At 45.7% G+C, this 142,225-nt stretch overlaps 3 protein-coding genes, 2 non-coding genes and 3 pseudogenes across 17 annotated transcripts; 6 read left to right on the forward strand and 2 right to left on the reverse strand.

Moving 5' to 3' along the window:
- Nucleotides 1-256: 256 nt before the first annotated feature.
- Nucleotides 257-363, reverse strand: LOC118146481 (U6 spliceosomal RNA). Its single transcript, XR_004732343.1, has one exon. It is a non-coding gene; the product is annotated as a U6 spliceosomal RNA (small nuclear RNA).
- A 787-nt stretch (nt 364-1,150) lies between these two features.
- On the forward strand, nt 1,151-1,248 carry LOC118146538 (U6 spliceosomal RNA; annotated as a pseudogene).
- A 2,797-nt stretch (nt 1,249-4,045) lies between these two features.
- Nucleotides 4,046-78,108, forward strand: TMC7 (transmembrane channel like 7). Of its 5 annotated transcripts, XM_035267071.3 has the most exons (16): nt 4,046-4,177; nt 23,415-23,658; nt 28,630-28,778; nt 36,173-36,340; nt 37,968-38,050; nt 44,498-44,643; nt 51,097-51,244; nt 52,895-53,068; nt 54,963-55,120; nt 59,966-60,083; nt 60,421-60,518; nt 63,114-63,300; nt 66,749-66,879; nt 68,920-69,075; nt 74,815-74,893; nt 76,799-78,108. In XM_035267071.3, exons 1-16 carry the CDS (start codon nt 4,111-4,113, stop codon nt 76,862-76,864), a joined length of 2,172 nt encoding a protein of 723 aa, XP_035122962.3. In that variant the 5' UTR covers nt 4,046-4,110; the 3' UTR covers nt 76,865-78,108. The 5 variants fall into 5 exon arrangements, with proteins under 5 accessions (XP_035122962.3, XP_078200912.1, XP_035122965.3 ...); XM_078344786.1 differs by lacking the exon at nt 44,498-44,643; XM_035267074.3 differs by lacking the exon at nt 23,415-23,658.
- Nucleotides 19,246-19,991, reverse strand: LOC100894533 (ferritin heavy chain pseudogene; annotated as a pseudogene).
- Nucleotides 25,831-25,935, forward strand: LOC118146507 (U6 spliceosomal RNA). Its single transcript, XR_004732367.1, has one exon. It is a non-coding gene; the product is annotated as a U6 spliceosomal RNA (small nuclear RNA).
- Nucleotides 40,911-41,771, forward strand: LOC100894569 (ras-related protein Rab-5A pseudogene; annotated as a pseudogene).
- Nucleotides 78,109-85,242: 7,134 nt separating the features above from the next.
- Nucleotides 85,243-96,637, forward strand: COQ7 (coenzyme Q7, hydroxylase). 9 transcript variants are annotated; one of them, XR_013524708.1, is made up of 8 exons: nt 85,243-85,380; nt 87,813-88,075; nt 90,160-90,274; nt 91,943-92,082; nt 93,767-93,835; nt 94,615-94,766; nt 95,212-95,472; nt 95,562-96,637. XR_013524708.1 is itself a non-coding variant. In XM_035267076.3 (6 exons), the coding sequence occupies exons 2-6, from the start codon at nt 87,938-87,940 to the stop codon at nt 94,690-94,692; spliced, it is 540 nt and encodes a 179-aa protein (XP_035122967.1). In that variant the 5' UTR covers nt 85,243-85,380; nt 87,813-87,937; the 3' UTR covers nt 94,693-94,901. The 9 variants fall into 9 exon arrangements, 4 of the variants coding, with proteins under 4 accessions (XP_035122967.1, XP_002755985.1, XP_078200913.1 ...); XR_008475362.2 differs by having other exon boundaries at nt 87,897-88,075; XR_013524706.1 differs by lacking the exon at nt 85,243-85,380 and adding an exon at nt 85,514-85,650 and having other exon boundaries at nt 87,897-88,075.
- Nucleotides 96,638-129,880: 33,243 nt separating this feature from the next.
- On the forward strand, nt 129,881-137,582 carry ITPRIPL2 (ITPRIP like 2). The gene has a single exon (XM_009009246.5). It carries the CDS (start codon nt 130,324-130,326, stop codon nt 131,926-131,928), a length of 1,605 nt encoding a protein of 534 aa, XP_009007494.3. The 5' UTR covers nt 129,881-130,323; the 3' UTR covers nt 131,929-137,582.
- The last annotated feature ends 4,643 nt before the right edge of the window (nt 137,583-142,225 follow it).

Genomic DNA, 142,225 nt, shown 5'->3' on the forward strand with positions numbered 1-142,225 from the left:
TGACATAGGCTCACTGCAACTTCCATCTTATGGGTTCAAGTGATTCTCCTGCCTCAGCCTCCCAAGTAGCTGGGACTACAGGCACCCGCCACCACACCCACCTCATTTTTGTATTTTTTAGTAGAGACAGGGTTTCACCAAGTTGGCCAGGCTAGTCTCGAACTCCTGACCTTAAGTGATCCATCTGCCTTGGCCTCCCAAAGTGCTGGAATTACAGGTGGGAGCCACTGCACCTGGTCCATTAATATAATTAAAAAACAATATGGAACACTTTATGAATTTGCGTGTCATTCTTGCACAGGGGCCATGCTAATCTTCTCTGAATTGTTCCAATTTTAGCATATGTGCTGTCAAAACAAGCACTCATTAATTTCCTAAAAAAATAAAAGTGACAATGGCCCGTGACAAAGCCCTCAGCAGGTCTTGAGAACACGTGGCTAGATCTCCTTTTCTGAGAGGATTGCTCTGAGTGTGGGTGCACGACTTGCACCAGGCAGGAAGACAGTCAGGAGGCCGACACCTTGCCTTGGCAGAGGCGGTGGTGCTGGGTAAGGTGAGCCGCTTGTGGGAGGGAGCAAAGAGGAGAGATTCCACTTTCCCCCGGAGCCACTGTCCTTTTCTCCATTTCTTCAACAGGAGTTGAAAGTTCCTGCTGATCTCTTAGAGAGGATGAAGGTTAAATGAAGGAGTGCATGATAAGCCTTTGGCTCAGAGTTAGTTGCCAGTAAGTGATAGGTGTTGTTTCCGCCTCACCAAGCTTACATTCTAGTGTGAGAAACAGACAGAAGCAGCAGTAAAAATAAAGTGTTAGTAGGATTGAGAGGGGCGAAAGGGGGCGCTGCGGCGACACTTGTGTCTCCCCTTGAAATAAAGCAACAGGCGAATAGGTATCTCTGCCCAGCTTTCTGTCCTACTCACCATCTTTCTGACTGAATTTCCTTGTGTTCATCTGTCTTTCTTCTTCTTCTATTCCTTCTAACAGGAGATTTATCTGACCGTTGCTTCCCGAAGAACTATCCTATTTCAGCCAGGTGTGGTAGCTCATGCCTGTAATCCAAGCACTTTGGAGGCCAAGGCCAGCAGATCACCTGAGGTCAAGAGTTCAAGACCAGCCTAACCAACATGGTGAAACCCCGTCTTGAAAAAAACCCAGAACTATCCTATTTCTATTCCTGTAAAATTGTTGTAAAATTAGCATGGCCCCTGTGCAAGAATGACACGCAAATTCATAAAGTGTTCCATATTGTTTTTTAATTATATTAATGGACCAGGTGCCGTGGCTCCCACCTGTAATTCCAGCACTTTGGGAGGCCAAGGCAGATGGATCACTTAAGGTCAGGAGTTCGAGACTAGCCTGGCCAACTTGGTGAAACCCTGTCTCTATCTCATTCTTCTGCTCCTGGAAAAATAACTGAGACCTTCCTGGCTCAGGATGCAGACCCAAGCCAGGGCCAAGGCCAGGTGCCAGGTGAGGCCAGCAGGAAGTGCTGGGTCTTCTCTCTAGGGTCACTACACAGTCACCACTCACCTCCAACCCATTTCATCTTCCCTATGTGCAACAACTTGGTCCCATTCATCCATGTCCAGATCGGCAGGCTTGGAGTGCGGGCTGGGAGGTGGCCTCCAGGAGGGAAGGGAAGAAGAAGGACTTGTCTCTCAGGAGAAATAGCCATCATTTCCTGACACTTCCTCTGTGCCACAGACTTAAAGATCATTTTTTAACATTTAGTATGTATCAGTAATATGTTGATGGAGTGAAAAACGGGGTAATTAGTAAAAATTCCCCTGGCCTTTTCCTGAGATGTATGGTGCATTTACAAACACAGATACATATATATTCTTTTTTTTTTTTCACCATGTTGGTCAGGCTGGTCTTAATCTCCCTACCTCAGGTGATCTGCCCGCCTTGGCCTCCAAAATGCTTGGATTACAGGTGTGAGCCACCATGCCTGACCAATACATACATATTCTTATGTTTTTTGTTTGTTTGTTTGTTTTTAGATGGAGTCTTGCTCTTGTCACTCAGGCTGGAGTGCAATGGCGTGATTTCTGCTCACTGCAACCTCCACCTCCTGGGTTCAAGTGATTCTCCTGCCTCAGCCTCCTGAGTAGCTGGGATTATAGGTGCCCACCACCATGCCTGGCTAACTTTTGTATTTTTAAAGGAGAGACAGGGTTTCACCATGTTGGCCAGGCTGGTCTTGAATTCATGGCCTCAGGTGATTCACCCGCTTCAGCCTCCCAAAGTGCTGGGATTACAGGCGTGAGCCACCGTGCCTGGCTCTTTTTTTTTTTTAACCAAAATTGTGGCGGCTTACCTGATACACATCGTCATCTTTTTTTTTTTTTGAGATGGTATCTCACTCTGTCACCCGTGCTGGAGGGCAGTGTCATGAGCATGACTTACTGTAACCTTGAACTTCTGGGCTCAAGTAATCCTCCTGCCTTAGCCTCCTTAGTAGCCAGGACTACAGATGTGTGCTACCACACCTGGATAATTTTTATTTTTGTAGAGATGGGGATCTTGCCATGTTGCCCAGACTGGTCTTAAACTCCTGAGCTCAAGTGAGTCCTGTCTCAGCCTCCCAAAATGTTGGGGTTATAGGCATGAGCCACCACGCCCAGCCTCCACCTTGCTTTTTCACTTAGTAATATAGCTTCTATAAATATAATTTTATATATACCTCCATATAGAGCTATGCAATTGCTGGACGGATATGTCAAAATTTATTTAACCCATCTTCCATCAATGAAAATTTAGGCTGTCTCTAGGCAATTTTTCTTGCCACGGCCCTTGGACCTAAGCTCTAGTCTTACATACACATTTTACAGATGAGAAAACAGGCTCAGAAAAGTTCGTAGCACATGGACCAGCTCACATAGGAAATAATCAGAAGCCAGGTTCCCATCCAGTGACCTTACCCTTAACCACAATAAAAATAGCTTTTATCAGCTGGGCTCGGTGGCTCGTGCCAGTCATCCTAATACTTTGGGAGGCCGAGATAGGTGGATCACTTGAGGTCAGGAGTTTGAGACCGGGTTGGCCAATATGGCAAAACCCCATCTCTACTAAAAACACAAAAATTAGCTGACGTGGTGGTGGGTGCCTCTAATCCCAGCTTCTGGGGAGGCTGAGACAGAATTGCTTAAAACTGGGAGGCGGAGGTTGCAGTGAGCTGAAATTGGGCCACTGCACTCCAGCCTGGGTGACAGAGCGAGACTCTGTCTCAAAATAAACAAATAAATAAAAGCTTTTATTTTGAACCAGGAAATGACTTACCCACACACATAATTTTCTGTTTTAGAATAGTTTTAGATCTACAGAAAAACTTTGTAGATAAGATAGTTTTCACATGACCCATACCCAGTTTCCCCTACTATTAGCATTCTTTATCAATATGGTACATTTCTCACAATTAATGAACCAAGATTCATACATGACTATTAACTAAAGTCCTTACTTTATTCAGATTTCCATATTTTTAATATGTTTTAACTTGCGTACCGGGATCTGAGTGGCTCAAACTACTGGCGTGCACCACCACATTCAGGTAATTTTTAAATTTTTTGTAGAGATGGGGCCTCACGTTGTTGCCCAGGCTGGTTTCCAACTCCTGGGCTCAAGCCATCCTCCCACCTCAGCCTCCTAAAGTGCTGGGATTACAGGCGTGAGCCACGGCGCCCAGCCGGTTATTTTTGGTATTTATTTCTTTATTAGATTAGATTTGATTTTAGATACCGGGGGGTCCATGTGCATGTTTGTTACGTGGGTGTATCGGGTACTGGTGGGGACTGCGCTCCCAGTGCGCCAGTGCTATGGTTATTTTTCAAGCGCAGCGAGACAGCCGGAGGTCGCTGCTTGTTGCTGCCGCTGGATGGAGCCTTGCGGGATCTCCGGGTTCCGCAGCCCCTCTCTGGTCCCTGAGCTGGGCTCCTCGCGGGGTCCAGCGGGCGGCGGGCGTGGGAAGGGCAGCTTCGGCGCCCCGCCCCGGCCTCTGTGATGTCAGCGCCGGAACCTGGAATCCCGGCTCCGCGAGGGAAGGTCGGGGACTCGGCGGCGGCGGCGGAGGGAGCGGATCCCCGGCGGCCTCAGGGGCACGGGGCGCAGCCATGAGCGAGTCCAGCGCCAGTGCGCTCCCGCCCGGCAGGCCCAGCCGGCAGCCGGCGGTCCACTCAGGTAGGGCGGCGGGGAGCGCGCGCGAGGACGGTGCCCCCGGTGTCCGAGGGCGCACGGAGGGAGCTGTGTCCTGGAGGCTCGGCCCGGCGGCTGTCCCCTCCCACCCCTGGCGCTGGGTGCTCCCGGCCTTGGGGAGCAGCAGGTGGGAAGGAGGGTCTTCCTTGTCCTACTTTCTTCTCCAACGCGTCCTCACCCAATCCAGAGGGAGCCAGCGGGGCCAAAAGCAGGGCTAGAAAGGTAGTCCGGACCGTGGTGGGTTCGTCTTCCAGTTGACCGAGAGCCTCGGACAGTGTTTCAACAGCCTCATCTGTTAAATGAAACGATTGCGGGTACCCCTCCACGCCTAACATTCTGCTGTGAGGTGCCTGCCTCGCAGACATTTCAGGCTTCACATATATACAGTTAGAACAACTTGAAACCGAATTCTACCTTGTCTGTTTATTGCTGTGGGACCTTTGGTAAGTGGCTTGCCTTCTCTGAGCCTCAGCTCCTTCAGCAGTAAAATGGGAATAAGATGGTGCTGGGATTAACTGAGAACCGTGAGCCGTGTCTAGCAGTACCTGGCATTGTGGATAGACAGACATCATAAATGGCAGCCAGCCAAGCATTATAATCTTTTGTATTGGGTAGAATTTACAGTAAAGTGTACAGCTCCATGGATTTCTACATAAGTATGTACAACGGCTGCCCAGTCAAGACAGACAAGCTGCCAGCAGCACTCAGGCAGGCTTCCTTGTAGCATTTGGAGCTTACGAATCTCGTACTGAAGAAGACACAAGACCCTGCTGTAAAGTTTTATCTTTTTCAATTTTAGAAGAGAGATTTAATGAAACCAAGGCCGTAGAATAAAACATGGGTGTAGATTTGGGCATTGCGCCCTTCGAATTGGATTGTTCCCAATGTCTAGAAGAAAAAACGTAGAAGAGACCCAAACCAGAAAACAAAAGTTGGGCTGGGTTCAACGCAAGTTATTTTCTAGCTCAGTATGAAGGCTGCTGGTGCCGGTGGAATTTCAGCCTTTCAATAATAGCTAGCCAGGTATTTTTCTAGTTGGTTTCTATTGGTCGTCATCTTATTTTAATGGAATCCATTACATTGAAGATGTCAAGTTCCTCATTTCCCATCTAAAAAGTGTGACATTCAACTTTCTTGAATCTTCGCTAAGTATTTAAGGGGACTTTTGGCATTTTTAAAGGAGGACTATAATTAGCCCCTCTAACTAAAAAGTCTCCTACGACCCTTAGATAGATGAATTTTTAATTTTGTTTTTATTTTTTGAGATGGAATTTCACTCTTGTTACCCAGGCTGGAGTGCAGTGGCTGCGATCTCAGCTGACTGCAACCTCTGCCTCCCGGGTCAAGCGATTCTCCTGTTTCAGCCTCCCTGGTAGCTGGGACTACAGGCACCTACCACAACACCTGGCTCATTTTTTTTGTATTTTTAGTGGAGACGGAGTTTCACCATGTTGGCCATGCTGGTCTCAAACTCCTGACCTCAGGTGATATGCCCTCCTTGGCCTCCCAAAGTGCTAGGATTACAGGCGTGAGCCACTGCACCCATCTGATAGATGAGATTTTTTTTTTTTTTGACCTTGTACCCACCAACATTGGTGGGAGGCTCAGAACGACTGTGTGTAACTTTGTAGCACTTTCTAAATAGTGACCCGTTGTATGTTGCTATAGGACAGACCCTGGGGCGGGCGGGGGATGGGGGAGGTGACAAAGAGGTCTGGTTTAAAGAATGAGAAGTGTGATCAGGCATGGTGACTCATGCCTGTGATCCTAGCACTTTGGGAGGCAGCCGTAAAATGGGAATAGGAGGATGCTGGGATTAGTTTATTCTTTGAAAGCTCTTCTTTTTTTTTTTTTTTTTGTCATTGAATGGGTTTTCGTTTATTAAATTGGGGTCCAAGTAAGCAGATTATTGCTCGAGGTCTTTGAAAGCTCTTACCACCATCTGAAGTCATCTGGTTTGGCTGTTTCCTTGTTTAGTAGCAGTCTTTTTTCTTTCTTTCTTTTTTTTTTTTTTGAGGTGAGGGGATCACCTGAGGTCAGGAGTTTGAGACCAGCCTGGCCAACACAATGCAAAAATTAGGTGGGTGTGGTGGCATGTGCCTGTAATTCCAGCTACTCTGGGAGCCTGAGGCAGGAGAATTGCTTGAACTCGGGAGGCAGAGGTTGCAGTGAGATGAGATCGCACCACTTCACTCCAGCCTGAGCAAGAGAGCTAGACTCCATCTCAAAAACAGAAAAACAAAAAACAACTTTCCAGTGGCTTCTCATTGCTCTGAGAATAAACTCCAGGCTCTTCCATGGCAACCAACAGGGTATGGTGATTCGACCCTAGCCCCTCTTTCCAGGCCCTCATCACCTTGACCTTCCCTTAATCCATCCCGCCCCAGCTGCCCTGGCTGCCTTCCTATTCTTCAAGCATATCAAGATGGTTTCTGCCTCAGGGCCTTGCATCTGCTGTTCTCTTTGCCTGGACTCCTCTTGGTTCTTTGCATTTATTCTTTCTTTTTTTTTTTGAGACCGAGTTTTTCATTCTTGTTGCCCAGGCTGGAGTGTAAGGGCATGACCTCAGCTCACTGCAACCTCTGCCTCCCGGGTTCCAGTGATTCTCCTGCCTTAGCCTCCTGAGTAGCTGGGATTACAGGCACGTGCCACCATGCCTGGCTAATTTTGTATTTTTAGTAGAGACAGGGTTTCTCCAGGTTGATCAGGTGGGTTTTGAACTCCCAACCTCAGTTGATCTGCCTGCCTTGGCTTCCTAAAGTGTTGGGATGACAGCGTGAGCCACCACACCCAGCCTTCCTTTTGGTTCTTAATAGGGCATCCTCTTCCTTCTGTTGGGTTTCTGCTCAAATGTCATGTCAGAGAGGCAGAGCTCTGAGGCTGTCTTGTGTGAGGGAATGCCCCCATCTCTCTTCCTCCGACCTTGCTTATTCTTTGAAAGCTCTTACCACCATCTGAAGTCATCTGGTTTGGCTGTTTCCTTGTTTCATAGCAGCCTTTTTTTTTTTGAGACAGAGTCTCCAGACTGGAGTGCAGTGGTATGATCTTGGCTCACCACAACCTCTACCTACTGGGTTCAAGCGATTCTCCTGCCTCAGCCTCCCTAGTAGCTGGGATTATAGGCGCGCACCACTATGCCCTGCTAATTTTTGTGTTTTTAGTAGAGACAGGGTTTCACTATATTGGCCAGGCTGGCCTCGAACTCCTAACCTCGTGATCTGCCCACCTCAGCCTCCAAAAGTGCTGGAATTACAGGCGTGAGGTACTGTGCTCAGCTAGTAGCAGTCGCTCCTGGAATGAGGATGCCTTGGAAAACAGGGGTTTCGCCTTGTTTCCCTAGAACCTAGAATGGCTCACAGCATACAGCAGATACCACATATATTGGTTATACATGTAGACTCTAGAGTCTCAGGTGCAAATTCTCTTTCCCTCATTTATGGGTTTTGACTTTGGCCAAGGCAATCAAGTGTTTGGTGCCTCAGTCCTTGAGTATGAAATGGAGATAATAATAGGATCTACTTTAGGGGATCATTGTAAGAATTAGATGAGTTCATTTATATAAAAAACGTAGTAAGTTCTAATATTACCGCTGGGCATGGTGGCTTAGGCCTGTAATCCCAGCCCTTTGGGAGGCTGATGGTGGATCACTTGAAGCCAGGAATTTGAGACCAGCCTGGCCAACATGGTGAAACTCTGTCTCTACTAAAAATACAAAAATTAGCCTGGCATGGTGGTATACACCTGTAATCCCAGCTACTTGCGAGGCTGAGACACAAATATCGCTTGAACAGGAGAGGCGGAGGTTGCAGTGAGCCGAGATCGTGCCACTGCACTCCAGCCTGGGAGAAAGAGCAAGACTTGTCTCAAAAAAAATAAAATGGCTACATAATAATAATAATAATATTAGGTGTTTGTATTGTTTCAAATTACTTCAAAACTTAGTGGCTTAGAACAATAATAATCACTTATTTATTTTATTTTATTTTTTGAGATAGAGTCTCGCCCTGTCACCCAGTCTGGAGTGCAGTGGTGCGATCTCAGTTCACTGCAACCTCTGCCTCCCAGATTCAAGCAATTCTCCTGCCTCAGCCTCCCAAGTAGCTGGGACTACAGGCACGTGCCACCAGGCTAATTTTTGTGTTTTTAGTAGGTTGGGGGCGGGGGGTTGGTTTCACCATATTGGCCACATTGGTCTCGAACTCTTGACTTCAGGTGATCTACCTGCCTTGGCCTCCCAAAGTGCTGGGATTACAGGCATGAGCCAATGTGCCTGTCTGGTGACTGGCTTCTTTCACTTAGTGTAATGTGTTCAAGGTTCATCTGCATTAAAGCAGGTGCCACAGCTCCATTCCTGCTTAGGCGCAGCTGAATAGTGTTGCTTTCTGTGGCCAGACTGCATCCTGTTGATCCGTTTCCCCGCTGATGGACATTTGAGTTGTTTTCACCTTTTGAACTACTATGACTAGTGCCGCTGTGAACCCTTCTGTACAAGTTGTTTGAACATTTATTTTCAGCTCTTTTGGACGTATGCCTAGGAATGGAATGGCTGGATCCTATAGTAAATTCTTCTGTTGCCAAAAGCCGGAATGCAGTGGTGTATGATCATGGCTTTTTTGAGAAACAGACAAACTTACCCTGTTGTTCAGGGAGGAGCACTGAAGAGGCTCAGCCAAGATCTCTAGATCACTGTGAAGGGGTGGCTGGGCAAGGTGGCATCAACGCTGTATGATGGCTGCGAGGCCACTGGCCTCTCGCCTCTCCTCCAGCCTCCTCAAGGGGCACTCAGGGAAGAAACCTGGAAGGGCCGGGATGTGGCTGTGTTTGGACTGACCCTGACAGCCAGAGGGTGGGACTTGGTCTGGAACAAGGACTACTTGTAATGGTAGGGGCGAAACTTAACAGCCCCCGGGGCTGCTCTTGTGGTGGAGCTGGACCCTAATTTTTTTTTTTTTTTTTTGAGATGTAGTCTTGCTCTGTTGCCAGGCTGGAGTGCAGTGGCTTAATCTCTGCTCACTGCAACCTCTGCCTCCCAGGTGCAAGCCATTCTCTTACCTCAGCCTCCTGAGTAGCTGGGATTATAGGCACACACTACCATGCCCAGCTAATTTTTATATTTTTAGTAGAGACAGGGTTTTACCATGTTCCCAGGATGGTATCAATCTCCTGTCCTCGTCATCTGCCCGCCTCTACCTCCCAGTGTTCAGATTACAGGTGTGAGCCACCATACCAGGCTTTTGTTTGTTTTAGAGACAGGGTCTCCTTCTGTCGCCTAAAGCTGGAATTCGGTGGCATGATCATGGCTCACTGCAGTCTCAAACTCGTGGCCGTGATTGATTCTCCTGCCTTGGTTTCCCGAAGAGATGGGACTACGGGCACATGTAACCATGCCTGCCTAATTTTCTTTTCTTTCTTTTTTGTTTTGTTTTTTTGGAGATGGAGTCTTGTTCTGTTGCCCAGCCTGGACTGCAGTGGTGCGATCTCAGCTCACTACAACTTCCGCCTCCTGGGTTCAATCCATTCTCCTGCCTCAACCTCCCGAGTAGCTGGGATGACAGGTGCCCACCACCATGCTCGGCTAATTTTTGTATTTTTAGTAGAGATGAGATTTCACCATGTTGGCCAGGCTGGTCTCTTAACTCCTGACCTCAGGTGATCTGCCCGCCTTGGCCTCCCGAAGTTCTGAGACTGCAGGTGCATGCAACCACGCCTGGCTATTTTTCTTGATTTTTAGGGGAGACTGGGTCTCCTTATGTTGTTCAGGCTAATCTTGAACTCCTGAGCTCAATTGATCCTCCTGCCTTGGCCTCCCAGAGTGCTGGGACTACAGGCCTTAGCCACCATACCCAGGCCAATTTTTGTATATTTTGTAGAGACGATGTCTTGGTATGTTTCCCAGGCTGGTCTCAAACTCCTGGGCTCAAGGGATCTTCCTGCCTTGGCCTCCCAGAGCGCTGTGATTACAGGCATGACTGCATGTGCTGTTGTGCCTGTACTTTCTGGAGATAAGTTGTTAGGAATTTATGTAATTGGCCGGGCGCGGTGGTTCACGCCTGTAATCCTAGAAATCTGGGACGCTGAGGTGGGCAGATCACCTGAGGTCAGGAGCTCGAGACCAGCCTGGTCCACATGGTGAAACCCTGTCTACTAGAATACAAAAATTAGTCAGGCATGATGGCACATGCCTGTAGGCCCAGCTACTCAGGAGGCTGAGGCAGGAGAATGGCTTGAACCCAAGTGGTAGAGGTTGCAGTGAGCCAAGATCCCAATATCATGCTATTGCACTCCAGCCTGGGTGACAGAGCAAGGCTCTGTCTCAAAAAAAAGAAAAAAAAAAAAGGGAATTTATGTAGTTGAACAACTGTTCTTTGGATGCCTTTCAGTCCAGTAGATGGCATTAAACTTGAAAACAAATAACCATTTGACCTGTGATATTTTTTTTCCCCTCTTATCTTCTAAGCCCATTCATCCAGGTCATTCATCACCTTTAAAGGCATCACCAGAGGGAGGCAGGTCTGGACATAGCTAAAGATTGCACAGGCCATTTGCAGGCTGGATTCGTTCTCTGGTGACCCACCCGTCTGACTTGAGTTATTATTTTCCTATGTCTGGGCAAGACTGACCTCTCTGCCCAGCAACTTCGGCTGGATTGAGTCCAAGGGCCCTCGGTGGCTCTTTTTGTTTGTTTTTTTTCAGGAAGTGAAGAATTTAGAGGGATAAAAAGGGGAAATAGCTTTTCAGGCTCTGACCTTTGTTGCAATCTGGTTTCCTTTTAAAAGAGCATTGTTTGGGTCTGGGGCGCCTAGACCTTCTGATGCACTGACCCCACCCTTGGAGGAGGAGGAAGGGAGGAAAATGGGACCTGAAGGTCACCATGTACCAGGCCCCGGGGGTCTAGCAGTGAAGGAGACAGGTGCGGTCTCTGCTTTCACAGAACTTCTAGTCAAGGGGAATGGGCTAAACAGTAAACAGACAAACAGGATAATCGGAGGTAGCCTTAACTACTGGGACAGAAACGAACAGGATGATAAGATAGAGAAGGAAGAGTGGCCTGATCAGACGGGGTGGTCAGAGGCCTCTCAGGGGAGGTGACTCCTTTTTATTGTACCTTTTTTTTTTTTTTTTAATAGAGATGGGGTTTCTCTGTGTTGGCCAGGCTGGTCTCGAACTCCTGACCTCAGGTGATCTGCCCACCTTGGCCTCCCAAAGTGCTGGTATTACAGGGGTGAGCCACCGCGCCTGGCCTATTGTACTTTTTTGTGATGGAGTCTCTCTCTGTCGCCCAGGCTGAAGTGCAGTGGTGTGGTCTTGGCTCACTGCAAACTCTGCCTTCTAGGTTCAAGCAATTCCTGTGCCTCAGGTTCCCCAGTAGCTGGGATTACAGGTGCCCACCACCATGCCTGGCTAATTTTTGTATTTTTAGTACAGACAGGGTTTTACCATGTTGGTCAGGCTAATCTCGAACTCCTGATCTCAGGTGATCTGCCTGCCTTGGCCTCCCCAAATGCTGGGATTACAGGCATGAGCCATGCCCTGGGTCCTGGAGTGCTTTCTTAAAGAGGTCCTGAGCAAGGAGAAAGAGCACATCATATAAGGCCCAGCTTGGTCTACAGCAGGAAGACCCCCTGCTGCAAAATTAAAATCTTCATGCATATTTAACTTACTGATACATAAGCCTACAAGTAATAGCACAATATATCAGGCACTTTTGAGTCTCGCTCTGTCACCCAGGCTGGAGTGCAGTGGTATGATCTTGGCTCACTGCAACCTCCACCTCCCCAGTTCAAACGATTCTCCTGTCTCAGCCTCCCTAGTAGCTGGGATTACAGGTGCCCACCACCATGCCCAGGTAATTTTTGTATTTTTAGTAGAGTTGGGGTTTTGCCATGTTGGCCAGACTGGTCTTGGACTCCTGACCTCAGGTGATCCACCCACCTTGGCCTCCAAAGTGCTGGGATTACAGGTGTGAGCCACTGCACCCATCCTCAGGCACTGTCTTGAGCCAAGGATCTGCAAACAACAACTCCTGGGCCAAATCCAGCCTGTCACCTTTTTTTGTAAATAAATCTTTAGTAGAACACAGCCATGCCCATTCATTTATAGATTGTCTGTGGCTGCTTTCCTGCTGCAAGGACAAAGCTGAGTAATTGCAAATAGTAAATTCTTACCATATGGCTCTTTACAGAAAAGGTTTGCTGACCTCTGTTCTAAGCATGTTACATGTGATTGATTGACACCTAATCCTCGGGATAGGTATAGGATGCAGGCATCACTGTCCCCATTTTACAGGTGGGAAAACCAAGGCACAGAATGATCAAGAAACTTGCCAGGTTATGCAGGTGGCTAGTGAGGCTGGGGTCCAAATCCGGGCAGGGTGGCTTTGGAGACTGTGCTCTTTTTTTTGAGACAAAGCCTTTCTCTGTTGCCAGACTGGAGTGCAGTGGCACGATCTTGGCCTCTGACTCCTAAGTTCAAGCAATTCTCCTGCCTCAGCCTCCCGGGCAGCTTTGACTATAGGTGTGTGCCACCACGCCCAGCTAATTTTTTGTATTTTTAGTAGAGATGGGGTTTCACCATGTTGGCCAGGATGGTCTCAATCTCTTGACCTCATGACCTGCCCGCCTTGGCCTCCAACAGTGCTGGGATTACAGGCGTGAGCCACCGCACCCGGCCAGACTGTGCTCTGAACTGCCAGGCCTTGCCACTTTCTCGGACAGACAGAATCACTGTAATTGCCCCACAGATACCAGACCAGATGCTCAATGGGCATAAGCAGTGACTTGAGTTCCAGGCCCAGCAGCGGCTCTCATAAGGAGTTAGTCACTGCTCCTGAAGGCTGTTTGCTCATCTGTTTGTAAATCCTTGGACCCAGCCAGTCATTGGTCCCACCCAGGTGCCAGTTGGCGTGACTCATGCAGTTTCTCCCAACACTGCTGTTTTAAAGTCTAGCAGATCAGGGAGGCTCCCGGGGCCTCTGGCTCCTCTCCTCTCAGACTAAGCTCTGGGTTCCTGTGAATGAGGCCCCTCTAGGCTGTATTTATTCATTTATTTAGAGACAGTGTCTCTATCACCTAAGCTTGAGTGCACTGCTGTAATCACAGCTCACTGCAGCCTGGACCTTCTGGGCTCAAGCGATCCTCCCACCTCAGCCTAAAAGTTTTTGTAGGGACAGGGTCTCACTGTGGTGCCCAGGCTGGTCTTGAACTCCTGGGTTCAAGCAATCCCCCTGCCTTGGCCTCCCAAAGTATCGAAATTACAGGTGTGAGCCACTGCACCCAGCCAGTCATATTTCAGTTGCTTAACAGTTCAGGCAGTTCAGGCCTGGCAGTTCAGAGCACAGTCTGGCCGGGTGCGGTGGCTCACGCCTGTAATCCCAGCACTGTTGGAGGCCAAGGCGGGCAGGTCATGAGGTCAAGAGATTGAGACCATCCTGGCCAACATGGTGAAACCCCATCTCTACTAAAAATACAAAAAATTAGCTGGGCGTGGTGGCACACACCTATAGTCAAAGCTGCCCGGGAGGCTGAGGCAGGAGAATGTAACAGTCCCATGTAAAGGCCAGGCACGGTGGCTCACGCCTGTAATCCCAGCACTTTGGGAGGCGGAGGCAGGTGGATCACCTGAAGTCAGCAGTTCGAGACCAGCCTGGCCAACCTGGTAAAATCCTGTCTCTACTAAAAATACAAAAATTAGCTGGGCGTGGTAGTGGGTGCCTTTAATCTTAGCTACTTGGGAGGCTGAGGCAGGAAAATAACTTGAACCCAGGAGGCGGAGGTTGCAGTGAGCCAAGATTGAGCCATTGTACTCCATCTCAAAAAAAAAAGACCACGTGGCCAGTGGTCACTGTATTGTACAGTGAAGATGCAGAACATGCCCTTCATTGCAGAAGCTCAACACATGGTTCCTGGCTTGGATCATAGCCATGCTCCTCTGTGTAGTTGAGGAACAGAAATAGCCAGAGGGATCCTGTTAAACTTGAATCAGATCATCACTCCTCTGCCTTAAGACCCTGCCCTCTCACGGCTCCCACTTTATTGAGCAAAAGCCAGTGTCCTTGCCTGTGTGGCCTGGCCTCTTTCTCCCTGGACTCCCTCTCCCATAGCTGTCCTCCCTGATGACTCTCCTCCAGCCATACTTGTCTCCTTCCTGTTCTGCAAACTGTCTGAACACCATTCTTCCACAGGGCCTTTGCACTTGCTCTTCTTACTCCCTTGGATGCTCTTCTCCCAGATAGCTACGGGGCTCTGCTCTCTCTTGCTCAGGGCTTTGCTTAAATGTCACCTTCTTAGGAAATCATCCGTGGCCACTGTTTAACATTGCATCCCGGCCTGGCACGATGGCTCATGTCTGTAATCCCAGCATTTTGGGAGGCTGAGGTGGAATGATCACCTGAGGTCAGATATTTGAGACCAGCCTGGTCAAAATGGTGAAATCGTCTCTAGTTAAAAATAATAATAATAAATAAATATTTTGCAGGGCGTGGTGGTGCGTGCCTGTAATCCCAGCTACTCAGGAGGCTGAGGCAGGAGAACCACCTGAACCCAGGAGGCGGAGGCTGCAGTGAGCCAAGATCATGCCACTGCATCACTGCACTCTAGCCTAGGCAACAGAGCAAGACTCTGTCTCAAAATAAAAACAAAAATTAAAAACAATTCAAGTGAAAAGAAGTCCATAAAGTTCTGAGATTGATATTTACATCAATTTATGACATTTTATCATTTCATGAGAAAAAAACAGCAAAGCACCTTTCTGATAGGGCTGGTTTATGTAACGTACCTGAAATAGGAAGAATGTCATATATGGTCAACATCTCAGTCAATATTTTTTGCCAGCTTTTTTTACTCTTTAAATTATTTTTGGCTGGGCACAGTGGCTCATGCCTGTAATCCCAGCAGTTTGGGAGGCCGAGGCAGGTGGATCACCTGAGGTTAGAAGTTCAAGAGCAGCCTGGCTAACATGGTGAAACACCATCTCTACTAAAATTACAAAAAAATTAGCTGGGCATGATGGTGGGTACCTGTAATCCTAGCTACTTGGGAGCCTGAGGCAGGAGAATCACTTGAACCTGGGAGGTGAAGGTTACAGTGAGCGGAGATCGCACCACTGAACTCCAACCTTGGCAACAGAGTGAGATTCTGTCTAAAAGAAAAAAAAATTATTTTTGTTCTGGGTGTGGTGGCTCATCCCTGTAATTTCAATACTTTGGGAGGTAGAGGCGGGTGGATTGCTTGGGTCCAGGAGTTTGAGACCAGTCTAGGCAATATGGTAAACCCCATCTCTACAAAATACAAAAAATTAGCCGGATGTGGTGGTGCACACCTGTAGTCCCAGCTACTTGGGAGGCTGAGACTAGAGGATTGCTTGAGTCTGGGAGGTGGAGTGAGTGGAAATGGCACCACTGCATTCTAGCCTGTATGACAGAGTGAAACCCTGTCTCAAAAACAAAACAGCAACAACAAAATGTTTTATATTGTGAAAAAAAGACATCATCCATATAGAAAAGAATAATACTCAAGGCTTAAATTCCTAAACCCTTTTTCTCATTTTGCTGATACCCTTGCTTTGCTGGTGTGCAAAGTACTTTGGTTGGCTTGGTGGGTGATCTAATATATCTTGTATCCTCAGCACCAAATTCATTCATTTGAGAATCATTCATTCATTCATTCAGGAGGTATTTATTAAGCATCTGTCCTGTACCAGGTTCTGTGCTAGACCCTGAGAATTCAGTGCTGACAGAAAGAGTTGGGTCCCTGCCCTCATGGAGGTTATAGAGTCAGAGACAACACAGAAGTAAACAATTAAAAAGGGGCCGGGCGCAGTGGCTCACGCCTGTAATCCCAGCAGTTTGGGAGGCCCAGGCGGATAGCTCACCTGAAGTCAGGAGTTCAAGATCAGCCTGACCAGCATGGTGAAACCCCATCTCTATAAAAAACAAAAAACAAAAACAAAAAAAATTAAAAAGGACAGAATAGCCAGGTGTGGTGGTTCACACCTATAATCCCAGCACTTTGGGAGTCTGAGGCAGGAGGATCACTTGAGCCCAGAAGTTTGAGACCAGCCTGGGCAACATAGCAAGACCTCATCTCTGCTAAAATATATGTATATTACTTGGGCTTAGTGGTACACACCTATGATCCCAGCTACTAAGGAGGCTGAGGCAGGAGTATTGCTTGAATCTGGGAGATCAAGGCTGCAGTGAGCTATGACGGTGCCACCGCGCTCCAGCCTGGATAACAGAGTGAGACTGTCTCAAACAAACAACGAAAAAGACAGATAGTAGCAGGGGTGAATGAGTGCGGTGGAGTGGGCACGTAGGAGTTATGCGGTGTTTGAAGGAGTAAGCAGAAGCTCGTCAAGGCAGAGAGCAAGTCTTCATCTTCTCCACAGTTGCAACCTCCAGTCTGGAATCTGCCATAGAGAGAGGCTCCGTACGAACTGTCAAACAGAACTAATTCCCATAGCAGCTGGTGTGTGGCCTTGACCCAGTGACCTGCATGGTCCCTTTTTACCCAGTTTCTCTGATACTTTGCGTGGGAAGCAAACCCCTGCTGTGAACTCAGCACCAAATAAGGTTGGACACGTTTCTTGGCTATGGCACGGGGGAAGCTGGTGGTGGTTTTAGTGCTATTTACATCACACTTGGCTGGTGCCCACATCCTGGGAAGGTTCATGCCTGTTGGTAGGATTTGATGTCCTGTGGAAAAAGTTGCCAAGAAAGTTAGGCCCTCAGGATGGCCTCCAGATGTGTCTTGCCTCTGCCACTGCCCATTCATTCATTCATTCATTCTTCAGATGGAGGGCCTCCTTTTTTTTTTTTTTGAGACAGAGTTTTACTCTTTTTGCCCAGCTGGAGTGCAATGGCGTGATCTCGGCTCACTGCAACCGCCACCTTCTGGGTTCCAGTGATTCTCCTGCCTCAGCCTCCCCAGTAGCTGGGATTACAGGCGCATGCCACCATGCCAGGCTAATATTTTATATTTTTTAAGTAGAGACGGGGTTTCACCATGTTGGCCAGGCTTGTCTTGAACTCCTGCCCTCAGGTGATCCACCCACCTCAGCCTCCCAAAGTTCTGGGATTACAGGCATGAGCCACTGTGCCTGGCTTTTTTTTTTCTGAGACGGAGTTTGGCTCTTATTACCCAGGCTGGAGTGCAATGGTGCAATCTCGGCTCACCGCAACCTCCGCCTCCTGGGTTCAAGCAATTCTCCTACCTCAGCCTCCTGAGTAGCTGGGACTACAGGCTGCACCACCATGCCCAGCTAATTTTTTGTATTTTTAGTAGAGACGGGGTTTCACCACGTTGACCAGGATGGTCTCGATCTCTTGACCTAGTGATCCACCCACCTTGGCCTCCCAAAGTGCTGGGATTATAGGCGTGAGCCACTGCGCCCGACCTTGTGCCTGGCTTATATAGCATTTAAACATTTATGAAGTACTTTTAAATCCATGGCCCCCTGAATTTTTTCATGGTGAGGACTACAGCTTTGGGGTCTGATAAACCTGTGGTAGGTTCGTAGATCCAACACTTACAGTGTGAGCAAGCAACACTTACTAATTGTCTGAACCTCAGTTATTCATCTGTAACATGGAGATAATTCTTTTCTTTGTCTTTTGGGGTTTGGTTGTTTTTTTTTTTGGAGTCGGGGTCTTATTATGTTGCCCAGGCTGGTCTTGAACTCCTGGGCTCCAGCAATCCTCCTGCTTTAGCCTCCCAAGGTAGCTGGGACGACAGGGATAATTCTCTCCAAAGAGTAGTTTGCAGTTTTGGAGTTTTTTTTTTTGTTTTTTGAGACAGAGTTTTGCTCTTGCCCTGCCCCAGGCTGGAGTGCAATGGCGCAATCTCCTCTTACTGTGACTCCCGCCTCCTGGGTTCAAGCCATTCTCCTGCCTCAGTCTCTGGAGCAGTTGGGATTACAGGAGTGCGACACCACGTCTGGCTAATTTTTGTATTTTAGTAGAGATGTGGCAGTGGCGGGGGGCAGTTACCATGTTGGCCAGGCTGGTCTCAAACTCCCGACCTCAGGTGATCCACCCACCTCGGCCTCCCAAAGTGCTGGGATTACAAGAGTGAGCCACCGCGCCTGGCGAAGTGTAGTTTGGAGTATTAAGTGTGATGATACATGTTAAATAGCCTGGTACAAGGTAGGCAAGTACTCAGTAAATCTTAGCCAGCCTTACTTATGTTGTTTGCCGCTTCTTCCTCAGCATCCTGCTGATGAGGCCCATGGTGTTAGATCTTCCATTCCCGAGATGAGAAAAATGTGACTCTGAGGCAGCTGTTGTCTCTCCTGGGGTGGCTTGGCTGGTGGGTGACAGGCCAGTGTTTTAAACCAACCCAGGCTCCAGCCTTTGGGCCCTGACCCCACAGCTGTTGAATATTCAGTAGGCCCCTGCTGTTCTATATTCAAAGACCTTTGTTCATGGTTAATAATGGCTCTTTGTTGCTGCCAGCAGGAGGGTGGCCTCCATGCCAGGCTTAGACCCTTTTCCTTTTCAGGGGCCACACCCGCCCCACCCTCATATTAGCTTTAGTCATATCCTCAGGGTGTGCTGGGCAGGGAGGTAGAAGGGTGAGTGGGGCTCATAGACTGGCACATGGCGATTGGCAGAGCCCCAGGCGCGTGTCTGTGTGTCATCTGCAGTGGGACAGCTGCTCCATTGTGTCTGAACTTGTCCGTCTGAGAGAGGCAGAGATTACAGTGTCAGAACCAGACCTTGACTGGTCCCCGCCTGGTCCTGCCCCTGCCCATCCTCATCCAGTTGGTGCCTTCACGGAGCTCTGTGTGTGCCAGGCATCAACCTGGGAGCTTCTACCTGTGTGATCACCGTTAATGTTCATAAACAGGCTGTGTAGCGAGTCTTGACCTTAGCCTCGAAGCCTCCAGGTGACCTTTTTTTTTTGGTACCAAATTTCTATTTGAAGGAATGGTACAAAGAACTTAAGTGGATGTTTTGGTACAACTTATAGAAAAGGTAAAGGAAACCCCAATATGCATACACTGCCTTGGTGACCAGGGAAGTCACCCTGTGTCTATGGGGAAATTAGCCTGAAGGCTTAGCTTTCATTATCACTGTCTCCCAGGTGTGCTTGTCAAAGAGATATTCTGTCAAGCCAGACTGGGGTGCGCCCATCTTGCGCAAGTTGGTCACGTGGTCACCCAATTCTTTGATGGATTTCACCTGCTCATTCAGGTAATGCGTCTCAATGAAGTCACAAATGGGGGTCATGTTTGTCAGTGGCCAGTTTGTGCAGGTCCAGTAGTGACAGATTCACATTTTTTTCCACATGTAATGCACACTCCATCGCATTCAGCCCGCTCTCCCAGTCATCACCGTCTGGTTTCTTGATATCCTGGAGGATGCGGCCACCTGGTTGGGTCTGCAGCTTCATCAGTTTCTCAGCATGTTCCCTCTCCTCGTGAGATTGGTAAAGAAAGTACTTGGCAAAGTTCTTCAAAGCCACATCATTTCGGTCAAAGTAGTAAGACATGGACAGGTAAACATAGATGGCGTAGAGCTCCGGGTTGATCTGGCGATTGATGGCGGCCTCTGAATCCTGGTGGTGGTTCTGGCGTACCTGCGAAGGTGATGCGGTTGTCATGGCGGTGGCTAAGGAGAGGGGCAACTGAGGTGGCTGCGCAGCGCTGGAGAGGCGGGGGCCTTGGGGCGATCCGAGGACGCGGTGTGGAGGTGACGGAGGGCTGGTTTTGGGCGGCCGGCCGGGTTGGGGGTAGAGCGTCAGGTTCCCTCCAAGCACTGTTGAAGCAGGAAACCGCGGCGACTCTCGGCGAAGAACGTCTCTCTCTTTTTTTTTTTTTTTCCGAGATGGAGTTTGCTCTTGTTGCCAAGGCTGGAGTGCAATGGCGCCATCTCAGCTCACTGCAACCTCCGCCTCTCAGGTTCAAGTGATTCTCCTGCCTCAGCCTCCCCACTAACTGGGACTACAGGCATGCTCCACCACACCCGGCTAATTTTGTATTTTTAGTAGAGACAGGGTTTCTCCATTTTAGTCAGGCTGGTCTCGAACTCTCGACCCCAGGTAATCCCCACCTCCTTGGTCTCCCAAAGTGTTGGGATTACAGGCGTGAGCCACTGCACCCGGCCCAGGGTGACCTTTTCAAACTCGGTCAGAGCACAGCATCCCAAGGTCCTGCCACAGCCTACAAAGCCCGTCTTGGTCCAACCCCAGCCACTTCTCTGACTTCAGCGTTTCCATTCTCCCTGGCCTAAATGCCTATTGTTGCTCAACACTCTGCTCCAAATGTGCTGGCTTAAGCCGTGTTATTATTTCTGCTGATTCTGCGCGTCAGGGATGATGTAGGGCACCGGGGAGCCGGCTTCTGCCGCTGCTGCCTGTGATATCTGCTGGGGCTGGAGCACCCAAGATGGTCTCATCATGGCATGCCTGCTGAGGTTGTCCCAGGGTTTTTTTTTTTGAGATGAAGTATTGCTCTGTTGCTCAGGCTGGAGTGCAGTGGCACAATCTTGGCTCACTGCAACCTCTGCCTCCCAGGTTCAAGCTATTCTCCTGCTTCAGCCTCCCCAGCAGCTGGGATTATAGGCCTGTGCCTCCATGCTCAGCTGTTTTTTTTTTTTTTCCTATTTTTGATAGAGCTGGGGTTTCACCATGTTGGCCAGGCTGGTCTTGAACCCCTCACCTCAGATGATCCGCCTGTCTCAGCCTCCCAAAATGCTGGGATTACAGGCGTGAGCCACTGGGCCTGGCCATTCCAGGGGGTTGAAGACACAAGCCCAGGGCCTCGGTTCTTGCAGTCACCCGGGTTGTTGGTTCTTTTTATAGGCTTAGGGGCTCTTCCTCTCTACCTGGTTGTCCTGGATAGTTGGACTTCTCACCAGGCAGCCCTGGTCAAGAGCACAGAAGTTGCTACTGCAAGGCCGTCTTATGACTTGGGGCTGAAAATGGAAGAGCATTGCTTCCACTGAGTCCTTTGGCTAAAGTAAGCACAGGTTCAGTGCAGATTCAAGGAGGGGACCAGGCAGAGGGCCAGTGTGGCTCATTGGAGGCCACCAACGAAAGGGCCTACCAGGTTCCTGCTCATTCACTCTTTCTCCGGCCTGTCACACACACACGCCTGCCGCTGGGCCTTACCACTTATTGGTTCCCTCTGCCTGGGGTGCTTTTCCCCAAATATCCAGAGGTCTCACCCCTTCCTGCCATTCAGCCTCAGCTAAATGTCACCTTTAAAGAGCGATCAGGGCCAGGTGTAGTGGCTTACACCTGTAATCCCAGAACTTTGGGAGGCCAAGGTGGGTGGACCACAAGGTGAGGAGTTCGAGACTAGCCTGGCCAACATGATGAAACACCGTCTCTACTAAAGATACAAAAAATTAGCCAGGCATGGTGGTGCACACCTGTAATCCTGGTTACTCAGGAGGCTGAGGCAGGAGAATCGCTTGAACCTGGGAGGCAGAGTTTGCAGTGAGCCGAGATTGCACCACTGCACTCCAGCCTGAGTGACAGGGTAAGACTCTGTCTCAAAAAAAAAAAAGAGACCATACCTAAACCTACCTTATCAAAAACAGTGCACACCCGTATCACCTCTGACCCCGGACACTACTCTGCTCTTTTTTTTTTTTGTTGCACTTCTCACCTCCTGGCATAATATTTACTGTCTGTTTATTATTTGATATCCCTCTCCCCCATCTCAGAATATAATTGTCATGTGAGAAGGGCACGTGCCTCACTCATTGTAGTTCCCTTAGCTCCAGATATGACACATGGTAGATAGGGTTGTTAAATGAATATTTGAGATGAGGAAACTGAGGCTCAGAAAGGTTAAGTAACTTTCCCAAAGACACACAGCTAATAAGCGACAGAGTAGGGATTCAAACTCAAGCATTTAACATTGATCGTGAAGTCATAGAAGCTTTGCTGCATAGTGGTAATTGCTTACGTAATTATGGCTGCCTGCCCCCTCTTCTCCCTGAGTCCTGTCTGTCTCTACTTAGAGTGATCTTCCTGAAAGTAAAATCTGAAGGTAGCTCCCTCCCCTTCAGCAGAAAGCCCACCTGCCTTAGCCTGCTGCCAAGACACAGCAAAGCTTAGCTTCTAGAGGGTTTTGGAGTCAACCCCGGCTTTGTCTGCAGTGCGCCTAATCATCAGCTCTCTAAACACAAGCAAATTAGGAATGTCATTCATTCTGAGTGTCTGTGGTTAGCAGGGGGTCAAGCTGACTGAAGGCAGATCTGGAGTGGCCTCAGCTGGGGCAGTCATCCCACATAGTCTCATCTTCCCAGCAGGCTAGCGCAGGCTTCTTCTGGCTGGGCTCTGGAGAGGAGCAGAAGTCTGCAAGATCTCCTAAGGCTAGGCTTACAACTGGCCCAGCACCACTTCTGCTGTGTTCTGTTGGTCCAAGCAGATCAGGAGCCCAGCCCAGATCCCATGAGTATGTGTGAAGCTCTTTACACCATGCCTGACACACAGGAAATGCTGTTATTATTGTTGTTGATGTTGTTGCCATGAATTTGCATAGTACTTTATGCTTTTTTTTTTTTTTTTAGACTGAGTCTTGTTCTGTCAGTAGGCTGGAGTGCAGTGGCACAATCTCTGCTCACTGTAACCTCCGCCTCCCAGGTTCAAGTGATTCTCCTACCTCAGCCTCCCGAGTAGCTGGGACCACAGGCATGCGCCAGAATGTCCAGCTAATTTTTTGTATTTTAGAAGAGACGGGGTTTCACCATGTTGGCCAGCATGGTCTCAATCTCCCGACCTTGTGATCCACCTGCCTCGGCCTCCCAAAGTGCTGGGATTACAGGCATGAGCCACTGTGCCCAGCCCTTTATGCTTTTTAGAGTTTTATTGAATACATTACTATACCCTACACTGTGGGAGGAAGTTGGAGCAAATATTACTAGTTTGACAAATATTTGAGAAATATTTAAAATATCTAAAACTTTGGGCAAGTTTAGATAACTTTCCCAAGACTGCGCTTTTAGCTAGTGGCTGCAGCCAAACACTGGAAATCAGACAGCGTGCAATTTAAAGCATGTCTGCAAACATATCTGCAGAAAGTGAGCCCATCTGCAGATGATTTCATTGTCCTGAGCACCACTGTGGTACATGAAATAAAATCTAAATGCTATCGTCACTGACCCAGGCTAGTAACTATCTGCAAGGCTTAGTGATGATGTCCAAGATCCAAGTCTCCTGCTTGGCTTCTTAGCTCACTGGAGTGAATGATAGCTTTATTTTCTTTTACCTAGAGAACCTGTCTCTAGACTCCAGTTGCTTCTTCTCTCCACCTGTGAACTTCCTCCAAGAATTGCCAAGCTACCAATCCATTGCACGCAGGAGAACGGGCGTCCTTTCCCAGGACAAGCAAAGTGGCACTTTGCTAAAGTCAACCAACTCTTACAGCTCCCAGCTGAAGGACAGAATTGCTGCAAACCTCAGCAGCCAATCCATTCGAGAATATGCACTGAACATCTCTGAGAAGCGGAGACTAAGGTTTGTTCACTAGCTACCTGGAACCTGTATAGTGTATATTATGGGCCAGAGGTATGTTTTGTGCATGAAATGCATTTCTTGAAGAGCTCACATAATAGAAATTTTCTTCCTTAGGGTAAGCTAAGCCTCTTTGACAAAGATACCCAAACTCCTACTGCTTCACTTGACTAGCCTTAAAGAAAAATAAAATATATCCAAACATACTCAACATATTAGAAGTTTAATTTTTTTTTTTTTTTTTTTTTTTGAGATAGAGTCTTGCTTTGTCACCAGACTGGCGTGCAGTGATGCAAACTCGGCTCACTGCAACCTCTGCCTCCCAGGTTCAGGCAATTCTCCTGCCTCAGCCTCCTGAGTAGCTGGGACTACAGGTGCATGCCACCACACCCAGCTAATTTTTGTATTTTTAGTAGAGATGGGGTTTCACCATGTTGGCCAGGATGGTCTCGATCTCTTGACCTGGTGATCTGCCCACCCTGGCCTCCCAAAGTTCTGGGTTTACGGGCTTGAGCCACCGTGCCCGGCCTAGAAGTTTATTTCTTGCTAGCATAAAGTACTAGGTTCATGTCAGTGGGAAACTTTGCAGCCAGTCATTCAGGGACCCAGGCTCTTTCCATCTTGTGCCTCTGTATACCCTTAAAACCTCATTTTTGTCTGCAACCTAGCCATGCAAAAAGAAAGAGTATGGAGTATGAGTATACCACTTAGCTATACCCCACAACTCAGTAGCCTAATACACAGCTGAGTGGCTCGAGAATCCTTCTAGTTTCAGTTAGGCTGAATCTTTACTGATAGTCAGTTGTGGCTGGGGAGATGGCTCTGCTGATGTAAGCTGGGGGGTCAGCTTGCTCTAAGCTGGTCTAGGGTGGCTTCAGCTGGGATGATCACATGGTATCGTTAGGATAGCTCCAGTTTGTTTGCATGGCAACAGCTGGAGCCCAAGAGAAGATCAGAAGCCTACAAAACCTCCTGAGGCTAGGCTTAGAACTGGCTCAGCTTCCCTCCTACTGCAGGCTATGGTCTAACCAGATCACAATCCAGATTCAATGGGTGGGAAAAAATTCCTCCTGGTGATGGGAAGAGCTGCAAAGTCACATGGCTGTGGGACATTCCCACATTCATTGAGTAATTGGGAGTTTTGGGAGCGGGTTAAGAGCCAACTCTGAATGGTGCAAATGTCACTTTTCTTTACATGTCTACCAGAGAGAATTTAGTCACATGGTCATACCTAACTGCCAGGAAGGCTGGGAAGTGTGAATGGATTTGGGTGATAGCTTGCCATCTCCCCCATTCTTGAAGAATTTAAAACATGATTTTCCTATTGATCTGGTTTAATGACAGAGGTGGGTATTTCTGCTTAACTCTTTAATTGCCCCCCACCCACTGAGGGTCAGTAGCATAAATGCATTGGAAGGGTCTGGCAAAGTGGCTCATGCCTGTAATCACAGTACTTTAAGAGACTGAGGCAGGAGGATTGCTTGAGACCAGGAGTTCTAGACCAGCCTGGACAGTATAGCAAGACCCTGTCTTTACCAAAATAAATAAATAACAATAATAGAAAAATTAGCTGGGTGTGGTGTTGTGTGCCTGTAGTCCCAGCTACTCAGAATGCTGAGGCAGGTGTATCGCTCAAGCCCAGGAATTGGAGGCTGCAGTGAGCTGTGATTGTGCCGCTACACTCCAGCCCTGGCAAACACTAAGACCCTGACCTTGTCTCTACACACACAAAAAAATAATGAAACAAAGTAACACATCGGATGATACACTGTGCCTTGAAGTTTTGAGAATATGTTATCTTTGGTTTTCTTTTTAATTTAGGTGGTCTTGTATTCTCAAAAACATATTGAGACTTTATAACTGTATTTTAGCCACCACAGTGGCTCACACCTATAATCCCAGCACTTTGGGAGGCTGAGGCAGGTGGATCGCTTGAGCTCAGGAGCTCGTAACCAGTCTGGGCAACGTGCCAAAGTGCTGTTTCTACTAAAAATACAAAAATTAGCTGGGCATGGTGGTGCACTCCTGTAATCTCAGTTACTCAGGAGGCTGAGGTGGGAGGATCACCTGAGCCCAGGAGGTTGAGGCTGCAGTGAGCCGAGATAGTGCCCCTACACTTCAGTCTGGGCAATAGAGCATGACCCTGATTCAAAACAAAAAAAAGTGTATTTTATTGCTCCCTTTGGGAGCACATATACTAAAATTGGAATGATATAGAGAAAATTAGCATGGCCACTGAGCAAGAATGACACACAAATTCATGAAGTATTCAATATGTTAATTTATTTAAAAACAAAATAAATAATGTATTTTATTCCCCATTCTTTCAGATTCACAGATTTTGAATTTTTTTTTTTTTTTATTTGAGACAGAGTTTCACTCTTTTTACCCAGGCTGGCGTACAATGGCATGATCTCAGCTCACCACAATCTCTGCCTATTCTCCTCCCTCAGCCTCCCAAGTAGCTGGGATTACAGGCATGCACCACCACACCTGGCTAATTTTTGTAGTTTTAGTAAAGACGGGGTTTCTCTGTGTTGAGCAGGCTGGTCTCGAACTCCCAACCTCAGTTGATTTGCCCGCCTTGCCTCCCAAAGTGTTCAGATTGCAGGCGCGAGCCACTGCGCCTAGCTAGATTTTGAATTCTTATAACTACTACTGTTCTATACCAAACTGCCACACCTAAGAGAGAGAGATATTTTCTTCTATCAAGGGGCTTCCAGGCTCACTGAAAAAATGAAACTAACAGACTCACAAGAGCAGGACCCATGTCTACCTGGTTTACCAGTGAATCCCTAGAAAATGGCAAAGAAAAGGACACAGGAAGGATCATTCTTTTTTTGAGACAAAGTCTTGCTCTATTGCCCAGGTTAGAGTGCAGTGGCATGATCTCCATTCACTGCAACCTCTACCTCCCAGGTTGTTGCAATTCTCCTGCCTTAAGTAGCTGGGATTACAGGCACCGACCAGCACGCCCAGCTAATTTTTGTATTTTTAGTAGAGAAGGGGTTTCATCATGTTGGCCAGACTGGTCTCACACTCCCGACCTCAGGTGATCTGCCCACCTCGGCCTCCCAAAATGCTAGGATTACAGGCACACACCACTGCACCCAGCCAGGAAGGATAATTCTAATTGCTAATAGTTGTTATTCTTTATTTCCCTTAACCGTCGCTCCACCTTCTGAGGCAGGGTTTAAACATTATTATTATTATTTTGTTTATTTATTTAGAGACAGAGTCTCACTCTGTCGTCCAGGCTGAAATGCAGTGGTGCCATCTCGGCTCACTGCAACCTCTGTTCCCAGGTTTCAACGATTGTCCCACCTAAGCCTCCCAAGTAGCTGAGATTACAGGTGCCTGCCACCACGCCTGGCTAATTTTTTGTATTTTTAGTAGAGACAGGGTTTCACCATGTTGACCAGGCTGGTCTTGAATTCTTGACCTCAGGTGATTTGTCTGCCTCAGCCTCACAAAGTGCTGGGATTATAGGCATGAGCCACCGCACCCGGCTGGGAGGGTTTTTTCTTTAACCTTAGCACTCTTGCTTATTGACATTTGGGGCCAGATAGTTCTCTGTTGTGGAGGGCTGCCTATGGATATGGAGCAGCATCCCTGGCTTCTATCCACTAGAAGCCAGAAGTATATCCCCCTCTCCCAGTTGTGACAATCAAAGAGGTCCCCAGACATTGCCTGATGTTCCTTGGGGGTGTGCAAAATCGCCCCCACTTGAGAACCACTGATGTAAGGGTAGGTATTGTACTAACTCCAACTTACTGATGAGGAAACAGACACAGCACAGGAGGCTTGTTTGGGTGGAAGGTTCAAGTCCTTTATTTATTTATTTATTTTGAATTTTTTGAGGCAGAGTTTCATTCTTGTTGCCCAGGCTGGAGTGCAATGGCGCAATCTTGGCACACTGCAATCTCTGCCTCCTGCGTTCAAGCAATTCTCCTGCCTTGGCCTCCTGAGTAGCTGGGATTACAGGTGTGCTCCACCACACCTGGCTAATTTTGTATTTTTAGGAGAGATGGAGTTTCACCATGTTGGTCAGACTGACCTCAAACTCCGGACCTTGTGATCTTCCTGCCTCCGCCTTTCAAAGTGGTGGAATTATAGGCATGAGCCACCACACCTGGCCTTTCAAGTCCTTTTCTTTAATAGGAGCTCCCTGTCTGATGGAGGAAGGCAGACTGGTGGGAGGGTGGCGGTGTGTGCCATGTGCCATGAATGGCTGGCAAATTCCTTGAGTCTCCTCTCTCACCTTCAGGCCCCTCACCTTCTTTTTCCCCTGCTCTCTTTACTCCCTTACACCAACTTGGACTTGGGGTGCCTCCCCCAGGTTTCCAGAGCCCCGATCATATCCCCTTTTATAGCACTTCTGCCAGAGAGCTGTCGTTGTTGGATTTCAGCATGTTTGCCTTCCCTCTAGACTCGGGATCAGCTTTGTAGACCATGCAGTCTGTGTTGCAACTACTCAGCTCCGCTGTTGCAGATGATTCATAAATGAATGGGCATGGCTGTGTTCCAGGAATATTTATGGACACTGAAATTTGAATTTCATGTGATTTCCATGTGTCATAAAACATTATTTTTCTTTTGGCTTTTATTTTTATTATTAAAAATTTTTTTTTCTGATACAAAGTCTTGCTCTGTCACCCAGGTTGAAATGCAGTGACACCATCTTGGCTCACTGCAACCTCCGTCTCCTGGGTTCAAGTGATTCTCCTGCCTCAGCCTCCTGAATAGCTGGGATTACAGATGCCTGACACCACACCTGGCTAATTTCGTATTTTTAGTACAGATGGCGTTTCACCATATTGGCCAGGCTGGTTTTGAACTCCTGACCTCAGATGATCCACCTGCCTCGGCCTCCCAAAGTGCTGGGATTGCAGGCATGAGCCACTGTGTCGGGCTGAGATGCTGAGTCTTGATGCTGCTGCTGCTGTCATTGTCATGGTCATGTTTTCCATGCAGGGACATTCAGGAGACCCAAATGAAGTATCTCTCTGAGTGGGACCAGTGGAAGCGGTATAGCAGCAAGTCTTGGAAGAGGTTCCTAGAGAAGGCACGAGAGATGACGACGCACCTGGAGCTGTGGCGGGAGGACATTCGCAGCATTGAAGGTACTGCACCCCAGCATCTGTGCGCAGTCTCATCTGCAGAAGTTTCTGTGTCTGGGGGGCAAGTACAGCTTCGTTTCCACTAGGGTCTAACTGAAATTGAGCGTTTCCTTCCATGATGAATGTGAGCAACAAACCCCAGCTAGGTTTAGTAGAACCTGTGTCTTTGTAACCAGGAAAAAATTGTGATATTTTCCTGTCCCTTCCGGTTGTTGTATTTATTAATGTCCATGACTGCTTGGAAATTTCGGTCGTTATTAGACCTACCACTAGATCTTGTTATTTTATTTTATTTTTTGAGACAGAGTCTCGCTCTTCCGCCAGGTGCCAGGCTGGAGTGCAGGGGCGCAATCTTGGCTCACTGCAACCTCCGCATCCTGGCTTTAAGCAATTCTTCTGCCTCAGCCTCCTGAGTAGCTGGGTTTCTTTTGGCTTTTATTATTAAAAAAAATTTTTTTTGATACGAAGTCTCGCTCTGTCACCCAGGTTGGAGTGCAGTGGCACCATCTTGGCTCATTGCAACCTCCGTCTCCTGGGTTCAAGTGATTCTCCTGCTTCAGCTTCCCTAGTAGCTGGGATTACAGGTGCCTGCCACCATACCCAGTTAATTTTTGTATTTTCAGTAGAGACAGGGTTTCGCCATGTTGACCAGGCTGGTCTTGAACTCCTGGCTTCATGCTCGGCTTCCCAAAGTGCTGGGATTACAGGTGTGAGCCACCATGCCTGGCCTTCTTTTTTTTTTTTTGAGACAGAGTCTTGCTCTGTCACCCAGGCTGGAGTGTAGTGAAGTGATCTCAGCTCACTGCAGCCTGATCCCAGCTCACTGCAGGCATGCACTACCATGCCCAGCTAATTTTTGTATTTTAGTAGAGACGGGGTTTCATTATGTTGGCCAGGACGGTCTGGATCTCTTGACCTCGTGATCTGCCTGCCTTGGCCTTCCAAAGTGCTGGGATTACAGGCGTGAGCCACTACGCCCGGCCAGATCTTGTTATTTACTGCGCTAGTGAAGACCAGGTACAGTGGCTTACTCCTGTGATCCCAGCACTTTGAGAGGCAGAGTTGGGGGGATCACAAAGTCGGGAGTTCGAGACCAGCCTGGCCAACATGGTGAAATCCCATCTCTACTAAATATACAAAAATTAGCCGGGCATGGTAGTGCATGCCTGTAATCCCGGCTGTTAGGGAGACTGAGGCATGAGGATCACTTGAACCTGGAAGGAGGACATTGCAGTGAGCCGAGGAGCCAAGACTGCACTACTGCACTCCAGCTTGGGTGACAGAGCGAGCCTCTGTCTCAAAAAAAAGTGCCACTAAAGATGTTTGCAGATGTTCACATATGTCTTTCTATCACACATATGTTTTTTAATAATATGATAACTGGACCGGGTGCCGTGGCTGCTGCCTGTAATCCCAGCACTTTGGGAGGCTAAGGTGGGTGGATCACCTGAAGTCGGGAGTTCAAGAGCAGCCTGACCAACATGGAGAAACCCTGTCTCTATTTAAAAAAAACAAAATTAGCCGGGTGTGGTGGTGCATGCCTCTAATCCCAGCTACTTGGGAGGCTGAGGCAGGAAAATCACTTGAACCTGGGTGGTAGAGGTTGCAGTGAGGAGAGATCATGCCATTGCACTCCAGAAAAAAGAAAAGGTAACTGTATCTCTATTTTTATTTTGTGCATATAAATTAAATGTATAAAATAGTATTATTTTAAAATATTATTAAATTGTAATATTTTAATATTATTAAAATGCCATTTTATGCTTTTGAAATAGTATGCATAAGTATATTATTTTTAAAATGTTATGCTTTTAATTTCAATGCATAAAATAAAAACAGACATACAGTTACCATATTATTAAAAACTATCCCAGCCAGGCAGTGGTTCATGCCTGTAATTTCAGCATTTTGGGTGACTGAGGAAAGATCATTTGAGCCCAGCAGTTTGAGATCAGCCTGGATAACAAAGACCTTGCCTCTACAAAAAAAGTTTTAAAAATTAGGCCGGGCGCGGTGGCTCAAGCCTGTAATCCCAGCACTTTGGGAGGCTGAGGCGGGTGGATCACGAGGTCAAGAGATCGAGACCATCCTGGTCTATATGGTGAAACCCCGTCTCTACTAAAAATACAAAAAATTAGCTGGGCATGGTGGTGCGTGCCTGTAATCCCAGCTACTCAGGAGGCTGAGGCAGGAGAATTGCCTGAACCCAGGAGGCGGAGGTTGCGGTGAGTGGAGATCGCGCCATTGTACTCCAGCCTGGGTAACAAGAGCAAAACTCCGTCTCAAAAAAAAAAAATTAACTGGATGTGGTGGTATAGACCCATAGTCCCAGCTTCTGGGGAAGCTTAGGCAGGAGGATCACTTGAGCCCAGGAGTTTGAGGCTGCAGTAAGCTGTGATTGTGCCACTGCACTCCAGCCTGGGCAACAGAGAAGACCCTGTTTCAAAGCAAAAACATGAATAAACAAATAAAAAGCCTTATTATCCTGAGACGAGTCTCATCACTTTTATTTTATTTATTTATTTATTTATTTATTTATTTATTTATTTATTTATTTTTGAGATGGAGTCTTGCTCTGTAGCCCAGGCTGGAGTGCAGTGGCACAATCCCAGCTCATTGTAACCTCTGCCTCCCGGGTCCCAGTTCAAGCAACTCTCCTATGTCAGCCTCCCAAGTAGCTGGGATTACAGGCACGAGCCACCATGCCCAGCTAATTTTTGTATTTTTTAATAGAGATGGGGGTTTCACCATGTTGGCCAGTCTGGTCTTGAACTCCTGACCTCATGATCTGCCTGCCTTGGCCTCCCAAAGTCCTGAGATTACAGGCGTGGAGGCTTATCACTTTCACCGAACTACAAAGAGTTCTCATGGCCCTGAAAACACTGTGAACCCCTACTTACCTATAGTGGTAAGAATTTGGGATTATGGATTGTTATTAGTTGGCAGGACTGCTGTAACAATATACCGCAGACTGGGTGGCTTAAAAAGCGGCTACTATTTTTCTCATGATTTTGGAGGCTTGAGCAAGCCTTCCTGCTGTGTGTTCACATAACCTTTGCTTTGAGTGTGCTCTGAGAAAGACTGCAAACTCTCTGGTGTCTCTTTTTATAAGGACACTAATCCCATCATGGGGCTCCACTCTCAAGCCCTCATTGAAACCTAATCACTTCCCAAAAGCTCATCTCCAAATATCATTACACTGGGGTTAGGGCTTCACCATATGAATTTGAGGGTGAGGACACAATTTGGTCCTTAGCAAGTATGCAAAAATTGGAATTTGTGCCAAAATACAAAATTAGCCAGGCACGGTGGCTCATGCCTGCTGTAATCCTAGCACTTTGGGAAGCTGAGGCAGGAGGATCCCTTGAGCTCAGGAGTTCGAGACCAGCCTGGGCAACATAATAAGATCCTGTCTCTATTTAATCTAAAAATAAAAATGCAAATAAAAAAAATACAAAATTGGAACCATTGAACTTTTTTTTTGGATTATCTATTTTATTTTTTGAGACAAAATTTTGCTCTTGTTACCCAGGCTGGAGTGCAATGGCACGGTCTCAGCTCACTGCAACCTCCACCTCCCAGGTTCAAGCGATTTTCCCGCCTCAGCCTCCCAAGCAGCTGGGACCACGGGCGTGTGCCACACACCCAGCTAATTTTTGTATTTTTAGTAGAGACGGGGTTTCACCATGTTGGCCAGGCTGGTCTTGAATTCCTGACCTCAGGTGATCTGCCTACCTTGGCCTCCCAAAGTGCTAGGATTACAGGTGTGAGCCACCACATCTGGCCAGGATTATCTATTATAAAGCAAAACATTTTTCAAACATCTCCCCAAAACTGCTAATATGAAAACTTTGTGAAATTTGTAAGGAATATGGTAGTATGAATAAAGGAAATGGTTTTCTCCATTATTACTATTTTAAGACCTGTAAAATACAATTGGTAATTTATCCAATCAACTACCTTTTTACTGTTGTTTTATTTGGAGAATATAACATATTTCTTTCTTTCTTTTTTTGACGGAATTTCACTCTTGTTGCCCAGGCTGGAGTGCAATGGCGGGATCTGGGCTCACCACAATCTCTGCCTCCCGGGTTCAAGCTATTCTTCTGACTCAGTTTCTCTAGTAGCTGGTATTACAGGCACCCACCACCGCACCCAGCTAAATTTTTGTATTTTTAGTAGGGACGGGGTTTCATTATGTTGGCCAGGCTAGTCTTGAACTCCTGTACTCAGGTGATCCACCTGCCTCAGCCTCCCAAAATGCTGGGATCACAGGTGTGAGCCACCATACCCGTCTGAATAGAGCGTATTTCTTTCTTTCTTTCTTTTATTTTTTTTTTGAGATGGAGTTTCGCTGTTGTTACCCAGACTGGAGTGCAATGGCACTATCTCGGCTCACCGCAACCTCTGCCTTCTGTGTTCAAGCAATTCTCCTGCCTCAGCCTCCTGAGTAGCTGGGATTATAGGCACGTGCCACCATGCCCAGCTAATTTTTGTATTTTTAGTAGAGGCGGGGTTTCACCTTGTTGATCAGGATGGTCTCGATCTCTTGACCTCGTGATCCACCCGCCTCAGCCTCCCAAAGTGCTGGGATTATAGACGTGCGCCACCACGCCCGGCCCTAGAGCATATTTCATATGAAAGGCTTCATGGCTCACTTAAAACTTCAGCCGTGCACTCATACTTTTTCTCTTGAGATTCAAGTGTAACATTATATTTGGAGTAAAATCATAAAAGCTAACTTTTATTGAGCATTTATTATGAACCAGGCATTTGGTTAAGCATTTTACACATCGCCTCAGTTAATCTTCAAAAGAACCTTCCACTTAGGTACTTGTCATTTGCGTGGCTCAGAGAGTTTAAAAGATCTTATCCAAGTTCACTTAGCCAGGGTGAGGCAGAGTGAACCCAGGCATTCAAGATTTAGAGTCCAGGGTTTTAGCCAGTATGTCTAGCTCCCTCTCTTGCGAAATGGTAGGCTTTCTGGAGATTTTCATTTGGGAAGTGGCTTGTGTGGTAGAGGGGTATGTTCTTCCTGGGAACTGGGATTTTGATTTCCTCTTCAGTGACTCTACGCTGTGATTTCTTAGCTGGGTAGGTGCTCATCTGACACATGGATTGTCACAGGTATGTTAGTTACATTTCTCGCCTCTGGCAGATTGCTAAGTATTAGAGAGTGGTAAAAAACTGTGGGTGTCTTATATCTTTGGTCTCCAGTGATAAGTTTGTTGCTTCTACCAAGAACAAGAAGCCATCCTTGCTCTTCAGAATGCTCTCTGTCCTCAGCAATTTAATCATTATCTATTTGCAAATCAATCGATGCAATTCACCACAAAACAGAATAAAAGAAAAAAATTAAGACCATCCTGGTCAACATGGTGAAACCCCATCTTTACTAAAAATACAAAAAATTAGCTGGGCATGGTGGCACGTGCCTGTAATCCCAGCTACTCGGGATGCTGAGGCAGGAGAATTGCCTGAACCCAGGAGGCGGAGGTTGCGGTGAGCCGAGATTGCGCCATTGCACTCCAGCCTGGGTAACAAGAGCGAAACTCCGTCTCAAAAAAAGAAAAAAATTATATGATCATCCCAACAGATGCAGAGAAAGCACTGATGAACTTCAGTTCTTATTTTTAGCAAATAAGAAATAAATATGACCTTTCTTAATTTTGATTTTAAAAACCTATAAACATTATACAGCCAACAATATAGTTTATTTTTGAGATGGAGTCTCACTGTTGTCCAGGCTGGAGTGCAGTGGCATGATCTCGGCTCACTGTAACCTTCAATTCTCGGGTTCAAGTGATTCTCCTGCCTCAGCCTCCCGAGTAGCTGGTACTACAGGTGCATGCCACCATGCCCGGCTAATTTTTGAATTTTAGTAGAAATGAGATTTCACCATACTGGTCAGGCTGGTCTTGAACTCCTGACCTCAGGTAATCCACCTGCCTTGGCCTCCCAAAGTGCTGGAATTACAGGCATGAGCCACCTCTCCCAGCCTACATACTTAATGATGAAACATTGAAAGCTTTTTCCCTAAGACGGAGAATGAGACAGAGGTGCTGATTATCACAGATTCTATTCAAAATCATCCTGGAAGTTCTAGCCAGTGTAGTAGGATGGGCAGGGGGAAGGGAAATAATTGGAAAGGAAGAAAAAAATGTTATTTTTTTTTTTTTGCAGATGACAATGATATGCGTGTAGATAATTAAAAAGACAATTGTTAGAATTAATGTTAATTTAACAAGATTTATTGTTAATTTAAAAATGTCTCTATATAAAATGAATTGTATTTTTATATACCAACCACAAACATTTAGAAAGAGAAACTTTTAAAATGATACAATGTACAATAGTATCAAAAATGTCAGGGCCAGGCATGGTGGTTACACCTGTAATTCCAGCACCTTGAGAGGCTGAGGCAGGTGGATCACCTGAGGTCAGAAGTTCGAGACTAGCTTGGCTAACATGGTGAAACCCTGTCTCTACTAAAAATATAAAAATTAGCCAAGCATGGTGGCTCATGCCTACAGTCCCAACTATTCAGGAAGCTGAGGCACAAGAATTGCTTGAATCCAGGTGGTGGAGGTTGCATTGAGTTGAGAGCAAGCCGCTGCACTTCAGGCTGGGCAACAGAGTGAGACTCGGCCTCAAAAAAAAAAAAAAAGTCAGATATCTAGGACTGTATCTAAAGAGTCATATGCAATAATTATGCACCGAAAACTATAAAGTATTATTAAGAAAAACCAAGGAAGACCTAAATATACCATGTTCATGGATCAGAAGACTTAATATTATAAATATGTCACTTCTTTTCAAATTGACCTGTATATTTTATGTAATCCCAATGAGAATCTTAGCAGATTGTGTGTGAAAATTAGGGCACTAATTCTAACATTTGTATATAAATGCAAAAGACCAAAGATATCTAAGACAATCTTGAGAAATAACAAAGCTGAAACATATATAATACCATCTATGAAGCCTTACAAATCTGCAATAATTAAGACAGTATTGGTATAAGGATAGACATGTAGACCCATGCAACAAGATAGAATTCAGAAACAGATTCATACGTATATGGTCAAATGATTATTTCCAAAAAAGGCAGCCAATAAATGGTGCTGAGTCGACTAGACACAAGAAAAGATAAATACTGAGCTCTCCCTCATACCATTCTTAAGTGATTAATTCACAATTGATTGTAGATCTATATGTGAAAAGTTAAACACTACAAGATTGAGTCTTAAAGCTAACAATTAAAAAAATAAAATAAAATGTTTCTTCCTCCTTCTAGCTACTGATTCCTCCAGCTTCAGCTTTTATGGCTGATTGAATCTATGATGTGTAGTGTGTCGATACCCCTGGTCAGTGATGTCTGGGTTTGTTTTTTCCAGGGAAATTTGGCACTGGGATTCAGTCCTATTTCTCCTTCTTGAGATTCCTGGTGTTGCTGAATTTGATAATATTTCTGATCATCTTCATGCTGGTTTTGCTCCCAGTCTTACTCACAAAATACAAGATCACCAACAGCAGCTTCGTGCTCATACCTTTCAAAGACACAGGTGAGTCTAAGGCCTGGTTTACTATGAAGTGTGTTTGTTTTTCACCATGTATCTTGCTACAGTGCTTCCTTTTTTTTTGAGACAGAGTCTCACTCTGTTGTCCAGGCTGGAGTGCAGTGGTGCAATCTCAGTTCACTGCAACCTCTGCTGCCCGTGTTCAAGTGATTCTCTTGCCTCAGACTCTTGAGTAGCTGGGATTACAGGAGCCTGCCACAGCACCTAATTTTTGTAGTTTTAGTAGAGATGGGGTTTCACTGTCTTGGCCAGGTTGGTCTTGAACTTCTGATTTCATGATCCACCCGCCTTGGCCTTCCAAAGTGCTGGGATTACAGGCAGGAGCAACTGCTCCCAGCTAAGAACCTTTATTATAATTCTCAGGTGATTGTATTAGTCAGGAAGGTCTAGGTTATGCTGCAGAAACAAGTGACCCCAAGACACTCATGCTGCCATGAAATAACAGCATGAGAGCGCAACTGCATGTTAGTATGAGACTGTGAGTGTGAAATAACCACAAAGGTTTATTTCTTTGATAGCATTGATAGTCACATGTGCAAGCAAAAACAGGTTCTATATGCGGACTCACATACAAAAGAAATCAAAAGCCATATTCCCAGATGTTTGGGGAGAATAGTGAAGGAAACATTAGAACTAGAAAGAGTAAGAAATGTTACTGTATTGGACACATTGGGGTTTGGACTGAAAATGGCAAAAAACAAATACACAAACATATCTATGTGCAAACATGCAAATATATGACATTTCTTTTTTTTTTTTTTTTTTTTTTTTTTGGTGCTGTGACTCAGATTCGAACCAAGGTTGCTTCGGCCACAACAATATATGACATTTCTAAATGTAATATACATATACAGTCACGTACCACATAACAATGTTTCAGTCAACAATGGACCACATCTGCAGCACTGGTCCCCTAAGATTATAATAGTGGATTTTTACTGTACATTTTCTTTGTTTAGATATGTTTAGATATACGAATACTTAACATTGTGTTGCAGTTACCTACAGTATTCAGTGCAGTAATGTGCTGTCCAGGTTTGTAACCTAGGAACAATCGGCCATACCATACAGTCTAGGTGTGTAGTAGGCTATCCCATCTAGGTTTGTGTAAGTACACTCCATGATGTTTGCATGATGAACTCACCTAAGGACGTATTTATCAGACTATATCCTCCTCGTTAAGCAATGCTTGACTGTACATGCTTATATGCACAAATTGTAAAAAACAGGCAGGTTATGGCCAGGCACGGTGGGTCATACCTGTAATCCCAACACTTTGGGAGGCAGAGGTGGGCAGATCACCTGAGGTCAGGAGATCAAGACCAGCCTGGCCAACATCACGAAACCTAGTCTCTACTAAAAATACAAAAATGAGCCAGGAGTAGTGGCAGGCACCTGTAATCCCAGCTACTTAGGAGGTTGAGGCAGGAGAATTGCTTGAACCCAGGAGTGGGAGGCTTCAGTGAGCCGAGATCAAGCCATTGCACTCCAGCCTGGGCAAGAGAGTGAGACTCCATCTCAAAGTAAATAAATAAATGAATAAAGTAAAAAACAGGCAGGTTATAGAGACTAAAACTATTTCCACTGACATTCTGTCTTTTGTTTCTTACAGATATTCAATGTACAGTCTATCCAGTAAGCAGCTCTGGACTCGTTTACTTTTACAGTTATATCATAGACTTGCTTTCTGGCACTGTAAGTATTTAACATTATCCTTTGTTTAGCTCCTCAATCTACTAAAAATTGATTTAAAGATCTGTTTCCTGAATTTCTGCAGTGAGAGCCAAACACAAGTGTTGGTTGACACATTTACCAGTAAATAAAACAGGATTTGCAGTAACCTTATGGGAAAGGATAGTGTTCATCATTGCCTTCTAGAATGACAGAGAATACACTTGGTCACTTTCAGCCATTGGCCTTTTTCTAGTCTTTCTTTTTACTTATTTATTCATTTTGAGACAGAGTCTTGCTCTGTTGCCCAGGCTGGAGTGCAGTGCTGCAGTCTCGGCTCACTGCAACCTCTGCCTTCCGTGTTCAAGTGGTTCTCCTGTCTCAGCCTTCCAAGTCGCTGGAATTACAGGTATGAGCCACCATGCCCAACTAATTTTTGTATTTTTTAAAAAATTTTTTATTGGATTTCAGGTTTTGGGGTACATGAGCAGAGCATGCAAGACAGTTGCGTAGGTACACACATGGCAGTGTGCTTTGCTTTCCTTTTCCCCTTCACCCATGTTTGGTATTTCTCCCCAGGCTATCCCTCCCCACCTCCCCCTCCCACTGGCCCTCCCCTTTTCCCCCCAATAGACCCCAGTGTTTAGTATTCCCCTTTCTGTGTCCATGTGTTCTCATTTTTCATCACCCACCTATGAGTGAGAATATGCGGTGTTTCAATTTCTGTTCTTGTGTCAGTTTGCTGAGGATGATGTTCTCCAGATTCATCCATGTCCCTACAAACGACACAAACTCATCATTTCTGATTGCTGCATAATATTCCATGGTGTATATGTGCCACAATTTTTGTATTTTTAATAGAGATGGGGTTTTACTATGTTGACCAGACTGGTCTTGACTTCCTGACCTCTGGTGATCCGCCCACCTCAGCCTCCCAAAGTGCTGGGATTACAGGTGTGAGCCACCATGCCCAGCCCTTTTTTTAAAAACAGAGTCTCACCAGGCACGGTGGCTCACGCTTGTATTCCCAGCACTTTGGGAGGCCGAGGTGGGTGGATCACAAGGTGAAGAGATCGAGACCATCCTGGTCAACAAGGTGAAACCCCGTCTCTACTAAAAATACAAAAATTAGCTGGTCATGGTGGTGCGCGCCTGTAGTCCCAGCTACTCGGGAGGCTGAGGCAGGAGAATTGCTTGAACCCAAGAGGCGGAGGTTGCGGTGAACCAGGATTGCGCCATTGCACTCAAGCCTGGGTAACAACAGCAAAACTCTGTCTCAAAAAAAAAAACAACAGAAAAACAGAGTCTCACTCTTTCCCCCAGGCTGGAGTGCAGTGCTGCAGTCTTGGGTCACTGCAACCTCTGCCTCCTGGGTTGAAGCAATTCTCATGCCCCAGCCTTTGGAATAGCTGGGATTATGGGCGTGTGCAACCACGCCCAGCTAATTTTTGTGTTTTTAGCAGAGACAGGGTTTCACCATGTTGGCCAGGCTGATCTTGAACCCATGACCTCAAGTGATCTGCCTACCTTAGCCTCTGAAAGTTCTGGGCCACTGTGCCTGGCCCAGAACCACTAACTCCTGAGCACTTGGAATATGTCTAGTGTGGTTGGGAAACTGAATTTTTATCTAACCTTGTTGTTAATAATCTGTACCACCTACTTAGGAGGCTGAGGTGGGAGGATCGCTTGAGCCCAGGAGTTCTGGGCTGTAGTGCGCTGTGCCCATCACGTCTGCACTAAGTTTGGCATCAGTATGGTGACCTCTCGGGAGCGGGGGGACCACCAGGTTGCCTAAGGAGGGGTGAATCAGCCCAGTGGGAAACAGAGCAGGTCAAAATTCCCAGGCTGATCAGTAGTGGGATCGCGCCTATGAATAGCCACTGCACTCTAGCCGGAGGAACATAGTGAGACATCCGTCACTAAAAAAAAAAAAAAAAAAAAAAAAAAATCTAAATGTAAATAGGCATAAGTGAAAGAGGGCCAGAGAGATCAAACAGGGGCTTGTCTTGATTTTCCAGACCCAGCAGACCTTTGCCCTGTTAATCGTTATATTATTTTGAGGGAGAGATCGACGATAGCCCTGATATCAGCCCTCTGCAATATGAACAGGTTTCTTCTGGTTGGACATGTTTTTATGGCCTTTGGGAGAGCTGAAAAAAGTATGGAGTCTTCTGCTGCTACTTTTCCAGTTAGCAAATGTACTTAATTACCCCAATAATATAAGAATACATAGTTGTCATGAAAAATATAGAATTTATAGAGTAAAAAGTGAAAATACCCCTCCCCAGAGGCCGCCGAACACTTAACCCCACGGTTTACAGCCTATTTGACCGCTTCTTTCAGAGAAAGTGACCTTTCTCTGTGCACTTACATGGTCTTGCTTGATATTTCATAATCTGGATTTTTAGTGATCTAGCCTGGGATCCCTGTTGATGGACATTCAGATTTCCTCTCATTTCCTTCCTTTGTAAACAATGTTGGCTGGGTGCAGTGGCTTATGCCTGTAATCCCAGGGCTTTGGGAGGCTAAGGCTGGTGGATTGCCTGAGGTCAGAAGTTTGAGACCAGCCTGGCCAACATGGAGAAACCCAGTCTCTACTAAAAATACAAAAAATTAGCTAGCCATGGTGGTGGGCGCCTGTAACCCCAGCTACTTGGGAGGCTGAGACAGGAGAATCGCTTGAACCCAGGAGGCAGAGGTTGCAGTGAGCTGAGATCCTGCCATTGCACTCCAGCCTGGGCAACAAGGGCGAAACTCCATCTCAAACAAAACCAAAAACAGAGTGTGAGGGGAGCGGCGTGAAGAGCAGATGCCACCACCACCACCACCACCACCACCGCCATAGACACACTCGTCCCACAGGCCACGCCTGGGCCTTGCTGCCAGGAAGCTTCGGCCCTGCAGCTCCGCTTGCTGCTGTCTCGGGTTTCTTTACCTCCAGAAAGAAGAAGATTGACCCCTCGAATTCTGGAAGTTCATTGAAGAGTCTGAAATTAGGGATTTATTTCAAATTTGGGCATGGCTAATCGAGGTGCAACAAGACCCAACGGGCCAAATACTGGAAATAAAATATGCCAGTTCAAACTAGTACTTCTGGGAGAGTCTGCTGTTGGCAAATCAAGCCTAGTGCTTCGTTTTGTGAAAGGCCAGTTTCATGAATTTCAAGAGAGTATCATTAGGGCCGCTTTTCTAACCCAAACTGTATGTCTTGATGACACTACAGTCAAGTTTGAAATACGGGTTACAGCTGGTCAAGAACGACACCATAGCCTAGCACCAATGTACTGCAGAGGAGCACAAGCAGCCATAGTTGTATATGATATCACAAATGAGGAGTCCTTTGCAAGAGCAAAAAATTGGGTTAAAGAACTTCAGAGGCAAGCAAGTCCTAACATTGTAACAGCTTTATCAGGAAACAAGGCTGACCTAGCAAAGAAAAGAGCAGTAGATTTCCAGGAAGCACAGTCCTGTGCAGATGACAATTGTTTATTATTCATGGAGACATCAGCTAAAACATCAATGAATGTAAATGAAATATTCATGGCAATAGCTCAAAAATTGCCAAAGAATGAACCACACAAAATCCAGGAGCAAATTCCGCCAGAGGAAGAGGAGTAGACCTTACTGAACCCACACAACCAACCAGGAGTCAGTGTTGTAGTAACTAAACCTCTAGTTTGAACTAGCTGGAATAGTCTTCTGCTTCCTAAATGTTAGTAACAATGGAATTGGAGCGTTTAACCAGCCCACTATGACTTCCAAAAGAAGAGACTTACGATAGAGTCAAGTTTCTAATACGGAATTATTTTAAGTGTTTTGAACTTAATTTTTAATAACATGCATGGGTCCCTCTCACTAATGTTTCAGCAATAGGGAAACATGAGAACTGTGGGGACATTTGTTTCATTGGAAGATTAGGGGAAATCATTTCCCATCACTAGAAATATAGACAAATGACTGTCTGGACCCACACAGTTAACCAGCCTATTTCTCCACACTGGTACAGTAGTCACCTGTGAAAAAATTTTGGAACTTACTAATTGGGGCTTTTCAAAAACATTCTTTTTTTAGAAGGAGATGCTAAAGTTACTTATGACGCTTAGCTATAGTATTCAGGCAAATGTTCATTTCTCCTGGTACCTGTGTTTAAAATGTACATTCCACATTTTAATGAATTAACCACAAGAAAATAATCCCACATATACAAGGTGGGGGTCGGGGGGCAGGGAAGAGTATTAATGGCATCTAAATTATAGCCAGTCCTGTTTTTTTTAATGGGGTAAAAAAGAAATGCAACCCCGTCTTGCTTTAGGAATTTGAGAACTAATAAATGCATCTTAATGGATAGTGTTTTTTACAAACATATGAGTTCTTTAACAAAAATGAAATAAACCAGGTGTCTTTGATTTCTAATTAATCACTGCTGGCCATTACATAGGTTTTGTTGTTTGGGGCAGGGAGGGGGCTTTTGTTCCCTTTTGATGTAATATAGTCAATGCACTAACAATTATGTATATTCAAACTTGATTTTAAATTCGATGTTCAGCTGTACTGTAAATAGGGTACTGCATTGTAGTCTCCATATATGTATTATTTTTCTGTAATATTTAAGAGTTGCTTTAAAGTATACAAAATATACAGTTACTAAAACAGCTAATAATTTCTCCCCCTTTGGCAGGAAGGGGCTTCAGTTGTTCCTCCATTGCTAGAATGATAATAAACAGTGTACCCACAGTTTGCAACATAAAGTATTGCAATATGTTAGTAACAATCTTGCAGATTTAGAAACTTCTTTTCCAAAGTTCATTTTATTTTGATCAGTTCGGTATATTGCACTAATTATTTTAGGTATTTTCATTACATGAAAGCAGCTACCATGTGTCAGAGATGATTTAATCTGTTTAGGTGTGGGACTGCTAGGAGAACTTGTACATTCATGATAATGCAGAATTAGGAAAACGGTTCACCAGTGTTTAGTTTTATATTGAGGTGCTCAGGTTGGAATAAAGTGGTATAAAAAGCAAAAAAAAAAAACAAAACAAAAAACAATGCCCTAGGGAACCTCTATGTACTACCTAGCTACAGTGTTTCTGTTCTCTTCACTCTCTGGAGTTTTCCTGCCATCCAAGGAGGTATTTCATTCCCAGCATAAGAAGTCAGAGGCAGCTGGGCATGGTGGCTCACAACTGTAATCCCAGCACTTTGGGAAGCTGAGGCTGGAGGATTGCTTGAGCCCAGGAGTTCAAGACCAGCCTGGGCAACATGGCGAGACCACATCTCTACTTTTTTATTTAAAAAAAAAGAAGAAGTCAAACAGTTCTCTGTGCCATGAAGCCTGACTGTTCTTTTTCAAAGTGATTTTGGCTCTTCTAGGTGTGCTGCGATTCCATATGAATTTTGGGATCAGCTTGTCAGTTTCTATAAGGAAGCCAGCTAGGATTCTGACAAAGATTATGTTGAATATGTAGATCAATTTGAGGAATTTTGCCATACATCTTCTGATTCACAAACATGGGATGTTTTCCGTTTCTTTCGAGCTTCTTTAAGTATTTTCCACAATGTTATAGTTTTCAGAGTATGAGATTTGCACTTCTTTGGTTAAATTTAGTCCTAAATGTTTTCTTCTTCTTCTTCTTTATTTTTTTTTTTTGAGATGGAGTTTCACTCTGTCGCTGGGCTGGAGTGCAGTGGCGCGATCTCAGCTGCAACCTCTGCCTCCTGAGTTCAAGTGATTCTCCTGCCTTAGCCTCCCAAGTAGCTGGGACTACAGGCATGCACCACCATGCCCAGCTAATTTTTGTATTTTTTAGTAGGGACGGGGTTTCACCATGTTGACCAGGATGATCTCAATCTCTTGACTTTGTGATCCTCCCACCTCGGCCTCCCAAAGTGCTGGGATTACAGACTTGAGCCACCACGTCTGACCATGTTTTATTCTTTTTGATGCAATGGCACATGGAATTTTATTCTTAATTTTAGTTTTGGGTTGTTATATGTGCTTTTCTTTTTCTTTTAGAGAGAGGGTCTTGCTCTGTCACCCAATCTAGAGTGCAGTAGCACCGTCAGGGCTTACTCCAGCCTCCTGAGCAGCTGGGAGCACAGCCATGCACCTCTATGCTTAGCTAATTAAAAAAAAATTTTTTTTGTAGCAATAGGGGCCTCCCTATGTTGCTCAGGCTTGTCTCAAACTCCTGGGCTCAAGTAGTCCTCCCACCTTGGCCTTCCAAGGTGCTGGGATTACAGGCGTGAGCCACCACGACTGGCTACCTGTGCATTTTCAATGTCAAGTTTTTATCAGTGCTTTCTTTCCCAATACTGAGTACTCTCTGTGCATCTGGGGCTGTTCCAGTCTCTGGGGATACAGAGAGGAAAGGGGACACCGGAATTTGTGTTTCTTGAGGCAGGGACTACTCTTCTGGCTCCCTGCAATAAGCTGACCAGTCTGACCTCATGCTCTTGGCTTTGTCTCAGGGTTTCCTGGAGGAGACTAGCCTCTTTTATGGACATTACTCCATTGATGGGATGAAATTTCAGAACTTCACTTATGATCTGCCCCTGGCATATTTGTTAAGCACAATCGCCTACCTGGTCCTGAGCCTTCTTTGGATAGTGAAAAGGTAAAGTCTGTCCTTCCATTCTCTCTGAATTACCCTTCATGGCTGGAGGCTATTGGAGATATGGGAACTCTGGGGACCATTGCCTAAAGAATGAGCGGAGTCCAGGGGATGGTTTTATGGGGAAAGGTCTGTGAGTACGTTAGTAGCTGGAGAGCCGTGGGAGAAATAAAAGTCAGGATTTGGGATGGAGTAGCAGCCTGAGGTTCTTTTTTTTTTTTTCAAGACAGAGTCTTTCTCTGTCACCCAGACTGCAGTGTAATGGTGGGATCTTGGCTCACTGCAACCTTTGCCTCCCAGGTTCAAGTGATTCTTGTGCCTCAGCCTGTAGGCACATGCCACCACGCCCGGCTCATTTTTGTATTTTTAATAGAGACGGGGTTTCACCATGTTGGCCAGGCTGGTCTCCAGCTTTTGACCTCAAGTGATCCGCCCACTCTGGCCTCCCAAAGTGCTGGGATTACAGGTGCCAGCCACCGCACCTGGCCTGGGTTCTTTTTTCCTTTTTCTTTTTTTTAAAAATAAAGACAGGGTTTCACCATGTTGGCCAGGCTGGTCTTGAACTCCTGACCTCAGGTGATCCGCCCGCCTTGGCCTCCCAAAATGTTAATATTACAGGCGTGAGCCACCATGCCCAGCCTGGCCTGGGGTTCTTTACTGAATCATTACTGAACGCATCAGGCAATCCCACTCCACTGCACAACACACCATAACTTTGCTTTGCTGTGTATGTTAACTAGGTCTCTATTGGGTTGTAAATAGCAGAAACCTAACTGAGGGTTATTGAGTGCCTCACAGATCCAAGGAAGGGAGGAAACTCAAATTCCCAGAGGGCCAAAGATGGAGCCATGGCTTAGGAACAACATCAAAAGCAAGAATCCTTTGTCTTCAATTCCTCTATGTGGTGGTAGCTTTCTTAAGTGGTGGGAAATAGGGCATCTTCTTTTTTTCTTTTTTGAGATGGAGTTTCGCTTTTGTTGCCCAGGCTGGAGTGCAGTGACTCACCACAACCTCCACCTCAAAATAGGGCATCTTATAGTTTGCGTTAGCCTTGACCTCCTGCGTCACAGGTACGAAAATCCTAGGAAGAGACTTGTTGTGTCTGTTTCATTCAGGTTCCCAGCCCTGACCCTTGCTGACCATGGCCATGGGGAGCAGTGTGTCTGTGATGAGCCCCTGGTGGTTCAAGTGCTCAGCACTGTGCTCCTTCAGCTGTGGCCAGGGGCGAGGGTCAAATGGCAACATGGCTTTTCCTATGGGAGACAAGTGGTTTAGGGAGAGAGAGCAATTCCCAAGAAATGAAAGGAATATTGGCCAGGCGCAGTGGTTCACGCCTGTAATCCCAGCACTGTGGGAGGCTGAAGCGGGCAGATCACTTGGTCAAGAGATCGAGACCATCCTGGCCAATATGGTGAAACCACATCTCTACTAAAAATAGAAAAATTAGCTGGATGTAGTGGTGCACACCTGTAGTCCCAGCTACTTGGGGAGGTTGAGGCAGGAGAATTGCTTGAACCTGGGAGGTGGAGGCTGCAGTGAGCTGGGATCGTGCCACTGCACTCCAGCCTGGTGATAGAGTGAGACTCCATTAAAAAAAAAAGTATTAATTCCCTTAACAAACATTGTTTCAAGACGTACAATGACCCAAACACAATATAAATTTTATTTCTTTTTATTAGCTGGGTGTGATGGCTCAGACCTGTAGTCCCAGCTACTTGGGAGGCTGAGACAAGAGAATCACTTGAACCCGGGAGGCAGAGGTTGCAGTGAGCCAAGATTGCACCACTGCACTCTAGCCTGGGCGACAGAGCAAGACTCTGTCTCCAAACAAACAAACAAACAAACCCTTGTATTTCTCTTTTACATGACAGTTCTGGGTAGAGGCACAGGTTAGTGTGGTAGAATCCTTCCTATAGTATTTTAGGACTCAAGTTGACCAAAATTCAGCCATCTTTAGCATGTGGCTTTGAAGGTCCTGCTGAGGGATGGGAAAGGAAAAAGCATGGAGGAGAACCATTCTGAGGGTATTTATATACCAGACCTGAACCTGGTGCACATCACTCACATCCCATTGGCTACAGCTCAGTCACATGACCATAGCTAACTGCAAGGGAGGCTGGGAAACATTATTCCTGGCTGGGTATCCATTACCCAGCAGTGACACTGTACTACAGATGGTGAACCACAAATTTTTGATGGACAGCTTTTCATCTGTGCCTCAGGGGGTTGCTTGGCAGACACTATCATGGGTGGGCCCCTTTCTTGCCCACTTGATTGTCCCTGTGAGAGCATGCACAGTGTTGTAAGCCATGGAGCTGCAAAGCTCCTTATCACAGGTGCAGAAGAGACCAGGGTGCTGTGGATTGATTTGGCCTTCCGTAAGGACCAGAATTCACCACTGCAAAGAAAACCCCAGTGCCCAACGGGCACTTGTATCCTGAGTCAGAATCTATGAGATGAATGTGAACTGGTGAGCCTCCATCCCTCACCCAAATGGACCATGTACAAATGAAAAGCCCCAGCCTCCTTTTGAGGGGCAGAGAGATGCTTGGTAAAGAAATATTGGTTGATTGGGGTTCTATGATCGTGCCAGGGCAGATCCAAGTTTTACAGACTTACAGGTTAGACAATTTGGAGGCACCATCTTTAAGACAAAGAGTATTAAAATATATGTATTTTGTAAATGATAAAAACAAACAAATAAAACCGTAGGAACACATTGCTAGAGTCTCCTAGAGCCTTGGAAGGGGCCCTGAAGAATGAATAAGGTTATTTGTGTTGTTGTTGTTGTTTTTCAAGACGGAGTCTTGCTCTATCACCCAGGTGCAATCTCAGCTTGTTGCAACCTCTGCCTCCTGGGTTCAAGCAATTCTCCTGCCTCAGTCTCCCAAGTAGCTGGGATTACAGGTGCACGCCACCACGCCTGGCTAATTTTTGTGTTTTTAGTAGAGATGGGGTTTCACCATGTCGGCCAGGCTGATCTGGAACTCCTGACCTAGTGATTCACCCACCTCAGCCTCTCAAAGTGTTGGGATTACAGGAATGAGCCACCGCACCTGGCTGAATGAATAAGGTTTGTTAGTTGCACAGCGAATCCACCTGTGAATCTTGCTCAAGTTCAAGGCCTGATGCTTTCTGGGGAAGGCAGTGGAGGGAGGGCTTGGTGTGATATAATAGGGGAAAGGCCGGCTGTGGCCCAGGAAGTGGAAGTGCCACAGAGTGACAAAGAGTATGGACTTTGTAGGCCAGAGACCATGGTTGGAATGTCAGTTGGCCTCTTTGAGCCTCATTTTCTCCATCTGTGATATGTGCATACCTGGAAAGGTTGTTGGGAGGATTAACATAAGCTAGGCAGGTGAATGAAGACCTTAGCACTGTGCCTAGCACCTTATAGACATTTATTACATTAAAATTATCATCATCATCATTATCATCAAGGTAGCAACAATTCTGCCACCTACTTCTCTGATTATAGGGAAATAATTTTTCTTCCTCTGATCTAGTTTTCTCACCTGTTAAATGTAGGTCTGGGTCAAGTATGATGGCTCATACCTATAATCCTGGCACTTCCAAGGCCAAGGTGGACAGATTGCTTGAGCCCAGGAGTTCAAGAGCAGCCTTGGGCAACATGGCAAAACCCTATTTCTACAAAAAATACAAATTATTAGCTAGGTGTGGTAGTGTGTACTTCTACATTTGAGCTATGTGAGAGGCTGAGGTGGGAGGATCACCTGAGCCTGGGGAGGTTGAGGCTGCAGTGAGCCATGATCACGCTGCTGCACTCCAGCTTGGGTGACAGAGTGAGACCTCATCTAAAAAAAATATATATGTACATATAAAATAAAATAAAATGTAGGTCTGGTCTAAATCAGAGACTTGCAACTGGGATGGGTCACCATGAGCTTTGTAACATGGCATATTTCTGGACCCCACATGAGACCTATTGAATTGAAAATCTGAGGTAAGAAACCATTTGGGAACCTGTATTTGGGGAAAGCACCCCTTGTGATTCTGACATAAATTCTTTGCTGTAATCCTTTGGCAGAATGACTGATCATAACAATTCCTTCCACTACTTTTCTTTCTTTCTTTTTTTTTTTTTTCAAGACAGGGTCTTGATATATTGCCAGGCTGGAGTGCAGTGGTGTGAATTTGGCTCACTGCAACCTCTGCCTACCAGGTTCAAGCGATTCTTCTGCCTCAGCCTCCCAAGTAGCTGGGACTCCAGGCACCCACCACCATGCCCAGCTAATTTTTTTTTTTTTTGTATTTTTAGTAGAGATGGGGTTTCACCATGTTGGCCAGGATGGTCTCCATCTCTTGACCTCATCATCCACCCGCCTCGGCCTCCCAAAGTTCTGGGATTAGAGGCATAAGCCACCATGCTTGGTCAATTCCTTCCACTTCTGCTGTCTTCATGCCTCACTAGCAAGTCCTAAAAATAATCCGTTTCATCTGCAGAGGACTGTGTATAGCATCTGGTGTTTTATACCATCAAGTGCCAGGGTATATTTTTTCCATGAAAGCATTTGAATGAATAAAAAATGTGCAACAGAATTGTATCTGCCCTAAATAGGTGCTCACTAAATAGTGTTTTTTTGTTTTATTTTTTATTTTGAGACAGAGTTTCACTCTTGTTACCCAGGCTGGAGTGTAAGTCATGATTTTGACTCATTACAAGCTCTGCCTCCCTAGTTCAAGTGATTCTCCAACCTCAGCCTCCCAAGTAGCTGGGATTACAGGCACCTGCTATCATGCCCTGCTAATTTTTGTATTTTTGTAGAGATGAGGTTTTATCACGTTGGCCAGGCTGGTCTTGAACTCCTGACCTCAGGTGATCTTCCTGCCTCGGCCTCCCAAAGTGCTGGGTTTACAGGTGTGAGCCACCGCACCCATCCCTAAATAATTAATATACTATTTAAGTCATTTATTCCTTGATTTATCCATCAGTTGCATATTAACCATAGTATATAGTCCACGCATTATGGATATGAAAGTGGCAAGATAGCCAGGGTAACTGCTCTCGAGGAATTTAAACTTTAGTTAGAGTAAGGAGCTACAAGCAGTAAACAGTTGAATAAGATAATTGCAGGTTGTGTCATTGCTGTGAATTAAATAAAAGGGACTGACTTGAAGTGGGGGTTACAGCCTTAGAAGGGAAGATGAGGGATCATAAAGGGGTTATTTGAGCCAAAACCCAAAGGATGGGAAGGAGAACAGTCATAGGGAGAGTCAGAGAAACACCATCCCTGGAGATGGTAGTGGAAATTCCCAAGTACAGAGGCCCAGAGGCAGGGACGGGAATTTGTGTATTTATGGAAAGAAGAGAAAGCCAGTATAGTTACACGGGAGGAGAGACAGCAGAACTGGATCATATAGGATCTCTAGGCTGGATTAAGGAGTTTGGATTTTAAAAGAAAATGAATCATTCTACCAAAAAGACACCTGCACTCATATTTCATCACAGTGCTGTTTACAATAGCAAAGACATGGAATCAACCTAGGTGCTCATCAACAGAGGATTGGATAAAGAAAATGCGGTACACATACACCATGGAATACTACACAGCCACGAAAAAGAAATGAAATCATGTCCTTTGCAGCAACATGTATGCAGCTAGAGGCCATTATCCAAAGCAAATTAATGCAAGAACAGAAAACCAAATACTGCATGTTCTCACTTATTAGTGGGAGCTAAACGTTGGGTACTTATGGACATAAAGATGGCAACAAAAGAAACTGAGGACTCCTGGGGTGGAGAGGGAGGGAGGGAGGCAAGGATTGAAGGACTATTGGGTACTGTGCTCAGTACCTGGATGATGGGATCATTTGTACCCAAAACCTCAGCATCATACAATATTACCAAGGTCACAAACCTGCACATGTACCCCTGAATCTAAAATAAAGGTTGGGGCTGGCTGGGCACAGTGGCTTATGCCTGTAATGCCAGCACTTTGGGAGGCCAAGGTGGGAAGATCACCTGAGGTCAGGAGTTCAAGACCAGCCTGGCCAACATGGTGAAACCTCTACTAAATATACAAAAATTAGCTGGGTATGGTGGAAAGAGCCTGTAATCCCAGCTACTTAGGAGGTTGTGGCAGGAGAATCATTTGAACCCAGGAGGTGGAGGTTACGGTGAGCCAAGATTGTACCACTGCAGTCCAGCCTAGGCAAGAGGATGAGACTCTATCTAAAAAAAAAAAAAAAGTTGGGCAAAAAGGTTTGGATTTTATTCTAGCTGTGATTGAAGCCATTAGATGGGTAAAAGGAAAGGACCTTCAGCAATGAGATACTCTGTTAGCTGCCACATATATGTAGAATGGCCCCAAACTTGACCATGTGACAGTGGGCTAAAAATGCAGCTATGTCTAACTTTTTAAGTTTCAGACAAAGCCAATACAGGGGCCTCTTTTTGCTGTTGTTCCTAAAAGAAGGATGATTGTGTTTTGGGGTCAGGTCGGTGGAAGGATTCAAAATCAACCTGATTCGGAGTGAGGAGCACTTTCAGAGTTACTGCAACAAGATCTTTGCTGGCTGGGACTTCTGCATCACTAACCGCAGCATGGCGGATCTGAAGCACAGCAGCTTGCGGTACGAGCTCCGAGTGAGTGCTCCTGGGTTTTCCCATAGTGGGGTCCTCACCAGCAAGGTCCTGCCTTGGGAGCTTGAGTTTTCAGCTTGCAAAGGATCTGGGGTGGGAGCCAGGTGGTCCCTAGTGCTTACCAAGTTACTTCTCTAGAGTTTTCAAGAACTTTTCACAGTGAACACGTTACTGGGGTTGATTACCCTAGACCTGAACAAGAGCACTGGTGAACTGCGACGGGGGAGTGGGGTGGGGAGGCAGTGGCTGCAAGGAGATGATGTCTTTCCCCACATGCTGCTAATTTACATTGTTATTTTTCCACCTGATGAGGACCTGTCATAAACACTTGCTTATACCAGGAGAAATGGGACGAAGGAGGGAATATTATGACAGTAGTGTGGGATGCAGAGTATATGAAAAATCACAAGAGAGTTTCCAAATGAATGAGAGAAAGAAGTAAAGAATAGCATGTTAATAAGCTCATCAAAGAAAAGGAGGAGGGGACAAAGGAAGCATAATAAAGTGGAAGGAATCAAATCAAATCTATTCTTTCTTACACTAAATATGAACAGATTAAATTCTCCTAATAAAAGCAGAGACTACTAGATTGGGTAAAAGAAAAAATAACAACACCTCATCTATATGCTGTTTGAAGAAATGACACATACTACGTTTAAGTAATATGAATAGTTTATAGTTCTGATTTCACATTGATTGCAAAGCCCAACTGCATTCTTTTTTTTTTTTTTTTTTTTTTTTAAAGATGGGGTTTCACCATGTTGGTCAGGCTGGTCTTGAACTCCTGACCTCAGGTGATCTGCCCGCCTTGGCATCCAAAGTGCTTGGATTACAGGTGTGAGCCACCATGCCCAGCCAATTGCAGTCTTAAATAGGAGGTTTGGTTGGGCACAGTGGCTCATGCTTGTAATCCCAGCACTTTGGGAGGCTGAGGCTGGTGGATCACCTGAGGTCAGGAGTTCGAGACTGGTGGCCAACATGGTGAAACCTCATCTCTACTAAAAATACAAAAATTAACTGGGCATGGTGGCATGCCTGTAATCCCAGCTGCTCAGAATGCTGAGGCTCTCTGCTTGAACCGAGAGGCAGAGGTTTTGGGCTCACCACTGCACTGCAGCCTGAGCAACAGAGTGAGACTCTGTCAAAAATAAAATAAAATGAAAAGGAGATTCTACCTTTACTTATGCCTTTAGTAGACATAAAAAGTAGTTGAGCGAAGTCTAGGATGGTTTCTCAGGGGAGATGAATATTTAAAGGAAGTCTTTTTTGTTTGTTTTTCTGAGATAGCATTTCACTCTGTCTCCCAGGCTAGAGTACAGTGACGTGATCATAGATCACTGCTGACTCAAAATCCCAGGCTCAAATAATCTTTCCTCCTCAGCCTCCCAAGTAGCAGGGACTACAGGCACTCATCACCATGCCCAGCTAATTTTTCTATTTTTTTGTTGAGACTCTCACTATGTTGCCAGTGTTTGAACTCCTGGGCTCATGTATCCTCCTACCTTGGCCTCCCACAGTGCTCGGCTTGCAAGAGTGAGCCACCATGCCTGGCCGAACTTTCAAAGATGGACGGGGAGAGAATGATGAATCAGTTTCTACACCTGAGTATCCCTTCATCCCACTGCTCACAAATGAATTTTCTTTTATCTTCAGGCAGATCTAGAGGAAGAAAGAATACGGCAGAAAATAGCAGAAAGGACCTCAGAAGAAACAATACGCATTTACTCTTTGAGACTGTTTTTGAACTGTATTGTTCTGGCTGTTTTAGGGGCATGCTTTTACGCAATATATGTAGCAACTGTCTTCTCACAAGAGCACATGAAAAAGGTAAGTTAACTTGTATTCTGGCTGGACATTATGCTAAGTGCATTGAAAACCTGTGAGGTAGACACCACCATCATTTCTATTTTACATATAGAGATACAAGTTTGGCTGATACAATCAAGAACTGAAAATCAGAGGTGATCAGTTACCACTTTTAAAGCAATTTTTATTATTATTATTTTTTTTTGGTTGAGACAGCCTTACTCTGTCACTCAGGCTGAAGTGTGAACCTCAGCTCACTGCAACCTCCACCTCCCAGGTTTAAGAGATTCTCGTGACTCAGCCTCCCTAGTAGCTGGTATTACAGGCTTGCACTACCATGCCCGGCTAATTTTTGTATCTTTAGTAGAGACGGGGTTTCACCATATTGGCCAGGATGGTCTCAACCTCCTGACCTCAAGAGATCCACCCACCTTGGCCTCTCAGTGTGCTGGGACTGCAGGTGTGAGCCACTGTGCCTGGCCTTAAAAGACATTTTTAAAGGCATCTTAAGTATAGTGTTCGAGATGCTTACTGCTCCTGGAATTTGCAGTATTCAAATCTAGGCTGAAGTAGGGTTTTATTCCTTATGAACTAAGGCCTTGGTTTACCTAAAATAGCAGTGGTTTTAAAAATCCAAGTTTGTCTAGTGGCTCTGCTTCATGAAATCAATCAATAGGGGCCCAGGTTCCATTCATCTTGTGACTCTGCCCTCCTTAGGGTATAGTTTTCTTTCCTTTCTTTCTGAGACAGAATGTTGCTCTGTCACTTCGGGGTGAAGTGCAGTGGTGTGATCTCTACTCACTGCAACCTCCATCTCCTGGGTTCAAGTTTAATTTTTCTGCCTCAGTCTCCCAAGTAGCTGGGATTACAGGTGCCTGCCACCACACCTGGCTTATTTTTGTGTTTTTAGTAGAGACAGTGTTTCACCAGGTTGACCGGGCTGGTCTAGAACTCCTGGCTTCAAGTGATCCACCAGCCTCGGCCTCCCAAAGTGCTGGGATTACAGGCATGAGCCACCATGCCTAGCTGGGTATGGTTTTCTGTACGGTGCAAGATAGCTCACCACCATGGCCAGCCAAGGAGAAGGAGCTGAAGGAGCTGAGGAGCTGAGGAGAGCACATTTCTTCCTTCAAAGGGCATGACCTGGAGGTTACACTAAAAACTTCCACTCATATCCCTTGGCCAGAATTTAGTCACATGGTAGTACCTAGCTAGAAGGGAGGCTAGGAAATTTCCTTTTTATTGTGGATAGCTATATATTGGCTAAATAGTCTGCTACCGTGAAAGCAGCCAATGGCTATTTCAATTTCAAATCAATCAATTCTACGTCCTTGAATATACTTTAAATTGCTCATTTATGCAGAATACATGGGTCTTCTTATACATCCCCTTAATAAATCCAATACAGCCTGGTTTTCTTCTGGCACAGTACTAGATACCTCTTTGTGAACACTTGAAGAAGGAGATGGCAACTGGGCGCGGTGGCTCATGCCTGTAATCTTGGCGCTTTGGGAGGTCAAGGTGGGTGGATCACCAGAGGTCAGGTGTTTGAGACTAACCTGACCAACATGGTGAAACCCATCTCTACTAAAAATACAAAAATTAGCCAGGTGTGATAGCAGGTGCCTGTAGTCCCAGCTACTCAGGAGGCTGAGGCAGGAGAATCACTTGAACCTGGGAAACTGAGGTTGCAGTGAGCCAAGATCGCGCCCCTGCACTTTAGCCTGGGTGACAGAGCAAGACTCTGTCTCAAAAAAAAAATTAAAAAACGGAAGGCAGTGACTTATGTTTACCAACTATGTTGGACGACAAATATGTTTTGTTTGCCAAACACTCATCGTTGAGTTTTTGTTGTTCTCTTTGTGTTGCAACTTCCATATGTACTCCTGACTAATAAGTTTTGTTATCCTCCTAGGAAATTGACAAGATGGTTTTTGGAGAGAACCTCTTGATATTGTATCTACCGTCTATCGTGATCACGCTGGCCAATTTTATAACCCCAATTATCTTTGCCAAGATCATCCACTATGAGGATTATTCCCCAGGCTTTGAGATCCGGCTAACAATTCTTAGGTAATGCCTAACATGAGGATGGCAGGCATGTCAAGCCAATCACCACTTGCCCACTCTCTTGCCCGTGGCAGACATTGCTAATCAATTGTGGTGCATTTTTCTGCTGAGCCAAGAATCCTCCTCAACCTTCAGACAGTCTCTGTGAACAAATCAGAATTTGTAGATATGGTGAAATCTCTTTAAGAGTCTACTCCTTGGTATTATGTTGATCTTTTTACCTCATGATCTGCCTGCCTCGGCCTCCCAAAGTGCTGGGATTACAGGCATGAGCCACCGCACCCAGCCTACTCATTGGTATTGTATTTTTGGTCCATATAATAGCACAGGGCATAGGCTGGGACTCTAAGAGGAGGTGTTGCTCTGAAGCTGTCAGAAATGACAGGTATAGGCCGGGTGCGGTGGCTCACACTTGTAATCCCAGCACTTTGGGAGGCCGAGGCAGGAGGATCATAAGGCCAAGAGATTGAGACCATCTTTGCCAACATGGTGAACACCTATTAGCTGGACATGGTGGTGTGCGCCTGTAGCCCCATCTACTCAGGAGGCTGAGACAGAAGAATCGCTTCAACCTGGGAGATGGCGGTTGCCTGGTGACAGAACAAGACTGTCAGAAATAAGAAAGGAAGAAGGAAAGAAGGAAGGAAGGAAAGAAGGAAGAAGGGAGGAAGGGAGGGGAAAGAAAGACAAAGAAAGGAAGAATAGAAAGAGAAAGAAAGAAGGAAAGAAGGAAGGAAAAGAAATGACAGATATAAGGCAGAGTCTACAGAGTTAACACAAATGAGTGGAGAGGACCAGGTGGGACTGTGTGGGACTTGAGAATTTTCTTTCTGTTTCTCAAATGCCTTAGATTTGCGTTTGCATCGTATTTTTAAAATTTTTTATTTTGGAAATTTTCTTTCTTTTTTTTTCTTTTATTTTGAGATGGGATCTCACTCTGTCCTCAGGCTGGAGTGCAGTGGTACAATCATAATTCACATTTTTTCTTTCTTTCTTTTTTTTTTTTTTTGTTGAGACAGGGTTTGTTATGTTGCCCAGGTTGGTCTTGAACTCCTGGGCTTAAGTGACCTTCCCACCTCCACCTCCCAAGTACTGGGATCACAGGCAAGAGCCACCATGCCCAGTCTCAAAGTTTTCAAATAGAATGAATAGTCTAATGATCCCCACATGCCCTTCACTTATATTTCAATCATTTCCAACATTTTACTAATCTTGTTTCATCTATTCCTCACTTCTTTGCTAAATTATTTTAAGCAAACCTCAGGCAACATGCCATTTAATCTGTAAACATTTCATTATACTTTTTGTTTTTGAGGCGGAGTCTTGCTCTGTTGCCCAGTCTGGAGTGCAGTGGTGCGATCGTGGCTCACTGCAACTTCTACCTCCTGGGTTCAAGTGATTCTCCTGCCTCACCTCCTGAGTAGCTGGGACTACAGGTGCATGCCACCATGCCCGGGTAATTTTTTAAAATATATTTTTAGTAGAGATGGTGTTTTTCCACATTGGCTAGGCTGGTCTTGAACTCCTGACCTCAGATGATCCACCCATCTTAGCCCCACAAAGTGTTAGGATTACAGGCATGAGCCACTGTGTCCAGCCATCTTCATTACATCTCTAAGTGATGGTGGCCTTACCGTCATCACAACAATGAAATTGAGTCAGTCTCCCCACTGGGGTTGCAGATGGTTTTTCACAGTTGATTTGTTCAAAGCAGAATCCAAACAAGGCCACAAGCTGTGTTTGGTTGTTATGTCTCCTAAATCCCTTTTATTCTTTTCAGAATTTCCCCGCCTCTTTTGTTAGGCCTTTGATTTCTGGAAGAAACTAGATTATTTTCCTGTAGAACAGCTCCTATTCTGGATTTCATCCATTGTTTCTTCCTGGCATGTTTAATTTGTTTTTCTGTGCCCGTAGTTGCTGTAAATGACTGTGTAGATTCAGAGTTTTTGTTAGATTCTGCTTCAGTTTTTAGTTAAGGAAACCTCATCAGTGACGCCCTGTCCTTCCTGTTGCATTCCAGCAGAGGCACAGAAGGTGGTGTTAGTAATGAAAAGAGTGAGCAGAGGGCGCGGGTTTGCTTTTCCCCCTATTCTTTTCTTTACTTTTTTTTTTTTGAGATGGAGTTTCGCTGTTGTTACCCAGGCTGGAGTGCAATGGCACGATCTCGGCTCACCGCAAACTCCGCCTTCTGGGTTCAAGCAATTCTCCTGCCTCAGCCTCCCGAGTAGCTGGGACTACAGGGGCACCAGCATGCCCAGCTAATTTTTGTATTTTTAGTAGAGACGGGGTTTCACCTTGTTGACCAGGTTGGTCTTGATCTCTTGACCTCGTGATCCACCCGCCTTGGCCTCCCAAAGTGCTGGGATTATAGGCGTGAGCTGCCGCACCATACTTTTTTTTTTTTTTTTTTTTTGAGATGGAGTCTCACTCTAGCCCAGGCTGGAGTGCAGTGGGTCTATCTTGGCTCACTGCAACCTCCGCCTCCTGGGTCCCTATTCAAGCAATTCTCCTACCTCAGCCTTCAAAGTAACTGGGATTACAGGCACGAGCCACCATGCCCAGGTAATTTTTATATTTTTTAGTAGAGACAGGGTTTCACCATGTTGGCCAGTCTGGTCTTGAACTCCTGACCTCGTGATCGGCCTGCCTCGGCCTCCCAGAGTACTGGGATTATAGACATGAGCCACCGTGCTCGGCCTCTTTACTTTTTCTTGAGATTGGGTCTTGCTTGCTGTCTAGGCTGGAGTGCAGTGGCACAATCATAGGTCACTGCAGCCTTAACCTCCTGAGCTCAAATAACCCTCCTGCCTCTACCTCCCGAGTAGCTGGGATTACAGGTGCATGCAACCACACCAAGCTTATTTTTTAATTTTTTGCAGAAACAGAATCTCTTCATCTTGCCCAAGGTGTTCTCAAATGCCAGGGCTCAAGCAGTCCTCCTGCCTGAGCCTCCCAAAGTGTTGGGATTATAGGTGTGTGCCTCCACGCCCAGCCTCCCTCATTCTTTAGTGTTTCTATTTATTTTTGTATTATAAACCAAAGAATAGAAAATCATCTTTAAAAAAAACAAATGAAAACAAAAGCTCACCATCTCCGCCTACCTCCCTCGAATCCAGTGTGTTTTTGTCCGCACAGTTCACGACGTTCCTGCCAACACTCAGGTCTTGTTTTCTTATAAATAGGATCATATTTATGTGATATCTCTGCAGCATACTCTTTTTCACCTTTCAGCACACCAGACATCCCTCAACACTGATGCAGAAAAGATTCAATTGATTCTTTTTAGGAATGTGTCATGTCCTATAGTGTCACTACAGCCTCACAGAATTAGGAGGTCCCAGCTTTCTGATCTTTTTCAAAAAATTGTAGTAACTGGCTGGGCGTGGTGGCTCATGCCTGTAATCCCAGCACTTTGGGAGGTCGAGGCGGGCGGATCACCAGGTCATGAGATTGAGATCAGCCTGGCCAACATGGTGAAACCCCGTCTTTACAAAAAATGCAAAAATTAGCTGGGTGCCTATAGTCCCAGCTACTCTGGAGGCTGAGGCAGAAGCTACTCTGGAGGCTGAGGCCTCACTTGAACCAGGGAGGCAGAAGTTGCAGTGAGCCAAGATCGCACCACTGTATACCAGCCTGGATGACAGAGCAAGACTCACTCTCAAAAAAAACAAAGATTATAGTAACATAAAAGTTACAATTTTAACCGTAGTACAATATGGTGGCATTAAGTACATACAGTCCCAGTGTGGTGCAGCCATCACCACTATCCATCTCCAGAACCTTTTTATCAGCCCCAACAGAAATTCTTTATCCATTTAGGGGTTTGCTTTTTTTTTTTTTTTTTTTGAGATAGAGTTTCGCTCTGTTGCCAAAGCTGGAGTGCAGTGGTGCGATCTTGGCTCACTGCAACCTCCGCCTCCCAGGTTCAAGCAATTCTCCTGCCTCAGCCTCCTGAGTAGCTAGGACTACAGGTGTGTGCCACCACACCCAGCTAATTTTTGTACTTTTATTAGAGATGGTTTCACCATACTGACCAGGCCGGTCTTGAACTCTTGACCTCAGGTGATCCATCTGCCTCGGCCTCCTGAAGGGCTGGGATTACAGGCATGAGCCACTGTGCCCTATTTTTTTTTTTTTTTTTTTTTTAAATAAAGGGTCTCACTCTGTCCCTGAGGCTGGAGTGCAGTGGTGCAATCTTGGCTCACTGCAGCCTTGACTTTCTGGGCTCAAGTGATGCTCCTGACTCAGCCTCCTGTGTAGCTGGGTCACCATCACACCTGGCTAATTTTTATTTTTATTTTTTTATAGAGATGGCTGGCGGTGGCGGTCTCACTTTGTTGCCCAGGTTGGTCTCAAACGCCTAGGCTCATGTGATCCTCTGGTTTCTACCTCCCAACATGCTGGGATTACAGGCATGTGCCACTATTCCTGGCTGGGGTTTGCTTTTAAGGAAGGCAGCTTTGGGCTGGGCATGGTGGCTCACTTTTGTAATCCCAGCACTTTGGGAGGTCCAGGCGGGCAGATAGCTTGAGGCCAGGAGTTCAACACCACCTGGGCAACATGATGAAATCTCATCTCTACTAAAAAAAAAAAAAATAAATAAAATTAGCTGGGTGTGGCGACAGCTGTAATCCCAGCTACTCAGGAGGCTGAGGCAGGAGAGCTGAGATCATGCCACTGCACTCCAGCCTGGGCAACAGAGCAAAGGCTTCATCCCAAAAAATGAAAAAACAAAACAAAACAATAACAACAGCAAAGAAAGGCAGCTTCTACATTCCCTAGCCCCAGTTCCAAGGGACTAGCTGCCCTGAGGGCCTCTCCCCATTGTCTCTCCTCCTCTTCCTGAAGGTGCGTCTTTATGCGGCTGGCCACGATATGTGTCCTGGTGTTCACGCTGGGCTCCAAGATCACATCCTGTGATGATGACACATGTGACCTCTGTGGCTACAACCAGAAACTCTACCCAGTGAGTTGCGGGGCTGGGGCATTCGGCTGGGTGGGTCCTTCTGGAGTACAGCGTCATGGTCAAGAGAACAGCCGTTGACGTCTCGGGTTCGAACTGCAGTTGCTCCACTTTCTAGTTCTAGTGATGAGACAGAGTCTGATCCCACGGAGTCCAACCCAAGGCACATCTGAGGGGCTTGGAAACCAGTCTGTTTTGAGGCCCAGCATTTGCATCAGCTGATGCCCTAGCTGGAGCCGCAGGATCTGGAGTTGGAAAGGGAATTAGACGGTATCTTGAAGCCTGGCTTTCTCTGCCTCAGGTAGGGTCTTTCAGTTTCCCTCACTCTCTTTGGTTTCAGTGCTGGGAGACCCAGGTTGGGCAGGAAATGTACAAGCTGATGATCTTTGACTTCATCATCATCTTGGCTGTGACACTCTTCGTGGATTTCCCTAGAAAGTAAGTGTGGGAGTGCCCTTCTTATCCCTGCCGCCACCACACACACACACACACACACACACACACACAATTGGAGGGTCCCATTGCAGCTGCATTCCTGAAGGTGCTAGATGACTCTACAGCCCTGGACATCTGACACCTGGCAACTTCTTCTTTCTTTCTTTCTTTCTTTCTTTCTTTCTTTCTTTCTTTCCTTTCTTTCTTTCTTTCTTTCTTTCTTTCTTTCTTTCTTTTCTTTCTTTCTTTCTTTCTTTCTTTCTTTCTTTCTTTCTTTCCTTTCTTTCTTTCTTTCTTTCTTTCTTTCTTTTCTTTCTTTCTTTCTTTCTTTCTTTCTTTCTTTCCTTTCTTTCTTTCTTTCTTTTCTTTTCTTTCTTTCTTTCTTTCTTTCTTTCTTTCCTTTCTTTCTTTCTTTCTTTCTCTTTCTTTCTTTCCTTTCTTTCTCTTTCTTTCTTTTTCTTTCTCCCTCCCTTCCTCCCTTCCCTTCCCCTCCCCCTTCCTCCCTCCCTTCCTCCCTTCCCTTCTTCCCTTTCCTTCCCCTTCCCCTTCCCTCCCTCCCTCCCTCCTTCCCTCCCTCCCTCCCCACTTCCTCCCTTTCTCCCTCCCTTCTTTCCTTCCTTCCTTCCTTCCTTCCTTCCTTCCTTCCTTCCTTCCCTCCCTCCCTCTTTCTCTTTCTTTCCTTTCTTTTATTTCCTGGCAGGGTCTTGCTCTGTCACCCAGGCTGGAGTGCACTGGTGCAATCATGGCTCACTGCAGCCTGGGTTCAAGTGATCCTTCTGCCTTAGCCTCCCAAGGAGTACCTGGACTGCAGGCATGCATCACCATGCTTGCTAATTTTTAAATTTTTTGTAGAGAGGGGGTCTTGCTGTGTTGCCCAGGCTGATCTCAAACTGGCCTTCAATGATCCTCCTGCCTCAGCCTTCCAAAGTGCTGGGATTACAGGTTTGAACCATTGCACCTGTCCACAACTGGAAAGTTTCAAGCAGCTCTAGGCTGGTGACCTCAGCATTCATTAGTTGTTCATCTAGAGGCAGCATGAAAAGCAGAAACAGGGTCACTCTCCATGAGGTTTTGCTGGAAACAACCTTCTGCCATTAGCACAAGAGGTGCAGACCCTCCAGGCTGCAGTGGACACCCGCCTCACGATCTGGGTTCAAGCTCCCTCCCTGCCTCTTGCTAGTCATGTGATCTTGGGCAAGTTACTTAAGCTCTGTGTCTGTTTCCTCACCTGTAAAATGCAGAGAGCAGTAGTACCCACCCAGTAACTTTGTTGCAGTAAATGAGATAATTAATGCAGATAAAAGCACTGAGAACACTCCACAGGACAGAACTCAACAAAACATTAGCTGTCACCATCATGATTATCATAAACTGTGTTGTCATTTCTGTTATTATTCTCTGGTCGCTTACCACTCTTTACCCACATATGCAGATAATCTAGGCAGAGGCCAGAGGTCCAGTGAGCCCTTAAAAATAAATATGAAAGGCTGGGCGTGGTGGCTCACGCCTGTAATCCCAGTACTTTGGGAGGCCGAGGCAGGTGGATCACAAGGTCAGCAGATCGAGACCAGCCTGGCCAACATGGGGAAACCCCATCTCTACTAAAAATACAAAAATTAGCTGGGTGTGGTGGCATGTGCCTGTAGTCCCAGCTACTTGAGAGGCTGAGGCAGGAGAATTGCTTGAACCTGGGAGTCAGAGGTTGCAGTGAGTCAAGATCGTGCCACTGCACTCCAGTGCAACAGAGCAAGACTCCATCTCTAAATAAATAAATAATTAATTAAATTAGAAAGCCCTGGCACAGTAGCTCACACCCATAATCCTAGCACTGGGGAGGCCAAGGCAGGGGGATTATTTGAGGCCAGGAGTTTGAGATCAACCTGGGCAAAATAGCAAGACCCCATTCCTTAAAAAAAAAAAAAGGTAGCCAAGTATGCACATGTCATCTCGGCCACTTGGGAGGCTGAGGCAGGAAGACCACTTGAGCCTTGGAGGTCCAGGGTACGGTGAGCTGTGATTGCACCACTGCACTCCAGCCTGGGTGACAAAGTGAGACCCTGTTTCAAAAAAAAAAAAAAAAACCAAGGATTGTATCAATTTGGGTGCTGAATTGTATATCTGAGACTTGGACCCTGATCTTAAATGATTCCAGAGTTTCTTATATTCTGCCTCTTTTTCTTTTTTTTTTTTTGAGTGGAGTCTTGCTCAGCTGCCCAGGCTTGAGTGCGATGGCATGGTCTCAGCTCACTGCAACCTCCACCTCCCAGGTTCAAGCGATTCTCCTGCCTCAGCCTCCCGAGTAACTGGGATCACAGGTGCCTTCCACCACACCTGGCTAATTTCTGTATTTTTAGTAGAGACGGGGTGTCACCATGTTGTCCAGGCTGGTCTCAAACTCCTGACCTTGTGATCCCTCCACCTCGACCTCACAAAGTGCTGGGATTACACGCGTGAGCCACCGCGCCTGTTCTATTCTGCTAAGACATATGACTAGCCAGTGTCCATGAGAAATATGCGTGGAAATAGCCCTGATCTTTTTGATGTGGTTCTGCGGCCTTGGGAGATGGCAGTAGCCCAGGTGAGGATTGTGTGTTCCAGGCTCCTGGTGACCTACTGTTCCTCTTGGAAGCTGATTCAGTGCTGGGGGCAGCAGGAATTTGCCATTCCCGATAACGTCCTGGGGATAGTTTATGGGCAAACCATCTGCTGGATCGGAGCCTTTTTCTCACCCCTTCTCCCTGCAATTGCAACCTTGAAGTTCATTATCATCTTCTATGTGAAAGAGGTAAGGAGCCGGTGGGAATGGGGGGCTCACATGCTGGGCCGTTTTCAACTTTCCAGGGTGCAAATATGTCTGGAGCTCACCTCACGTCCCATGAGACATATCAAAATTACATCCTTTATTTAAAATATATGTTTATTCTAGAAAAAGACTCTTAATGGATTTTTGTGCTTTTGTAATTTTGAGAGTTTTGTCAAGAATTGTTTTGTTAAGTTCTGATGTGGTAGCTCCCTCCTGCCTGTAATCCCAGCACTTTGGGAGCCTGAGGTGGGTGGATCACCTGGGGTCAGGAGTTCAAGACCTCCCTGGCCAACATGGCGAAACCTCGTCTCTACTAAAAGTACAAAAATTAGCTGGGTGTGGTGGTGGGTGCCTGTAATCCCAGCTACTCCAGAGGCTGAGGCAGGAGAATTGCTTCAACCCAGGAGGCAGAGGTTGCAGTGAGCCAAAATCATACCATTGCACTCCAGCCTGGGTGACAGAGTGAGAATTTGTCTCAAAATAAGTAAATACATAAATAAAAATAAAACGAACATTTATGAATTTCTATTTTGTAATTTTCTGTTTGCATTTTGGAGCCAATGTGTTTTTTGAATTTTGGTTTTTTTGAAAAAAAATTTTTTTAAATTGGAAAATGGCAGGGGGGGTCTCGCCATGTTGCCCAGGCTGGTCTTGAACTGCTGGGCTCAGGTAATCCTCCCACTTCAGCCCTCCAAAGTGCTGGAATTGCATGTTGAGCCACCCCACCTGGACCAGTAAATTTATTTTCAAGTCTCAATGATTTGTGCAAGATCTTGGGCGTTTCACAGTTCATTGTGCCAGAACTAAGTGCTTAATGAGTAAAGCAGCCTTGCAGAAGACTGGCTCATCTGGACTTATTAACCTCTTTTTTATTTGTTTTTTTCTTTTTTGAGATGGAGTCTCACTCTGTCGCCCAGGCTGGAGTGCAATGGTACTATCTCGGGTCACTGCAACCTTCGTCTCCCAGGTTCAAGCTATTCTCCTGCCTCAGCCTCCTGAGTAGCTGGGATTACAGGTGCCTACCACCACACCCAGCTAATTTTTGTATTTTTAGTAGAGATGGGGTTTTACTGTGTTGACCAGGCTGGTCTTGAACTCCTGACCTCAGGTGATCCACCCACCTTTGCCTCCCAAAGTGCTTACAAAGGGATTACAGGCATAAGCCACCACGCCCTGCCCTTTTTTTTTTTTAATTATAGAGGCTATATAATATTAAACATTTAAATAATGCAGATATGTATACAGTAACTTCTGTCCCTTCTTCCAGAGGTACCCTCTGTTAACAAGCCCAACATTTATTGATCACCTATTATGCCAGGCCCTGAGGATTCCAAATTAAAAATCATAATAATACTGTTAATAATAATAGTGTTAGTAATAATAGCAGATAATAATGCCATGTGTCCCCTCTCTGCCATTACTTTACACAAATTTTCATGCAGTGATTTCACCCACCCTATGATGTAGTACTGTATTTTATTTTATTAAAAGAAATTTTGAGACAGAGTCTCACTCCTGGTTTGGGTGCCGTGGCATGATCTCAGCTCATTGCAGCCTCTGCCTGCTGGGTTCAAGCAATTCTTGTGCCTCAGCCTCTTGAGTAGCTGGGATTATAGGCATACACTACTGTGCCCTGCTAAATTTTGTACTTTTACTAGAGATGGGTTTTCACCATTTTGGCCAGGCTGGTCTTGAACTCCTGGCCTCAAGTGATCCACCCACCTCGGCCTCCCAGAGTGCTAGGATTACAGGTGTGAGCCACTGTGCCTGGACAAAAGTACCGTATTTTGTAAATTAGGAAGCTGAAGTTTAGAGAAACTGGTCCAAGGTCACACAGCTTTTAAGTGACCCCTTAGATTGTAACCCAGGTTTATTTCACTCTAGAGTCTAAGCCCAGTATGCAAGGCCTTAGATTGGGCCAACCTTTCTACCTGGGTGTTTTGACTTTTTAAGAGTGTTCTGATGCTTTCACTTGGAAACACAAGTTGGCTGAAATCATCGAAGGAGAGATGGATGTGAGAAAGCTCACAGGGACTGTTTTCCCTTTCCAGAAAATACTGATTAGCCCATGGTTTCCCAGTGTGTAGCATAGGAAAGACACGGTGGGGTGATGGAGGCTGGTCATGGGGACACCAGGACTCACTTCCTTCACAGGGGTGTCCTGCTGCTGCCCTGAGACTGGGCACCAAGTATCCTTGGTACTCAGTGTCCTCTGGCTCACAAGATGTTCCGGCTCCTCCTGAATTCAGAAGAGCTTATGTTCCTGCGGAGTCAGACAGCTTTTTAAACTATTGAGAAATTTCATGCCTGTTACCATTATATCCCTTCTCACTTCCTTGATATTTCCTTCGAGTCTTTTTTCCCCTCCATGGAAATACTTACTTTTAACATATAGGAAAAAGTATATGTGCTTATGAAAAACTTCAGGTAAAGGACCTCTTAATTCAGTGTATGTTATTATAGATTCAGTTATATATATTTAAATCCCTATAAAGAATAAATACTTTAACTCATATGGAATTTTGAAATCTACAATTTTCACAGTGCCACATGGATGTAAAGTTGTCTCTCATTCTTATTTTTTCTTATTTGAGACCGGGTCTCACTCTGTCATTCAGACTGGAGGGCAGTGGTACAGTGGCACAGTCACGATTCACTACAGCCTCAATCTCCTGGGCTCAATCCATCCTCCCACCTCAGCCTCCTGAGTAGCTGGGACTACAGGTGCCCGCCACCACTCCTGGCTAATTTTTTGTATTTTTAGTAGAGATGGGGTTTCACCATATTGGCCAGGCTGGTCTCGAACTCCTGACCTTGTGATCCGCCCACCTCAGCTTCCCGAAGTGTTGAGATTACAGGTGTGAGCCACTGCGCCCAGCCTCATCCTTCTTTAGGATTGTATGGTATTTCATTCTATATAGATGTACTTTAACCTTTAACTATAACCTAGTAAACTGTTGTTCCCCACCTCCATTTTTCTTTTTGAGAGAGGGTCTCTCTCCTTTGCCTAAGCTGGAGTGCAATGGCACAATCATAGCTCACTGCAGCCTTAAACTCCTGACCTCAAGTGATCCTCCTGCCATGACCTCCCAAAGTGCTGGGATTACAGATGTGAGACATTGCACCCAGCCACTAACCCCCACTGATAGTTACTTGGGTTGCTTGCAATTATTCTGTGTTATCAATGATTGTAGCATTAAGCATCCACATATCTGTGTTTTGGCCCATTTCCCCTTCTGTTTCATCAGCATGAATCCTCCAGAGTTTAGAGTCTGAATTAAACCTTTTTCATTTTGATCCATATTGCTGGACAAGCCTCTGGAAAGGTTAGAGTGATTTACATTCCCACTGTAAACCAGGAATATGCATATTTATCCTCACAGAAGCTATAATCATTGATCTTAATTTTTCTTTCTTTTTCTCCTTGTAGTGGAGTCTGCTTTACACCTGCAGACCCTCCCCGCGGCAGTTCAGAGCATCCAATTCTAATTTCTTCTTCCTGTTGGTGTTGTTGATCGGTCTGTGTTTGGCAATAATACCTCTGACAATCAGCATGTCTGGGTAAATGTGGCTTTGTTTTCTAGAACATTTCCTTGCTTCTTGACCTGTTCCTCTTTTATGTAAAAGGGTCCATCACATCACATTCTTTTTGTTTTGTTTTGAGATGGAGTCTTGTTCTATCGTCCAGGCTGGAGTGGGGTGATGCAATCTCAGGTCATTGCAACCTCTGTCTCCCAGGTTGAAGCGATTCTCCCGCCTTAGCCTCCCGAGTAGCTGGGACTACAGGCGTGTGCCACCACGCCCAGCTAATTTCTGTATTTTTAGAATGAAGAAAAAGAAAGGCATGGTATTTGCATTTTTTTGTTTTGTTTTTGGTTTTGAGACTGAGCCTCACTCTGTTGTCCAGGCTGGAGTGCAGTGGCAATCTCAGCCTCCCGAGTAGCTGGGATTACAGGTGCCCACCATCATGCCCCGCCAATTTTTGTATTTTTAGTAGACATGAGGTTTCGCCATATTGGCCATGCTGGCCTCAAATGCCTGACCTCAAGTGATCCATCCGCCTTGGCCTCCCAAAGTGCTGGGATTATAGGCATGAGCCACTGCGCCCTGCCGTATTATTTTTTAATTTTTCAACTATTTTTATCTGAGGTTAGTTGAATCTGATGATGTAGAACCTTTGGATATGGGGGAGTTGACTGGATTTGTTTTTTCTATGGATACCTTTTTTTTTTGGATAGGAAACAATTTGAAATTAACTTATAGACATCGTGATATTTCATTGTTAAGTACTTCAGCATGCTCCGAAGACTAAGCGCACTCTCCTTTATGTGTTTCCACAATCATATATCACACCTAAGAAGATTAATACTAATATCGTACTTCTGCCATTTACAATTTATCCAATTGTTTCTAAATAGCCTTTAGTATAGTTTTTTTTTTTTTTGGGACAGCATCTTGCTCTGTCACCCAGGCTGGAGTACAATGGCCTGATCTCGGCTCACTGCAATCTCTGCCTCCCAGGTTCAAGCGACTCTCGTGCCTCAGCCTCTGAGTAACTGGGATTACAGGCATCTGCCATCATGTCTACCTAATTTTTGTAGTTTTAGTAGAGATGGGGTTTCGCCATGTTGGTCAGGCTGGTCTCAAACTCCTGACCTCAGATGATCCACCTACCTTGGCCTCCCAAAGTGCTGGGATTACAGGCGTGAGCCATCACATCTGGCTTAGATTTGTTTGTAAAACAGTGATCTTTCAAGTTTGACCCATTGCTTTCGTTTGTTCTATCTCTTTAGTCTTCTCTTTTTAGTTTGAAGTTCTGGGGTACATGTGCAGGACATGTAGGCTTATTACCTAGGTAAACGTGTACTGTGGGGGTTTGCTGCACCTGTCAACCTGCACCTAGGTATTAGCTATTTTCCTAATGCTCTCCCTCTTTCATTTCTTTTAATCCCTGATTTTTTGAAGAATCAAGGCCAGTTGCCTCACTTCTAAATTAAGAGACTGGAGACTAGAATGCCCACATTTTGAATTTGTCTTTTTATTTTCTTATATTGTCATTTAACTTGCTCTTATTTCTTGAATTTCCTGTAAACTGGAAGTTAGGTCTAGAGACTTGATGAAATTTCAGGGTAAGCATTTTCTTTTCTTTTTTTTTTTTTGAGACAGTGTTTTGTTCTTGTTGCCCAGGGTGGAGTGCAATGGCATAGTCATGGGTTGCTGCAACTTCCGCCTCCCAGGTTCAAGTGTTCTCTTGCCTCAGCCTCCCAAGTAGCTGGGATGATAGGAATGCACTATCAAACCTGGCTAATTTTTGTATTTTTAGTAGAGATGGGGTTTCACCATGTTGGTCAGCCTGATCTCGAACTCCTGACTACAGCCAATCCACCCATCTTGGCCTCCCGAAGTGCTTGGATTGCATTCGTGAGCCACTGCACCTGGCCAGGGTAAGCATTTTCTACCCAAACTTTCTAGAAGGCCAGGAGGGGTCAGGCAGCTCCTTGTAGACCATTGTTAAAGAAACATTCTGGGTGTGTGGAGGCAGGACACTCAGCTGTGCTGCACCCTCCTTCTGAGTCCCTTGGTCTGTGTCCATCTTGGCAGCATCCCTTCCTCGAAAGCCTGTGGGCCGTTCACCAACTTCAACACCACCTGGGAGGTCATCCCCAAGACGGTGAGCACCTTCCCCAGCTCGCTGCAGTCCTTCATCCATGGCGTCACGTCAGAAGCCTTTGCAGTTCCTTTCTTCATGATTATCTGGTGAGTGAGAGAGAACCAACAGGACCCACTGAAGTAGGTGGGCTTCTCCCATTGGGAAACGGGGTGGGGGGGTTCACCCTAGACTTGACAAGTTGTTGGGCTGCTTTGAGCTGCACTTTCCCATCTCTAAAATGGGCATAATAGGCTGGGCATGGCAGCTCATGCCCGTAATCCCAATACTTTGGAGGGCTGTGAGGAGATCAATTGAGGCCAGGAGTTCAAAACCAGCCTGGGCAACATAGGGAGACCCTGACTCTACCAAAAACAGAAATAAAACCCAAAAATTAGCTTGGCATGGTGGTTACATGCCTGTAATCCCAGCTACTCAGGTAGCTGAGGCATGAGAATTGCTTGAATCTGGGAGGCTGAGGTTGCACTGAGCCAAGATCATGCCACTGGATTCCAGTCTGGGTGACAGAATGAAATCCTGTCTCATAAATAAATAAATAAATAAATAAATAAATAAATAAAATGGGCATAATAATAGTCACTCTTTCAGAGGCTCATTGGGCAAATTAAGAAAGATCACACTTAGCTCAATGCCTGGCTTATAAAAAGCCAATATATATTGCCTCTTTTTAACATTACTATTTACAGAATCTCTTTCTCTTTGAAAAGGAACAGATTTCTGAGCAGAGAGATGCACACCAGATTAGAGCATGCTCTTGAACCCTGGCTCTACTCATAAGCCATGAATAACTGGAATCAATTGTACCCTGCATGTACTATCATGAAATCATCACAATTACTCTGTGATGTAGATATTCTTGCGGTAAAACATCACCATAATACAAGAAGTAGGCACAAAGAAATGTACTTGTAAGAAGGCAGAATACCGCCAGGCATGGTGGCTCATGCCTGTAATGCCAGCATTTTGGGAGGCTGAGGTGGACAGATCACCTGAGGTCAGGAGTTCGAGACCAGCCTGACCAACATGGAGAATCCCCGTCTCTACTGAAAACACAAAATTAGCCAGGCGTGATGGCCTTTAATCCTAGGCTGAGGCAGGAGAATTGCTTGAACCGAAGAGGCGGAGGTCGCAGTGAGCTGAGATCGCACCACTGCACTCCAGCCTGGGCAACAAGAGTGAAACTTCATCTCAAAAAAGAGGAAAAAAAAGGGCAGAATACCTTTGATGGGATTAATACAATGCAATGACTTGGGGGAGCTGTGCAGGTAGCCAGCCTCCAATTCGTGGATCCAGGGCTCCAGCTGCTTCACTCTAGTTGGTTTACCCCAGCATTGCTTTGGCTGGTGTCACTTGGTGGCACATCTCTGATCTGACTTAAGTATCTCCGAGACTGCCAGGAAAATACTGTGGACATCAATGATTTCAGGAGCTCCTTGTTACTTTGCCCTCATTTCATCAGCCTTATCTGGGGAGATTGGATAGGAAACCACTTTCCTTTCATTCAGTGAGGTTGCTTGCTGTTTTTATGAGAGCTTGCCCTCCATGCCATTTGTCCCTCTCCCCAAAGATAATAACTTCAACCACCCCCATTTCAGATCTGGAGCTGCACAGAGACAGGAGCCAGCTGTTGATTTTTTTTTTTTTTTTTTTGGAGATGGTGTTTTGCTATGTTACCCACTCTGGTCTTGAACTCCTGAGCACAAGTGGTTCTCCCTCCTTAGCCTCTTGTTTAGCTGGTACACTAGGCTTCTGCCACCACACCTGGCTTTGATTGCTTTTAATTAAAATATTATTGGCCAGGTGTGGTGGCTCACACCTGTAATCCTAGCACTTTGGGAGGCTGAGGCAAGTGGGTCACTTGAGGTCAGGAGTTCAAGACCAGCCTGACTAACATGGTGAAACCCTGTCTCTCCTAAAAAAAAAAAAATTAGCCAGGCATGGTGGCACATGCCTGTAATCTCAGCTACTTGCGAGGCTGAGGCAGGAGAATCACTTGAACCTGAGAGGCGGAAGTTGCAGTGAGCTGATATTGTGCCATTGCACTCCAGCCTGGGCAACAAGAGCAAAATTCCATCTCAAAATAAATAAATAAAAAATAAGGGAGATCGATCCAAGATGGCCGACCACTAACAGCTCAGGATTGTAGCTCCCAGTGAAAGCTCAGAGAACGAGACGACACCACATCTTTAGACGAATTTTCGTCACTCACCGATTAGCCGATTCCCAGTGGAGGAGCCCCACGGGTCGCCAGCGCGACTCTTGTGGCCGCCGCAGCGGTTTTGCCAGCGTCTCGGCGCAGCAGCTCTTCACGCAGAGCCAACGGGACTGCTTCCCCTACTGACCGGAGTTTGGAGCTCCGGGAAGTCAGAGCCGCTTGTTGCGGACTCAAGAGGGAAGCCAGACCAGAGATTCCCGGGCAGAAGAGCACCATCAGTCTTATCGCTGCTATTTAGGCTGCCACAGTGGGTGGCTCGGATCCCAGCACTGGGAATCAGTAAGTCGGACGTCGACTCAGAAAACTAATTAGAAAGGCGGTTCATCTATAATGAAGGGAAAAAAACAGCCTAAGAAGGCCGAGTATACTCAAAATCAGAACCCATCAGCAACGGAACAAGCCCTGATGGAAAAGGACTCATCAGCAACCGAACAAGCCCTGATGGAAAAGGACTCATCAGTAACGGAACAAGCCCTGATGGAAAAGGACTGTGTTCCATTATCTGAAGTAGGCTTTAAAAGGTGGATGATAAGAAACTTCTGGGAGTTAAAGGAACTTGTTCTAACCCAATGTAAAGAAACTAAGAACTTGGAAAAAAGGTTCGATGAAATGTTGAAAAGAATAGACAATATAGAGAGGAATACAAATGAACTTATGGAGTTGAAAAATACAACACGAGAACTGAGTGAAATATGTACAAGCTTAAACAGCCGAATGGATCAAGCAGAAGAAAGGGTATTAGAGGTCGAAGACCAACTTAATGAAACAAAACGACAAGACAAGAATAGAGAAAAAAGGATAAAAAGGAATGAGCAAAGTCTCCAAGCAATATGGGACTATGTGAAAAGACCTAATATACGCTTGATTGGTGTACCTGAATGTGACGGAGAGAATGAAGTCAAGCTGGAAAATACTCTCCAGGACATTATCCAGGAAAATTTTCCTAATTTAGCAAAGCAGGACACTATTCAACCCCAGGCAATACAGAGAACACCACAAAGATATTCCTCAAGAAGACCAACCCCAAGGCACATAATCGTTAGATTCACCAAGATCGAAACGAAGGAGAAAATATTAAGGGCAGCCAGAGAGAAAGATCAAGTTACCCATAAAGGTAAGCCTATTAGGCTTACAGCAGATCTCTCAACGGAAACCCTACAAGCTAGAAGAGAGTGGGGGCCAATATTCAATATACTTAAAGAACAAAACTTTCAGCCCAGAATTTCATATCCTGCCAATTTAAGCTTTACATTTGAAGGAAAAATAAAATCTTTTAGGAACAAGCGAGTACTCAGAGATTTTATTACCACCAGGCCTGCTTTACAAGAACTTCTAAAAGAAGCATTATACACAGAAAGGAACAACCAGTATGATCCTTTCTAAAAATACACCAAAAAGTAAAGAGCATTAACATAAAGAAGAACTTTTATCAACAAAAGGACAAAATAGCCAGTTAATATCAAATGGCAGTAACCCTAAAGTTAAATCAACCAAATCTCCCAATCAAAAGATACAGACAAAATCCAACGGTATATCCAAAGATATACATAGACTCAAAATAAAGGGTTGGAAAAAAAAAACGTACCAACCAAATGGAGAGCAAAAATAAATAAATAAAAAGCAGGAGTTGCAATTTTCACATTTGACAAAACAGATTTCAAAGCTATAAGGATACAAGGGTAAAAGGATTAATGTAACAATAAGAGATCTTAACACCCAGATACATAAGACACATAGTGAGATTTAGATTCAACGAGACAACAAATTGATAACGATATCCAGGATTTGAACTCAGAGCCAGAACAAATAAACACAATAGAGGTCTCCATTTTAAACACATAAAATATGCATTAACCACTTTAAACACTCAAAATATTGATCGGCCATTATTGAAACCCATTTTAGGAATGAAGTAATATTCCTTTTTCCCTCTTTTTCTTTTTTTCCCCTTCTTTTTCTCTTTTTCCCTTAAAAAAAAAAAAAGCCTAGGTTACCTAATGGGGGAGGACCCCATGTTTTATTGCTCACGACTCTATCACTATCCTTAAAGATGATTTCGCTCACTGCCCTGCCCCCTAACCTATGCAAAAGAAAAAAAATAAAAATAAAAAAATAAAATAAAATAAAATGATGTTATCCAAGCTGGCAATCACTGGGTTTTATTATGTTTCCCTATTTTACAAATGAGGAAATGGGCCAGAGGGGCTCCACGGTGACATGTGGATGCAAATGTCAATTAATTATATGCCCAGCTGACTTTCTCAACCATGTCCTTCTCTCTCTTTCTGTCATTCTGTATGTACAAGGGGAACATCAGCAAATTTTTATATTAGCTTAAAAAGCAAGGCATAAATCAGATTCTGCTGCCGTTGCCAAATAAAACTTCAGTAGCTGTTTCTTACACCTTCTACTTGGAAGAGATGAGGGTTTTCTTTATTTTTTTGTAGAGACAGGGTCTGGCTCTGTTGCCCAGTCTGGAGTACAGTAGTGTGATCATAACTCACTGCAACCTTGAACTCCTGAGCTCAAACCCTCCCACCTCAGCCTTCTGAGTAGCTGGGGACTATAGGTGCATGCCACCATGCCTGACTACTTTTATATCTTCTTTTCCTTTTTTTTTTTAAGATGGAGTCTTGCTCTGTCACCCAGGCTAGAGTGCAGTGGTGCGACCTTGGCTCACTGCAACCTCCACCTCCTGGGTTCAAGTGATTCTCCTGTCTCAGCCTCCTGAGTTGCTGGGAATTACAGGCGTGCGCCACCATGCCTGGCTACTTTTTGTATTTTTTTTTTTAATAGAGATGGGGTTTCACTATGTTGGCCAGGCTGATCTGGAACTCTGGACCTTGTTATCTGCCTGCCTTGTCCTTCCAAAGTGCTGGAATTACAGACGTGAGCCACTGCACCCAGCCAATTTTTGTGTTTTTATTTTTTATTTATTTTATTTTATTTTTTTGTTTTTGAGACGGAGTTTCGCTCTTGTTACCCAGGCTGGAGTGCAATGGCGCGTTCTCGGCTCACCGCAACCTCCGCCTCCTGGGTTCAGGCAATTCTCCTGCCTCAGCCTCCTGAGTAGCTGGGATTACAGGTGCGCACCACCATGCCCAGCTAATTTTTGTATTTTTAGTAGAGTCGGGGTTTCACCATGTTGACCAGGATGGTCTGGATCTCTTGACCTCGTGATCCACCCGCCTTGGCCTCCCAAAGTGCTGGGATTACAGGCTTGAGCCCCCGCGCCTGGCCAGTTTTTGTGTTTTTAATAGAGATGGGGTTTCACCATATTGGCCAGGCTGGTCTCAAACTCCTGCCCTCAGGTGATCTGCCTGTCTTGGACTCCCAAAGTGCTGGGATTACAGGTATGAATCACTGTGCCCAGCCATATTTTATTTTTCTAGAGATGGGGCTGTCACTATGTTGCCTGGGCTGGTCTCAAACTCCTGGCCATAAGTGATTCTCCTGCCTCAGCAAAGCACTGGGATTATGAAAATGAGCCATTGTGCCCAACCTTTTTTTCTAACAAAAGTAAAACTGTTCCAAGGAAAAATATGTTGGTTTGTTTTTCTAGCGGCCTTCCAATGATCCAGACTCCCTGTGACCTGTCTGTCTTGTGTTACAGCCTCATCATGTTTTACTTCATCGCCTTAGCTGGAGCACACAAACGAGTGGTCATCCAGCTCCGAGAGCAGCTGTCCCTGGTAAGGAAGCATAGCCCCAGAGGGTCATGGTGGCAGGCATTTACCCAGGACACTGCAAGGAAAGTGGTGTTTTCCCGCGAGGGAGTAGAATTTCTGCAGCCTTCTCTCGCCACCACCTCCTCAAAACTCTGCCTTCAGGCCCAGCCCCGTCCAGCTTCATTCATTCACTGATTCATCCATTCCTTCACGATGTGTATTAAGGAGGGTGTGGTGGCTCATACCTGTAATCCCAGCACTTTGGGAGGCTGAGGAAGGTGGATCACTTGAGCTCAGGAGTTTGAGAGCAGCCTGGCCAACATGACGAAACCCCATCTTTACTAAAAATACAAAAATTAGCTTGGCATGGTGGTGGGCACCTGTGATCCCAGCTACTTGGGAGGTTGAGGCAGGAGAATCCCTTGAACTCAGGAGGTGGAGGTTGCAGTGAGCTCAGATTGCACCACTGCACTCCATCCTGGGCCGCGGAGTGAGACTCCATCTCAAAAATAAAAATAAAAGTGTATTAAGCACCTATTCTATGCCTTGGACTGTGCTTGGTGCTGGGACACTTTGATGAACAAGAGACAAACAGCTAGGGTGTTAATAAGATAAATGCTGATTAATTATAGCTTCTATGAAGATAGTTAAAAACAAGGTAGAGTGATGAGTGGGCCATCTACTACTGCAGATGTGGAGGCAGAAGGCGTCTTTGAGGAGGTGTTTTTTTTTTTTTTTTTTTTTTAATTCCAGATGGGTTCTCACTCTCTTGCCCAGGCTGGAGTACAATGATGTGTTCATAGCTCACTGCAGGCTCAAACTCTTGGGTTCAAGCCAGCCTCCCACCTTAGCCTCCAAAGTAGCTGGGACTAGTGGTGTGCATCACCATCCCTGGCTAATTTTTAAATATTTTATAGACACGAGGTCTCACTATGTTGCCCAGACTAGTCTCAAAGTCCTGGGCTCAAGTGATCGTTCCCTCTTGGCCTCCCAAAGTGCTGGGATTATAGGCATGAGCCACCGTGCCTCACCCTAGCTGAGACTTGAATAATAGAGAGAGGAGCCCATTATCAGAAGTCCTATTTAATGAAGAGAATGAGGCAAAGGGCACAGTGAGGGTATAAGCCAGGCACTTCAGAGGGACAGGCGGAAGTGTGGTGTGGCCACAGGGTGGTGAGTGATGGGAAGAGGCAAGGGGTTGTAATGGTAGCCAGAGTCATTGAGTCATAGTGCCTTGATGGCTCTGTTAAGAAGATTGAGTGGGAGGGAAGCTGCTGAAAGGTGTTAATTTTTTTTTTTTTTGAGACAGTCTTGCTCTGTCATCCAGTCTGGAGTGCAGTGCCGTGATCTCAGCTCACTGCAACCTCTACCTCCTGGGTTCAAATGATTGACCTGCCTCAACCTCCCGAGTAGCTGGGGTTATGGGCACGTGTGACCACACCTGGCTAATTTTTGTATTTTTAGTAGAGAGTGGGTTTCACCATGATGGCTGGACTTTTTTTTTTTTTTTTCTTTGAGACAGGGTCTCACTATGTCACCGAGGCTGGAGTGCAGTGGCATTATCTCAGTTCACTGCAACCTCCACCTCCAGGGTTCAAGCGATTCTCCTGCCTCAGCCTCCTGCGTAGCTGGGACTACTAGCTAGGCATGTGCCACCTTGTCTGGCTAATTTTTGTACTTTTAGTAGAAACGGGGTTTAACCATGTGTCCAGGCTGGTCTCGAACTTCTGACCTCAGGTGATCTGCCTGCCTCAGCCTCCAAAAGTGCTGGGATTACATGCATTAGCCACCATACCTGGCTGTACTGTGCATTAAAAAAAAAAAAAAAAATAGTCCAGTGGTTAGAATCCTCAGCCCTGAGTATGGTGGGTAACGATGGCATTTGTTTCCAAATATATTAAATGTACTTGTGAACTTCTTATTTTTTAGGAAAGTCGTGACAAGCGCTACCTAATCCAGAAAATAACAGAAGCCCAAAGGGACATGAGGAACTAACTAGACTGAGCGTGAAGATAGCACTGCCTGTTGCTTCTATGCTGACCTAGTGACTCTGCTGAGCCTCCTGAGTCTACCTGGGTTTTCAGTGGACATTGAAAAATATATTTTTCTGGAGTTTAGGCTTTTGCATATGTGCAGTTGTGTTTACCTAACCCAGTCCCTAATTAGGGCTTTAGTAACTTAGAAAAGCAGGGGAAACCCAAGCCTTTGCCTACCGACTGGCCACTCACTGATGCCTCTACCAAAAACCAATAAGCTGTCGAGCCGCGAGTTTATGTGCACAAGTGTTTTGGGATGTGGACTCGAGCTCAGCCTGTTAATCAGACCAGCCCACTGACATTTAACAAACAGAATTGGAGGCTGGTTTCTTAAACACACATGTACACATTTTTAAGGGCTGTTCGTTTTCTTGTGCTTACAATTTTTAATGCATGTGCCTTTATTTCACAAAACATGTGACTGGGTGCGGTGGCTTATGCCTGTAATCCCAGCACTTTGGGAGGCAGGCTGATTGCCTGAGGTTGGGAGTTTGAGACCAGCCTGACCAACATGAAGAAATCCTGTCTCTATTAAAAATACAAAATTAGCTGGGCGTGGTGGTGCCTGCCTGTAATCTCAGCTATTCGGGAGGCTGAGGCAGAAGCAGAGGTTGTGGTTAGCTGAGATGGTGCCATTGCACTCAAATCTGGGTGACAAGAGCAAAACTCCATCTCAAAAAAAAAAAAAATGTAGAATATCTTTTAAGATTTCCGTTATGGTAAAAACCATATGCAATAAATACCTCATTGTAAGCTTAATCAAAATGGATAGATCTGAACCTTTTAACAGAAGTTTAAGTTAGGCTGGGCGCGGTGGCTCAAGCCTGTAATCCCAGCACTTTGGGAGGCCGAGGAGGGTGGATCATGAGGTCAAGAGATCGAGACCATCCTAGTCAACATGGTGAAACCCCGTCTGTACTGAAAATACAAAAAATTAGCTGGACACGGTGGCGCGTGCCTGTAATCCCAGCTACTCAGGAGGCTGAGGCAGGAGAATTGCCTGAACCCAGGAGGCGGAGGTTGCGGTGAGCCGAGATCGTGCCATTGCACTCCAGCCTGGGTAACAAGAGCGAAACTCTGTCTCAAAAAAAAAAAAAAAAAAAAGAAGTTTAAGTTATTGTTTAATGTAATCAGTTTTCATTTTAATATTGTCAAAATATTTTTCAAAGCACTGTAGTTTTGTAATGGACTTTTTGAGCCTTCCTTCCATTGTGTTTCTTCCTTTCACTGCTCCACACCTTTCCTGGGGAGTAGCCTGGAATTTAAAGCTGGGCGCAGGTTTTAGAAAGTGCTCTTAACAGTAATTTTCCCCTCCCATCTCCACTCCACTACTCAGAAATGACTGACGCCTTGCTCAGAAGAGCAAGGATTTCTCATAGTCAATTTTCTTGCTTTTCCACAATGACAGTTTTTAAAGCGGGATATTTTTGTAACTGGGAGACCAATGAGCTTTTTGGTCTTTTCCTGTCTTGTTAAGGTTTATGGGTTTCTAAATCTAATAACTGATGTCATGGAATTTTGAGTAACCAAAGATTCATTCCAATCTCACTTAAAAAAATAAATTATCCCAGGCACAGTAGCTCATGCCTGTAATTCCAGCACTTTGGGAGGCCAAGGCGGGCAGATCACTTGAAGTCAGGGGTTTGATACCAGCCTGGTCAAAGTGGCAAGACCCTGTCTTACTAAAGTACAAAAATTATCTGGGCATGCTGTTGTGTGCCTGTAATCCCAGCTAGTTGGGAGGCTGAGGCACGAGAATCACATGAACATGGGAGGCGGAGGCTGCGGTGAGTGAAATCGTGTCACTGCATTCTAGCCTGGGTGACAGAGGGAGACCCTGTCTCAAAAAAAAGATAGGTAAAAAGAAAAAGAAACAAATTGTAATAAACATTCTGCCCAGTGCTTTTATATTAATATATATAACATTCTTACCTTCGCCAGGCTTCTGAGGATATTCAAGTTTTCTATTTGTGTGTGTGTGTGATGAACACAATGAAAATGTTTTGCCATTTTCTTTCCCTATTACAAAAGTGATACTGAAATATGCTAATTAATATATTAGTTTTAGTTAAATGCTGCTAATTTGCATACATCTTACTTGAAGGTTTTTATATGTTTTGATAACTTTAATAACTTCAGGTGATGTCCGTATACTTTTTAAAGTGCAGCTTTCTCTAACAAATGTGCCTTACAACTCCTGATTAAACAGTGTCTTGAAGGTTTTAAAATGGGATTGTGTATACTGGAATTCAAGGAGGCTTCTTGTCAGCAGTCAAGTGATGATGGAAAATTGTAACCGTTTGTAAAGTTGCTCTTTGCTTTTTCCTAAAACAAGAGAGAAGAAAGTGTTTAATGTAGTCCTCAGATGAGTGCTTTTAAAGCTCTTTGGCTCTAAAAAGCACCCTCAGCAAGGTTGTATGTGTGTAACTGGCCAACTGTTTAAAGCACCCTCACCGAGGGTATATGTGTGTAACTGGCCAACTGGTTCATTTTTTCACTGTCTAGATACAGCCCATTTATCAAGACAGAGGAATTGCAACAGAGAAAGAGTTTAATTCATGCACAACTGGCTAAACAGGAAACCAGAATATTATTATTATTATTTAAATTTTATTTATTTTTTTTAGAGATGGGGTTTCACCATGTTGGCCAGGCTGGTCTTGAACTTCTGACCTCAAGCAATCCACCTGCCTCAGCCTCCCAAAGTGCTGGGATTACAGGAGTGAGCCACCATGCCCAGCCCAGAATATTATTATTACTCAAATCAGTCTCCTTGAAATTTTGGAAACTGGGTTGTGTGTGGGGGCGGGGCGGGCAGGGTGTGCTTTTGAGATGGAGTCTCACTCTGTTGCCCAGGCTGGAGTGCAACGATGCGATCTCTGCTCACTGCAACCTCCACCTCCTGGGTTCAAGCGATTCTCCTGCCTCAGCCTCCCAGGTACCTGGGACTACAGGCGTGCACCACCACGCCCGGCTAATTTTTGTATTTTTAGTAGAGATGGGATTTTGCCATGTTGGCCAGGCTCGTCTTGAACTGCTGACCTCAAGTGATCCTCCCACCTTGGCCTCCCGAAGTGCTGGAATTATAGGTGTGAACCATCATGCCTGGCTGGAAACCTTTTTTTTAATGGATAATTTGGTGGTAGGGGGACTAGGGAGTTGGGAATGTTGATTGGTTGGGTCAAAGACGAAATCATAGGGAGTTGAAGCTGTCCTCTTGCTCTGTGTCAGTTCCTGGATCGGGGCCACAAGACCAGATGAGCATTTTTCGATCTGGGTGGTACCAGGTCACCCATCAAGTGCAGGGTCTGAAAAATACCTTGAGCACTAATCTTAGGTTTTACATTGTTAATGTCACCCCTCAGAGCAACTGGGGAGATTTAGAATCTTGCAGCCTCTAGCTGCATGACTCCTAAACCATAATTTCTAATCTTGTGGCTAATTTGTTAGCCCTACAAAGGCAATCTGGTTCCCAGGCAAGAAGGGGGTTTCAGGAAAGAGCTGTTATCTTTGTTTCAAACTTAAACTGTAAGTTCTTCCCAAAGTTAGTTTGGCCTATGCTCAGGAATGAACAAGGACAGCTTAGAGGTTAGAATTCTGCAAGATGGAGGCAGGACAGATCTCTTTCAATGTCATAATTTCCTCACTGTTATAATTTTTGCAAAGGCAGTTTCATGTGTGTATTTTTTTTTTTTTTTGAGGCAGAGACTCACTCTGTCATCCAGGCTGGAGTGCACTATGTGAGCTTGGCTTATTGCAACCTCCACCTCCAGGGTTCAAGCGATTCTTATGCCTCAGCCACCGAGCAGCTGGGACTACAGGCGTGCACCACCACACCCGGCTAACTTTTGTATTTTTAGTAGAGATGGGGTTTTGCCAGGTTGGCCAGGCTGGTCTCAAACTCCTGATCTCAAGCACCGCACCTGGCCTTGTGTGTATATTTTGAATTTATAAAATAAGCTGGGCGTGGTGGCTCATGCCTGTAATCCCAACACTTTGGGAGGTCAAGGTGGTGGGTCACCTGAGGTTGGGAGTTCGAGACCAGCCTGACCAACATGGAAAAACCTCGTCTCTACTAAAAATACAAAATTAGCTGGGTGTGGTGGCATAAACCTGTAATCCCAACTACTTGGGAAGCTGAGGCAAGAGAATCACTTGAGGCTGGGAGGCGGAGGTTGCGGTGAGCCAAGATCACACTGTTGCACTCCAGCCTGGGCAACAAGAGCGAAACTCCATTTCTTATTTTTTTGTTGTTATTTATTTAATTATTTTATCCTTTCTTATTTTTTTGTTCTTTTTTTTTTTATAGCAAAACTCCGTTTCAAAAATAAAATAAAAGATAAAACTACTTCAAGCACTCCCCTTCCTACACTGCTCAGAGAACTACCTATCGATATGTATGTTATTCATTCCAGAGAATGGTAATGAATATGTATTACCATTCAAGGAGATATATATGTGCAGGTGTATGTGTGAAATATGTACTTCTGGGCTTCCCTTTGCTGCTCCTTAATAACATCTTGAAGATCTTTCCATATATACAGCAACTTCATTTTTTTTAGTGGTGACGTAGCATTCCATGATATCAATGCATACTTTATAACCATTCCACAGCTAACAGATTGTTGTTACCACCTCCCCATTTACAAACACTGGAAACTGGAATTTTTAATGTCCTTGAAAACCTTTCTGCGTCTTGCCCTATTCTGCCCCAGACTCTTGTTCTCAAGGCCGCCTTGCAGGTTCTCAAAATCACAAAATATTCTTGTCCCGGCAAAGAAAAGGATCCAGTTAGGCAAGTCCCAGGGTAGCACTACCAGGTCTGACTCTTGGGAAGAGAGAACTTCTGAATGTATTTTCTTTGTATAGGGCATGACTTTATGAGTAAGTTACATTTGGTCTCTTTCTTTTCCATCGAATGGCACCTGCTTGGGATGTGGAATGTTTCTGCTTCTTGCTTTATTGTCTGATTTTGTGCAACTGTTTTCACTTCTCTGAGATAAAGGTCCTATTGATTGATTGATTGAGACAGGGTCTTGCTCTCTCACCTGGGCTGGAGTGCAGTGGCTCGATCTCAGCTCATGGCAACTTCCACCTCCTGAGTTCAAGCAATTCTCCCAACTCAGCTTCCTGAGTAGTAGGGATTACAGGAGCCTACCATCACACCCAGCTAATTTTTGTATTTTTAGTAGAGATGGGTTTTCACCATGTTGGTCACGTGATTCACCTGACTTGGCCTCCCAAAGTGCTGGGATTATGAGCGTGAGCCACTGCACCTGGCCTAGGTCTCTTATCTTTAAGTGGAAAAATAATACCTGCTACTTTTGCACCAATCAAGTAAAAAAAAAAAAAAGCATTAGTTTTTATTTTAGGGGGATGGAATTAGGAAATAGTAAACATTTTTGTTTTTGAAATTTTGTTTTGCCATTATAAAAATTATTTTTTTTAATTGAAAATACATAGAATATCAAAAGCAACAGAGAAAAAAATTTAAAAAGCACAATTTATGGGCACCCACTGTTAATCTTGACAAAATTCCTTTCAAGAGAGAAAGTACGGGCCTGTACTCAGGCCTGTAATCCAAGCACTTTGGGAGACCAAGGCAGGTGAATCACCTTAGGTCAGGAGTTCAAGACCAGCTTGGCTAACATGGTGAAACCCCGTCTCTACTAAAAATACAAAAATTAGCTGGCTGTGGTGGCGCATGCCTGTAATCTCAGCTACTTGGGAGGCTGAGGCAGAGGCAGAGGTTGCAGTGAGTTGGGATCATACCATTGTACTTGAACCTGGGTGATAAGAGTGAAACTCCATCTCAAAAAAAAAAAAAAAGGTATGGAGGGAGGGAAGCAGGACAGAAAAAGAAGGAAATAACTTTGGTATTCTCATTCCTTTTTCACTTAATATGTGTTTTCTGGAAGAATCTAAAGATAGTGTTTTCTCCTGTTATTTAAAGCTCTTTACAACATTTCAATGGGCTATATAACATCATACAGTTGAATCTCTTTTTTTTTTTTTTTGAGCCGGAGTCTTGCTCTATTGCCCAGGCTGGAGTGCAGTGGTGCGATCAAGGCTCTGTGCAGCCTCAACCTCCTGGGTTCAAGTGATCCTCCCACCTTAGCCTCACAAGTAGGTGTGATCACAGGTACACACCACCATGCCTGGCTAATTTTTAAAATTTTTTGTAGAGAGGGGATCTCAGTATGTTTCCCAGGCTGGTCTTAAACTCCCGGGCTCAAGTGATCCTCTTGCCTCAGTTTCCCAAAGTGTTGGGATTACAGGCGTGAGCGACTGCACCCAGACATAATGTGTTGATTCAATTGCTGCTTAACATTTTGTTTGATTTTTCCCATTAACAAATAACTGGCACATCTATAAATCTTTGTCAACATTTTTTTCCTCCTTAGAAACAGACCTAGGCCAGGCACGGTGGCTGATGCCTGTAATCCCAACACTTTGGGAGGATGAGGTGGGAGGATCACTTGAGGTCAGGAGTTCGAGACCAGCCTGGTGAAATGGTGAAACCCAGTCTCAGCTGGGCATGGTGGTGCATGCCTGTAATCTAGCTACTCGGGAGGCTGAGGCATGAGAATTGCTTGAACCTGGGAGCCAGAGGTTGCAGTGAGCCGAGATCTCCCCACTGCACTCTAGCCTGCGCAACAGAGTGAAACACCATCTAAACAAACGAAAAAGAAAAAAGGAAACAGAGACCTAGAAGTGGGATTACAGCAAAGCTTTTGAACATTTTAAGGCTTTTGGGAGTGAGATTCAGACTCTCAGCAGTTTTTACATGAGAGTGCTACAACATCCTCACTAAGTATTAAGTACTTAGGTTAATCATATTTTTTTAATTTTTAATTTTAGTGACGGGGTCTCACTATGTTGCCCAGGCTGGAGTGCAGTGGCTATTCACAGGCGCGATCCCACTACTGATCAGCATGGGAGTTTTGACCTGCTCTGTTTCCAACCTGTGCCGGTTGACCCCTCCTTAGGCAACCTTGTGGTCCTCCACGCCCAGGAGGTCATCATATTGATGCTGAACTTAGTGCGGACACCCCATTGGGATAGCGCACTACCGCCCAGAACTCCTGGGCTCAAGCGATCCTCCCACCTCAGCCTCCGGAGTAGCTGGGACTGCAGGGATGCGCCACCGTGCCCGGCGGGTTCATCATAATTTTAAATTACTTTGGTGTGTCAATTTGAACACTAGAGTGATATAAAAACAATTAGAAACTTAAATTCAATAATTTTACAACTGTATTGCATCTTAAAATACTTTACAGCAAATTTGGATAAAATATATAAATAATCCAAGGGTGTAAAGTAGAAAGTGAAAGCCCACTTCTCCCAGTTCCAGCCCCCTGATGTTGCCAATGCTAAACGTTGTATATTCTTGCAGACATGCATCTTTGATTTTTGCCTTCATATACATTACTCATTTAAAAATTATTTCTGTTGAATAGAATCCTAAAAGACTGCTATATTATATGATCTTTTTAAAGTATGTTGTTAAATTTCCCCTCTTCCCAAAAAATCACAATTTGCACAAATATACACGCACAGAATACAGTGCGGTTGATGCAGAAGATAATACATGTTCTCTGTAGAAAATATGGAAATAGAGGAAAGGACTGGGAAGAAGTTTAAAGTTGGCTTTCAGCCCACTTTAGAGCCCACCAATAGAGATAACACTATTAACCATGTGGCACATGTAATTTATATATACATCTAATTTATATTGAATACTTTATATGTACATAATATGTATACATAAATGTATAATTTGTATGTATAATTTATTTTTGAGACAGGGCCAGGCTAGAGTGTAGTGGCATTATAGCCTCTAACTCCTGCGCTCAAGCTATGCCCCCACCTCAGCCTCCCAAATAGCTGGGACTACAGATGTGCTCCACTACGCCCGGCTAATTTTTAAAATTATTTATGGAGGTGGAATCTCGCTGTGTTGCCCAGCCTTACTTACTATTTTAAAGTGGATGTAGGATACAAAACAAAAACAAAAACAAAAAACTCCTCCTACGTAGGTAAAGCAGAAAATACCGTGCTTGTTAATAAGTAATTTTCTTATGATTCTTTTTCCCATGAACTCGAGTGAGAAATCATAAATCGTCCTCATCTTTGAAACAGCAATTTAGCATTCTCATTCCCCCGGCAACCCAAGGCCCCTTTGCTTCCATGGTCTTCCGAGTGATTGATAGGGACCGCACCCAATAGAAACTTTTTATTTGTCGTATCTAACCAATCATATGTAAGCGCGGGCTAGAGGCGTTTCCACCGGTTACCTGGCGAGCTGCGACTTTCTTACGTCTACTGTACATCATCAGTCCGCGCCAGGGGCTCGATTGGCCCACTACGTTCAACGAAGTGGCTGCTTTGTGGTACCGGCAATGAGTTGCCCCGGGGTGGCGGCGGCTCCCTGCCTTTGGCGGCTGCGCCAGGGTGTTCAGCGGTCCCTCTCAGGTAAAGGGAGGCGCACGGTTACAGTCCTATGGCGGGCTAGCGAGCTAGGGGATTTTCTTTTGAGATTTGGGTCGAAGAGGTCACGGGGGAGAGGTTCGTAACGTCACAGGCCTGCGACGGAGCGCTACTGCGTGACTTCAGCCTGGGCGCTGGCGCGGACGGGGCGGTGCCTGTGTTTCGCTGGGAGAGTGACAGGCGGACGGGGGTGGTTTCGGCATTGACGCCTGGGGAGTGACGCAATTGCACACCTGTGCAGTGATGTCATGGCAGGTGCGGCCAGCGTTCCAAATCGAGGACAGTTGGCGACACTGAAGGTTCAGCGTCCCAGGGAGTCTCTCTCTTTGTAGTCTTTGCCCAGGGCCTGCCTTGCCAGGCAAAGTGTAGCCCGACGACAGCAGCCTCCGCTATTTCTGGGAGCTTGCTAGAAATGCGGATTCTCAGGCCCCACCCCTACCTACTTGATCGGTATCTGTGATCTGTGAACAGGACCTTTAGGTGATTTGCATGCACTGTAAACTTTGAGAGCCCTCAGTATAGTGGAAGGAGCATCGAATTTGGAGTAGAGAGATACGGTTTTGGACCCTGGTTCCTGCTTACCTTGTTTGATCTGTGCTTCCTTAGAAAATTGTCATGAGGCCGGACGCGGTGGCCCACGCCTGTAATCCCAGCAATTTGGGAGGCCGAGGCCGGAGGGTCACCTGAGATCAGGAGTTCAAGACCAGCCTGGCCAACATGGTGAAAGTACAAAAATACAAAAATTACTAAACTACAGAATACTAAAAATACAAAAATTAGCCTGGCGTGTTAGAATATGGCTGTAGTCCCAGCTGCTGGGGAGGCTGAGGCAGGAGAATTGCTTGAACCGATACTGCTCCACTGCACTCCAGCCTGGGCAACAGAGGGAGACTTCGTCTCCTAAAAAAAGAAAGACAAAGAAAATGGTCATAAGAGTGTTTTCTCAACGTTAAATCACCGTGTACTGCCTTCAGGATTTTTGCCTAATGGCAGTACTGCTTGAACTTTTTATTACTAGATGTGTTTTTTTGTATAGCCATGTCCCATTTTTAAATTAAATTGATTTCCTTGAAACGAAATCCTTATGGTGAATGGGAAGCCAGCACCACTGCCTCAAATGGATGAGTAATCATTAAAAAAACCTGAAATTGAAAAGTTATGAAATTGTAGTAAGTATTGTCTTTCTGTTAAAACGGAGAAATGAGCAAGTGTTGGGAAGGTGTTCAGGATATACCAAGTGTCTATGGAGATATCTTCCTTAATGAATGAAAAGAGATTGCAGGAGAATTTGAAAGAGTAGCCTTTACCACAGGGAGTTACTTATAGCATTTCCATAAGCCACTTACATTTCACAGGTACCTCACTGGCAGGTTTTATACACTTTGGGAAAATACAGACATAAAGTGATGTATTTGAGAGCTTCTAGCACCAAGCCTCAGTTTTATTTTAAAGCGTGTGGCAATGCAGGAGAAACTCTGAGGGTTGTTGAATGTGGATTTTAATGCTGCTCTGTTCAGGCAGTGGGCATAACAGAGTAAGCTTTATTTCTGTTTATTAAGTTACTTTGCTTCTTATGTCTTATTTTATCCTCATAACTCAGTAAGAAAATTTTATTATTGTATGTTTTCACTTAAAAAGGAAAGAGCCTGATTATTGTCTTTTTTTTTTATTTTTTATTTTTTGAGACAGTCTCGCTCTGTCACCCAGGCTGGAGTGCAGTGATGCGATCTCCACTCACTGCAACCTCTGCCTCCTGCATCACACTCCTGAGTAGCTGGGGCTGCAGGCTTGCACCACTGCACCCGGATAATTTTTGGTATTTTTAGTAGAGACAGGGTTTTGCCATGATGGCCAGGCTAGTTCGAACTCCTGACCTCAAGTGATCCTCCCTTCTTGGCCTCACAAAGTGCTGGGATTATAGGTGTGAGCCACCGCACCCAGCCAATGATAATTGCCAATTTTATATGTAAGAAATGTCAATTCTTATTTTTCCTAGGTTAGTATTAGAGATGGGACACATGTTTTCCCTTTTCTTTTCTTTCTTTCTTTCCTTCCTTCCTTCCTTCCTTCCTTCCTTCCTTCCTTCCTTCCTTCCTTCCTTCCTTCTTTCCTTCTTTCTTTCTTTCTTTCTTTCTTTTTCTTTTCTTTTCTTTTCTTTTCTTTTCTTTTCTTTTCTTTTCTTTTCTTTTCTTTCTTTTTCTTTCGCCAGAGTTTCACTGTGTTCCCAGACTGGAGTATAATGGCAGGATCTTGGCTCACTGCAACCTCCACCTACCAGGTTCAAGTTACTCTTCCACCTCAGCCTCCTAAGTAGCTGGGACTAAAGGTGCATGCCACGATACCTGGCTAAGTTTTGTATTTTTGGTAAAAATGGGGTTTTACCATGTGCCAGGCTGATCTCAAACTTCTAACTTCAGGTGATCCATCCTCCTCAGCCTGTCTGTAAAAGGAACATCTGGATTTTACTTCAGAGTAATGAAGAATAAACACTTGCATTTCAGCCCGTGGAGGAAGGATCGGTGTCAGATTTCGCAGTTCAGGAATGACTTTAGACAATATCAATTGGGCAGCTGTGGATCGAATAATCCGGGTGGATCATGCAGGCGAATACGGAGCAAACCGCATCTATGCCGGGCAGATGGTCGTCCTGGGTCGGACAAGCGTCGGGCCAGTCATTCAGGTGGGTATTTCCTCATCTCCCTCAGCCTGGTCTACTGAATGGGCAGATCCAAAGGCCTTCAAGTAACGAATCACAGGAGGTCATGCGTTCCCCAAGGAGATGCTGTTGTCTCCAGGAGAGCGAAAGTTGGTTCTTGGTGGAGAGATAGGGAGCAAAAAGCGTATTTTAAACAATTTATTTATTTACTTTTTAATTTATTTTTCAGACAAGGTTCGATCTCGTCCCCCAGGCTGGAGTGCAATGGCACAATCTCGGCTCACTACAACCTCTGCCTCCTGGGTTCAGGGGATTCTCCTGCCTCAGCCCGCTGAGTAGCTGGGATTACAGGCACTCACCACCCAGGCCTGGGTAATTTTTGTATTTTTAGTAGAGATGGGGTTTTACCATGTTGGCCAGGCTGGTCTCGAACTCCTGACCTCAGGTGATCTGCCTGCCTCGGCCTCCCGAAGTGCTGGGATTACAGGTGTGAGCCACTGCGCCCAGCCGCATATTGCTCTTTTTATGGATAAAGCACCGATGGACATAAGGTACATAGATAGGTATGCGGTATATCTTTGGCATCGATATTTCATGGTGGGGGCAGGCAATAATGAAAAAGTTGAGAATCGCTCAGCACAGCAGTCAACTGTGCTGAAAGATTGTAGTCCCACCCCCCACAGTGCCAGTGGAGATATTGTATCCCAAGAGGCAATGGAAGGACCTGGAATTTGTAGTTACACAGACCTAATTCACATTTTGGCTCTCTCCCACCTCCTACCTGTGTGACCTTGAGGATGTCACAGGACTTCTCTGTGTTTCCATTTCCATTTCTGCAAAATGGTCTCATGATGGCCTGGGTTTGGGTAAGGAATCAGGACTGGCCTGTAAAGGTCAAGTTAGTACAAGTTAAATGGCCTGCCCTAAATCCTTGGGCAAGCTACTTAGCCCCTCTGTGCTTCAGTGTTTTCTGTATACTGGGGCAGTAATAGTGTGTTCTTCACAGGGATTGTGTGGCTTGAATGAATTGCTGGCATAAAGCCGTGTGACAGCACCTGGCACTTAAAAAGCGCCATCTAAGTGTTGGCTGCAGCTAGAATTCTCCCTTTTTCCTTCGACATAAATAATATTCAGGGCTGGGCATGGTGGCTCATGCCTGTAATCCCAGCACTTTGGGTGGCCGAGGCTGATGAACTGTTTGAGCCCAGGAGTTTGAGACCACCCTGGGGGCCATGAAGAGACCCTGTCTCTACGAAAAATACAAAATTTAGCCGGGTGTGATGGCTTACACCTGTAATCTCAGCACTTTGGGAAACTGAGGCAGGTGGATCACCTGAGGTCAGGAGTAGGAGATCAGCCTGGCCAAGAAGGCAAAACCCTGTCTCTACTAAAAATACAAAAAAATTAGCTGGGTGTGCTGTGCATGCCTGTAGTACCTGCTACTCAGGAGGCTGAGGCAGGAAAATCACTGAACCTGGGAGGCAGAGGTTGCAGAGAGCCGAGATTGCACCACTGTACTCAAGCCTGGGCAACAGAGTGAGACTCTGTCTAAAAAAAAAAATTAGCCCGGTGTAGTGGTGTGCAACTGTAATCTCAGCTAATCTGGGAGGCTGAGATGGGAGGATCGCTTGAGTCTGGAGGTTGAAGCTGCAGTGAGCTATGAGCTTGCTACTGCACTACATTCTGGGTGACAGAGTGAGACCCTTTCTCAAAACAAAAACAACAACAAAATGATTCTATTCTAGTATTTAGAAGGAAATTACACAGCAGCTAATGTTCTGCCCTCCTGATCTTGAAATGGGTTATTTCTTATGTGTGTGGACCCTTGTCATTTAATAGACACGTGGGCCTGAGAGACTTCTGCTGGAACCGTGGCTCATGGCAGTCTTACCTGGGATTGAGATAATCGACTCTGGTTTCCTGGGCGCTCTCTTCTCTTTGTCAAAGATTCCTTTAGTCTGATGTTTTACTTTTTCCATTGACATTTTGAGGGAAATGGGGGAGACAGCAATTCCCATCATTTCCTCCATTTCTGTTTTGCTTACTGTGTACTGTGTGTATGAGTAGGAGGTCTCTATGGAATGCCTTTATTTTCATGTTTCTTGCAGAAAATGTGGGATCAAGAAAAGGACCATTTGAAAAAGTTCAGTGAGTTGATGGTTACGTTCAGGGTCCGGCCGACAGTTCTGATGCCCCTTTGGAATGTGCTGGGGTTTGCACTAGGTACGTGTCTCTATAGAAGAGCTTATGCAAGCTTGGGGATCTAGGATGATTAAATGGTTCAGATACTGTGCTCACAATTCTTGCTGTGTCTTCTTATGACCTCATTCTCTTTATTTCATATTTTTCTAAAGTTAAATCAACTGCCTTTTTTTTTTGTGGCTTAAACTTATTTAAGATAGAATCTTAATGTCTTAAAAAAAAAAAAATAGGCCAGGCACAGTGGCTCACACCTGTAATCCTTGCACTTTGGGAGGCCGAGGTGGGTGGATCATGAGGTCAAGGGTTCGAGACCAGCCCAACCAACATGGTGAAACCCTGTCTCTATTAAAAATACAAAAATTAATTGGGTGTGACGGCATGTGCCTGTAATCCCATCTACGTGAGAGGCTGAGTTGGGAGAATTTCTTGAACCTGGGAAGTGGAGGTTGCAGTGAGCTGAGATCATACCACTGCACTCCAGCCTGGGTGACAGAGTGAGATTAAATCTCAGAAAAAAAAAAAAAATAGAGCCAGGGTCTCGCTGCATTGCCCAGGCTGGAGTGCAGTGGTACAGTGATAGCTCACTGCAACCTTAAACTCCTGGATTCAAGTGATCCTCCCACCTACGCTTCTGAGCCTGAGTAGCTTGGACTACAGGCACATGCCACCAGGCACAGCTCTATTTTTTTTGTAGAATTGCAGTCTCATTATGTTACCTAGGCTGATCACTGGCCTCAAGTGATCCTCCCTCTTTGCCCTCCCTAAAGTGCTTGGATTACAGTCGTGAGGCATCCCACCTGGCCTAATGTCAGTATTATAAATGGAAAATACAGTAAAAATAAACAACAGAGAAAAAAGGCTAGATAATTCAATTGTAGCCAGATACCATTCCCTGACAAAGATTCTCAACCTGAGATCTCTTCACTCTTTTAAAAAAGGGAGAAGAACAAATGGTATAAAAGATCAAAGATATGCTCACCTCAAATGCTGACTTTCTCTTAGTGGTCAGGATAAACAGCATTGAAGGGAGAATGGCTTTTTTACTGTGTAATTCCAGGTTTATCACTGGGAGCTGGTCTCTCCTAAAACAGTGGTTCTCCCTCAGGATGAGTTTGCCCCCCTGAGGACATGTGGCAATATCTAGGGACTTTCTTTCTTTCTTTTTTTTTTTTTTTTTTTTTTTTGAGATGGAGTCTCACTGTCACCCAGGCTATAGTGCAGTGGTGCAGTCTCTGCTCACTTCAGCCTCCACCTCCCGGGTTCAAACGATTTTCCTGCCTCAGCCTCCTAGGTAGATGGGATTACAGGCACCTGCCACCACAACCAGCTAATTTTTGCATTTCTTAATAGAGACAGGGTTCACCGTGTTGGCCAGGCTGGTCTTAAACTCCTGACCTCGGTAATCCGCTCGTCTTGGCCTCCCAAAGTGCTGGGATTACAGGTGTGAGCCACCATGCCTGGCCCTCGGGACATTTTTGGTGGTTGAAACTTAGTTGACACTGCTGGCATCTAGTTGGTAGAGGTCAGGGATGCAGTTAAATATCCTACCAAGCATGGGACAGTCCCTGTCACAAAGAATGACCCAGCCCTGATGTCAGGTGCAGAGGCTGAGAAGCCTTGACCACAGTTGATTTCCGTTACCAGTCATATCTGTCTCTTACTTTTCTGGCCTGGCTTTAACAATTCCAGGGGCGGGAACCGCCTTGCTTGGGAAGGAAGGTGCAATGGCCTGCACTGTGGCGGTGGAAGAGAGCATAGCACATCACTACAACAACCAGATCAGGACGCTGATGGAGGAGGACCCTGAAAAATATGAGGAACTTCTTCAGGTATTTGCCCATGCTCTAGAACAGGGCTGTTCAAGGAGGCAAAGGGCAGATAGCAGTTGGGTAAGAGGAAAACATTAGAGATTCTTAGGGAATGATGGGGTTTAGAGGCCCACTCAGTTTAAAGGTGAGCAAACTGAGGACCAGAGAGGTGAATCCATACAGCACAGACAGGGCTGCGGCTAGAACCTTTGTCTCCTTTGCGTTTTTTTCTTTTTATTTAGAGACAGGGTCTTGTTCTGTTGCCCAGACTAGAGTACAGTGGCACAGTTATAGCTCACTGCATCCTCAAACTCTTGGGTTCAAGTGATCCTCCTGCCTCCTGAAAAGCTGGGACTACAGGTACATGCCACCATGCCCAGCTAATTTTTTTTTTTTTCAGAGATGGGATCTCACTATGTTTTCCAGGCTGGTCTGAAACTTCTGGGCTCAAGGGATCCTCTCTCCTTGGCCTTCCAAAGTGCTGGAGTTATAGGCACAAGCCACCACATCCAGCCAGAACCCTTGTCTCTTGAGCCCTGGCCTGTTCACTTCTTTTTTTTATTTTTAATTTTTTAAATTTTTAGTAGAGATAGAGTCTGTGTTGCCCAGGTTGGTCTTGAACTCCTGGGCTCAGGTGATCCTCCTGCCTTGGCCTCCAGTGCTGAGATTACAGGCGTGAGCCACACCACTCGGTGCTGTTCACTTCCTTTTTTTTTTTTTGAGACAGAGTCTTACTCTGTTGCCCAGGCTGGAGTGCAGTGTGCAGTCTCGGCTCACTGCAGCCTCTGCCTCCCAAGTTCCAGCGATTCTGCCTCAGCCTCCTGGTAGCTAGGATTACAGGCGTGCACCACTATACCCAACTAATTTTTGTATTTTTAGTAGAGATGGGGTTTTACCATGTTGGCCAGGCTGGTCTCAAACTCCTGACCTCAGGTGATCCTCCTGCCTCAGCCTCCCAAAGTGCCGGGATCATAGGTGTGAGCTACCATGCCTGGCCCACTTCTTTAACATTGGTAGATTCTGAGCAGATAGTGTGAGCAGGAACCCTTTAGATTCAATAAATGAATTAATAGATATCCTGAGATAATTTTCCACAGCAAATAAGGGAACTGTTTAATTTTTTAGAGTCTAAATCTGAGATTGGCAAACTATGACCTGTGGCCAGCTACCTGTTTCTTTAAACTTTTTTGTTTTTTGAGACAAAAACTCCAGTCGCCAGGCTGGAGTGCAGTGACACAATCTTGGCTCACGACAACCTCCGCCTCCCGGGTTCAAGCGATTCTCCTGCCTCAGCCTCCTGAGTAGCTGGGATTACAGGCACGCACCACCACACCCAGCTAATTTTAGTATTTTTAGTAGAGACAGGGTTTAACCATGTTGGCCAGGATGGTCTCGATCTCTTGACCTTGTGATCTGCCCATCTCAGCCTTCCAAAGTGCTGGGATTACCGGCGTGAGTCACCATGCCTAGCCTTTAAGTAAACTTTTATTGTAACACAAGCACACTCATTTGTTTGCATATCTCTGGCTATTCTTCCGGGGCCATGGTGGCAGAGTTGGGTTGCTGGGACAAAGTATTTACTCTCTGACCCTTTATAGGAAAAGCTGGCCTCCCCATCTTAGGCTATTCTAAGAGGCTTTAGCCTTCAAAATGAAATGGAACAGGAGAGTTGGAAGGCTAACTTGTTGTCTTTTTATTTAACCAGGTGATTAAGAAATTTCGAGATGAAGAGCTTGAGCACCATGACATAGGCCTTGACAACGATGCAGAATTGGTAGGGCCCTATTGTTACCTGTTCCGCTTTGGGGCTCCTTGTTGGGGAGGGAGTCTGAGGGGGCAGGAGGTTTCTGTTCCCAGAAAAATAAATTTTAAGCGACAGCCCAAGGGAGAGAAAACCAATGACGTTGCTTTAGAAAAAGCAAGCAAACGTATTATTGCTCCTGATTGAGAATCTCTTGTCTTGCTTTATCCCTTTTCCTTTTCCCCAGGAGCTTTTTTTTTTTCTTTTTTTTGAGACAGAGTTTTGCTTGGTCATCATGCTGGAGTGCAGTGGTGTGATCTTGGTTCACTTTAGCCTCTGCTTTCTGGGTTCAAGCAATTCTCTTGCCTCAGCCTCCTGAGTAGCTGGGATTAGAGGTGCACAGCACCACGCCTGGCTAATTCTTGTATTTTTTATTTTTAGTAGAGATGGAGTTTTCGCCATGTTGGCCAGGCTGGTCTTAAACTCCTGACGTCAGGTGATCTGCCTGCTGTGGCCTCCCAGGAGCTGCTTTTCGTTTCCTGTGAGAATCTGGATGATTCCAACGCTTTGGCAGTAGCAGAGGCATTCTGACATTTTGAATAGCTTTCTTTGAAACTAAAATAAATTATTTTATTTAAATTAAATTAAATTAAATAATTTAAAATAAATTATTTTATTTAAATTAAATTAAATAATTTAAAATAAATTATTTCCCATACAGAGAAATCAAAACCCTGGCCTGCCAGCCCTGAATCTTACAATTGAAAATGAACACATAACATGTTTCTTTGTTTACTTATTGTTTTTAACAGGCTCCAGCATATGCCATCCTGAAGAGCGTTATCCAGGCCGGCTGCAAAGCAGCGATATATTTATCAGAAAGATTGTAAAGTGTGTCCAGCTATGCCTGTCTATAAAAAATGATAATTTACCAAGTGTCATTTGCAGAGAAACAAGTGTACAGGTATCACTGTGCTTTTTTTTTTTCTTAACATAACATGGAGTATGAATCACTGTACTTTTGTACAGTGTGAATTTTGTTAATAAATTATAAGGTTTCTTTTCTTTTTTTTAAATCAATAAAACTCTCCAGTGTTGATTTTTCTCTGTGTTGTTTTTTGCCATGAGACTGACAGGTCACCAGCCTTGTTCAGATTACAGCAAACGAAGCTGGGCCTTGTGCAGTCTCATACTTAATTTTTGTTATATATATATGTTTTTCTTTTACATACATGTATATATATATATATATTTTTGGAGACAGGGTCTCACTCTTTCCAGTCTGGGTCACAACTCACTGCAGCCTCGAACTCCCAGCCTCAAGCAATCCCCTCACCTCAGCCTTTCAAATAGCTGGGACTATAGGTGTGCACTACCATACCTGGCTAATTTTTTCTATTTTTTTGTAGAGGCAAAATCTCACTATGTTGCCAGGCTGGTCTCTAATTCCTGGGTTCAGCAATCCTCCCGTTTCCACCTCCCAAAGTGCCGGGATTACAGGCATGAGCAACTTCACCAGGCTAATTTTCTCCTGAAACGTCAAGGACAAATCATTAGTAATGTAACAGGAATCTTTAGGAGAAAAAACAGTTTGGTTTACTGATAACAAAAGGTAATTGGAAACATGAGAGTATTTAAGATTCACCAAGCAGAACTGTGAAGTCCATCAGGTAAGTCAAAGATCATCGTCATTTCTGTTTTCAGTTGTGGGTGATATGGGTGGGAGAGTACTACAGTCTGAATGTTTGTGTCTCCCCAGAATTCATTTGATGAAATCTTCACCCTCAAGTTGATAGAAGGTGGGGCCTTTGGGAAGTATAAGATCATGAGGGTGGAGCCCTCATGAATGAGATTAGTGCCTTATGAAAGGCACCAGAGAGATTCCTCATCCTCTCCACGGTGTGAGACTTTAAGGGGCGTGGTCTCTGAGAAAGTGGACTCTTTACAAGCACAAATCAACAAGCACTTTGATCATGGACTTCCAAACCTCTAGGACTGTGAGCAATAAATGTTTGATGTTTATAAGCCACCCAGATTGTGACACCCTGAACAGGCTAAGATGGGGTGTTGCTTCCATCAAAGAATATACTAACTTGTGGATTATTTGTGAAATTGAATTATAATAATTTCCTTAAGGTCTTTTACTGCTCCTTTCCCCACACACAAAAAAAACCAAAACTGATTCAAAATGTCATACTTTAATGAAACATTTTATAATTTGCAAATTTTTAAGTAATTCATGAAAAACCTAGACCAGTGGATCTCCTCTCTAGCTGCTCATTAGAATGTCCTGTGGAGATTAAATTTTTTATGTTTGTGGATCAAGAGTTCTGACTTGTTTAGGGTGGGGTTCAGGATCAGGTGGTTTCTGAAGCTCCCAGGTGATTCTGCTGTGAGATGGGGCTGTGAGTCCCTGAGCTAGGTTATAAGATGCTTCTGGGAAAGAACCATATTTTAGGAATTTGCCTTCCAACCAGTGCCCTACGTTTAATCAGCACCTGATGAGCCCCACCACAGTCTGGCTTTGAAGGGCAGTGGATGCCAGGATCATTTTGATTAATCTTCTGCCACCTCTTTCTTTTCCTCAACCAAGAGTGAATTTAATATTATTTAATTGAGTGAAAGTCTACAAGTCATAATTGTAATAAATTAAGGCCAGGCATTTGTTTTAAGTTAGGTAAGATAAAGCCAAAGATTTGAACAAGTTGTAGATGGTTTGTAAAAATTAATCTTGTAAAATAAATTCTCTGTGAACATATTTATTAAATTCAAAAGGATATTTGGTTTTTCTGTAAATTGAACCTTGGAATAAATGGACAACAAGGTTTTCTTAAAGCACTGATCTGCTCTTTTACAAGAATTTGTAAAGGGTTATAAAAGGCTTATAAGAATCTCACCTCATGGTCAAACTGGTTAAGATTGGATAGATTTATCTATATGGTTTTATTAAAAATTGGGGATGATGTTAATAGTAGACTGATGCAAGGGTGAAATCTGACTCTCTTGAACAAGATTTTCATGTAATAGTGAAGGATAATGAAAGATTTTTGTTTGCCTTGCCAATAAACTACCAAAAAAAGAAGGGAAAGGAAAGAGACAAATTGTTAGGAAAGTTGTCTTCCCTCTTACTGAGTATAGGTTGTGTGCCTTTTAAAAAAGTTTTTGAGTTATCATTTTGTCTAATGGTAACCTGTAATTCTGTTTTAATAATAGCAAGTGTTTTAAACCTTTAACATGTTTGGTAGCCTTCCCCAAATCAAATTTTAGCTTCAAGGTTGTCTTTTTTGACCCCTAACTTTTGGATGCTGCAGAAGTCCCCTAAATTATTTGACATGTTTAATTACATGGAATTGCCAAAATTAAAATAATGTTTAATTTTCTTCAGGTTAGATTTTAGTGAATAACATTAATATGTGTTCCAAAATTGTATGAGATTTCTAAAATTATACTGAGTATATGCTATCAATCATAATTAGGTTTATTAAGTTATTGTAAACCACAGAAATAACCAAATTTGTCAATTGTGTTTTCGACTGTGACTACCCGAAGACATTCTTTGCATTCACAGACAATTGTAGTCTTGTTTTGATTCTCTTCAAAGGATGGTTTTTAATCAGCTATCGAACTTTGACAGGTGCTCTTAAATGCAGGTTTCTGATATCTTTGGAGATTGTGATATTAGGATAAAGGAAAAACATTCAGCACGCATGACTAGCTGAAATATTCCTGAATATCAAGCAGAACAAGAGTTAACTGGGCTGAACTAATAGAAAACAAGTAATCTGTTTAACTTTTTGCTTAACCCATTGCTCATCTATTTTTCAGTGTCAAGAAAACTTTTATTTTGAGCTATTTATAGCTTTTAACAATTGAGTAAGGTATAGTCCTGTGAACCAAATTTGGAGCATATTTCTTTCTGCTGATTTCTCTAGAATTTGGAAACTATTTGTGAGTATTCTTATGGCCATGTAGTTATTTGCATCAGTGCAACAAGAATCCATTTTCTTTTGCAACAGGACACAATTGGAAAAATTGTTTTTACCAGTTTCTGATAGAAGGGTGTGCTTCCCTTTAAGGAATCAAGCTTGACTTGCAGAGCCAAAAAAAAAAAAAAAAAAACAAACTTCTTGGAAAAATTGGCCTCATAACTTCATCTACACAGTCCTTGTACAGGGCTCCTAACCTGTGATGAGTAAAGAATGTCACTTTCTAACAGGCCCAGGATCCCCAAGTTATCTTGGGACCTCAAAAAGAGAGAAATATACTCAACTCAATAGGTATTTGAAGGTTCAAACCCATTACTGGGCTTGGCTTTGAAAAGTCTTTCCTGAGATTCCTTATGGAACAGGATTCCGTCAGAGCCAGTTTTAAAAGCATATGTGAAAAATAATTATTCCTGCTGCACTTTATGCAAATAATCAGGCCACGTATAAGACTAAAATTTATTTTGCAAACAACTCAGTCTTATCACAATTTAGCAAAAATGAGGACTGGAGAGAGAAAAATTAGGATTTAAAACTCATCAGACATGTCATTAAATTCTAGTCTCATTAGTTTTTGTTTGTATTTTAGACTAACCGTGCTTATTCCTGTGAACCAACCAGTGATCTCTGGCTGCAGCTCAGAAGAAACAAAAGGGATGGGTAATATAAAAATCTGAATCAGTATTCTAGTTCTGGGCAGCTATCCTGCAAATCCTGCCAGATGACAGGGGAAAAAGGGGTGCCCATAACCTGGAGTTTTCTTTGGGAAAATAAGACCAGGGGAGCTAACCAAAGCCCCACCCCATGCACCCCAATTTTAGCAAAGAAACCTATAGCCACAAGTTATCTGGGCGTGTTGGCAGCCTCAGGATTTTTGAGCTGTCCTTACTCCCTTGTTTCATTTTGATACATGTCTTCTAATAGCCTAGTTTGTCTCTTTTACCTAGAGGTCATCAAACTCCAAATGGTCATGCAGTTGGAATCTTAAGAAGATGGCCTCTTTTACCTGGGACCCTTAGATAGGCCTCTGAGTGAGCTCTGACTGCTGTTTTCCCAAAACAGCGCCCCCTGTCAGCAGGGAGCAGTTAAGAGTGATCATTGTCCTTATCCTAATGGCAGTAGGATGTACCTCTTGAGAGGGGAGAATGATAGCAACAGGAGGCAGTCAAATGCCCAGGAAGATAGGGATGGGTCCCTGGTGAATCCTGACCTTCAAACCAAAGACAGTTTAAAGCCTGAAAGCCAAGCTACAAGTCTGGTAAATCCACAGACTGGACTGAGAACCTGTCTTCCTGTTTGGTGTGACTGATCTCCACCCTTCCTTAATTGTTTTTCTACACTGTTGTGCCCAACTTTGAGTGGTGCCTTTGTTTTTTACCCTTTTTTGCATACTCAGAAACCAGTCAGCATGCACTCCCCCATTCTAAGCCCATAAAAGCCCTGGACCCAGCCACACTGGGGGAGAGACCACCCTTGTGTCCCCTGTCTGCTGAGAGCTGTTCCATCAGTCAGTGAAATTCTTCTTTGCCCTCCTCACTTTTCGATTGTCAGCATAACCTCATCCTTCTTGGATGTGGGATAAGAACTTGGGAACCGCCAAATACAGGTACAAGTTGTAATACAGTCGGGCTGGGGCACACCTGGCCCAGCCACAGGCTGAGCCCATGTGCAAGTCAGGTGCGGCCAGTGCACCGCGTGGGTGGGGCGCCTCCCTGCGGCAAGTCTGGGGCCGAGTGAGGTCTGGGCTGGGGGGCATCACCATTGTGGAGTTCCCCGGTTGGCATAGTGGCTGAGAAAAATCCTGCATAAAAACCTTGCTGATAGGAATGAAAAATAGTATAGCCATTTCAGGAAACTGTCTGGTAGTTCCTTAGTTAAACATAACATAGGATACAGCAACTCCTTCTTTGAGTGTTAACCCAATAGAAATGAAAACATAGCCATGTGTGGTAGCTCACACCTGCAATCCCAGCACTTTGGGAGGCTGAGGCAGGTGGATCACTTGAGTCCAGGAGGTTGAGACCAGCCTGGCCAACATAGCAAAACCTCTTAGCCAGGTGTGGTGGTGGGCTCCTGTTGTCCCAACTGCTTGGGAGGCTGAGGTTGAAGGACTGCTTGGGCCCAGGTGGTAAAGCTGCAGAGAGCCAGGATCGCACCACTGCACTCTAGCCTGGGTGAGAGGGAGACCCTGTCTCTAAAAAAAGAAAACATGTTCAAACCAATACTTGTACATGAATGTTCATAACAACTAAAAGTAGAAACAACTCATGTCCATCACCTGATGGACAAAAATGTGATACACCCAAACAAGGCAGTCTTACTCAGCTATTAAGTAAAGTAGTGATACATGATAACAACATGGATGAGCCTTAAAAACATCACACTTGGGTCCAGAGGTTCAATATGGGAAGATGAAAATAGTTCTGGAAATGGATGGTGTTGATTGTTGAATGTCCTTATTGTCAGATAAATGTACTCTTAAAAATGGTTAACATGGGGGCCAGGCACAGTGGCTCATGCCTGCCATCCCAGCGCTTTGGGAGGCCAAGGTAGAAGGATCGCTTGAATCCAGGAGTTCGAGGCTGCAGTGAGCCAGGAGAGCACCAATACATTCTAGCCTGAACGACTTTTTGTCTCTGAGGAAAAAAGATAAAGGTTAAAATAGCAAATTTTATATTATGTATATTTTACCACAGTTTAAAAAAAAATTATGCAAAGTGAAAGAAGCCAGACATGAAAGGTCAAATATTGTATTATTCCACTTACATGAAGTGTCCAGGATAGGCAAATCCATAGAAACAAGGTAGATTAGTGGTCATCTGGGGCTGGTGGGTTAGGGAGGGGCAGAAATGGGGAGTAACTGCTAATGGATACAGAGATTCTTTTTTGGGGGGGTGATAAAAATGTTCTAGAATCAACGGTGATAGTCGCACAACCTATACTTAAATTTACTGGATCATATACCTTAAAATTGTAAATTGTATGACATGTAAATTGTCTTAGTCTGTTTTGTGTTCCTGTAACAAAATACCCAAGACTGGGTAATTTATAAAGAAAAGAGATTTATGGCCAGGGGTGGTGGATCATGCCTGTAATCTCAGCACTTTGGGAGGCCAAAGTGGGCAGATCACAAGGTCAGGAGTGATCAACGTGGTGAAACCCTGTCTTTACTAACAATACAAAAATTAGCCGGGAGTGGTGGCGGGCGCCTGTAATCCCAGCTACTCAGGAGGCAGAAGAATCACTTGAACCCAGGAGGCAGGGGTTGCAGTGAGCCAAGATTACACCATTGTACTCTGGCCCGGGTGACAGAGTGAGACTCCATCTCAAAAAAAAAAAGTTGCCAGGCACGGTGGCTCAAGCCTGTAATCCCAGCAATATGGGAGGTGGAGGTGGGCAGATCACCTGAGGTCGGGAATTCAAGACCAGCCTGACCAACATGGAGAAACCCCCATTTCTACCAAAAGTACAAAATTAGCCGGGCATGGTGGTACATGCCTGTAATCCCAGCTACCGGGAAGGCTGAGGTAGGAGAATCACTTGAATCCCGAAGGTGGAGATTGCACTGAGCAAGATAGCAACAATGCACTCCAGCCTGGGCAACAAGAGGGAAACTGCCTCAAAAAAAAAACTTGTCTCACAGTTCTGGTGGTTGGACTTTCCAGGATTGGGCAGCTGTATCTGGTGAAGGCCTCCTGCTGCTTCCACCCATGGTGGAAAGTGGAAGGGTAGTGGGCATGTCAAAGAGATTGGAGATTGTACGGTGAGACAGGATGCAAAAGAGTCAAACCGAGGAAGCCAGACACTTTTTAACAACACTCTCTTACAAATTCACCCATTCCCAAGAGTGTGAGAACTTGCTAGCCCAGCAGGAGAAGTTCTTCATAAGGGATCCGCCTCCAACATCCAAACACCTCCCACTATGCCCACCTCCCAATGCTGCCACGTTGGGGATCAAATTTCAACATGAGGTTTGGTTGGGACAAACCACATCCAAACTGTAGCACAGACCAAACCAATAGGAAAAATACAGGTGATTTAGTTTAGTTTTTTTCCCCCAGGCTATTTAGTTTTATGCAAATTTCAATCCTGGCTGTTAAATGAGAAAACAATTTTGTTTTTGGAGACAGAGTCTCGCTCTGTCGCCAGGTGCCAGGCTGGAGTGCAGTGGCACAAGCTTGGCTCACTGCAACCTCCGCCTCCCAGGTTCAAGCAATGCACCTGCCTCAGCCTCCCAAGTAGCTGGGACTACAGGCATGGACCACCACGCCCAGCAAATTTTTTTTTTTTTTCTTTAGTAGAGACGGGGTTTCACCATGTTGGCCAGGATGGTTTTGATCTCTTGACCTCGTGATCCACCTGCCTCAGCCTCCCAAAGTGCTGGGATTACAGGCGTGAGCCACCGCACCCAGCGAGAAAACGATTTTTCCCAGTGACTACCCTTCAAGCCAGCAGAGCGTGAAGTTTTCATCTTCTGAGACTCAGGTGCTATTTCTTGCCCTCCCATATCAAGGCTAATTTTATAAGTACTGCAGCTGGGAGTCTTAGTGCCATAAAGCACTTTGTGTGATTCTTACTAAAAACCAGGCTGTGGTTTAGCCTCCCCTTCTGAATTGACAGCTGAGAGCTTCCAGAACAAGGCCAGAGAGATTTTCTGAATCTCCCTATGATTGTTTTTAATTCCATTACAGCTTGTCCTCATGTATTAACAAGGTAATCATGTCTTTCTCTTACTTTTCTGATCTGACCTTTCAGGGAAAATGTGATTTTAAAATTGGACATGAGCCAAAGATGATGGCAGGATGAGAAAGGATATTATTCTTACAAGCACTGTAGTTCCAAAGAGGTGATCTGAGCTACAGTTCTTTGCAAAGTATGTGTGACTCATGGACCAGTAGCAGTGGTATCACGTGGGAGCATGTTAGAAATGCAGAATTTAGGCATCTCTCCAGACCTACTCAGTCAGAATTTGCATTTTAGCAAGATGCGGTGGTTTTAAAGTATGTCCACAAATTCCTTGATACACCTATGTTTGGTGGAGCTGACTTCCCTTTGCCTTGCCTGTGGTTCTCAGTGACTTCTGACAAACAGATCATAGTGGAAATGAAGTGTGACGTCCAAAGTGAGGTCATAAAAGACAATGTAAAGGTTGGGTGTGGTGGCTTACCCCTGTAATCCCAGTACTTCAGGAGGCCAAGGCAGGAGGTTTGCTTGAGGCCAGGAGTTCAAGACCACCCTGGGCAATATAGCAAAACCCTGTCTCTACAAAAATAATCGTAATAAAAAATTGAAAATAAAAAATTAACTGGGCATTGGTGGCATGTACCTGCAGTCTTAGGAGCCTGAGGTGGGAGGATCACTTGAGCCCAGGAGTTAGAGGCTGCACTAAGCTATGATCATACCTCTGCACTCCAGCCTGGATGACAGAGCCAGATTCTGTTCAAAACACAAAACAAAACAAAAAAGACACTGCAGCTTCCATCTTTCCTCCTAGGATTACTCACTCTGGGGGAAGCTAGCTGCCATGTTATGAGGATACTCAAGCACTTAATCTGTGGAGAAGCTCCCATGGCCAAGAACTGAGGTCTCTTGCCAATAGCCTTGGGAGTACACTATCTTGCAAGTGAATCCTTTGGTTCCAATTCTGCCTTCAGATGACTGCAGCCCCCAACATGTGGACTCCAACCTCCTGAGCGACCCCAAGCCAGAATCACCCAGCTAAGTCACTCCTGAATTACTTACTGAACCTCAGCAACTATTTTACATAAATGTTGTTTCCAGCTGCTGAGTGTTGGGGTCATTTGTTACGCAGCAACAGATAACCAATACAACAGCTCTAGTTGAGGTGGAAGCACATTAAAGTGTGAGATGCACTGAGCCAGACCATTAACTCCTGAAGGCAGACACCAACTTGGTCATTTCCATGTCTTCAGGGCTTAGCAGAGTACCTGACGTGCCATACATTTTTATTGAACTAAAGATTCAATTGCCCTGTTTTTTAAAAAATTAAAACTTTTAAAATAGTAAATAATGGATGTATGCACATGGGAAAATATTCCAGCAGTGCTAAAGGGTGTTTATAGTGATAAGTAAATCTCCCTGTAGACTGTTGATTAACAGCAAACTCTGTGACCAATTTCCTTCCTTTGAGATAAGCTAGTAGCAACCTGCCATTAAGGGCATTTTTTCCTTTTTTTCCCCCACCTCCAAAAGTAATAACTGGCCTCAAAATATAATATAAACTGCATGTAAGTAGAAAAAAAAAAGGAGAGAAAAAGAAACAAAAAAAGCTCTTCTTCCAAACGTTCCCTAGAAGGGACCACTATGAATAATTCAACGTACATCTTTCCAGATGGCTTTTAGAAATCTTTTATCCACGTACATGTTTGGGTTTGTATTGTTCCCCAAGTGGAATATTATGCATTTGATCTGCAATTTGTGCATTTCACCCGGTGATCTACACTGGCCATCGTCCCAAGTAAATTCAGAGCTCCACCTCGTTCCTTTAATTGGCTGCCACTCTTCCACGGCAACCACTGCTGACCTGATCCAGCTCCTACCCCAGCCCAGTCCTGTGCTAGAACCTCCTTGATCTGGTTCTGGAGGCTGCAGACTTAACCACTAAGCCACTCTTCCTCCACTTAATCTCTTTTTGTCTATTGGTGGACATCTGGGTTGCCTTCTTTCCACCCCCGCCCCCCAGACCGGGCCTCCCTCTGTCGTCCAGGTTGGAGGGCAGTGGGGTGATCATACCTCACTGCAGCCTCAACTCCCAGGCTCAAGCGATCCTCCGGCCTCAGCCTCCCAAGTAGTTAAGATTATGGGCATGAGCCACAGTGCCTAGCCTGGGTTACTTCTAACAGGCTTTTGGGGTCCCGTAATGCTTAGGAGGACCATCTTTCAGGAGGAGGGACCCCTGGGAAGGAAGTGTAAGCTTAAGGTTTTAACCCTTTTGGAGATCCCATACCTCTGATAATTTAATAAAAACGCGGGACCCTCATTAAGTTCCTCCTTGAGATCCCTTGATCCAGGTAACTCGAGGCCAAAAAACCACCTTTCCCAACTCAGAGAAACCAAAGACACCTTTCAAAGCGGAGATTCAGCCTCAACACCGCTCACGTCTGGCTTCTGTGGGTTCCTGAGAAGCATCCCGGAGCGCAGAGCACTTTCCCATCTTCTGTGTTCAGAGCTTGAAAAGGCGCCTCTGGCCCCCGGGACGTGTGTCCTCCCACTCCTGCCTCTGAAACTGCAGCCCTGCGGGGCTGAGCCCAAACACGACAGATCCTTTGATCTTGGATCGCACAGGGAGATCGGCTCCCGGACGCGCCAAGGGCAAGGAAGGTCTCGGGCCCGTGACGCCCGCCTGTGTCCAGCAGAGGGCGCCCGCGCCCCAGTGCGAGCCCCGCCAGGCTCCGTTGCAAGGTCGGCTGGACAACGCCCGGCGGCAGGGCCGGGTCATTGCTGGCCCCAGTCATCCCGCCCCGCGATGTCCGCTGTTGAACAGGAACTGAGGTCGCGTGTGTGCACAACCAGAGGCGGAGGGCTCGGCTGGCTGTTCCACTCTGTGCTGTCCTCCTGTCTCGGGTGTCCTATCCCGGTGGACACATTTTTTTTTTTTCCAGAAAAGGGAAACAGGAAAACAGGGGGGCGATTAGTCTCTATCTAAGGGAGCCACGTGAAAAAAAACCCAGCTTCAGGAATCAAACAACACCCAAGGGGCTGCAATGATTTCTTTCTTTTTAAGAGACAGGGTCTTGCTTTGTCGCTCATGCTAACCATACTGCAGCCTCGAACTCCTAGGATCAAGCGATTCTTCCTCCTCAGCCACCTAATGTGCTGGGGTTTCAGGTGTGAGCCACCATGCCCATCCAATTTTTATTTTTATTGTGAGTGAAGTCTCACTATGCTGCCCAGGCTGGTCTCGAACTTCCTGGCCTCAAGCCATCCTGCCTCAGCTTCCCAAAGTTTTTTTTTTTTTTTTTTTTTTTGAGAATTTCTCTTCATGATACTTTCTTCCCTCCACTTAAAAAAATTGCAATTATATTTCCAAAATTAGATAGCATTTTCTGATGTTTAATCTGGATTTTTAACTGGGCGTGCCTGTCAGAATGAACTCGAGATTAAATTTTAAAAAAACTACAGATGCTCCTGCTCTATCCAGTCCAACTGAAGCGGAAGCTGTGGGGCTCGGACTAAGGAATGAACTTATTATAAAAACTCACACAGGACCTCTGATGTGTAGCCCTGGTTAAGAAGCAATCATTTAAGCTGGGTGCAGTTTCCAGCACTTTGGGAGGCTGAGGCAGGCAGATCACTAGAGCTCAGGAATTTGAGACCAGCGTGTGCAACACAGAGACACCAATAATAATAAATCTGGTCGTGCACGGTGGCTCACGCCTGTAATCCCAACACTTTGGTAGGCTGAGGTGGGCGGATCACTTGAGGTCAGGAGTTCGAGACCAGCCTGACCAACATGGTGAAACCCCGTCTCCACTAAACATACAAAAATTAGCTGGGCGTGGTGGTGGGTGCCTGTAATTTCACCTACTTGGGAGGCTGAGGCAGGAGAATCACTTGAACCTGGGAGGCAGAGGCTGCAATGAGGCAAGATGGTGCCACTGCACTCCAGCCTGAGTGACAGACCAAGACTTCATCTTAAAAATGTTATTAACATATATTAGTAATATAATTAATATAATATATATATTTCTCAAGACGGAGTTTCGCTCGTTGCCCAGGCTGGCATGCAATGGTGTGATGTTGGCTCACTGCAACCTCCGCATCCCGGGTTCAAGCAATTCTTCTGCCACAGCCTCCCAAGTCGCTGGGATTACAGGCATATGCCATCATGCCCAGCTAATTTTGTATTTTTAGTAGAGATGGGGTTTTGCCATGTTGGTCAGGCTGGTCTTGAACTCCCGACCTCAGGTGATCTGCCTGTCTCAGCCTCCCAAAGTGCTGGGAATACAGGCATGAGCCACTGCGCCTGGCCAATAATAATAACTTTTTTAAAAGAAGAAGTAATGGTTTAATTCCACAAGAGCCTGCATCCTAAATCTGCCCCTGCCTGGATGCACTTTCCCCATTTGACATCCTACTTGTCTGGGCTGATTCAGGATGTCCATTCTGTCCCCCTTTTGCTGCACTGTTTTCTGCTGAGATATGACCTGTTGTTCCAGTTTTCTGCAACCTATTCAGTGCTGTGACAGCTGGAAACATGTTTCAGACCAAGCTGTCTTTGCCAGGTGGAAAGAATGACAAACAGCCGTGCTTCCCTTTCTCCTGGGGGCGGCAGCCTCCGTATGGTATTTTCCATGCCTAATTTCCAAGTGGCTTTATTGCAAGAATAAAAAAAGAAAACAGGGCCGGGCGCGGTGGCTTAAGCCTGTAATCCCAGCACTTTGGGAGGCCAAGGCAGGTGGATCACAAGGTCAAGAGATCGAGACCATCCTGGTCAACATGTTGAAACCCCATCTCTACTAAAAATACAAAAAATTAGCTGGGCATGGTGGCGCATGCCTGTAATCCCAGCTACTCAGGAGGCTGAGGCAGGAGAATTGCCTGAACCCAGGAGGCGGAGGTTGCAGTGAGCTGAGATCACGCCACTGCACTCCAGCCTGGTAACGAGAGCGAAACTCCCTCAAAAAAAAAAAAAAGAAAGAAAGAAAAGAAAAAGAAAACCCTGCATGGCAGTGACACCCGTTGCATTTACTTACGTGCTGATGCTCTGTGTATGTGTGTTTAAATGAGACCACATGGGCATTTAAAGAATAATTATTGAAGTTATTCGTTTGGCTGCCATTCTAAGGGTACACATTATTATAAGTGCTGAGGAATAAAAGAATTTTAGAACATGAAATTCACATTTCCCCCTTCTGTCGTTTAGAAGCAGCACAAAACATTTCACCTTTGCTTCTTTGGAGTTCGGTGGCACCATCGTAGCTCACTGCAACCTCTGCCTTCCAGGTTCAAGCGATTCTCCTGCCTCGGCCTCCCAAGTAGCTGGAATTACAGGCACCTGCCACAACGCCCAGTTAATTTTTGTATTTTTAGTAGAGACAGGGTTTCACCATGTTGGCCAGGGTGGTCTGGAGCTCCTGGCTTAAAGTGATCTGCTCACCTCGGCCTCCCAAAGTGCTGGGATTACAGATGTGAGCCACCCTTGCTTCTAATAGGAAGTTATTAGCTCTGCTAAATCAAGGATCCAGAGGCCTCTTTCTTCAGGTATTGCTTGATCCAGGAACTGAAACCAAACATTTGACTTTTTTTTCTCTTTCTTGCTCCTCACTGCTTTCCACAGTGTTGATATTAGGCTTACAATGACCTCCCCCCCGCCCCTCACACACTTCCCCCGTGGTCCTCCTTACCTATGGCAGCAAAATGGCCATAGCATTTCTATAAAGGACATCTTAACACTCCTCCATCCATAAGAAAGATGACAGTCTCTTCCTCTTGCTTCTGCAGAGCACAGGAAACCGCTAGAATCCACAACACACACTCCTTCCCCACCTCTAGCCTTACTTTTCCCTAATCAGGTTACATTCCTGCCTCTCCACCAATCACTGTGGACTGCGGAGGCCTGTGGTGCTCTCATTGGCCGGGCCTGGTCACATGGTTGCTCCTGGGACAGGTGGAGTGGGATAAACTGCACCCAAGTCCAGCCCCCGCTCCTCCGGCTGAGAGTCAGTTAGGGGTGGTTCCCACAGAGGAAGCCAGGGTCTTGTCCCAGAAGAGAGAACGGATGTTGGGCAGATCAAAAGGCCTGATGACCCCGAGCCAGGGGGTCAAGATGCACTTAGGACTTGAGAGTGCATATCAATTAGGCAGTGGAGTCAGGATGGTCTGGAGACAGGAAGATGGAACCCAGTGGGGTATGTTTCTGTATTGCTCCTCTTGAGGGTGGGTGAAGACCTGGGTCAGAGCTCTATGGATTTCCCAGAGGCAGCATAGCGTAATGGGCTGCACCACCAGTGGTGGGGATGGGAGGGGTATCCTTGCTTACCACTTACCAGGTGTTACCCAACCTCTGATGTTCTCACTTGTAAAATGAGAACACCTGGGTTGTCCTGGCTAGCCCTGGAAAACAATATGCTAAGTCATGGAAACCAGTCACAAAAGACCACCTATTTCATGACTCCGATTACCTAGAATGCCTGGCATAGGCGAATCTATAAAGGCAGAAAGACTTGCACAGGTGTGGTGACTCACGCCTATAATCCCAGCACTTTTGGGAGGCAGAACTGGGCAGATCAACTGAGGTCAGGAGTTCGAGACCAGCCTGGCCAACACGGCAAAGCCCCATCTCTACTAAAAATATAAAAATGAGCAGAGTGTGGTGGCTCATGCCTGTAATCCCAGCTACTTGGGAGGCTGAGGCAGGAGAATCGCTTGAACATGGGAGGCAGAGGTTGCAGTGAGCCGAGATCACACCATTGCACTCTAGCCTGATGACAGAGTGAGACTCTGTCTCAAAAAAAAAAAGAAAGAAAAAGAAAAGTAGATCAGTGAGTGCCTAGGGCTAGAAGGAACGGGGACATCAGAGGCTCATGGCAAAGGGTGCCAGATTTACCTTTGGGGCAATGAAAATGCTCTGAAATAGACTGTGGTGATGGTTGCATGACTCTGAATGTGCACTTTAAATTGGTGAATTGTATGGTATATAATTATATCTCAATAAAACTTTATTTAAACGTTAATGTGTTAAGTGCTTTAGACAGTGAGTGCTTAGTCCACCTCCTCTGCATACCTCCTCAATCCACGGGCCATAGCATCTTCCTACAGTTGCCAGTTCTTGGAAGCATCACCATCCTTCAATCTCAAGTTCCCTTCATCCTGTGCTGACCTTTCTGACCAGTCCCCTCGTTCACTTCTCTTCAATTAGTCTCTTTTCTGTGTGCCTCTCTTTCCTGCCAGGATAGAAATTAACTCTCCAGAAAAGAACAGATGTTGGTAATTCACTGGAAAGGATCTGGGATGGTTAATTTGATGTGTCAACTTGACGGGGCCACAGGATGCCCAGACGTTTGGTCAAACATTATTACAGCTGTTCTGTGAGGGTATTTCTGGATGAGATGAGCATTTTAGTCGGTAGACTAAGGCCGACTGCTCTTCCTAGTGTGGATGAGCCCTGTCCAATCAACTGAAGACCTGAATGGAACAAAAAGGCTGAGGGAACCCTCCAGTCTGACAGCCTGCAAGCTGGGACACTGTTTTCTTTCTGGCCTTCAATCTTGAACTAAAACATTAGTCTTTCTTAGGTCTCAAGTCAGTGACTTCTGCTGTTGTTGCTGTTGGTTTTTTTTGAAGTGGGGTATCACTCTGTCACCAACGCTAGAGTTCAGTGATCTTGGTGTGATCTTGGCTCACTGCAACCTTTGCCTGCCAGACTTCAGCAGTTCTCCCACCTCAGCCCCCTGAGTAGCTGCGACTACAGGCACGCGCCACTATGCCTGGCTCATTTTTGTATTATTTATTTATTTATTGTAGAGATAGGGTTTCACCATGTTGCCCAGACTGGTCCTGAACTCCTGGAATGATATGGTTTGGCTGTGTTCCCACTGAAATCTCATCTTAAATTGTAGTTCCCATAATTCTCACATGTCATGGGAAGCACCACGTGGAGAAAATTGAATCATGGAGGTGGTTTCTCGCATCCTGTTCTTGTGATAGTGAGTTAGTCCTCACTATCATCAGTGAGATCTGATGCTTTTATAAGGGACTCCCCACTTTGCTGGGCACTCATTCTTCTCTCTCCTGCTGCCATGTGAAGAAGAACATGTTGACTTTCCCTTCCACCGTGACTGTAAGTTTCTCAAGGCTTCCCCAGTCATGCAAAACAGAAAGTCAATTAAAACTCTTCTTTTTTTTTTTTTGAGATGGAGTCTGGCATTGTCTCCTGGGCTGGAGTGCAATGGTGCAATCTTGGCTCGCTGCAACCTCCGCCTCCCAGGTTCAAGCGATTCTCATGCCTCAGGCTTCCAAGTAGCTGGGATTACAGGTGCCCACCACAAAGCCCACCTAATTATTTGTATTTCTAGTAGAGATTGGGTTTCACTATGTTGGTCAGGCTGGTCTTGAACTCCTGACCTTGTGATCTGCCTGCCTTGGCCTCCTAAAGTGCTGGGATTACAGGTGTGAACCACTGCGCCCAGCTAAACCGCTTTCCTTTATAAACGACCCAGTCTCCAATATGTATTAACAGCATGAGAACATACTAATACATGGACTTAAGCAACCCAGCCCTGCATCAGCCTCCCAGAGTGCTGGGATTATAGGCATGAGCCACTGTGCCTGGCTCAAGTCAGTGACTTTTGGACTGGAATGACACTATCGGCTCTCCCGGGTCTCCAACTAGCAGGTTGCAGATCTTGAGACTTTCACAATTGCTCTGAGCAAATTCTTTATAATAAATTTCTCTCTCTCAGCTGGGCGAGGTGGCTGACGCCTGTAATCCCACCACTGTGGGAGGCCGAGGTGGGCAGATCATGAGGTCAGAAGTTTGATACCAAGCCTGGCCGGTATAGTGAAACGTCTCTATTAAAGATGCAAAAAATTAGTCGGGTGTGGTGGCACTTACCTGTAATCCCAGCTACTTGGCAGGCTGAGGCAGGAGAATTGCTTGAACCTGGGAGGCAGAGATTGCAGTGACCCAAGATTGCACCATTGCACTCAAGCCTGGGTGACGGGGCGAGACTCCGTCTCAGAAAAAACATAAGTAAGTAAAATAAATTTCTCTCTCTCTCTCTCTCTCTCTCTCTGTGTGTGTGTGTGTGTGGTTGGTTCTGTGATTCTGTTTCTCCAGAGAACCCCAACAAATACAGGACCTCAAGATGAGTCAGTGATGAGTTTCAGGCTAAATGGCTAGAAAAACAATCAAAATATAGGACAAAAATAAGGAAGTGGAAGGAAGTGATTGGTTTCAGGGGAAGAAGATTTTTTTTAAATTCACAAATATTGACTTAGCATGTGCCCTGTTCCTGGTAGAATTCCAGCCACTGGGGATTAAAAGTTCCGCCCAGTTGCCGAAACCAGAGACCAGCATGTATTCCTGACTCTTCAGCCTCACCCTCAACATCTAATTAATTAAAAACCTGTTGTTTCACCTCTTTGCATTGCTTTCAAATCCATTTCCTTAACAGGTAGATGTTTTGAAGGATAATCTTCAACTCATGGGAATCACTGTCTCCCTCTCAAATCTACAACAGCTTTTAATGGTTTCATTTATAGGTCAGAAAGACCATGGATGGACCTGTTGGAGGCATTTGGAGGTTTACCACGTGTGAAATTAGGAAATTGAAAGTTATTGGGATTGATCAAAGCATATGAACATAAAATGTACTATACATGTCCATACTTCTTAAGGTAACAAACAAGGGTGTGGGTGGTGATATTGTTTGTTGTGGGATCTGATAGTGTTCAAAGAAAAATTGTTCCTCCTCTCCCCTCCCTGTCCCTCCCCCGTCTCCCTGCCCCCTTCCCCCTCCCCTCCCCTTCCCTTCTTTCCTTTTTTCTTTCTCTCTTTTGTTCTTTAGTTCTTTCTTTTGTCATTCTTTCATTCTTTCTCTTTCCTTCCTCCTTCCCTTTCCTTGGTCCCCTCTTCCCTCCCTCCCCTCTCCCCTCCCCTCTCCTCTGTCCCCTCTCCCCTCCCTTCTCTCCCTTTCCCTCCCCTTCCCCTTCCTCCCCCTTCCTTTTCCCCTCTCTTCCCCTCTCCTCTCCCCTCCCTCCCTCCCTCCCTCCCTTCCTCCCTTCCTCCCTCTCTTCCTTCCGTCCTTTTACAGAGTTTCTCCCCTGTTGCTCTGGCTGGAATGCAGTGGTGCCATCTTGACTCACTGCAACCTCTGTCTCCATGTTCAAGCAATTCTCCTGCCTCAGCCTCCTGAGTATCTGGGACTACAGACTTTAGAACTGGTGGCTTTATAAGAAGAGGAAGAGAGATCTGAGCTAGCACACTCAACACTTTTGCTCTGTGACAGGCTGACATCTTGGGACTCCGCAGAAGTCCCCACCAGCAACAAGGCCCTCACCAGAGCAGCCCCTTAACCTCAGACTTCTCAACCTCCATAACTGAAAGTAATAGACTAGTTTTCCTTGTAAATTACCCAGTTTCTGGTATTCTGTAATAAGCAACAGAAAATGGACAATCATTATTTGTTGAATCAATGAATATTGAATGAATTATCTTAAACACAAATACCTGTTAGATGATTAAAGTCACATAGTAGGACAAGGATCATTCTGTTAAAATAACTCTGAGTAAGCATAGATGCCTGCCTTTTCCATCCCTCTGTGTGGTTAAGATAAGCTGCACCTAGTTTGGGCCTTGTGTTTTTACTCATGCAAAGTGAACACCAGTTTCCTACTGGGTAGTGTGGACTGGGCACCCCAGATGATTGCCAGGGTGGATATTATTCAAAGCCTCCTAAAGGATGCAGGTGTTGAGGTGGTCCTTCATGCGGGGTCAGAAATGAAGCACATCAAATCAAACTTCAGGTGGCTTTGCAGAGGAAAAGGAAGGTGTATTGTGTGCTCTGCACAGCCCCAACACGAGGGCAGGGCTAATGACCTATCGCTTTGAAGCACACAGTGTGTCGTAGGTCACTTCCAGCCGCAGAAAAAAGGCTGAGCTTTATATAGGGCTATAAAAAGAGAGCCAAATTCACTCCTTCTTTGCTCACAAAGCATCCTCAACAAAGAAGGAAAAGTGAAGGATCTCTGTGTTCAAGTGGCAGGTACACAAAGGCGACTTGGCATTTTGTCAAGCTGATGGTCAGAGCATGGAGTGGCAAAGAAGGTACTTAGGCTAAGCTGCTCCTTCCACTATGAGGTGGTGTGTAATACTCCTGTCCCTGCATCTGGGCTGGATTTGTGACTTGTTTTGAACAATAGAATGTGGCAAAAGTGACAGTGACAATGTATGAGTTTCAAGCCTGAGACAACATGATCTTCGGCCTTTGCTCTGTATCTCTTTGAATGCTGCGTCACATAAACAAGCCTGGAATGGCCTACTGGAGGATGGGAAATTACATGAAGCAGAGACAAGCAGCCCCAGGTGTGGAAGCCCTAGACCAGCCAGCTTACCAGCCACCAGACATGGGAGTGAGGCCATCCTAGACTGCTCAGCTCCAGCCAAGCCACCAAGAGACCACACAGATCAGCTGAGTTGGCCTAGGCCAGAAGAACCACTCTGCCAACCCACAAAATTATAAAAAATGATAAATATTTGTTATTGAAGACTGTTTTTTTGTTGAGATGGAGTCTCGCTCTGTGGCCCAGGCTGGAGTACAGTAGCATGATCTCAGCTTACTGCAACCTCTGCCTCCTGGGTTCAAGAAATTCTTCTGCCTCAGCCTCCCAAGTAGCTGGGACTACAGGTGCACACCACCATGCTGGCTAATTTTTGCAATTTTAAGAGATGGGGTTTCACCATATTTGTTAGACTGGTCTCAAACTCCTGACCTCAGGTGATCCACCTACCTTGGCCTCCCAAAGTGCTGGGATTACAGGCATGAGCCACTGCCCCTGGCCTATTGAAGACTTTAGGTTTGGGGATGTTTGTTATGCAGCAGCAGCTAACTGATACTCTTATTGGATCAGCTTGGATCACTTTCCCACTCTGAAACACACAGTGAGTAGCCGGGTAGTGGACAGGCCTAGGTCATGTGTTTTTTTCCTGGAATTGGCCACTGGGGCCAGATCAGTGAACTGAGAACTGGTGAGGTGTGGAGAAAAATCGGGGTGCCATCACCAGAAGAAGAGAGAAAGAATGCCAAAGAGGATGAAACAGACATCCACTGGAGTGTTCTAACCCCATAATAGTAATTGATGAAAGCTTGAATTTATGGTCTCAATTTTCATTATTATTTGTAAAATAGATGTAAGGACAATGCCACCCACTTTGATATTCAATTCAAAGAATCCTCATGAGGTAGTAGTAAGGGCACTGGTGTGGGAGTCAGGTGGAACTGTGTTTAAGTTTTGGTTCCATCTGCCCGTATTTAGATACACACAGATACATTTTAGAATCCTCTGAATTTCAGTTTTCTCATCTGTAAAATGGGTGATTATGTTAATATTGACCTTAAAAATTGGCTGTTACATTTTGGGAGACCAAGGCGGGAGGATCGCATGAGTCAAGGAGTTCAAGACCAGCCTGGGCAACATGGTGAGGTCCCTGTCTCTACAAAAAGCTAAAAAATTAGCTGGGCATGGTGGCATGCACCTGCAATCCCAGCTAGTTGACAACCTGAGGTGGGAGGATCACTGGACCCCAGGAGGTCGAAGCTGCAGTTAGCTGTATTTGTGCCACTGTAGTCCAGCCTGGGTAACAGAACAAGACTCTGTCTCCAAACAAAACAAAAACTGGCCGTGAGTTTGAGTAATAATGCATATGCAAAACACAGTGCTTGACACATAGCAAGGGCTCAAGAATGTAGACAACTGTTAAGTATGAGTTGAATCTGAACTGCGGATGCACCCATGTGCCAAGAAATAAGGTCTCAGTGAGTGGATGGCAGAATTTGCCACTGTGCCTATTGGGAGAGCAGGAAATGTGATGCTTCAGAGCGTCTTCTCTTCTGTGTTTCCATCCACTGGTGCAGTTTCTTCCCTCTCCACCCAAGAGATGCAAATGTCAAGTGACATTTTCTGGGGTGTCAAACACACAGGGTCTTCTTGGCTTTTGAGAATATAAAGGAGCCATTCTTTCCCTCCTTGGGATGAAATTGATGGAGGGCTACTTGCAATAAAGGGACTCCTGGATGGGATGTGGTTCTGTTCCTGCTGGTTGGGAGGCTGGGACAACTATGTCCATGGACACATAGACACAGGATGTCTGTGTGTGGCTGGGCTATAGTTTAGGGACATTTGTCTAACCATCCATGTATTTAGGAATCATTTAGTGACTTTTGGTGTGTTGGTGCAGGCTTTTCTTTCCCCCAAACTTTTTAGATTTCAGGAAGCATTAAAATTAATTCAACAAGTATTTATTTAGTGAGTGACTATCTATGCTAGGCACTGGATAAGTGACAAGGAGCAAAGCAGACAAAAGCCCTGTCCACATTTTTTGAGTGGTAGAATGTAAAGAATTTGAGGGATTAACCTAGAATTGCCAACTTTTCATTTTACTAAGTTAGGACTTAAGGAGAGAAGAGAAGCTGCTTTGACTATCAGTGTCCGTTTCCCCCTAGAAGAAAACAGTTATTTTCATGTCCAACAGAGTGGAAGTGTATATTCTTAGAGTATTTTTTAGTGGCTTAAAACAACAAATATTTATTATCTCACACAGCTTTTGTGGGTTGAAAGCCTGGAAGCAGCTTCACTGAGTGGCTCTAGCTCAGGATCTCTCATGAGGTTGCAGTCGAGATCTCAACTGAGGCTGCGTTTTCTGAAGGCTCATCTGGGGCTGGCAGAAGTGATTGCAGTATAACTTGGCACACACCTAGCACATTAGTGCTGATTGTTGGCGGTCAGCTTCAGTTTTTTAGCATGTGGGCCTTCCCACAGGGGTCCTTGAGTGCCCTTACAACAGGACAGCTGTCTTCTTCTGGAGCAAATTAGGCAAAAAGGATAGATTTTTGAAAGAACTACCTTGAAACCACATCCCATGCAGATTTAAATTATTGGAATTCAACTACCCAAACACAAATGCTTTGGGGTAGGGAAAGAATGCTTTGTTTTATGTATGTATGTTTGTGTGCATGCATGTATGTATGTATGAACAGAGTCTCATTCTGTTACCCAGGCTTGAGTGCAGTGGTGCAATCACAGCTCACTGCAGCCTCAACCTCCTGGGCTCAAGGGATCCTCCCATCTCAGCCTCCTGAGTAGCTGGGATTACAGGCACATGTCACTGCATCCAGCTAATTTTTGTATTTTTTGTAGAGACAGGTTCTGCCATGTTGCATAGGTTTCTCTCAAACTCCTGAGCTCAAGTGATCTGCCTCCTTGGCCTCCCAAAGTGCTGGGATTACAGGTGTGAGCCACCACACCCAGCCGAGAATGCTTTAAATGGTGTTAGCAATCTCCCTCATTCTTGTACTGATATAAAGGGATCATGTCTCTCAATATTTTTTTTTCTTTTTTATGGTAATGAAACACCTTTAGCAGGACACATTGAATCTAGGATAGACCACGTCTCGCAGTCTTCATTGCTGGTCTGACATTATCTCACATTGTGAGCATCACACTTTGCTGAGTGCTTAAAGGTATGTATTATACACAAGTTGGCTCCTCAACTCAAACAACTCCTTCATCAAATGCTCAGCTGAGCAGCCTCCCTTAACATCATATTTACATTTTTCCCCAAACATACAAAGAAATGGAAAGAACTGTGCTGTGAACACCCGTATACCCACAACCTAGACTGTACCATGAATGTTTAACTCAACAGGCCTTATCTCATGTCAATGCCTTTTCCACTCCCTCTCCACTCATCAATTCATCTTATTTTTTGATGCATTTTAAAAGCGATTGCTGAGGTTAGTATACTTCACCCCTAACCCTTCAGCATGCACATCACTCACTAGAATCCACTATGTGTTTATGAGTTTTTGAGATAAAATTTAGATACCGTGAAATGTACAGGTCTAAAGTGGACCATTCGTTGAGTTTTGACAAATGTGTGATTCAAACTCCTACGCTGATATATCAAGAGTAATTTGAAGTAAATACAAATTTCATTTTATACGTGCCGACTTAGAAATGGCCCTGACCTGCAAGGCGAGACTCCACTGTAAATTGAGCTTTACAAAAAAAAAAAAAAAAGTCCTGTCACCTGTCTTATTTTGTTCCTCTTGCCTTAAACCATGGAAAAAAAGCATCAGACATTTATTTGGAAAATAATAGGCATTTATTTGGAAAAACTTACTTGAAGCAGTGTGTAGGGTGATTAAATATATAATGTAGGAGGTATAGGTTTGAATCTGGCTGTCTGATCTCATGCAATGTATGTAGCCTGCCAATGCTTCAGTTATCCTATCTGCAAAATGGGGATAAAGATAGAACTTACTGGCCAGAAAGGTGCCTACAATCCCAGCCCTTTGAGAGGCTGAGGTGAGAGGATCACTTGAGTTCAGGAGTTTGGGACCAGTCTAAGCAATAGAGTGAGACCTCATCTCTATAAAAGATTAAAAAATTAGTGGAGAGTGATGGTGCATGTCCATAAACGTTGTTCTTTCTTTTTTTTTTTTTTTTTGAGATGGAGTCTCACTCTGTTTCCCAGGCTGGAGTGCAGTGGCATAATCGCAGCTCACTGCATCCTCCACCTCCCAGGTTTAAGCAATTCTCCTGCCTCAGCCTCCCTAGTGGCTGGGATTATAGGCACATGCCACCATGCCCGGCTAATTTTTGTATTTTTAGGAGAGATGGGGTTTCACCACGTTGGTCAGGCTGGTCTCAAACTCCTGACCTCATAATCCACCCGCCTCGGCCTCCCAAAGTGCTGGGATTACAGGAGTGAGCCACTGTGCCTGGCCCATAACATTGTTCTTTGTTGTGAGGGCTGAATGTGTGCCTAATTAGAACACTGCCTGCCCCCTTGAGCATGTAAATGCTCAAGACAGCTGGCTCTTATCACCACAATGCTAGCAGGAGACCAGGAAGAGTGGTCTCGTATTTGACATGTTAACTTTGTAGACAGTGGCTTTCTGCCCTTGGTGGCTTTATGTCCCACTCACTTCTGAGTTTCTTTGGTCCTGTTGGCCCTCCAGGCAGAAATGTAATGACTGTCAAAATTCTCACCATGACATCACCAGACGATGTCAGCGGGAAGTTGGTGTCCATAAAAGTACTCAAGTTGGAGGAACTGGAGCAGGTGGGGGATCCGGTTCTTAGTCTTTAGTTGTGTTGGCTTTATAGTGTAAATCTCATGGCCTTGGAGTTAATATTGTGCCAGTTTATTGGCACCAAATTGCATTACAGACTCATTAGCTCTCTCATGGCCCTTCGTCTCTGCCACACCAAAGGTTTCCTTTGACTGATGTTGGTTTCATTATTCATGACTCTTGTAGAGACAGCAGCCTCTAAAATGGAGACCAGGGAAGGGCATTTTTCTAATGAAAGGTTCTTTAACAATCCAGGGCTACCTTGCTAGACTTCTGAATAAGATTCAGTCCTTCTTTAGTTCAGCCAGTCATTCCACAATTAGTAATTGAGCACCTGTAAGTCAGACACGGACACTGCTCTCAAAACAACTTACAATATATTTGAAAATACATTTTATTAGAAATCGCAATTAGCATGGGACTGATCTAACAGAGGCTCATGGAGCAGATACTGTCGGTTGCCTGCTGGCAAAGGCTGATGAGTGTCCCCTAATATTTATTCTCTTTCTTTTTTATAGTAATGAAACTCTTATGTTTAGCAAGACACGTAGAATCTAGGGTAATGAGTCTATTTCCCAGCCTCCTTTGCTGTTATATGTGGTCATGTGTCTAAGTTACGGATTTCTTCAAAAGATTTCCTTGCTGTAAAATAGAGATCCCCTAAAAAAGGAAAGAAAGCCAACTCAGTAATGCGCCAGGCATGCTGCTACAGTCCAGTGCAGCAGGTGCTATTATTATTGCCATTCACATAGGAGAAAAGTGAGGCCAAAAAACACTTCAGGGGCTGGGGAAAATGGCTCATGCCTATAATCCCAGCACTTTGGAAGGCTGAGGTGGGGTGGATCATTTGGGGTCAGGAGTTCGAGACCAGCCTGGCCAACATGGTAATACCCCATCTCTACTAAAGATACAAACATTAGCTGGGCGTGGTCGCACATGCCTGTAATCGCAGCTACTCAGGAGGGGTTGAACCCGGGAGGCGGAGGTTGCAGTGAGCTGAGATCGTGCCACTGCACTCAGTCGGGGCAACACAGCAAGACTCCATATCAGAAAGTAAATAAATAAAAAAAATAAAAATCACACTCCAGCCTGGGCAACACAGTGAGAACCTGTCTTTAAAAAAACAAATTAGCTGGGTGTGGTGGTGTACACCTATGGTCCCAGCTACTCAGGAGGCCGAAGTGGGAGGATCGCTTGGGCCTGGGAGGTTGAGGCTGCTGTGAGCTACGATTGCATCACTGTTCTTCAGCCTGGGTGAGAAGGAGAGACCCTGTCTCAAAAAATTAAGAAAAAAAAAAAAAGGCACAGAGCTGTGTGTGGACTCCAGAGCTGGACTCTTTCTCCCTATACTTCACTCTTTTACATTGTAAAGGGCTTTATAGGAGAGAAAGCAAAAGAGCAATGTAGTTTATGTTCATGTCTATTTCCCTAACCAGGTGATGAGGCTCTTGAGGTCAGGGGCTTTGCCATCTTCATTTCTGTATCCCCAGTAGCCTGCCCCATGCCTGGTACTTTACAGAGGTTTGTTGAATGAATGAAGGAAGGAATAGGATTTTTGACCAGCAGAAATTCAAGGAGACCATTCCAGATAATACAAACAAAATGTGCACATGCTTGTGGCCAAGGAGCATGTGACTGCTTGGGGGACAGGACAGCAGTCCTGTTGTCACTGAAGTGTAGAAGTTTTGAATGGACACCGTAGCTCCATTTGCTAGCCATTCGTTTCAGCTTTCCTCTAGGGAGCTTCTACAGCAGGAGCTGGAAAGCAAAACACATTCCCACATTTTCTGGCACGAAGACAGGAGCTGCCAGAGACATCTGCTTTGGTAGTGTGGCTGGTTCTGAAATTTGCAGCTGTAGCAAGGGCCCTGGCTCTGCAGGCAGCTTCCTGGTGGGGACAGAGGCGGCAACTTCCTTGGTGGCCCAGTTTCCGCTCTGTGGCTTCAAGGTTATTTGTGGAAGTTGCGCTCAGATTCCTTTACTGTAGCCTTCCCGGTGATCCTCAAACTGTGACAAATGACCTGTTGCTGGTTTGTTATTTAAAATTTCCTGTTGGTTCTACTATACAAGACTTTTTTTTTTTTTTGAGATGGAGTTTCACTCTTGTTGCCCAGGCTGGAGTGCAATGGTGCCTTCTGGGCTCACCACAACCTCTGCCTCCCGGGTTCAAGCAATTCTCCTGCCTCAGTCTCCCAAGCAGCTGGGATTACAGGCATGCGCCTCCATGCCTGGCTAATTTTGTATTTTTAGTAGAGATGGGGTTTCTCCATGTTGGTTAGGCAGGTCTCAAACTCCTGACCTCAGGTGATTCGCCTGTCTTGGCCTCCCAAAGTGCTGGGATTACAGGCGTGAGCCACTGCGCCCGGCCTACAAGACTATTATATAGATCATGTCACGTGCAATTCACAGGCAACTTAGGCTTTAATTTAAAAAATCTCCTTTTGGCCAGGTGAGGTGGCTGGCACCTGTAATCTCAGTACTTTGGCCAAGGTGGGAGCATTGCTTGAGACCAGGAGTTTGAGACCAGTCTGGGCAAAATCCCATCTCTACAAAAAAATTATTATTTTTTAAATCATCTTGCATGTTTAATATTTGACTGGCCCTATCCTTATTTAGAGATTATCTACACTGACCTGTGCCTAGAGAGATGAGCCCATCAGTCACACCTTTGTAGATGTCACAGCAATGTCAAGTCGATGCAGATGTTTCTAAACTGTTACTCTCAAGGGACTGGACCAGGGCCACCAGTAACAAGGGAGCCCAATGCACAAGTTTGCCAACAGTGCCACCAAATACTGAATGGCAACTAAGTAACCCAAGCAGTGCCACTTTCTTGGGGAGTCTGAATGAATGGAACAGAGAAGCTCTGAGGAAGGAGAATTCTGAATTAAGCAGAAGCCATAAATCAGCAGAAACTATAGAGTAGGCAAAGGCCACGGAGCAATGGAAACCACGGCAGGTCAGGGGAGAGTAGGAAGAAGCAAGGCGACCAAACAGCTGAGTCCAAGAATGGTGGGCCATCGGAGTTGATTTTGGGAGCACAAAAGCTGTCATAGGGCCTGAATGACCTTACAGCTCATTTTCTGGCTTGAGTAAGCAGTGCTGTCCAGGTTTCCTGTGATCCTTCTAATTATCCCTGCTGGAGTCTGAGATGGTCCAAATGTGTCTCTCCCTTGCCACCCAGATTCATTGGGTGGTGGCAGCATGGGGTGGGGAGGCTCCTTAGCCCAGATTCTCAGAAAACAGAACCTAAGGGCATGGCTTGTCTATGAGTGTTTCATGAGGGGTGGTTCAAGCCCAAGGAAGTTATGCATCAAACACAGCTGGTTCCTCTTCCCCTTCAAAGAGGCTGCACAGAGCCTCTTTATCTCTAAACAGTTGGGAGAAAAAAGGGCAAATAATTGAGCTGATGGCTTCGTCCCCTCTCTTGTCTCTTGCTGATCAAAGGATGCTGACAGGATATTTACTACTCCCACTCCAGGCCATGTCATCAGATGATGAAGAAGCCAGAGTCCCCGGAAGTCCATGCCTGTGCCTGCGGGTGGTCTCTCCTTGTCGGTCAGCACCACACAAAGAGGTCCTCAGTCTGTGGCAGGAGTGGCAGAAGTCAGTCCTTTCCAGCTGTGAAAATGGAGTGATCCCTTGCTAGGGATCACCTGCTCTTGTTAAGAAACAAGGCAGGCCAGGTATGATGGTTCATACCTGGAATCCAAACACTTTGGGAGGCTGAGGCAGGAGGATCACTAGAGTCCAGGAATTTGAGGCTAGCCTGGGCAACATAGTGAGACCCTGTCTCTACAAAAAAATTATTTTTAAAAAATTAGCCAGGCCGGGTAGTGTAAACTTGTAGTCCCAGCTACTCAGGTGGCTGAGGTGGGAGGGTTGCTTGAGCCCTGGGAGGTTGAGGCTGCAGTGAGCCCCGATCATGCCGTGGCACACCAGTCTAGGCAACAGAACAAGACCCTGCCTCAAACACACGTGCACACACACACACATACACTCACAAACAAGGCAAGTGGCTAAGGCCCAGGAGTGCAGATGGGACCAAATGGATCTGGGGTGACCCAGAAGCTGGATCTGGTATAAAAGGCTTCCTGGAGGAGATGTCTGCTAAGCTGATTTTGGAGGATGAATTGATCATTGTCAAATAAAGAGACAGAAAAGGGCATCCTGGGCAAAAGTCCCTTCAGGCATAGAATCCTGGAGAAATGAAAAACTATGGTTTGCAATTCTGGGTCTGAAGTTTGGGACTGGAGGAAGCAATACTGAGGGAGGAAACTGGAGGGCAGGCCACAAGGCAGGCCACGGTGGACTCTGTGTACCATCCTGTTTGGTTAGGATGCTCTTGGCTGCAAGTAACAGAAGGCACTCACTCTTCTAATTTGAACAACAAAGACATGTTACAACCTTACATACATTCCAAGAGATACTGCCGAGGAAGTGCCACATCCAGGAGGCACGTGATATAGCCAATCAAATGCACTATTATTTCCTGTCCTTCAAAACCTGAACGTGAGCTCTCCATGAGTTCACCGTGCTCCCACTGTGGGAAATGAGTCAGTTCTCTCGGTTTTCGTTTCATCAGTGCTCCCATTCATCCTCTGTGAGACACACCTCCAAGATATCAGAAACTCTGGGAGGAGTGTCTATTTATATATTTGCTAAGCTACTGTAAACAAAAACCATAGGAGTGGCCTTTGTCAAATATTAAACGCTAAAGGAGTTTTGATTTTTTTTGGGGGGGGATGGTTTGTTTTGAGACCAGGTCTTGCTCTGTCGCCCAGGCTGGAATGCAGTGATGCAATCATGACTCACTGCAGCCTCAGTCTCCTGGGCTCAGGTGAACCTCCCACATCAGCCTCATGGGTAGCTGGGACTACAGGTGTGTGCCACCATGGACGACTGATTTTTTATTTCTGTAGAGATGGGGTCTTAGTATGTTACCCAGGGTGGTCTCAAACTCCAGGACTCAAGCAATCCTCCTGCTCAGCCTTCCAGAGTGCTGGGATTGCAGGCGTGAGCTACTGCGTCTGGCCTAAAGAACATTTTTGATGAATTGATTGTCAGAAACCTAAGAAACAGTTACAGTTTTTGTTTGTTTGGGATAGTCTCACTTTGTCACCCAGGCTTGAGGGCAGTGGTGCGATCTCAGCTCACTGCAACCGCCGCCTCCAGGGTTTAAGCAATTCTCCTGCTTCAGCCTCCCGTGTAGCTGGGATTATAGGTGCCTGCCACCACATCCAGCTAATGGTAATTTTAGTTGAGATGGGGTTTCGCCACGTTGCCCAGGCTAGTCATGAATTCCTGAGCTCAGACAATCTGCTCACCTCGGCCTCCTAAAGTGCTAGGATTATAGGCATGAGCCCAGCCAACAGTGACAATTTTTTAATCCACCCTCACATTGTGTCTGTACCATTTTTGTCTATAAACTCAAAGCCCTGTGTTTTCCTTCACAGTCCCTTTGGCCTAGCACATGGTAAGAACCCACAAATATGAGCAGTAAATGAATGAACGAATACATTGGTATCTGCTCTGACACATACAGTAGGTTTGCCAAGTGCAAAGTTCCGAGGCCTGTACCTTGAGCCCTTTAGAGGAAATGAGCTATGGAAACAGATGACAGATGACAGGCAGGAAAAACAGCAACAGGGATATGTCATTTACTCCATGTAGTGGGGGCGAATTATTACCCTCCCGAAGATATGTTCTCATCCTAACCCCTAGAACCTATGAACTTTCTTTGAAGGTTCTGTGAACTCTCTTTCAAAAAAAGGGTCTTTGTAGATGTAATTCAGTTTGAAAATCTTTAAATTAAGGATCCTTAAATTGCATATTTCCAGTTGAGATCAATGAGATTACCCAAGTGGGTTCTAAATCCAATGACAGGTGTCCTGATAAGCAGCAGAAGGCCAGGGACAGTGGCTCACGCTTGTAATCCTAGCTCTTTGGGAGACCGACATGGGAGGATTGATTGAGTCTAGGAGTTCGAGAGCAGCCTGGGCAACATGGTGAGATCCCATCTCTACAAAAAATAAAATATTAGCTGAGCATGGTGGTGCACACCTGTAGTCACAGCTATTCAAAGAGGCTAAGGCAGGAGGATCATCTGAGCCCAGGAGGTGAGGTTGAGGATGTAGAGAGCCATGATCACCCCCTGTACTCCAGCCCAGCCTGGCAACAGAATGAGAAACTGTCTCAAAAAAAGAAAAGAAACAGAAAAGGAGAAGTCTCCGATCCAGAGGAGAAAGCCACATAGGTTGTAGGCAGAGTTGAGAGTGAGGCAGCCACAAGCCAAGGAGCGCCTGCAGCCCCCAGAAGGGGCAAGGGGCAAGAGGCAAGAGGCAAGAGGCTCCCCGGGAGGCTTCAAAGAGAGCACAGCCCTGCAGATCCCTTGATTTCAGATTCCTGCTTTTGAGAATTCTGAGAATACATTTATATTGTTTAAACCACCGGGTTTGTGGTATTTGGTTACAGCAACCCTAGGAAGCTAATTACCCACAGTACATTGAGCGTGTTTGTATGACCCTCAAGCTGAGGTTGGCTTTTATATGTTTTTAGAGTTAGGGTCTCATTCTGTCGTCCAGGCTGGAATGCAGTGGTATGATCATAGTTCACAGCTCACTGCAGCCTGGACGTTCTAGGCTCCGATGATCTTCCTGCCTCAGCCTCCTGAGTAGCTGAGACTACAGGTGTGCACCTCCACACCCAGCTAGTTTTTTTTTTTTTTTTTTTTTTTTGTAGAGACAGGGTCTCACTGTGTTGCCCAGGCTGGTCTTGAACTCCTGCCTTGGCCTCCCAAAGTGCTGGGATAACAGACATGAACCACTGTTCCCAGCAGGTTTTTACATTTTATTTATTTATTTATTTATTTTTTTGAGAGAGTCTCATTCTGTCACCAATTTGGAGTACAGTGGAGAGATCTCAGTTCACTGGAACCTCTGACTCCCAGGTTCAAGTGATTCTCCTGCCTCAGCCTCCTGGGTAGCTGGGATTACAGGCACACGCCACCATGTTCAGCTAATTTTTGTATTTTTAGTAGAGACGGGGTTTTACCATGTTGGCCAGGATAGTCTCGATTTCCTGACCTTGTGATCCACCCGCCTCAGCCTCCCAAAGTGCTGGGATTACAGAAGTGAGTCACCACGCCTGGCTAGGTTTTTACATTTTTAAACAGCTGAAAAAAATCGAAAGAAGTGTATTTCATGACACATGAAAATCTTACAAAATTCAAATTTCAGCATCCATAAATAAATGTGATGGGAACAGTCCTACCCATTCATTGACAGATCATCTCGAGCTGCGGTAGTGGGTTGATTGCGTCTCCCTAAAAGATACGTTCAGAACCTAACTCCTGATGTGTGCATGTGGCCTGATTTAGGTCTTTGTAGAGGTCATCAAGTTAACACGAATGAAGGTGGGCCCTAAATTCAGTGAATAGTGTCCTTATACGAGAAAGGAGGGGAAGATTTGGATACAGAAACCTAGACATATGCATAGGGAAAAAGGCCAAATAAAGACAGAGGCAGATATCAGAGAGTTGCAGCTATTAGTATTAAAAGTAACGGCAAAAACCACAATTATTTTTGTATCAATGCAAGCCAAAGTTTGCCAAGCAACAGTCCAAACGCAGCTATCTGGGGCTACAACCATGGACCTGAATAGTTGTAGTAGAGATTTTACAACACCCAAGCCTAAAATATTTACTCTGTGGCTCTTCACAAGAAGTGTGTGTCTGGGCATGGTGGCTCATGCCTGTAATCCCAGCACTTTGGGAAGCCAAGGCAGGAGGATTGCTTGAGGCCAGGAGTTCAAGACCAACCTGGGCAACCTAGTGAGACCCCATGTTTACAAAAAATTTAAAAACAAGTTAGGTGTAGTGACGCATGCCTTTAATTCCAGCTACTTGGGAGGCTGAGGCAGGAGGATTCCTTGAGCCCAGAAGCTCAAGGCTGGAGTGAGCTATGATTTTGCCACTGTGCTCCAGGTTAGGCAACAGAGCAAGACCTGTTTCTTTTTTCTTTTTTTTTTTTTGAGACGGAGTTTCGCTCTTGTTACCCAGGCTGGAGTGTAATGGCGCGATCTCGGCTCACTGCAACCTCCGCCTCCTGGGTTCAGGCAATTCTCCTGCCTCAGCCTCCCGAGTAGCTGGGATTACAGGCACGCACCACCATGCCCAGCTAATTTTTTTGTATTTTTAGTAGAGATGGGGTTTCACCATGTTGACCAGGATGGTCTCGATCTCTTGACCTTGTGATCCACCCGCCTCGGCCTCCCAAAGTGCTGGGATTACAGGCTTGAGCCACTGCGCCTGGCCACAAGACCTGTTTCTTTAAAAAAAAAAAAAAAAAAAAAAGTGCTTGCCAACTCTGACCTAGAGAGTTGTCTTTATCTGTACAGTTGAAGATAGCATACCACTCTATCTGACAGGGGAAAAATAAACCCTCTGTTGGTAGCACCCCACTTTATAGATGGGGAGACAGAAGCAAAGATAGGTTAAGAGAGTTATCCAGCTATCATCTCTGCATGCCAAATTCTTCCAGCCACAGCACCATGACTTTTCTTGGGCGAGACACCCCTTCCCACAGTTCTCACAGTTTGAACAGCGCTGACTCCACCTCTTGGTTCCAGGGTTGGGTACCCAACTGTATTACTCAGCTTAGGCTGCCTCTACAAATACCATAGATCGGGTGGACCCAATAACAGAAATTAATTTTCTTGTAGTTCTAGAGGTTACAAATGCCAGATATGGGTGATGGGGAGGAAGGCAGCAAATCACACTGCCGTATGTGTACCTATGCAACAGTCTTGCATGTTCTTCACATGTGCCCCAAAACCTAAAATGCAATTTAAAAAAAAAAAAAAAGGAAGTCCAAAATCTCTAGACCAGCCTGGCTAATATTGTGAAACCCTGTCTCTACTAAAAATACAAAAATTAGGCCAGGTGCAGTGGCTCATGTGTATAATCCCAGCACTTTGGGAGGTTGAGGTGGGTGGATCACGAGGTCAGAAGTTTGAGACCAGCCTGACCAACATGGTGAAACTCTGTCTCTACTAAAAATACAAAAATTAGCCGGGTGTGATGGTGGGCGTTCCCTTGCATACGACTCAAAACTATCCCAAGTCATGGCATTTACTACAGCTTTTAGAAAAGCAAGCCTCTCTGGCCAGACACAGTGGCTCATGCTTGTAATCCTGGCACTTTGGGAGGCTGAGTTGGGCAGATCACTTGAAGTCAGGAGTTTGAGAGCAGCCCGGACAACATGGTGAAACCCCATCTCTACTAAAAATACAAAAAGTAGCTGGGTGTGGTGGCGTGTGCCTTGTAATCCCAGCTACTCAGGAGGCTGAGGCACAAGAGTCACTTGAACCCAGGAGGTGGAGGTTGCAGTGAGCCGAGATCTCGCCACTGTACTCCAGCCTGGGGGATAGAGTGAGAGTCTGTCTGAAAAAAAAAAAAAAAAAAAAAAAAAAAGGAAAGGCTCTCTTTTCCTCTGCACTTAAGACAGTGTGAGACTAGAGCAGCCAAGGGCATATGGAGAGGACCTACAGAGAGTACAACCCACTTAAAAAGCAGAGCTAAGTAGTGAAGGGAGAACAGGTCTGCATAGCCCTGAAGCACCTAGATCCAGCCATACCTGAAATCCCCTCATGGATCTCAGTTAACATGATACAGTAACATGGGTGCTTAAGCTGGTTGGAGCTTTGTTTCTGTCACTTGAAACCTGAAGGATCTTGACTAGTAGACGATGATCTCACAGCTAATAGTAGTAGATGGGATCTGAAGGCAAGATCTGCTTAGCTCTGAGGCCCAATTTAGGATTTCTTGGGAGTAACCCAAGAGCCATCTTTTGAGTCCTGGTTCCCACGTGGTAGCTGGGTTCTAACATGTTTTAATGTATCCACCCTTGCTCTCTTTAAACACGAGCAAAGGTATAATGAGTATGCACAAAGAACATTATTTAAACAGATCAGATTATTTCAGGAAGTGCTCCCTGTTATGGAACGAAACTAGCTCCCCTTGGCTTCTCTAGAGCCAGATGCCTAGGCTCAAGGTGCAGCTCCACAAAAGCTCTGTAACCTTGTGTGTGTGGGGTGGAGGTGGGGGTGCAACTGAACCTGCCTGAGCTGAACCTGTCTGTGCCCCTTTCCTCCACTGGGAAAATTACTTAACTTTAATTTATCTTATTTTTCAGGGACCAGAGTCTGGCTTTGTTAGGCAGGCTGGAGTGCAATTATGTGATCATAGCTCACTGCAGCCTCCAATTCCTGGCCTCACTCAAGCGATCTGCTCACTGCCTCAGCTTCCCAAAATGCTGAGGTTACAGGGGTGAATCTGTCATCCTCCCCTTCAGCGGGGTAGCCACCACTTTCTCACTCCCTCATGCAGTTTTGTTTATTTCAGAGCGTTTTCTTGCTGTGGAATCCCTTCCCCCCCCCCCTTTTTTTTGAGACAGTCTCACTCTGTCACCCAGGCTGGAGTGCAGTGGTGCCATCTTAGCTCACTGTGGCCTCCGCCTCCCGGGTGCAAGCGATTCTCCTGCCCCAGTCTCCTTAGTAGCTGGGATTACAGGCGTGCACCACTATGCCTGGCTGATTTTTGTATTTTTAGTAGCGATGGGTGGGGGGAGGGGCGGGTCTCACCATGTTGGCCAGGCTGGTCTCAAACTCCAGACCTCAAATGATCATTATCTGCCCACTTCGACCTCCAAAAGTGCTGGGATTACAGGCGTAAGCCACCGCGCCCGGCCCCTCCCCTTTTTTGATTCCCATTTTTACAAGGCTTACACTTCACGAAGGACAGAAACCTTGTCCATCTTGTTAACTGCGATTTCCCCAGCACCGTGGCTCCAGCCTGGCACATGGTAGGTGCTCGGTGAATACTGTTTTGAACAGAGGACAGCGGCCGACGGCAAGGGCCACTCCTGTGCCAGAGCCTGCCACGCCACCACGGCTTTTGCGGTGGGGGTGGGGAGGATTGGACAGTCCGGCTGTGCGCCTTCTTCTTTTCAACTTCCCAGTATAACTCAAGGGAGCGCAACTCCAGAGGCTCCCAGGAGGAGGCCACCGCCCCGGAATCAGGGCCTTCCTAGTTCTGCCTTCTGGGAGGGAGCATGGGGGTGGGAGGGAGCATGGGGGTGGGCTGCGAGAGGCCAGCTCCAAGCGCGTCCTGAAGTCCCACCCGTCGCCCCGCGTCGCTTTAAGGCGGAGGCCCGGGAGGGGGGCCGACCCCGCCCGCCAGCTCCACGCTCCACTCCAGACTCCGGCATTTCCTCCCCGCTAGTTGGCGCGTCCTCGTCTCCCCCTCGGAAGAGGAAATTCTCGGGGTCCGAGTAACGGAGTCAGGCGCGGAGAGAGGAGCGGCGGGAGAGCCAGGAGGGCTGCCTTGGGTAGGAGGCCAGCCAGGCCAGAAGCTGGCAGAGAGTGGCGCGCGGGGACGCCGGGCGGGGAGGGCCGCTGGGCCGGACGCTGCGCGCAGCCGGGGCAGGGCGCGGCCCGGGGCCGGAGAGCTCAGGGCGGGCCGCAGCTGGAAGGAACACTTGAGCTGGGAGAGGAGGCCGAGCTGGAGGGCGGCTTCCCGCAGGCCTGCGGTCGGGAAGCCGCCGCGGAGGAGGAGACCCGGACAGCGGGGCCGTCTGGGCGCTGTGCGCATGCTGGGCTGGGGACGCCGCCGGGGCTCGCGCCCTGGGCTGCTCGGCCACCGCGGCTCCGGGCGCCAGGCATGTCGGTGCACTACACCCTCAATCTACGCGTCTTCTGGCCCCTGGTGACCGGCCTCTGCACCGCTCTGGTGTGCCTCTACCATGTCCTGTGGGGAAGCTGGGGCGCCCGGGCCGAGCCCCCCGACGGCGTGGACGGCGGCTTCCCACTGCTCAAGGTGGCGGTTCTGCTCCTCCTCAGCTATGTCCTCCTGCGCTGTCGCCACGCTGTCCGGCAGCGCTTCTTACCGGGATCTCCCCGTCTGGGGGGCCACGCCGCCTTCTCGAGACACTTCCGAGAGCCTGGCCTCAGCATCTTGCTGGAGAGTTATTACGAGCACGAGGTGCGCCTGTCTCCGCACGTGTTGGGCCACAGCAAGGCGCACGTGAGCCAGATCGTGGGCGAGCTGGTGCGGGCTGGCCGCTCCCGGGGGTCCCCCGGCCTCATCCCCGGGGGAGCGCTGGCGTTGGCCTTCCGCGGAGACTTCATCCAGGTGGGCAGCGCCTACGAGCAACATAAAATCCGCCGGCCCGACAGCTTCGATGTGCTGGTGCCACTGCGCCTCCCACCGCTGGTGGCGCTGGACCCACGGAGCCTGGGCGAGGAGCTAGCGCTGGCCCCGGCCTTCCGCAGCTGCTTCGTGTGCGCCCTTAAGGCACCACCCTCACCTTCTGGGGCCTCGGGGGGCCACTGGCTTCGGGACTGCAAACCCTTTGCTGATGGCTTCTGCGTGGATGTGCGCGGGCGGCGCCACCTTTCTGCTGCTCTGGTGCTGCGCTGGTTCCAGTCGCATCTGCAGCGCTCCTTGGCCACTGTGCGTTACAGCCTGGAGGGGCGCTGTCGGGTCACCTTGACCCCGGGTGGCCTGGAACAACCTCCCACGTTACACATCCTGCCCTGCCGCACTGACTACGGCTGCTGCCGCCTTTCCATGGCTGTGCGCCTCATTCCCGCTGTCCATCTGGGAGATGGCGTCTTCCTTGTGGCGCCACCACCGCCACCCTTGTCCAGCGGGCTCCTGTTGGAGCTCCCTGGGGGCCTGCGCTCGGAGGCACTGTGGGGTGTGAATACAGCACGCCAGGAGCAGAAGCTGCTGAGTTGGCTGCAGGAACGGGCAGCTCCAGGTGCCTGCTACCTCAAGTGCCTGCAGTTGCTTAAGGCTCTGCGAGATCTGGGTGCCCGTGGGCTGGACTCAGCGGCCGCCACCCAGTGGGGACGCATCCTGTCCTCCTATGTGCTCAAGACAGTGCTGCTGGCAGTGCTGCTACGCAAGGGGGCCCCTGGACAAAGCTGGGATGAGGAGCATCTGGGAAAGTGTTTGGAGGAGTTGGTGCAGTTCCTTAGGGACTGCCTGCTGCGACGCCATACGCTCTTCCACTGTGTCCTGGGCCCTGGGGGGGCGGCCGCCGAGGTGGGCCCCCTGCCCAAGGTACTACGGGAAGCCGCTCCAGTTGACCTCCTGGCCGCTTTCGACGGGCACGCCCGGGAACTTGCAGCAGCGCGGTTACTGTCCACGTGGCAAAGGCTGCCCCAGCTTCTCCGGGCCTACGGGGGTCCCCGCTACCTTGCCAGGTGCCCCCCACCCCGGAGTCAGCGCACCCAGGGCTTCCTTGAAGGTGAACCGTAAACCCTGACAGCACCCCCACCTGACCAAATGCTCCTAAACCTATTCCCACTGGGTGGGGGTGGGAATGGTGGTGAAGCCAGTTAAATGCAAGATTACAGAAGGTAGTGGAAAATTTGGTGGCTGCCTCAAGCTTTAGTGGCTTAAATATCACTTCCTCGCTTCACAGACCAATATGATATGACATCTTCACACCCACTAGAGTGTTCTGGACAAACTAGGGGAAGACATCCAAATGCAGCCCCAAGAATTGGTTCAAATGTGGTTTTGTGTGGACGGATTCTGTAGAAGGATATGGCTTTTAGAGAAGTCCAGTAGAAGAAGCAAGAATTCGCTGCAGGGAAAGTTTCTTCTTTCGGCTTTTAGACACAGATCTCTCTGCCCAAATTAAAAAAAAAACACAAAAAAAAGTTTTTGACACAATTACTTGCTAGGTACTGGGTTCCTGATTGCCTTTGAAAAGAAAAATCTGAATCTTTATCTGCAACTGGAATTGAAGTTCTATTTTCAGGGCTAATGTTCAGAGGAACATAGTTTCCACTTCAAATTAATATTAATGTATTTTTTAAATGGTGCAATCACAGGTGTTTGACAAGATTGTCAAAAAATTAAGTCACACATATGGAAAGGCAATCGAGAGTTGATTAGAGAAACTTCCAGAGAAAATAGCACTTTATATTGATGAATTCACTCATTTTGTAGTAATTGCTAGCACCAAGCATTGCATCTGCCAGTTATGTTTATTATTAAGAAATGTGCAGCCTTGAAAAGTGGCCAACGTGCTTGCCTAACATCCCCGCAGGCCACAAGCTGGGGTATGTACCAGTCAGTCAACACCCATTCATCGAGCTACCTACTACCAGCCAGACACCGTGCAAAGCAGCAACCAAATACATCTTCAAGACCACACCGGTGAAGGCATAAAACATGTTGGCTTTGGAGAAAGATGTGTTTTAGGCTTTGCCTATAAAGGTGTTTCTCCAAGGCTGGCTGCTGGCTGGAGACAGTAGCCTTTTTAATTTTAAAGTTTTAAGCAAACTCCTTCACAAAGATTTCTTTCTGAGCTTAATGAGCTAATGAAGAGGAAATGCCTGCTGCTTAGCATGTAGTTTGTGCTCAGTCTCTAACCATTGATGGTTCTTCCTTGTCCAGGCAGCCTTATGTGGTCCCAGGAGGCTAACTTCAAGGACCTGTTGATCCAGCACAGGTTTTACAAAACATTTCACTTAGAGTTCAGTATCTTGGGCTCTGTGCTTGAAGATCGGTTACTCCCTGGTGGTGGGCAGAGGAGACAAATTAGGAAAAGAGCAAGGGAGACAGCCCTTGATAGCACTCTGTCTCCTTCTTTCTCTGTGGGTGGATCACCAGGTTGGGTGTATTTTGCAGCTGGGAGGAGCCTGTCCTGGAATCCTTCCTTGTCCTCCCAAATTTATAACACCCGATTACGGTTTTTGTTTTTTTTTTTAAGTTCAGCACGGTCCAGCCTCTGCTTGCCTGATTGGAAATACAGCCAGCCCAAGTGTTACGCATTGGGATTTTTTTTTCCCCTAAATAAAAACCTGTACTTCCTTAGACTCTTAAAGCTAAAATTTGGAAGACAGAAATGGCTATGTGAATAGAACCATTGTTGAATTTCTAAGCTCTTTTGAGGGAACTCTGTGAACCTTCTTTCTTGAGGGGATCTACTTGGCCACTGTGGGAAATCGTTGTAAGTGATTTACAGGGAATCCTTCTCCTCAAAGCTGCATTGGCTTCTTGTATCCTTTTCGTCCTGGGGGTGAAAGAGAAACAGCTGCAACGTTGTGCTGTCTCTTTGAGGTTGTCCTGGGGACAGTTCCCCGCAAAGGTCATTCCTAGCTTTTGAGGTCAATGTTAGGTCATAAGGTACTGCATTGTGCAAAAAGAGTCAGTCTGCCAACTTTATGCAAAGATAGTAATGCACAGTATTTTTAAAAATTAGTTTTAAAAATAAATGCCAAGAGATCTTATATATACATACACACAAATATATATATATTTTCCCATACTCAACCACAACTTCCCCTGTATTCACTGTCTACTACAGTGGGGGACATAAAGTTGGAAGGATTATAAAGCTTTAAGGCTGGGCGCAGTGGCTCATGCCTGTAATCCCAGCACTTTGGGAGGCCGAGGTGGGCGGATCACCTGAGGTCAGGAGTTCAAGACCAACCTGGCCAACATGGCGAAACCCCATTGCTACTAAAAAAATACAGAAAAGAGCCAGGCGTGGTGGTGGACGCCTGTAATCCCAGGTACTTGGGAGGCTGAGGCAGGAGAATCGCTTGAATCTGGGAGGCAAATGTTGCAGTGAGTTGAGATCACACCACTGCGCTCCAGCCTGGGCAACAGAGCAAGACTCTTGTCTTGAAAAAATAAAATTAAAATATAAGCTTTAAAAAGTGAATTTTAGAAATATTTCTAGCTGTGTCAGTGAGTTTCTCTTTTAATAGTGTTTTAAAGTATAAATCTGGTAACATATTCTGTTCTTGTCTTTTTTTGTTATATATATTTTTCTGGTTAATTACCCAAAGCCTCATCCATCCTCAAGGTTTTTAAATTTTATTTTTTTAAAATAAATGGGGCATTGTATTTTTGAATTTTTAAAATATTACTGTTTTATTTAAATGCCATGCTGAGCAATTGTTGTCTGTATGTGGTAACCAAAACTTAGAGATTTCGATCAATTTTGATCAATGTTCAGTAAACCCAAACGTACTGTGTACAATGGAAATAATATGGTATATTAGCCAGGCATGATGGTTGCCCAAGACACTTAAATTAAGCTCAATTCTGTATTTTATTAGGGCTCCATCATGTCCTTCATCTGAAATGTACACGTTTTTGGTGTATGCTTGGTACTGGAGATTCATATATGCATATAGTCTCATGCAAATAGGCTCCACGGTAACAACAGAAAAAAAAAATTGTCCAGCCAGTGCCGGAGGAAAATGTTTTTGGGGAGGATGACTCAGTCATTTTGTGGCTAGACACTCTTCAGTAACTCCCACTGACCAGTTTTGGGAGCCTTCCTGGAATGATCGTGGGCTGAGCGGAGATGTTTCTTTTGCAAAATGAAACTGAAGCTGAAAGAAGGGAGAATTTGAGTGAACCAAGAGAAATCCAAAGAATTCGGGAAGGAGGACTTAAGATGAAAAGTGAAGCCAGAGAGGGAAGGGAAATAATTGCGTGAGGGTGTGAGAGAGGTTTGGGTTAGGAAACATGTTTTTAGTGCTATTTCCAACCAGGGGTTGCAAACTCAGCAGCCTTAGAAACAAGGGTGGGAAGTGGGGTGGGGGGGAAGCAATGCCCACCTTTAAGGAGGCTCAGCCATGCAGGAAAAAAATGGGGCAAAAAGCTGGAAATCAGGATTTTTTTTTTGTTTTTTGAAAAGCAAAACTTGCTGATTTTTAAGCAAGTACTTAAAAAAATGTCCAAAACACCACTTGGGCCAAACATTTGTTTGAGTCTGGGGGCCACCAGTTTGCGACCACTGCCTTACACAGTTAATACCCCAAGTATGTATAAAGTCATATTTTTTGTTTTGGATGTGGTAGTGTTATATATACTGGGGGCTGTGATATTTCAAATCATGTTTATCTCTCAGAGCTAAGCTTTATTATAGATACAAACCAAAAAAAAAAAAAAATTAACACAGCCACAGATAACACTTAACTCACAGCCTTCAGGAGGATGCTTGATCTCAGAGCTGCTCTTTTTCAGTCAGATCCTACAAACCACTTAGGGCCAGTTTTTAGCATTTCCTTCCTGGTGATTTGGGGTAAACCTCTTGGCTCTCTCAGAGTTTGCAGATGACTAATAAGGAAGGATTGCAGAATAACTTGTTTCTATTTTTTTTTTCTCCCAGTTTATGAGTGGATCTATTTTATTTGTATATTTAAATTAATTTTCGGGGGTTATTGCTATCCTAGCGCGTGCCTTTACAATGATGATTGGTGGCTGGGTTTGCGGTGCAAGCTTCTTTGGGCTTACACCATTTCCACTACCAAGAACACAGGTTTTTATTTTTGTTTTTTGAAACAGGATCTCGCTCTGTTGCCCAGGCTGGAGTGCAGTGGCAAAATTGCAGCTCACTGCAGCCTCGATCTCCTGGGCTCAAGTGATCCTCCTGCCTCAGTCTCCCAACTAGCTGGGACCATAGATATGTGCCACTACACCCAGCAAATTTTAAAATTATTTGTAGAGTCTGGGTCTCCCTATGTTGCCCAGGCTGGTCTTGAACTACTGGACTCAAGCCATCCTCCCACCTCAGCCTCCCAAAGTGTTGAGATCACAAGCGTGAGCCCCCACACCTGCCCTAAAAGCATGGTTCTGATCAGACTTCACCTGGAATGTTTTATCATTTTCTTTTTTTCTTTTCTTCCAGACAGAGTTTCACTCTTGTTGCCCAGGCTGGGGTGCACTGGCACGATCTTGGCTCACTGCAGCCTCCGCCTCCCAGGTCCAAGTAATTCTCAGGCCTCGGCTTCCCACATAGCTGGGATTATAGGTGCCTGCCACCATGCCCGGCTAATTTCATTTTATTTTATTTTCTTTCTTTTTTCCTTTCTTTCTTTTCTTTTCTTTCTTTCTTTTCTTCTCTCCCTCTCCCTCTGTCTCTCTCTCTCTCCCTCTCTCTCCTTCTTTCTTTTTGTTTAATAGAGACAGGGGTTTCATCATGTTGTCCAGGATGGTCTCGAATTCCTGACCTCAGGTGATCCTCCCGCCTCGGCCTCCCAAAGTGTTGGGATTGCGGGCGTGACCCACCGTACCTGGCCTCTATCATTTTCTGACTCAGCAGCTCCACCAAAATTGACATCCTAGCAAACACTGTGAAGGAATTAACCTAAGTGCTTCCAAAGCATCTCATGTAACTTCTGTGGAGTAAGTTACTTTTTCTGTAGCATGTGGCTTTTGACCTTGATGAGGACTGACCTCTCATCCCTGTCTACATGGAGGAAGATGATTCAGTGGCAGGGAAAGTGAACCTCAGTAACATTTCCAAATTCCCTGAGAGGCAAACAAGTTCAGCGTTATCATCGTGGCATTCGTTAGTTTTTTTTTTTTTTTTCAATCACTTGTTTAGATACAACTTTATTTTTTCATACCTACATAGCACGTGATTGGGGGGGGACAAAGCATGTATAAGTTGGGAGAGGCGGAGAATGTGTGACTGTGTATACAGAAAATAGACTAAAATGTGCAGCAAAATGATATATATTGTAATCTGGTTTTTGAAGTATCTACTATTCTGGAATATGTTTAAACAACTTTTTGCTTTTAAAGAAACGGTGCCTTGATTCAGTTGCTTGACTTAAAACATTCCTCCTGTTTTATTGTGATTTGTAACGTCTTCTGACCCCACACTGTGTTTTAGGTTGCAGTCTGGTGGCTGCAGTCGTAGCATTAGTTTTGTTCCAGTAACACAGACCAAAGAGTTAATCAGATATGGTTCAGCTGCTACAATTGTGTGATGAAAAGGAAGTTTAATCACACCAAATTTCCGTGGCCCCAACAGTCAAGGCCTGCCGTTCGTTTTCTCTTGCAGGCTGGAGTAAATTTGCACTTTGAATCATATGGGTCATTTTGGGACCTTGGTCTTTTCTATTTTGCTTTATTAATAAAGGAACTTGTAGAAACCTTTGGACTGAATGTCAGATCTGGGGGAGGGCTTTCATCTTCCACGGGGACAGCCTGGCCTGTGCTGGCTTGTGGTTCTTTGCACAAGCCTCAACTGCTCTGAGCATCTGGGTGTATGGGAAACTTTTCCCATGCGTTAAGGCTGGGGATAATTTTTGTGTGTGTAGAATTAGCTCTGTATACAGATGGGGGAAAAAAGCTAGTTCACAGTGCTGCAGGCATGCTCCCTGGTATCCTGAACCTTCAAGTCTTCTTCCTGGCCTAGAATCTTCTGCTCCCACCTCTCCTCTCTGCCTCACTCTCCCATCCTGGCTCCCCCACACCTACCCAAACACAATTCAAGTCTTGGCCTGTGGCTCAAGAATTTTGTCCAGAAATCTCTTAGGCCCTCAGGCCCCTTGCGAAATGGTAAACATTTGCTAATACAAAAAACCAGTAGGCTTAGCAGGAGATAGAATCTTGGAGACTAAGGGCTTTTCAGAGTCTCAGAGATAGGCGGAAGCTCAGGGAAACCAGTCATAGTAGCTGTGTGGGGCACCTGCCCAGGGGAAAGTTGGTGGGTGTGTTCCACTTGGTTTTCAATGAGTAATACTGTCCCAGGGCACAGAGGACACACACAGAGGTGGCCAAGACAGACATGGCCTCTCCCTTCTGAGCTCACAGACAGAGGCAGACAGGCAATGAAAGAAACAATTACCATACAGCATGGTGGGTGCTGGGGAGGAGAAAGTTTTTGAAAACCAAACAAGGGTACTTCACGCACTTCAGGGTTTGCAGGAGAGCTCCTTGGAAGAAGTGACATCTAAGTTGAGATCCAAAGATAGGTGGGAATTAGACAAGTGAAGTGCGGTGGACTGGACAAGAATGTATTGAATGCAGAGATGAAAGAGCATTCCAGTCTGTCTGGAAAGTAGGGGTAGGAGGAGAGGAGGGGAGGAGGATTCAGTGGAAAGGATGAGATGGACGGAGTTGGAAGCCAGAGCTTCTCAGGCTGGAGTGTGCAGATCACCCGGAAAGCTTGTTAGTATGCCAGTTCTAGCTGGGTGTGGTGGCTCACACCTGTAATCGCAGCACTTTGGGAGGCTGAGATGGGGGGCGGGGATCATTTGAGGTCAAGAGTTTGAGGCCAGTCTGGCCAACTTGGAAAAACTGCATCTATATTAAAGATAGGAAAATTAGCCAGGCATGGTGGTGCATACCTATAGACTCAGCTACTCAGGAGGCTGAGGCCAGAGAATTGCTTGAGCCTGGGAGGCGGAGGTTGTAGTGAGCTGAGATTGTGCCACTGCGCTCCAGCCTGAGTGACAGAGCAATACTCTGTCAAACAAAACAAACAAACCAAAAAAAAAAAAAACAACAACAACAAAAAAATCCCAAAACAAGTTCAGATTCAGCAGGTCTTGCCTTCTTCTTTATTTATGAATTTTTTTTTGAGACAGGGTTTTGTTCTGTGGCCCAGGCTAGAGTGCAATGGCAGGAGCATAGCTCACTGCAGCCTCCAGGCTCAAGCGATCCTCTTGCTTCAGCCTCCTGAGTAGCTTGGACTACAGGCATCCACCACCATGCACAGTTAACTTTTTAAAAATTTTTTGAAGAGATGGAGCCTTGTTCTGTTGCCCAGGCTGGTCTCGAACTCCTAGCCTCAAGGCAATCCTCCTGCCTTGGCTTCCCAAAGTGCTGGCATTACAGGCGTGAGCCACCATGACTGAGATTCAGCCTCTTTAACAAGCTGCCAGGGAATGGTGATACCACTGGTGCAGAATACGCACACGCACACGCGCACGCACACACGCATGCACAGCTGCAGACCACATGGAGAGTTTGAACTGATCAGAGGGCACTGTTGAATCATTTTAGGCAGGAGTGGCAAGGTCGTATTTGAATTTGACTCACTCTGGCTACAATGTGGAGAGTGGATTATACGGGGGTTGGCAAACTACCACCTGAGTCTTTATTTTTGTAAATAGTGCCATTGGTACACAGCCACACCTACTCATTAACATACTGTTTGTGGCTGCTTTCACGCTGCCTGGGCAGAGTTGAGTAACTGTGACAGAGGCCAAATGGCTCACAAAGCTGAAAAGATTTACTTTCTGGTCCTTTATAGAAAAAGTTAGCCAAGATCTGGAGCAAGACCGTAAGGAATTGGATGCTGTAGTGATCCAGGCCTGGGCAGGGGCCAGAGGTAGGGACAGAGAGACAAGTTAGAGACAGTGGCACCAATTAATGCAAAGACTTGTTGGCAGAGCATGGTGGCTCATGCCTGTAATCCCAGCACTTTGGGAGGTTAAAGCAGGCAGATCGCTTGAGGTCAGAAGTTCAAGACCAGCCTAGTCATATGGTGAAACCTGTCTCTACCAAAAATACAAAACGAAAAAAAAGATAGCTGGGTGTGGTGGTGCATGACTGTAGTCCCAGCTACTGGGGAGGCTGAAGCAGGAGAATCACTTGAACCCAGAAGGCAGAGGTTGCAGTGAGCCAGGATCACACTACTGCACTCCAGCTTGGGCAACAGAGTGCCCAACTCTATCTCAAAAAAAAAAAAAAAAAAAAAAAGACGTCTTCAAATCTTTCGTTCTGCACTTATCTAAGTGTCTCTACAAGTTACCTTATCCTCTCTGAATCTCAATTCCCTCAACTGTAAAATGGGATTAATAATGGAGCCTTGCCCATAGGAGTGATTGAGGATTAAGTGAGATTTTTGCAGGCAAAGTGCTTGGCACAGATGCAACGTCCAGTATGAGTCAGTATAGAAGCAATTATTAGAATGGCCTAAAAATGCCATTCTACTAATCCCAACACTTTGGGAGGCTGAGGTAGGAGGATCACTTCAGTGCAAAAGTTTGAGACCAGCCTGCACCACATAGCGAGACCCCCATCTCTACAAATTAATTAATGAAAACTAGAGTGGCATTTTCATATAATCTGTGTCTCTGACCTCCTCCTCTGCTCGTTTTGCTCAAGCTTGTTCTTTCTCCTCTCTAGGGTCTATTTCCCTGGCATCCACCCCGATTGTCTCTCTGCTACCCAACTTTTGTTCATCTCCTTCCTTCATGTCCGTGGCATTTTCCAGTATGAAAAATTTTATTCAGGATACTATGGTCGACTGCTTACAAAAATAGTCCCTGTTCTTCAATCTTCTTACACCCATGCCCTTTGCAAAGTTACTTTGCATTCTCTTCCATCAAGAAGGGGTACCTTTTTGCTTGCCCCTTACATCTGGAAGCTTTGTGAGTTTATTTATTTATTATTTATTTATTTATTGGAGATGGAGTCTCGCTCCATCTCCTGGAGTGCAGTGGCGCCATCTTGGCTCACGGCAACCTCTGCCTTCCAGGTTCAAGTGATTCTCCTGCCTCAGCCTCCCAAGTAGCTGGAATTTCAGGCACCTGCCACAATGCCTGGCTAAATTTTTGTATTTTTAGGAGGGACATGGTTTTGCCATGTTGGCCAGGCTGGTCTTGAACTCCTGACCTCAGGTGATCCATCCATCTTGACCTTTCAAAGTGCTGGGATTACAGATGTGAGTCATTGTGCCCAGCCGTGAGTTTCTTTAATTAGTAGAATGTGGTAGAGGGACATGGTGCTATTTCCTGCCTAGGCCTCAAGAGTTCAAGACCAAGAGGTCTTGCCTATTTCTTATTGTTCTCTTGGAAGGCCACTGCCACCATGTGAACAGCTCACCTGCTGGGGGATGTGTGATCACATGACTCCTTTAACCCTGTCCCCAGAGCTGCCAGCCAGCCAGCCAACTGGGAGATATGGGAATGAGGACATCTGAGACCAGCTTCCTCACCTCCTCCCTAGCTCCCCAATTGACCTGACCACTGACTGATAGGAACACTCAAATAAGCTAGCCAAGATCAGCAGGGCCTGACCCAGATCAGCAGAACCACACAGCTGGCCCATAGATTCTGAGCAATAATAAACAGATACTTCATGTTTTAAGCCACTGAGTTAGAGGTGGTTTATTGTTTAACAATAACTAACTGATATAGATGGCTAGGAAAATCTGGCATACAAAGGCTGCCACTGTAGTAAATAGAGGCAGTTCATTTTTCTGTTTGTTTGTTTGCTTGTTTATCTGTTTTTGAGACGGGGTCTCGCTCTTTTTGCCCAGGCTAGAGTACAATGGCACCATCTTAGCTCACCAAAACCTCTGCCTCCTGGGTTCAAGCGATTCTCCTGCCTCAGCCTCCTAAGTAGCAGGGATTACAGGCATATGCTACCATGTCTGGCTAATTTTATATTTTTAGTGGAGATGGGTTTTCTCCATGTTGGTCAGGCTGGTCTCGAACACCTGACTTCAGGTGATCCGCCCACCTCGGCCTCCCAAAGTGTTGGGATTATAGACGAGAGCCACAGTGCCTGGCCCTGTTTGCTTGTTTAAAGATGGGGTCTTGTTCTGTTGCCCAGGCTGGAGTGCAGTGGCGCCATCATAGTTCATTGTAGACTCAAACTCATGGGCTCAACAGATCTTCCCACCTCAGCTTCCCAAGTAGCTAGGACTACAGGCATGCACTGCCATGCATTGCTAATTTTTTCAAAAAAATTTTTTTTTTTTTTTTTGGTCAAGACAGGATTTTGCTGTGTCATTCAGGCTGGTCTTGAATTCCTGACCTCATACAATCTTCCTACCTCG

This window comes from Callithrix jacchus, chromosome 12 (assembly GCF_049354715.1).
Source record: "Callithrix jacchus isolate 240 chromosome 12, calJac240_pri, whole genome shotgun sequence".
NCBI classification, from domain to species: domain Eukaryota; kingdom Metazoa; phylum Chordata; class Mammalia; order Primates; family Cebidae; genus Callithrix; species Callithrix jacchus.

Bases quoted from the DNA above. Each gene is read 5' to 3' on its own strand.
- ITPRIPL2 (XM_009009246.5), top strand. From the start codon at position 130,324: ATGTCGGTGCACTACACCCTCAATCTACGCGTCTTCTGGCCCCTGGTG.
- COQ7 (XM_002755939.7), top strand. From the start codon at position 85,308: ATGAGTTGCCCCGGGGTGGCGGCGGCTCCCTGCCTTTGGCGGCTGCGC. The intron at 85,381-87,896 runs GTAAAGGGAGGC...CTTGCATTTCAG, and splicing joins TGTTCAGCGGTCCCTCTCAG to CCCGTGGAGGAAGGATCGGT. The intron at 90,275-91,942 runs GTACGTGTCTCT...TAACAATTCCAG, and splicing joins TGTGCTGGGGTTTGCACTAG to GGGCGGGAACCGCCTTGCTT.
- TMC7 (XM_035267070.3), top strand. From the start codon at position 4,111: ATGAGCGAGTCCAGCGCCAGTGCGCTCCCGCCCGGCAGGCCCAGCCGG. The intron at 36,341-37,967 runs GTGAGTCTAAGG...TGTTTCTTACAG, and splicing joins CATACCTTTCAAAGACACAG to ATATTCAATGTACAGTCTAT. The intron at 53,069-54,962 runs GTAAGTTAACTT...TTATCCTCCTAG, and splicing joins CACAAGAGCACATGAAAAAG to GAAATTGACAAGATGGTTTT.